The sequence below is a fragment of the Alnus glutinosa genome, chromosome 8, assembly GCF_958979055.1.
Source record: "Alnus glutinosa chromosome 8, dhAlnGlut1.1, whole genome shotgun sequence".
NCBI classification, from domain to species: domain Eukaryota; kingdom Viridiplantae; phylum Streptophyta; class Magnoliopsida; order Fagales; family Betulaceae; genus Alnus; species Alnus glutinosa.
The window spans coordinates 3,694,079-3,834,090 of record NC_084893.1 but is presented as its reverse complement, the minus strand read 5'-3'; the positions used below and the strand labels follow the sequence as shown (position 1 = coordinate 3,834,090).

The window sequence follows — 140,012 nt, the reverse complement described above, 5'->3', positions numbered from 1 at the left end:
TACTCCTGTTTGGGAGGACATTGACTCAGTTAATAGTTTTGGAGACTCAAAAATATTAACAATGAGGTGGTAGTTTGAAATGAGTATACTTAATTTCCCTCATAAGTATAAATAATGACATAGCGAGAACGATAAACGCGAAAGAAAAAGTGTGTTCTCAATGCACAAAATCAATACACACGTTGATAGAGAAAATTTATAATATTATTGATGGCAAAAACTGAACTGTTTATTCAATTACAATTGGTCTTAATTTATAATGAAACTTTAAAACTAAAAAAAAAAATGATATAATATTCTAGGAAGGGAAATAAAACAAAAGAAACAAATGAAATATGAAAAGATCCTAAAGCTACTAAAAAGTAAAATCTTCTAAGAAATGAAATAAACAATGAACGGAAAATATATTAACTAAGATAATTCTTGACGACTACGACAATCTAAATATGAGAATCTTCTAGAAGGCGAATCAAAAAATTTAGGAAAAGTTATTATGCAGAATATCTTCCAAATCATAATCTGTCAATAGTCTCTTCTTTATTTCTTGAATGACATCTGGTAATTGACCATTTCATTTCTTGCTTAAATCTTCTTGATTTTGTATATTAATATGATATCTGATATGGATGTAAAAGAATCAATCTCGTCGCCACATCATGGACCAATTAATTAATTCTTGCACTACAAAAAAAAAAAAAGAATTATTGACCTTTTTTTAGAACCTTTTGTAAAAAAAAAAAAAATTGTGGACGGGTTGGTCCAAACCGTTCAAAAATTTACATTTCCAGACGATTTTAACCGAATCGTCGGAAAATATAATTTTTCAGATGGTTTGGTCCAAACCGTCTATTACAATTAAAGACGGTTTTCAAAAAACCGTCAATAAATGCAAATTTACAGATGATTTGGGACCAAATCGTCTGTAATTACGTTCAATTCTTGCATTTATATGAACACAGCTTCAATTCAATTTCAAAAAAAATATTTTTGCTCTCAAAACTTTATGCCTTTCCCCCCTCCCGCCCTACACCCCACCGAAAAGGAGACCACCAGCTAGCTATCAACGCCAACACAACAAAGCAACTATGAAGAACTCAGATCACCAGCTCGGATTGCGTCATCGAGGAACTCAGAGTCGGGCGTCGTTGACTCACATGGAGTCGCCGCACTCACCGATGTGACTTGCCGGAGACCCAGCCCTTTGAGTCACCGAAGAACTCACATGGGAAGCCCGCAAAAAACTCCAAGGCGACCGTCGCCGTCGACAGGTTCACATAGTACTCATCGCTTCCGTCACCGTGGGACTGCTAGAAAAAGTCGGAGAACACGAAGTTCCCGTCGCCAGTGACGATGATCAACCGGGCGAGGATAGAGGACCTTTCGCCGTCAGTGACGAAGGTGGGGCCGATCGCCGGCGAGGAAGACCATAGATCTGATTTGTTGGAGGACTGTGCTAGGGTTTAATATATTAATATAAATAAATAAATGATATTAATAAATGAATATTAATATAAAAAATAATAATTAATGATTCTGGAGTACGGTTTTGCCCAAACCGTCCACAACTCGAATTAACGACAGATTATCTTGGACGATTTAAAACCGTCCAGAAAAAACCGTCTGGCCTTTGTTCCAAAAATCCAAAATTTTTTGTAATGTTGACGGTACTAAAAGTCCCGCGCGCCGGTAATTTCTCACTCATGCCCATAGGTCGTTTTTCACTATTCATCGACCCAACTGGTAGCCTTTTTCTTTTGTACTTCTACCGACGAATATTAGTTGTCCTCATGTTCACCTAATGCCGACGATACAAAATGTCATGCTTAAAGTAGTTTACTCATTAGAACTTATTGTTTGGTTCGGACAGTAAGGCTCTTTGTCCAATGGTAAAATTGTTCTTGAATAAGCCCGTTTGTTAACAATTCCGATGTCAAGACGAGCCCCTCGATAATAAGAGCCTCTTGGCAGTTCAAGTTGTTGAAGCTCAATATAAATATTACACCATTTAATAATTAAACTGCTCTACAGGCCGGCAGCGAGCATGATGTCTAGAACATGAAGAATATGATAAAGATACACAAAGAAAATGTTCAAATCACTCTAAGAATTCAACGTACTGTACAGTGCAAAGTTGCTGATTAGTTACTGCGATCCATCTCCAAGTCTCTTCTTTCATTCTCTCGTTCACTTTCAGACCGATTTCTCGGGTGGTAATCTGTCGAGCTCTCGGGAGATGTCCCACTACCAACGGTACCTCTGCTTGAGATATAGTGGCAAGCGAAGAGATTGAAGTAAATAAAATTCAGAGTTGCCAGGGCAGCGACGACGTAATAGTAGTAGTCAAGCCTATTCTTGTTCAGATCGTGACCACCCAACCATGGGGATTTGCCTGTTGCAGAATGGATGACATTGACAAGAAGGGAGCCTATGTAGCTCGCAACGGATAAGCTGAGAAAGAAGACTGCTCCGGCAATAGTCCTCATGCTCTCCGGCATTTGCGTGGTAAAAAATTCCATTATGGAAACTGCGGCAAAAGCTTCCGTCATACCTGATAAGAAAAACTGTGGCAAGAGAAACGCAAAACTTATGGGTGAAGTAAATAACCCATGTTTTGTAGCCGAGTCACGGCGCTTCTTCTCGACAACCCCGGCGACCAACATGCAGAGAATTGACATAAAAATGCCGGTGCTTATTCTTTGCCGCATCGTCAATCGTTTGTCCTTTTTTGTAATTTTCCGCACCTGAGGGATGTAAATTTGCTCGTAAATGATTATCCATGTGGAGAGGGCAATCATGGACGTGAGATTCATCCACCCTGGTGGGATCTTGAAATGGGATCCGATGGATCTGTTCATTTGCATTAATTGAAGGACACCAAAAGTGTTCTGTTGGTCCATGGTTATAAAACATCCAATTCCCGACACCCAAACAGGCGCAATTGCTACTAAGCATTTCAGTTGTTCCACTTGCTGCAAGCTACAGAGTTTCCATCCATTGTTGGGCATGCCATAGTTGTCTATTTCACTTGGCTCCGCAATTATAGCAGCCTTGTCGAGGAACCTGAACCTATCAGTATGAGCAAGCTTTGTTGTTGGTTCGTCTAATCCTGTCACAGGAGGATCATAAAATGATCCTACGACTGTTCTTAACCGATGCTTCCGACAGGCAGCTGTAATTACCTTGGCCATGTCAGAGAAGATGCTGCCTTGGGGATCTTTGTAAACATAAGTATGGCAGCCGAGCAAGAATATAGCTATAGAAACACCAAGGCATGCAGTGGGAACAGCAAAGCCTAAAACCCAGCTGACATTAGTCTGAATGTAGACGACAGCACTGAGGGCTATAATGAGAGCAATGGTAAAGGAGAAGTACCACCAATTGAAGAAGCTTTCCAATTGTCTTCTTCCCTCCTCTGTTCTGGTGTCAAATTGATCAGCTCCAAAGGCTATGTTGCAGGGCCTAATGCCGCCTGCACCTATTGATAGCAATCCAAGAGCCATGAAGAGGAAGGCTAGCTGCCAACTTTGAGGATGTCGGCAGTCGGATTCCCCATTTGTGCAAGTGGGGGGTCTTAACTGATGTATAGCTGCAGTTAGGGTCATGGTCCCAATACCCTATAAAATGTAAAAGAATTTTCATATGTAAAAGAGTCTGATCATATGAAAACAAGGAGCAATTCAAAGGCTCAACACATACCAAACTATTATTTTAAACCAACTAATGCTTAGTGTATGTACTTGTGTGTACGCTCCGAATGTGCGCATGTATGTTGTAGTGATCAGTTGTAGAGCGTTAGTGGCGATCAGATCATGACCATTTATTTTAGGATGATCAATATCATGGATCCGGTAGTTTGATCTAGATCGTAAGATGCTTCTAACGTAGATCCAACTGTTAGATTTACTAAACTGCTAGTAAAGTCAATTATAAGATCAAATTAAGTTTGATCTAACGGTTGATATTAAGTGATCGTTACTAACAATTACTTAAAACCGTTAATTATATTTTAATCTAACGATTAAAATTAAGTGTCTGTTAATATATGGTGGTCATATTTTAATCACTGTTAAAATAGCAATTAATTACTGTTAACTACGAAATTACATGTCTCCTAGTCAACATACATTAAAACTATTGTTTTAATACTATAAAGAGTGCATTGCGGACTAGTTTTAGATGCAGAAAATTCTATCTTCTTCAATCTCTCTAAAATTCGAGTATCTTTTTCTTGTTAGAATAAAAAATATGAGAGTGTTCAGGTTTTGTTTCGTTTTGTGTAAAACGCAACCAAACTACAAAAGTTTTCTAGGCTCCATTGTATCTTAGAGAAATATTTATTGTAACTTTTTGCATATTAATTAACCAAATTTGTGGGGTCAATATTTTTTAAGGAAAGGGATACAGTACTAACACGTACACCTTATGAACACTTCATTTCCTGTTTCCTATTTCTGATCTAACATAAAAATGCAACCATATAATGTTCATACTCCAAATCTTGGTTATTTGTTGGATTTCCATAACTTTCTATAACTAGGTGTCTTAGAATCACCTTAATGCATTTCAGAATTATAAGTTCTTAATCCTTAAACATATGATTTCTCACTACGGTACCTGTGCAACTAGCTAGAATGGAGGCTGTATGGTTGGGATCAAAGATCCATTCATAGTACATATCAAAAGGAAATTTATAAGGATGGGAAAGAACGAAAGGAAACATGCAGTTATTTCACATGGAATATATATTGAATGATCAATATATCTACAATAAAATGTTGTTTGGTACACGAGAAAATGCAGGGGAAAAAAATAGGAAATTCTTGTCACAGGTTCTGTTGACACTCTACATACAGAAAAAGATTGATGCATATCCTAGTAAATAAAATTGTAAGATTCTAAATTAAACCCATTCCTATTAAAACGTAGGAGGCGATCATTTTACCAGGAGAGACGCTATGGAGCCAAAGAGGAGGGTTCGGAACCTGCCCAGATAAGCATCAGAAATGAAAGCTCCTGCTAATGATGCAATGTTGGAGGAACCATTCCATATTGTGACCACATTAACAACAAATATACCACTGAGGTTGTAGTTTGAATTCAGGTACACTGTCATATTGGATATCAAGCTCATTGATGCCAACTTCTCGAACGATTCATTCCCTTAATTAGAAAAGAAAACATAATAAAAAAACACAAAATCCAAGAAAAATATAGAACATGCTTGTGAATTGTAAGTTACCAATGATGTATTTGATAGCTTTCCATCCTCCTGCTTTTCTTGTGGAACCAGGAGCAGGAGGAGTGGGCGGAGTGTCTTGCTCTAGTGAAGACTGATGGATCGCGTTTTCCATTTCTCTTTCTTGATCTCAATTGCTCTGAGTATGGCATTCATATATGAATCATATTTTTGTCAATTTATAGAGCTCCACATATTAATGATTAATGGCTGACCAAGCCAACTCGCTCAGAAATGGTTGCATGCAAAGACTAGAATAACTCAAGCATAAAATATTACAGGATCTCGATCGATCACAGTTTACATCAGATGGCTGTGATTGGTTTGGTAGAGATTTTGGACTGGGGTTGTATGCGTGTGATTTGAATGGTCAACATGCATGCAAGGTGGCAAATAGTTTAGCATGCATCATGGGAGTCATTACTTGGTCTTAACCCACATTTTAGAGGTTAGTTAGGATCTTGCGAGATTTGCAGAAGCATGTATACCTAGAAGGATTCCAATTCAACTACGATCTTAGCAGTTTGTTAAGAATTGGATCCTAATTTTACGTAGCATATATATTTTGAACTCTCCCTCCCTCTCCCTACTCCAAACCTTAATTAAATGGGAAAAACTTCCCACTTTTCTTTTCTTCTCTCACTTTATTTTTCTCAATCCAAAAAGGGTGGAAAAGAGAAAATCTTTTCCGGTTTAGTTGGCCAACTGGAAATTATGTAAAAGTCTTTAATAGAAAAGGTAGCAGTAGGCTAGACAATGGGCCGGGAATAGTCTCTTCTCTATGTATATATTTTTTAATTGCACGAGTAGAATTCAAGAGCTATTCTTAATATGTGAGAAAACATATCTTCTGAGCAAAGTGTAACAGTTTTAATCCGCTCTTGGATCAGCTTTAGAGCTTATTAACTTTACCAAGTTAGTAAGGTGAGATAGGGGTGTAATGAAAGTTTAATTTCTAATTAACATTACTTTATAGTGTTAATTAATGTAATCTATTAAATTGGGTGCGTCGTAGAAAATGTTAAAGCATTTCAAAATTAATGTGTATATGTATATATATTTATTTTGTGTTTTGAGAATGTTTTAAATGAAAGGACGTTAATTTTAAATAGTATTGAATGAAGATAGTCCCACATGAGAAAAAAAAAAAAAAGTGTAGTTGACATTTAATTTATAAGGTCCAACACACGTTAAGCATTTGCTTTAAAGTAATACTTATGTATACACTTTAGTACAGTGCAAAGCATCGGATGCACACGCATGTGTACGTGTGTGTGGCGGTGGGCTGTATGGTGCTTTTGTGGTGCCTTGATCGCACACTAGGCACTTGCCATTTAGCATCGGAGCTCAAGTGATCTAATCATGATCATTCAATTTTGGACGGTCAAGATCATTCAATTTGGTAGTTTAATTGACCTAGACTATAAGATGTTTTTTAGGTAGATCCAGTGGTTGAATTTATTGGATCATCACTAAAGTAAATTGGAAGGTCAATTCAACTTTGATATAACGGTTGTGATTAAATTATTACAATCTAATTGTTATTATTAAGAGATATGATATGTTTACAACTCTTGTACAACTTTTTTTAAAACTGACCATTGTATTTGTTTTCCTATATGCAGGTCCTACATATCCAATGATTTATTTTTTTTATTTTTTTATTTTTTTTTAAATTGTTGGGGGTTGTACAAAAGTTGTAGACGTATCGTGTATTATTATTAAATAATCATTGATAACTACTATTTAACACATTATACAAATTTTGAGTATCTCTCTCTTGCTAGAATAGAAAATCTAAGGAAAACAACAAATGATTTCTAAGCTTTACTGTATCTTGGAGAAATATTTGTTGTAATCATTTGCATAATATTTTTTTGTGGGGGAAAATAATTTCTTAAAGAAAGCGACGTTGTAACGCACCTTAGAAGCATTTTGATTTTTTACTTTCTATAATTTTTATCTAACAGAAGATTCCTTCAATTTAGTTTTTGAACAGAATGATTCTTATATGCATTTTTAATAGGATTAACAAAGCATGTGTCATCTATTTTTAGATCACGAATTTTTTCAAGCATTTTAAAAATACATATTTTAAAGACAAATTTGGATTTAGCGGAATGATCTATGTACTCACAGTGTACAACAAGTGCACTACCCTCAAGACACATTTTCGTTGGATTTAATATATTAGGTTAGAGAGAGAGAGAGAGATAAAATACCAAGGACATAGTGGACTCCGAGAAGGAGCTATTTGGTATATATCCGCAACTAATTAATGGCGAATTTTGTTTTTATTCGGGCTTATTGGGGGCTCCAAAGTGGACACTTCCGTCAGGTTGGGTCAATTAGGAAGCTCCGTTGGACCGCCAATAATGGAAATCTCTAACCGTACGTAACACACAAAATATCTGAACCGGCCTACACTAAAAAAAAATTGGATACTTTCCAATTAATTTGAACCGGAGAAGATTCTAATACATGTATAATGGGTGGAGATTTCGGAGAACAGTCTCAAAGAGGAAATTAATGACTAAATTAAACACCAATATAATTTTGTATAGGAACATTTTAGACATCTATTTTTTAATAATTTCTATACAATCAAATTTTAAATTTACCATTAAATTTATGAGAGACTCAATACATATGTATGGATCGTACAAATTTAATGTAAATTTCAAAATGAGATAGATAAAAGATAAATTTGTATCATTTTCCTTTTGTATAAGACCGGCCGCTTGATAATCACATCGAACATATCATTTTTAAAATGAGATGGATAAAAGATAAATTTTTATCATTTTTTTTTCTAGTATTTTTTATAATTCTTATGTAATTTTTGTCTTCGGTGATTTCTGTAGTGTTTGATTAATGATTATCAGATTATTCTAAAGCCTTTTGGCTCAAGAACAAAATTTCTCAAAAATTAAAAACGTTCACACCGGTCAATTGGGACAAAGAAATACTTAAATTAAGCTCGGCTAATAGGCAAAAATTTAACGTCCATAAAAAAGATTGACCCAATTAAAAAAAGTTGAAACCGGGCCCGAAGAAATGTGAATTAATTAACACCACTTTAGCCTAGTTCATTTAGTTCCGCTTTCCGCCAGTCACCGCCAGGCGCCACTGACTTGGAGGTGGTGGTTAATTAAGAAATTGTTACTCAATGAGAAAAAGTTGGTGGTTATAACTTACCGATGGCGGGCAAAAATCCAATTCCCGCCCCTGCATTATTGTTACTCCCATTTATTGACGGTTTTTTTCTAGACGGTTTTAAAAACCGTTTAGAAAAATAAAATTTACTGACGGTTTTTTGAAAACCGTCCGTAAAATCAAAAATTACGACGGTTTTAATTAAACCGTCTGTAAATTTTTAGACGGTTTGGAAAAAAAAAAAAAAACGTATGATTTTTTTTTTTCTAGACATTTTTCCTAAAACTGTCTCTAAATTTATAGACTGTTTAAAAAAAACCGTCTGAATTGTTTTTCTTTTATTTTTTCCAGACGGTTTTCCCAAAACCGTCTCTAAATTTATGGACGATTTAAAAAAAACCGTCTGAAATTTTTTTTTCTTTTATTAATTTCTAGATGGTTTTCCTAAAACTGTCTCTAAATTTAATCAAATCCTTATGTTTGAACTTTTTTTTTTTTTTTTTTTTTTTTTAAAGAAAGAACCAGATCCCTTCATAAAAAAAAAAATATCTCTCTCGAGTCGTCCGACCTCATCTCTCCCTCTCCCTCTCGTTCTTCTTCTTCTCTCTCCAGCCAGCGACTGAGATGGGCGATGGGAATGCATGGGACGATGGGATCTGAACACGGCCGGAGTCAGTGACGTTGCTGAGGTCGGATCTGAAGCGGAAGGTCAGATATTCGGCCGAAACCCACGCCCAGCTGGATCTCTGTCCGGATACAGAGACAAACCCGGCCGGAATACGTGGATTTCCGGCCGGTTCTCTCTTCCTCTCTCTTTCTCTCCCCCCCTCCGGCACCACTTTCTTCCAAACCACTGGATGGATGTTTGATTTTTTTTTTTTTTTTGGTAAGTGAAATTCTTAGGTTAGATTTACATTTTATGTTTGTATTGGGTTTGGATTGTGATTCATGGGTTTTGATTGTAAAGAATTGTTTGATTTGTGAAGGGTTTTTCCTCTGTTTTAGGTTTGGATTGTGATTCTTAGGTTTGATTTGTGAATGATTTTTTGAATCCCGGTGACCGGATCTACCGTTGATTTTCGGTGGAACCTGAAGGAGACCGGTAGTGACCGAAGAAGCCCATCTCTCCGATGGATTTCCGGTAGAATCGGAGCTGATTTACGCTGGTAGACAAAGCTCCACCGGACATAAAAATAAGAATAATAATTATAATTATAATTTAAAAAATTAAAAAAAGAAAAAAGAAAGAACACAAATTCTAGACTGTTTTGGGCAAAACCGTCCAGAACCAGTTCTAGACGATTTCCAAACCGTCTGGAATTGCGGACGATTTGACCCGAACCTTAATTAGCGACGCATTTTCCTAGACCTTTTTAAACCGTCTAGAAAAAATCGTCTAAAATTGATTTCAGACGATTTTTCTGCATTTCTGGACCGTTTAAAACAATCCAGAATTTACTTCTTTTTTGGTAGTGCGGTAGGGTCCAGCTAGGAAGCTCGGTCCAATTAATATATAATGGAAACCTCCAACCGTAACATACATATATAATATATATTTTAATGCTGCCTGGTTAACTCATAGACCGTCTATATCTTCCACTTGTAAGCAAATACGACATGATCATGTTACTCAAAGAGGAAAGCAATCATGACCAAAAGGGCTAGCTCAAGTAACTTATGGTTAAGTATAATTTTGTATATATATATATATAAGATCACCACTTGTTCACATCATGTTACTCAAAGTGGAAATTAATTAATGACCAAAAGAGGTCGATTTTATCGTTTAAGTATAATTTTGTGTAAAGACCAGTTGGTGGTATCGAACATATATCGATATATAAGACATAAGCGTACAGCAATCGGACATGACAACTCTCTCTTATTCAATTCAATGGGGTCATGAGAATTGAAGCTTTGTCGATGAGCAAACTATGGGTCGGACGAATAATCTTCCAGGAATCAATTAACTTCAAGTACTTATAACTACTCTATTTTATTTAATATATATATATATATATATATATATATATGTATATAGAGATCGATTACACTAAGACGCACAAGTAGGGCTAATTATAATTAGCATTTCGGGATGGAAATCACAGTAGGGTTGTGGTGGGGTTTGTTTATGGGAGGTTTGCCACTGCTGGGGTGGCTGCTTTGGTGGTGGAATGAGTTTTGGTATGTTGCTCCTCTCAAAGCTCGGTGCTCGGCTACAGGGACGAAGCTCCCGCCGGGGCATATGGGCTTCCCGTTGCTCGGAGAAATGCTCAGCTTCCTCTGGTACTTCAAAATTCTTCGCCGTCCGGATGAATTCATCAACTCCAAGCGACGCAAGTAAGACCAATTTCCCTTTAATTACAATATGCTCAATTAGTTACGCTTGCATGTTGAAGTAGGGATATTCGAGTACGTACGTACGTACGTACGTAATATATATTAATATTATACGCAGTAACATATATATATGCATGCATGGCCTCAAAGTTCGTTAGGGAAAAAGCTACATATATTCGATCGACGTGGTTTCAAATGTCAACCTCGTTTTGAACTAGTAACATTCTTTGTGTTGCAACTCTATATATGAGCAGGTATGGTGATGGAGTAGGAATGTACAGAACCCACCTCTTCAGAACACCAGCCATCATAGCATGCTTCCCATCAATCAACAAGTTTATACTCCAAGCAGATGATAAATTTATGCTGGCATGGCCCCGGGACGATCTCGTGGGCTCTACTTCTATAGTAGCAGTACATGGAAAGTCCCATGCCAGGCTTAGAAGTTACATAATGAACTCCATTAACCACCCCGATTCTCTTCGGCGCATCGCTCTTCATGTCCAGCCACGCATGGTAGCCGCGCTCCAATCGTGGGCGCAGAGGGGCAAAATCAAAGCACGCGATGAAATCAAGAAGGTAATATTAGTCAACCGGACCTATTCACCCCTGGCCTTTAGGTTCAGTAAATTATTAAATGTTACGTAAGCTAACCTAAAACAGATATTATATATGGTATAATATATGTATGTGCGTGTATGTTAGGATCGATATATATATATATCAACTTGATTAACCATTAACAATTAGTAATATTTGTTGTTAATTACTTTAATAGAACAAATTCATGTAGAATAAATAATGGAGAACCAATTCAAAACTAGCTATTCAAACCCCTGGTTGACCTTAATTAGGGAGAAAAAAAAAAATCTGGATGATTGGATCGCACTTTTGGTCTGTTTAGGTTTGTGATTTTAAAAAGTGCGATTTAAAAAATTAATTTTTAAAAACGTAGTTAAAAATTTGACAAAATTGCAGGTTAGCTCTTTAAAATTCTTCGGTTTTAAAAAAGTACCTCATTACCTGTGATTTTAAAAGGCAAATTTTTTGCATTTTCAAATTGCAATTATTTAAAAACACAATTTCTAAATGATTTATTTTCTACAATTTGCTTTAAAATCGCACTTCTTGTTAATGAAATCGCAGTTCTAAACGCACCATTTTTATGTAAAACAAAAAAACTATTATAATATATGAAAAATGTAATATAGAATATATTTTCATATATTTCATATTAGGTCAATATCAAAATATTTGCTATTTAAGGGTTGATTGTAATCAAATCCTTATAGGGATTGTATTACCTCACGTGGATTTGATTATCATACTTATACTTACTACAATATAAATATGGACATTTGTATTGTAAACAATTAAAGTTAATGAAAGCACAATGTAGTATTTAGGGCTAATTCAATGTGGTAGACGTAGGTATCTAATACCAAACCACCTGTAATCATTTGTCCCTATTTTCTCTCTATTACTTCCGATTTTATTCTTCATATTTTAGGTTTACACGCAAACTTAAACACCAACAAATATAATGGCTAAATACATTCTCTTTTTTCTTGTTGATATGACGTGAAAATATAATCTTTCTAAAAACAATAGTTGGTTAATATTATCTTTTCAGCATTAACATGAAATAAACAGCCTTCGTAATATTCTAAGTGTAATTATTTCTGGGCAATATATAAGTATTTTATACATCTCTCTCTCTCTCTCTCTCTCTCTCTCTCTCTCTCTCTCTCTCTCTCTCTCTCTCATACATATTTGTGTAATATATATAATTAGTTTTAATCAATTCTCCATGTCTCATGCTTACAGTTGACGTTCGAAAACATAGGAAAGCTATTTGTAAGCTTTGAACCGGGGCCTCTTTTGGACAACATGGATAATTTGTTTAGAGGGGTGATGCATGGATTTAGGGCGTATCCAATCAACTTTCCTGGAACTGCTTATCGTCATGCTCTTCAGGTTGTATAACAGTTTTCATGTACATCATCTTCATATTATGTGGGGTATATATATATATATGGTGAACTAAAGTATAATTTTGTAATTATGCAGTGTAGGAAGAAGCTTGAGGAGATTTTTTTGGTAGAATTAGTGAAGAAGAAGAAACAAAATGGAGACGAAACGCATGATCTAATGGACGGACTGAGGCAGATTAGAGATGAAGAAGGAAACAAATTACTGGACAAGGAGGTGTTGGACAACATCGTCAGCCTGGTTGCTGCTGGATATGAATCCACTAGCATTGCATCAACGTGGGCAGTTTATTATCTTTCCAAATTCCCAAATGTCCTTGACAAGCTACGGGTACAATGACCACCCGGCCAATATCCTTATTCCTTGTGTAATATTTACAAAAAAAGAAAGCACTTTCTTATCTTTATCATGAATTGCATGCAGGAGGAGAACATGGCTATAAGCAAGAATAGGAATGGCGATTTCATCACAAGCGAAGATGTCTCGAAAATGAAATACACAAACAAGGTCTCTCTCTCTCTCTCTCTCTCTCTCTCTCTCTCTCTCTCTCTCTATATATATATATATATATATATATATATATATATATATATATATGAAACAATAGAGATTAATTACTATTGTTTCTTAAAGGCTGTACGTGATCGATGGAACTTTCTTTTTTTTCTTTTTTGTCAATTTGGTTGCTAATTCAAGGAAGACTAATTACTATATTGCATATAGGTGGTGGAAGAAACAATTAGAATGGCCAATATTGCAGCATTTGCTTTCCGGTCGGTCATCAAGGAAGTTGAGTATAAAGGTATATATAGATCTAATTTATAAATTATGATTTTTCCAAAAATCTTTTGCAGGATTTATGTAGTTTAAGAAATGTTTTGAATATTGTAATAATGAGAGTAAGTTGGGCGCATTTCACTTGAAATTGAGAGTGATTATTTCATGGTCAAAATTTTGTTTTGTTGCATTTAATGGTATATATATGCCTATATGGTGCCACTTCATTTAAATTTTTTAAATATATAACGTGACAATATATACACTATTAGATCTGTAAAATCTAATCTAGACTATGAAAGAGTAATATTACTCATCACACACATTTCGATTGATGTGGCTTCTCATATCAAGCATTTGAAAAAATACAAAATAAAATAAAGCTGCTTAAAACACATTATATTAGTCAGTATAAAATGAGTGCGATAAATAGACGTAACTAGTACTAACATTACTCGACCATGAAATAGTTAGATCTTTATTTTATTTGAAATGGAAAGATCCTATATATATATGCTTCACTCAAAAAGAAAAGAAAAATAGAACTTGGCTATCCCAATTAAGCTAGCCATCGGGGGTGGAACTATATACTCCCACCCTTGGGGAGTTCATAGTCCCCAAATTTTTAAAGTTGTCTTTAAATTTTATACTTTTTATAATATAAACCCTTTTAAAATAGTTTTTCACCCCCTTAAAAAGTGTTTTTTCAGTTTTACCCCCACACCTTGATTTCTGGTTCTGCCTCCACAAGCCATAATTATAAGCTCTGTTGGGTAGTATTGGTGATCAAATTAACATGCGATTTTATGCAGGTTACAAAATACCAAAGGATTGGAAAGTGATTTTATGGTTTCGATACCTCCACACAAATCCTGAAAACTTTGAGGATCCAATGTACTTCAACCCAGACAGATGGAATGTGAGCCCACATGCCCAAGATGATTAGATAAAACAAATAATTCTTAAATTTATCTAATCTGTGTCTTTTACCATCTCAGGAACCAGCAAGGCCCGGAACATACCAAGTTTTTGGAGGAGGGTCAAGAATCTGTGCAGGAAACATGCTAGCAAGGATACAGCTTGCACTTTTTCTTCATCATTTGTCTGTAGGTTACAAGTAAGGAAAAGCAACTGTTTATTAATTCATCATTTGTGTTTATATATATATATACTTTGATGCATTATAGAGAATGCTAAATATGTATTTGCATGGTGGGATCTCAGGTGGGAACTGCTCAACCCAGACGTAGAGACGGTTTATCTTCCACATCCAACACCAGCTGATGGGGTTGAGGTTGCATTCACCAAACTTTAGGAGACCCTTTTTAGTTGTGATTTCACTGTGCTGATTAATAATGAACCTCGAAAGAATGCTACTTAATTAGTTCATAGTACTTAATGGCCTCATGGCTGCTTGGGTTTGCAATTTTCATTTCTTTCTACTCCATTAATTCTCATGGGAAGTATATGGTCGTTATATATTCTTCGATCTGGTATATTTAATTTTGAATGGCAACCAAATACAGAAGAAAAAACGAAAGAAATTAAACATACAAGAGAGGCAATATGTATTTTCGTGGTACAACAAAAAAGCTTATGCATGTACACATGGAAGACAAGTTTATAGACATTTTACTAATAAAAGATGCTCGATCAAAGCTTTAATTAAACCTTACTCCATAAATCTTGTCTTTCTCACAAACCACACAGGATATTTATATGGGAGAAATACAAATTTGCCCTTAGAGAAATAGAGAAATGCTAGAGTTCCTTCTATTGTTCTTTTAGTGTCCATCCAGAAGTTAGGACATAAATATAATAAAAAAATTACATCTATGTTTTTCTGAATGACATGAATGCAATTTTGTAATTTTTTTTTATTATATTTATGTCGTTTTAAATAGACACCAAAAGAACACTAGAAGGAACTCTAGCATTCCTCGTAAAAATATTATTCTCATCCCACTTTGCCACGTCAGAAGAAAAAAAGGTCTGCCATGCAGTGCCACTGATGAGAAATGCTAGAAATGCACCCCTCATTCTCCCTTTGTCTCTCCCTTTTCCTTAAAATCAATTTTTTTATTATAAAGGGGAATGAGGGGTGCATGTGTAGTATAGCTCGCCACTGATATGTTAAACATGGTGCGGGTTAACCCCTTCCTTTGGCTTTAGGTTGCGAGCTTTGCGATCCAAGGATTATCCCAAACTAGCTTTGATATTCCTGCCACTGTTAATCCTATAACAAGACACCTTATTAAGGAGGGGTTTAGTTTTCAATATGTCATGCATCTAGGCAGTAATAGGGGGGCAAACTTTTATGGAATGATGACTTTGCCAAATATTTCTCCCGGCCCTGAGAGCCTGGACCCATAGACGACGATTAGCACCTTGTTGAACCTTCGATCTAACTCGATCGACTTTGTAATAAGAGCTAGCCTTGTTAATTACGTATATTTTCCTCAAACCCATGCCAGGCCTCCGGCAACGATTGGAATACAGATTGAGGCCAACGATTTGGGAGTGAAATTCCTCTTCGATCTTATATATATATCTTTACTGTAACCCACCAAAACAAAAAGGAAATGAGGGGGTCAGCAATTAGCATTGTTGTCTTTCTATGTGTTGCATTTCGTTTTGAATCAAAGTCAACAGCTGCTATAGTGAGAGAGAGGAGGGGGGGGGGGGGGGGGGGGGGGGGGGGGGGGGGGGGGGTTAAAAACAATAAAACACAAGGAATATATAGTACTATTTAGTATTCTCATCATCGATCGCTATTTTAAAATTAATCATTAAATATGTATAACCTGCAACTTCATTTATGTGAGCTTACAAATTTAATAGTTAATTTTCAAAAGATGAGGAGGGAGAAAGATGAGAGAATACTAAATAGCATTTCTCATAAAACAAATATTGAAAAATAATATTCAAAGAAAGTAAAGAGGGGAATAAATCATTTGTTGGACTTTGTATTGAAAAGCTAGCTAAAATAGAAAGAAAAAAGAAAAAAAGAAGAGTGTCTTTTGAGTAGCTAAAATAGCCACTACTGTTGAAAATACTCTTAGAAAATAACAGCCTCAATTATTTGTACATATTCGCGATCAATATAGGGCTGATAATTTTTTTTAACACGACCCGCGAACCTAACATGAAATTAAAGGATTGGAGTTGAGGAGTCTGAGCTATTTAATTAAATGCGTAGGATTAAGGTTGAACTATATAGTCTTATACCCATGCTTCAACATGACTTGAATAGGCACGTGACATAATAGCATGCAATTTTTGACATGACCCGCGAACTTGACATAAACCTAATACAAAATTAGAGGGTTAGGATTGAGGGGTTTGACCCGTTTAATTAAATGGGTCGAATTAGAGTTGACTTATATAGTCTTACATATATACTTATATATCGACACGACTCAAATCCAACATGCGAACACCAATGGTCACCCTTCCTTCAATCTAGTCTCTCCTAAATATTTGCCAAGCTAGATCATGAATTTTTAAAGAAGCCCGGCCCAAATCAAAAACCCATTCTGTTTGAGGAAATTTTCCAGTCCTCCAGTAGAAAAAGAGGCAAATCTCCGGCCAACTTTTGTTGTCCTCACTGGAGACAATAAAATAAAAGGTGGTGAATGACTTGACTTGTTAGCGTGAAAAAAAGAATTCTCCGGTGGAAATTAACAGTTTTAAGGGCATCATTGCCAAAAATAGTGTTTTGAATTTGAGCTTAGGATTCCTGCTGTTGGCTGTTGCAGCCTCGATCGGCAAGTTCAAAAACATTTTCGGATTGATGCTCAGTTTTGAAACATCATGACTCCATGCTCAGTTTGTCATTTAATTTCAAACGAATCTTTTTTTTTTATTATTATTATATATATATTCATCTAATTTTTGGAGAGCTATATGATGAAAAAGGGTTGAAAGTAGTGTACCTAGCTACTTTTGTTGGTATCATATTAAATAGCACTTTAATCAATGTAATAGAAAAACAAAAACAAAAAAAACGCAGATATATGCTATAATAATGGGTAATATATTGTCCTATATATCATAGAAAACAATTGCTTGTGTCTACCAATAACAATTGAACTTACTCTTCTCTTGCTAATATAAGTTATTATAAATGGCCAATCAATCGAATTATACACTTGAGCTCCGCTTCTCTCTCTAGCCTTAAGCTTGTAGTGAGAAAAGCTAGCTCTTGGTTCTTGTGAGAAAAATTTCTCTGTGAGACATTTGGTAATGGCTCGGTTATCCCCATTTCACTAAGTGGGTGGCTCTACCACCCCATCTAGTAGGGCTTGGGGCTGGCCGAGCCACCCCTCAAATGGCTAGTTTTTTTTTTAATGAGTCTTATGGAGCACATATCATATTGAGATTAAACTTAATGCGACACTTGGTTAAATTATTGGGTGGAACATGTTTCATGTATCAAGAGTGTTTGTCATATGTACGTTCACATGTACCATCGGCATCAACGATGGTTTTTTAAACTGAATGACCTGTTTGATTTTTCATTAAACTGAAGTTATTAAAAAATTAATTATTTGGGGGTGGTTGGCCACCCCCAAATGGCTAGTTTTTTTTTTTTTTTTTAATGAGTCTAATGGAGCACATATCATATTGAGATTGGACTTGACGTGGCACTTAGTTAAATTATTGGGCGGAACATGTGTCATGTACTAAGAGTGTTTATCATATGTATGTTCGCATGGACTATCAGCATCGGTGATGGTTTTTTAAACTATATGATTTGTTTGATTTTCCATAAAACCAAAGTTATTAAAAAAGTAATTATCTGAGGGTGGTCAGCCACCTCTAAATGGCTAATTTTTTTTTTATTAAATGAGTCTTATGAAGCACATATTATATTGAGATTGGACTTGATGTAACACTTAGTTAAATTATTGGGCAGAACATGTGTCATGTACTACGAGTGTTTATCATATGCACGTTCACATGTACCATTACTATAAGCATCAGTGATAGTTTTTTTAAACTCAAAGATCTGTTTGATCTTTCATTAAACCAAAGTTATTTAAAAAGTAATTATCCTTTCTTTTTCTTTTTCTTTTAATTCAATGAAGTAGTAAAATCGGTTGAAGATATGTCTCCTGAGGCAAAAATTAGTAAATATTTATGAATCTTCCTTTCTCACTGTTTCGAGTCAAACCTACTCAATTCAAAGAAAACAAATTTGGGAAAAAGATTTAAAAAAAAAAAAAATAATCCCGAACTAACAATCGATTTTAAAAGTCATTTGAATTTTTAAATGTGCTAAAGTGTCTTATCAAACACCAAAATATGCCAAAAAGACCAATTTTAGTAAAATATTCATATAATACTCTTGCCATGTGTCATATATTCCATTAAAAAATTAATAAAACTATAAAAATAAGGAAAATTTAAAAAACAAAAAAGTAATAAAAAAATGTGAAGGGGTGGCTTTGGGCAATGCCACCCCCAAATGAAAAAATGGGGTGACCGAAACTACTCCCAAGGATGTTATCGGAATATTTCAACAAAATAGACTTTTTTAGCACACTTAGGTAGTTTATTGGGTCATTTTAGCATACTTGAAAGTTCAATGAGCTATTTTAAAATTGGTTGTCAGTTCATCGGGCTTTTTTATATTTTTCCCAAAATATATATATATATATATATATATTCTCCTCAACATTAATGAACAACGTCCAATGCATATTAGGTGGGGGGAACATATATATATATATAGTGTAGCTCGCATTCCACCGATATTCATCATTTGGCCATAGCCTACAAGGAAGGAAATTCAATTTCCCAGTCTCAATTATTCGCTGCATTTGATTTGCTTGGAAACAATTAATGATTACTTTGTGAACCTCTAGCTTTTCTTTATACTTTCCTTGCTTGCATCATTTGAGCTCGAGTGGGAGCTTATCAATCCAGATACGAAGATATCCTCCCTGCCCTACGCTACCCAAAGCCAGAGGAATTTCTTTCAGAAGAATTTCTTTTTCGCAATTAGGTTTGAACGGACATCCAAACATATATATATATATATATATATATATATATATATATATATATCATTATGGAATTGATCGAGGCAGAATGCTCTTATTGCAACCAAGTTTAGACGGGATTACAAACGTGACAATTTAAGTTGAGGCAGAATGTCCCATTCGCAATCAAGTTGTTTGAGCGGGTTGCAAATACAACAATTTGAATCGATGTGGACTGCCCCAATCACAATCAGGTTCGAACATTCTGGAAAATTCGCTCGATATGAAGTGTATGTTTCAAAAAGAAATGATCACCTATTTCTATCCATGATTTCAATCTAAATTAATTTCCATATTAGCTTAGGCTTGTCAATTTTTTGTTGAGAAGACAATAGATGCATATTTGAAATGACAACTTTTGAATGAAATAAAGCTAAGTTCTTACCTTGATGAGTTTTTAAGAATTGAATTGAAAAAGCAATTCTTCTTTTTATTTTCTAATTGCTTCCCGCTACGTCAAGTCATTTGATAATAGTTTTGAAAAATATTTTTTTAAATTTCCCTTTAAAAAAGTGCTTTAAAGTGATAATAATTTTTTAATGATTTTTATGGAATGATTTTTGTTTCCTCGTTAACTTCCTGGTAATCTATTTGGTATAATTACTCAATTAGTGAATCAAATGAACAATTGCTCAAGGAAAAAAAAAATCAAATGAAATGTTTTTTTTTTTTTTTTCCTTTTATATTTTCATTGGCGGGAATGTCTAAAGCAATGTGAATTTGCAAGAAAATTTGAAAGAAAAATAATTGGGACAAAATTATGAAGTGTGACAGCACAATGAATGCCGAGGAGGTGGGTCGGGGCATGCACCGACATGACATTTTTGTCCCCTTGTGAAGTACTCCTTAACTTCCACACCAGAAAAAAATAGACAGCTTAACTGAAGATTAGTAGTAGGTAACAAAATACTTTGGTCCAATTCTAAATCAACATTATGAAACCCCAATTATTGTTTCAATGACCAAATGAAATGCAGATCAGAATCCGTTAAGATTTTTTTGTCCGAATTTAAAAGAATTTAGACAGATGATTGTAAGATGACACCTATGAGATTCACCTGACCGAAAAAAGTAATTGAATAACTTAATTTTTATTAAGTTAGGTAGGTCACATAAGTGCAATTTCACAATTATCTGTCCAAATTCTCTGCACTCAGTCTAATTGGCTAAATTCTTTCCCCCATAATATTTTTGTATCTCTATTTTACTTTTCAAAAATAAAAAAATTATACAAGAAATTCACATATTATAGCTCATTAGTGTTACTAGTAAGTTATAAAATAATTTACGTAAACTTTATAATTAAGTTGTTATTTTTAAATTTTTTCTTCTTCGTTATGATATGACATAAATATAATAATACTTTCTACTCTTTTTTTTTTTGAATGTTTTATGTGCTTAGTTGTTTGTTAATACTAAAAATCAATCATAAAAAGCATTATCAACTTGTGCCAAGGTAAACTTGACAAACCTGTCCGTATATCTTTAAATCTTATATGCAATATATAATTATGATAGTAATTATCAAACTATCATAATAAAGTTCGTCTACTTATATATCTCATACAACAAGTTCGTGTGTTATATGATATTGTATTATATTTTATTATGTTTGAAAAAGTTGTTTGGGTAGACTTTTACGGTTAAAATTATACTCAAGTTTTATCTGACCATTTTTTAACCCAACTAAAAAATAATAATAAATAAAAATACAAGGTGGTCGAGCCACCATTGGGTGTTTGGCGTGGTGGCCGGACCACCACTAGGTGTTCGGGGGGCGGTCGGACCACCCCTAAGTGTCTGGGGGTGGATCGATCACCCCTAAAATTAATAGGGGGTGACTGAACCACCCCAACCGATTTTCGAGGGTGGCTCAACCACCCCAAAATAGCGGTTGTGAGTGGCAAGGCTACCCTCCCAAGTGGTTTCTATGGTGGTCGGTCATCCTTAGTGGTGGTTTAAAAGCCATCCCAATTTTATTTTTGTTTTTTTATTAAAAAAATTCAATTTTTTAGTTCTATAATAATAAAAAAAATTATTTTTATATATATTATTCAATTCGCATTTTCAAACAATTTTTTTCAAATTCTCAAAATCATCCAAAAATAATTTCACAATTTTTAATATAATAAAATATAATTAAAAAAAGAATAGAAGCCAAATCTATCAAAATAAAAATCATTTTAGTAAAATATGTTGAGAATCTCTCGGACACGTACAGCAGACACGTACAGTGCAGCCTCGGCCTATTCGAATGGAGATTGAATGGCCACCTGTGTGATTAAACAATACGCACGCTTTCCACGCATGAGAATTACACTTGTTTCTAATTGGTTGAGAGTAAGAGTTTGCAACACGTGTTCTTCCCAAGAGGGAGAGTTTAGTTAAATACCTACACGAGAGAGTGGAGTTGAAGGTACTTTTATATTTTTGAATCTTCCATTGGACAACGGCTACTTCTTTCTGCACGACTTTCAACACCAACTTTCAAAAGTCTGTCTTTCACTCTGCTCAAAAATATAAAAAAAAGTGAACTCCCCCCTTTTCCCCTCCTCTCTCTCTCTGTCCACTCTTTCGTGGTTGAAATAATTATTAGTTTAATAAATTATAATGGAAATTCTCCACCATCATCACAACTCTCCCCTCCATTTTACTCAACCCACCACTGTTATCATTAACAGTTTCGTTTCGCTCCACACTTTCTCTCTGGCTTCATAGTGACTGAGAGCACTAGAGAGCTCTGTCCAGATAGCACATTTGGGAGCAGGAATGGAAATGGGTGCCTTTGTTTGGATCTTCTCTCTGATTTTTGCAGCTACCCTTTTGAGCCCTTCTACTCTTGCTCTCACTCAAGATGGTAAAGCCCCGCCCTCTTCTTCTTCTTCTTCTTCTTCTTCTTCTTCTTTTTTTTTTTTTTTAAATTAATTGTTTAGTTCCTAAGAAATAGTTGGAGGAGCAGTTGTTTGAAGTTTTCTGTTTTATGAGAGCGAAATAGTCAGCTGAACTAAGTAGAAAAGGGTGTATTTTGTGAGGGGAGTCCTAGAGATGTTTTGGGTTAAAGCTTTATTTATTTATTTTTTTTCATACTTTTTTTCTCTGGGCAACAAATGAAGCTTAAAGTAACAATCTTTCTGCGTGTTATGATAGGTCTGACATTATTGGAAATCAGAAGCTGTTTGAATGACAGTAGAAACCTCCTCAGTAATTGGCAAGCTTCTGATGAGTCTCCCTGTAAATGGACTGGCATCACTTGCCATCTCAATGACCAAAGAGTACGCTCTATGTATGTAAAGCCCTATTCTTCAATTTTTGACATTTGCTTCTATGCTATTTACTTCCAAGTGTAACCTTCCTCTACACTTTTTTGGTTTTTCAGAAACCTACCTTACATGCAGTTAGGAGGGATTATGTCTCCCAGTATTGGTAAACTGAGTAGATTACAGAGACTGTAAGTCCAATGCGCATCAACTTTTCCTTTCACTGATTTCCTCCATCTAAAGAAAATGAGTTTTAACAGTTTCCACCATAATTTGTTTTTCTTTTTAGTAAATTTTGAATCTTTTTTGGTGGTGAATCAGGGCACTTCACCAGAACGGCTTACATGGAATTATTCCTAATGAAATTACCAATTGCACTGAGCTCAGAGCCCTGTAAGTGGAAATGGTTCCCTAATTCCTTTTAATTTTTATTTTTTTAGAAAAAAATTGCTGTTATTCAATTTTTTTTTTTTGAATGATTCTTTGTATTGACTCAACTCCCTCTCCGCCCTTCAGTTACTTGAGGGAAAATTATCTCCAAGGAGGCATACCATCGGATATTGGAAACCTTTCTGATCTCACTATTTTGTAAGATATTTGATACTATATTGTACTTGGATGTTATTAGTTTCTGCTACTTATTAGTGTGAGCTATTCTTGTTAGCCACTCGGTTATCAATGTCACTAGAGCTATTTACAAATTAATATAATTTTAGTCTGGATCGTTTTATAACACCAGAAAACTAAATATAGGGATTTATCAAGCAATTCGTTGAAGGGTGCTATACCTTCCTCTATTGGACGTCTAACACGATTGCACTCTCTGTAAGTTCAATCAGAGTTCTAGCCATGTGGCCTAACTAGTTTCTTATTCTTTTACATTGTAAGCAAAATTGGCAATATCTTGAAAGATTGTATCGTTTGTAATCTGTCTCAGGAACTTGTCCACCAATTTTTTCTCTGGTGAGATTCCAGATTTTGGAGCTCTAAGCACATTTGGGAATGAGTCGTGAGTACTCTTTACATCATTTCTCTAAATTTGTATGTTTATGCTCATTTCAATATAATGCAAGCTATTATAAATAAATCATAGTTTCTAAAGTGTAAGCAACAACTATGACTGCCCATTCTGGTTTATGTGGCAAGGAAATTTGGAATATGCTTTGGTCAAAGATTTGAGATGAGGAAAGCACTAAGCTACATCAGTCAGAGTAGGGCATTGGCATCTTTGGTTGCTTTATATGGCATCACTCTATACGCAGCTTAAAAATTTGAGACAAGAAGAATGTTGTGCACTGGTATATAATGGAAATGATGTTAGTGGTAATCTAGGCACGCAAGTAGACCTATCGAATTTGGGTGTAGCATGAGGATGCATCTACTTGATGGTTCCCAAACTCAAGGTTTTATTACAGAAAAATACCATTTCCGTTAACATCTATGTCGTCATGAAACTCCTGTTTTCTATGTTTGATGTTAGGATTGCCAATGTCTTCGTAGCACAAGAGTACGAGGAAGGATAGTCCTCGCATGACAATTCTTCATACTGATTTCAATCCGATTCGGCGACTCTATTTTCGATTCGCCTGTGTGTTCCCCCTATTTCCCATAAAATTTGTTTATCCTCTATTTCCCGTGTAACACTCAACTCAAACCACTGCCACCCCAGAAGTGGGGGTCCATCTGATTTAGTGGCAGTATGGGAACAAGCTCGCACTTACTTGAATATAGGATCCTGTCACTCAGCTGGGTATAATTAATTAAGAGTAATGCTACACACAGTCCCACTTCTCCACACCCTTAGGTGGCTTTTAAAACCACCATTGGCTTTGATATAAATCTTTATTGGATTTTAATTCAATGATGATTTTAAAAGCCATCTAAAGGTGTGGAGAAATGGGAGTGTGTGTAACATTACTCTTGAATTAATGACCTAGGCTTTTACTTTCACTGGCATCCGGAAAGAGAGCCAAGAGAAAATTAAAACATCTAGCTGGTATAGCGGCTAGTTTGAAGAGCTTGGGAGTGGTTTTGAAAAAGTGCATAATTTAGGGCATGTTTGGGTAACACTTGTTTTAAAATTATATTTTATTATTTTTCAAAAACATGTTTGGGTTTTTTTTTAATTAAAATTCTATTCAAGTTTTATCCAATTTTTTCTAATTTTGTCTCAGGTTCTCTAAACCATCCAAACAAAATTTAGAAAACAAAATTTTTTCAGTATTCGCAATTTTGAATATAATAAAGAATAGTAGAATATAATACAAAAAAAATTGCACACCATAATGAGCCTTTAGTCTTCCTGTAGTATTTCTCTTCCTTTATTACTTCTATAATCTTCTCAAATTCCTCTTTTCTAGTTTCTTTCCAATGGGAAAGGAGTTTAGCGGGAGGGCCTACAACATAGTCCTATGTTGACCAGAGCTTCGAAATTCACAAGAAGCTGTATTCACAATTTTGCAATAATTGTCAGCATCCAGAAACTTTTTAGTTATAGACTTTTATAAAGTAATGACAATTGTAAAAACCTTCTATAGCCTGATTCCTTAGTCAATGATGAATTCTGTTTCATGCTCCATCCCATTGCATTTTCTTAAAAACTGCTCTGCTTATGCATAGCTTTACTGGCAATCTTGACCTTTGTGGCCGGCAAGTGCACAAGCCATGTAGGACTTCAATGGGATTCCCCGTAGTGCTACCACATGCTGAAAGCGATGAAGCAGCAGGTAAGTTTAAAGCATTGTTTCCTGGATTCTAGTTGGTTGACAAATTGTCCAAGTAGATCTGGTTGGTCTCTAGCTCTGCAAAATCACTTTGACCATATTACAATTACATATGTTCATAAGGTAATTGTGGTTTATATATTCTGGGGTTTATGCAGTCCCTACTAAGCGATCTTCTCATTACATCAAAGGAGTGCTGATTGGTGCAATGTCCACAATGGGTCTTGCGCTTGTGCTCATTGCTTTGCTCTGGGTTTGGTTGCTATCAAAGAAGGAAAGAACTGTTAAGAAATACACAGAAGTAAAAAAACAAGTTGACAAAGAAGCAAGTGAGCTGGATGCTTTCTCAAATCTTAGCATTTCATCATTTTTTGTTCCTTTTTTTAATCATTGCCAATAAACCTTTGACTTCTGAACAGGCACAAAACTTATTACTTTCCATGGTGACCTGCCATACCCTTCATGTGAGATCATAGAAAAGCTGGAATCTCTTGATCAGGAGGATGTTGTAGGGTCGGGAGGGTTTGGCACTGTGTATAGAATGGTTATGAATGATTGTGGAACATTCGCTGTTAAACGGATTGATCGGAGTCGTGAAGGATCAGATCAAGTATTTGAGAGAGAGTTAGAAATCTTGGGTAGCATCAAACACATAAATTTAGTAAATCTACGAGGTTACTGCAGGCTCCCAGCTTCAAAGCTTCTTATCTATGATTATATGGCTATGGGCAGCTTAGATGATTTCTTGCATGGTATGCTTCAAAATTTTGGAATCTTGTGGTTCTTGTTTAAATGCTAATATTTGGAGGATTTGTATGGCCATGAAATAATAATAAAAAACAATGTGAACAATGAAAGAAATCAGCTCTCATAATGGTGGTCAAGTTCAGTTCAGTATTTGGTTTTTTTTTCTTTATTTCTGACATAATAGTAGTAATACATCTGTTTGAACAGTTGCCAATAATATATATTATTAGTTTCAAATAAAGAAAGAATAAAGTTTTGGAAAAAATTACATAGCAAGCAAAAAAGTTATGCTGCTCAAAATCAATTGCTGTAAGGTGCCATCTCTCAGTTACTCTGCTTAGATATAAGCATTCTTTGGTCACTGAAGTCTGCATTATTGTTTTGTTTTGATTTTCTTTTTGGGTATTCCATCTAGTAATAGTTTTGCATGATATGAATCCAAGTACATTCCTATGTAGAAAACGTAGCAATTGTAAAATTTGAAATGCAATGGTTTTCTGATTTCTATCCTTCTCTTTTTGGTCTTTTTCTTCTTAGAACATGGCCCTGAAGAACGATCATTGAACTGGGGTGCTCGATTGAGAGTAGCCCTTGGTTCCGCTAGGGGTATTGCATATTTGCACCATGACTGCTGTCCAAAGATTGTGCATCGTGACATAAAATCCAGCAACATTCTCCTTGATGAGAATTTGGAGCCTCGTGTATCGGACTTTGGCCTTGCTAAGCTTTTGGTTGATGAGGATGCCCATGTCACAACCGTGGTTGCTGGCACTTTCGGCTACCTAGCACCAGGTGTGTATTTTGATACAGCCTCTACAATATCTAAGCTTGAAACAGTTTTTAGTCAAATATTCCATTTTGTGATCAATTCTTATTTAGCATCTTGGATCTTACTATTTTGATATTAGAACATCAGGTTGAATAAGGCCAAGGTGGTTAATAATTAGGAGAACAATTTACTTGGGGAATGTTGAAGTGAAACTTTTTTGCGGCATCCATTATGACAAGATTAAAGGAAACAGTATTGGATTACAGCAAAGAAGTTTTTGCTTAATGACAGACAGAATCGATGCTTGGTTTCGGAATATGAGTTGCTTGGGGATAATGGTGCTTGCTAGTGTGTCAGAAAATGGACAGGAAATCTAGACTATCTAGCGGTCTTCAGACTACCTAAAAAAGATAAGTGGTCTAAACCAACAGCAATGCTGCAGTGTATCAGAAAATCTGACACTGACAGCTTTTCTGGCACATTGCAGCTTTAGGCTAGGACCACTCATCTTTCGTAGTCTCAAAGCTACCTTCTTTTCACTCCAACAGATGGCCCTTGACACTCATTGAACCATGGAATGTCAAATTGAGAGTTTTATAGTTCTAGGATTGTAGAAATGATTATTAGCAAAAGATTATTTCAAAATGTCGTGGTGGCAGGTCTATGCGAAATAACCTCCCAATTATTTTTCATGTTATAGCTGAATGGTGCTAGTTTCAAATGCTTCAGAGGCTTTTAGAGTGTTCAAATTGTTTAAATTTATTTACTTTCCTACTATACTTGTCATATACATGTGAAGGAACATATCCAGTTCTTTTGTGTCATACCCCTGAGCATGTGCAATAAGATTATAAAAATAGAATTTGTGACTCCCCCATACACCCTATATGAGGCTTTGGCATAAATTTATTTGCTCATTTGATGTATGTTTTTGCCATCATTGCCTGATTCTCTGTCCCATGTTCTCCTTTTTGACTATTGTTTCACAGACGCTAGAGGCATGATGATGCAAGTGACAAAACCCCATGTATTATATATTTAGGAAAACTTTCATTGAAAGTCTTAGCCCCATTCCACTTCACCAATTGTGTCCATTTATTTGTTTGCCAGAATATGACCTATGTTATGTTACTAATCCCAATGGGTTTGACTCACTCAACTCCATTGTTATTATTTTACCATAATACAGAGTATCTGCAAAGCGGGAGAGCCACTGAAAAATCAGATGTATATAGTTTTGGAGTTCTGTTGCTAGAGCTTGTAACTGGGAAGAGACCTACAGATCCATCTTTTGTGAAGAGAGGCTTAAACGTTGTTGGTTGGGTAAGCTCTCCACAATGTTTCTTCTCTCATCTTATGTCTCCAGATAATGCAGTGAATGTCATTCAAAACTTATAATGTTCATTACAGATGAATATGCTATTGAAGCAAAACCAATTGGAAGAAGTAGTAGATAAAAGGTGCGCAGACACAGATATGGAAACTCTAGAAGCAATTCTAGAAATAGCAGCCCGATGCACGGATGCAAACCCAGATGATCGGCCGTCAATGAGCCAAGTATTGCAGCTGCTAGAGCAAGAGATCATGTCACCTTGTCCCAGTGAGTTCTACGAGTCACATTCAGATTATTGTTAATGATACCTACAGCAGTCAGTGTACTGCCAATGCAAAAGCAACAAGTTCTGCTAGAATGTGATGTTTTGGGAGCGATTTACCCCTATCTGTGGGGTCTGTATATTGTTTTCTTGGAAATGACATGTGAGTTTCTCCTGCCTGTTGAATTTGTATGTTTTTATTTCTCTTTTTCGCATAACGATTAACGTCCCTATGTTTTTATCGACGATCACGCATGTGAAAAGCGGACGTTTCATAATCCACTATGGTGGCTGATATGAAAGATATTCACCATAATCCACCACTTTCATATCAGACTCTTGACCTCCAATACCTTTTCCCCTAATCTAACCTAGTTACCTTATTGATGGTGGCCTTATTAAAAAATAGGTTCTTTATTATCTCAATTGACTGTCTCCATATATAACTTCTTTTTAAATTAACTCATCAAAACGTGCAAAAAATAAAAATAATAAAAACATATTATGTATCATTAAGTGGAGAAAGTTAATTCAGAAGACTACTTGAAGATTATGAAATGGAGATACTAGATAGGCGTGTTTCAACTTGACGGGATAGAAACAAGAAAATGGGCTCCCCCAACCTTGTAATACTATGCCGTAACATTGCTGTTGGTATTCATTCATATGTGCTTTTGGATGGCTAGTCAAGTATTGAGTGAAAGGGATGTACTGTTGGAAAGTCGAGCAAATATACCAACAAGAGACAGAACAAAAAAAAAAATCGAAATCTAAGGCACGTGAATTCGTCTCTCAGATGTCTTCACCGTGGCCGACATGAACCATTTAAAGTGAAAGAGGCACATGCTAGCTGTTGGACTTATGGAAGATGCCAAATTTACTGCTATCCTGGAAATTCTTAATTTCAAAGTGAAGGATGGATATGCTGTTGAATTTTCTACATTGAATTATTGAAACTACTATATAGTGGTCATCTTTCAGGATGAGCTTCAACTTGTGTGGTAAAAAAATGGCTGAATCTGCATTGAGCAAGAAGAAACTGGAAGGAAAAGTGGTCATAGTCACTGAGGGTGCAAGCGGCATTGGAGAGGCAGCCGCACGACTTTTTGCGAATCACGGTGCGCGTATGGTGGTGATCGTTGATATCCAAGATGAGGTAGGCCTAAGAGTAGCTGAATCCATTGGATTGGACCATGCTATCTACATCCACTGTGATGTTACTGATGAAGAGCAAGTCAAAGCCATGGTGGAATGGACCATCCAAAACTACAGGCAGCTTGACATCATGATGAGTAATGCTGGGGTTTTAAATAGGTCCGAGCAGACCATTCTTGACCTTGATTTTCCAGACTTCGACCGCCTGTTTGCAATCAACGTTCGAGGCATGGCATGCTTGTGTGAAGCATGCGGCGCGGGCGATGGTTGAAGGGCGCGTTAGGGGGAGCATTGTTTGCACGGCCAGTGTGGTCTCTTGTTGTGGTTATGACAAGAGCACTGATTATGTTATGTCAAAGCACGCTGTTCTTGGGCTGGCTCGATCAGCAAGCAAACAGCTTGGAGTGCATGGGATCAGGGTGAACTGCGTATCACCGTCTATAATGGCCACGCCAATGATATGCCATGCGTTTGGGATGGATCCTGAGCAATTGGAAGAAAATTTTGAGCCGCTCATTCCTTTAAAAGGGGTTTTATTGAAACCACATCACGTAGTCGATGCACTACTGTTTCTTGCATCTAATGATTCTGAGTTTGTCACCGGTCATAACCTGGTGGTGGATGGTGGCTACCTAGCTACATAAACTCTCTTCTCTTCCTTATTTAAGAAACACCTTCCAAATTGTATAGCAACTTGTTTGGGTTTTGGAAGTTGGATATCTGATTTTGTAACATCTTTTGAGAAGATGGATTCTTCAATTGCCTTATAATATAGAAGAGTAAGTTGTTCTATGGTTAAAGTTAAGACGGGTTCATATTGGAAGAAATGAAATTTTGACTCCAAAGGATGAGAAGCAAACGACTAAAAGTGAGAAGAACCCACCCCAAGCTGAGAAAAATTTTCTTTCTGAGAAACCCACCCAGGCAACGAGCTCCCTCATTTCTCTCGCATAAGTCAGAATTTCTGACAAATCCTTCCCAACCCAACACGCCTCATTACCCCGCCGCCCAACGTTTGAGTATTTTTTTTTATAATTTCTTTAACAGCCACGTCACTACCTAAGGTTCTCTCGGTAAAAAATTCAGTACATCTAGCATTCTCTCTTTTCAATGTGATGCTAACTTTTTAAAATGTCACAATTTTGTTTACTTAAATTCCTGATGTACTTAGCATCTATGAGCTCTTTTATAATCTACCAACTCTATGCTTGCAATTTATTTTCGTAATGCATGACTAACTTTACGGAGCATCATACTTTATCTCTTTTTTTAGGACAACAGTCAATTTTTTCGTCCCCCTTCAACCGAGCCCACAATTTACTTGGCAAGTTGGTTGTAATTATAAATATATATTTCAATTTGTAGGGGAGTGCCAAGAAAGAACAAATTTACCATCTTGATTTTTAGTCCTAATTAAGTGATTGGTTTGTGATCTTTGTAAAATACATTATTGTTCTATTCATATTAACATAATAACTGCAACTGAAGAATCCATCTGCTCAAAAGATGTTATCAAAAGCTAGCTTTATTGCCAATCTCCAAAAGGACCAAAACCCAACAAGGCTTGCTTCAACTAGAGTTGCATGGAAGTTGATTATTTAAGTAGGAAGCCACCATCCACCACTAGATTATGCCCTGTGACACACGCGGAATCATTAGATGCAAGAAACAGCAGTGCATCGGCTACGTGATTCGCCTTCAATGCAACCCCTTTCAGAAGAATGTTGGGCTCAAAAATCTTTTCTACTTCCTCCGCTTGCTCAGGATCCATCCCAAGCACATGGCATGTCATTGGCGTTGCTATTATATAAGGTGACACGCAGTTCACCCGGATGCCATGCGCTCCAAGCTGCTTGCTTGCTGATCGAACCAGCCCAAGAACTGCGTGCTTGGACATAAAATAGTCAATGAACTGCTCAAAACCACTACAAGAGGCCACGCTGGCCGTGCACACAATGCTCCCCCTAACGTGCCCATCAACCATCGCGCGCGCTGCATGCTTTACACAAGCCGCCATGCCGCGAACGTTGACTGCAAATAGGCGGTCGAGTTCTGAAAAATCGAGGTCAAGAATGGTCTGGTCAGACCTACTCAAAACCCCAGCATTACTCAACATGATGTCGAGCTGTTTGTAATTTTGGACAGTCCATTCCACCATGGATTTGACTTGCTCTTCATCCGTAACATCACAGTGGATGTAGATAGCATGCTCCAATCCAATGAATTCAGCTACTCTTTGGCCTGCTTCATCTTGTATATCAGCGATCACCACCATACGTGCACCATGATTGGCAAAAAGTCGGGCGGCTGCCTCTCCAATGCCGCTTGCGCCCCCGGTGACTATGACCACCTTGCCATCCAGTTTCTTCTTGCTCAATGCGGATTCAGCCATTTTTTCACGAACAATTGAAGTTGAAATGATCCTAAAAGCCCACCAATATATATATATATATAAAATTCAACCCCATATCACTCTTTCTCCTCAACAGTATTTGTTGGGTAGCGCGAAGCTTCCCTCTCTCTGTGTAGAAAAATTTGCAGGCGGCAGAGTATTTTATTTGGGCAGTTCATGTTTGAGATAGATAGGACAGTGACACTCAACCAATAACATTTATTTATTTATTTTTTATTTTTGGGTAAATTACTCCACCAACTACACGGCCCGCCATCCAATTGTGCATTGTAGTCAAATTTGTAGGGCGGACCCAGAATCGCCCAAATGTTGAACAAATGCCGCCATCCTTGGAAATTTTCCAAAGAAACAGAGGAGTGAGGACGATGCGGTTGGACTTCGCAGCATTCAATGATCTTTTGTCTCACTTCTGATCTAAATTCAAATTGTTTAGGTTCTTGTCTGGATTTATATAATAAATAAAATTATTTTAGGAAATAAGGAAAAATTATACATATCCTCTCAAACTACCATTCAATTATCAATATACCCCCCAAACTATCAATTGTGTCAATGCCCCTCGTCAAACTATCAAAAAATGTCACTGTGTCCCCCATAAGACTAAAATGTCACCATTAGATTTGTGCAATCCATACTATGTCACACATGGACATGCATATTCCATGGTTACTCTAAAAAGTAGGAAGATGGGAGAAAGAAAGGAGAGAATGTATGAATTAGGATTCCCTACAATTTTTATGTTCTCAAATTACGCAATTTAGGCCATTTTAGACATTGAAACGCTTGAAAAATGCTATTTATTAAAAATGTAGCATCTTATCGAGCCAGAAAGAATTTTTTTTTTTTTTTTCCAAAAAGCTTCATTTTTACTTTTGCAAAAATGTTTCTTTTTCATTAGATCAAAATATAATTTTTTTGCTCAAAACTTTTTTACAACATAAAAAAGAAGAATTTGTTGAAAATATACTCAATTCATAATTGTAACATGTTACCTTTATAATAAGTGACCTTTTCAAACGTTTTGACACTTAAAAATAGCCAAAATTTCATAATTAAAACCGTGGAGATTTTTAATCTTGTGTATAGCATGTAAAAAATAATAATAATTATAATAGTGATATCCAATTTATTGCCTAGGCATTGCACGAGACACGAGAAAATTGATAGAGATAAGACGTTTAACTTCGATGCACAATTGGATGGCGGGCCGTGTAGTTGGTGGAGTAATTTACCCAAAAAATAAATAAAAAAATGTTATTGGTTGAGTGTCACTGTCCTATCTATCTCAAACATGAACTGCCCAAATAAAATACTCTGCCGCCTGCAAATTTTTCTACACAGAGAGAGGGAAGCTTCGCGCTACCCAACAAATACTGTTGCGGAGAAAGAGTGATATGGGGTTGAATTTTATATATATAGTGGTTGGCTTTTAGGTATCATCTCAGCTTCAATCGTTTGTGAAAAAATGGCTGAATCCGCATTGTGCAAGAAGAAACTGGATGGCAAGGTGGTCATAGTCACCGGGGGTGCAAGCGGCATTGGAGAGGCAGCCGCCCGACTTTTTGCCAATCATGGTGCACGTATGGTGGTGATCGCTGATGTACAAGATGAAGCAGGCCAAAGAGTAGCTGACTCCATTGGATTAGAGCATGCTATCTACATCCATTGTGATGTTTCGGACGAAGAGCAAGTCAAATCCATGGTGGGATGGACCGTCCAAAACTACACACAGCTCGACATAATGCTGAGTAATGCTGGGGTTGGAAGTAGGTCTGATCAGACCATTCTTGATCTTGATTTTTCAGAACTTGACCGCCTCTTTGCGGTCAACGTTCGCGGCATGGCGGCTTGTGTAAAGCACGCAGCGCGCGCGATGGTTAATGGGCACGTTAGGGGGAGCATTGTGTGCACGGCCAGCTTGGCCTCTTGCACTGGTTCTGACAAATACCTTGATTACTTTATGTCCAAGCACGCAGTGCTTGGGCTGGTTCGATCGGCAAGCAAGCAGCTTGGAGTGCATGGGATCAGAGTGAACTGCGTATCACCGTTTATAGTAGCAACGCCACTGGTATGCCATGTGCTTGGGGTGGATCCTGAGCAAGCCGAGGAAGTAGAAAAGATTTTTGAGCCGCAGAGTCCTCTGAAGGGGGTTGTATTGAAAGAGAATCACGTTGCCGATGCACTGCTGTTTCTTGCATCTAATGATTCTGCGTTTGTCACAGGGCATAACTTAGTGCTGGATGGTGGCCACCTAAATAGCTAAAATAATCTACTTAATTCTAAAAAAATTAAACACAAAGCTTCAAATGAATAAATAACACGATGTGATATTCATCTTGAATATATGCTTTGAATTCTATTGCACAAATTGTCTCTCTAAAGAAATGTAGTGATGGTTAAAGTAGTATGGTGGGAATATGGGGATCATAAATATAAATATATATATATATATATATATATATATATATATATATATATATATATATATATATATATATGATTATGGCATTGTGGTGATCGATCATTCATTAATATATATGATTGAGGCATGAGACTCAAAAGCTTAATTACCATAATATTAACAAGTAAAATTGGGAGCTAAGGCCTGTTGATCAGTTAGCCCTGGCTCTCAACCATATATGGAGCAAAGCCCTAATCCTGCAAGTCATGTTGTTTATATATATAAAATCAGATAATGACCTTAATAAATTCAAAAAGGATTTTTTTTTTTTTTTTTTTTTTCCCCTGTTGACAAATTTCCTCTTGGATTATCTTCAAACTTTGTCATAAAATAGTTTTATATTAACTGTTTGTCATAGAATAGATTATAGACAAAATTTATATAAAAATATAAGCCAATTTTCAATACGTGTTTAATTAATATCAAGATGTAGTAGTAACACCTACCGTAGGTACACCTCTATTTAATACGAAGTAAATATGAATCATAGAACTGATATTATAAGAAATTCTCAAACTACAAGTGATGTGGGACTATTTTAAGATCATGATTTCTTATAATTTTTTTTAAAGTTGTAAATTCTCAAATTACAAAATTTAAACAATTTTTATGACGCCCTCGATTCCATGCCTTCTTTTTCATAAATGAAAATTTTCAAACCATATATCTTTAAAAATGACCTAAATTCAGTAATTTAAGAATTTATAATTTATAATTTATTTGAAATTATAAGAAATCCTTATTCGGCATGCCGCATGTACAGAAACGTCATCATGCTGCAAATTCGGCATCCCCCATAAGCCATAACCAAACTCCATGGGCTTCGTTGTGCCCCTTGCCCTTATCATCTATGATGAACACGGATCAAATAGTCCTTGAACTTTACCCAGAGGTGGGATCCACGAACACTGAAGTACCTTTTTTCCTTTTTTTTTTTTTTCTTTTTTTTTTTTCATTATTCTTTTTGCTTAGAAAAAAGAAAAGAAAAGAAACATTGCACGTGAAGTGAAATTATTCTACATAAAAAAGAAAAGAAAATGACTCATCTCTCTACCAACAACAATTAATTGTTGCTGCTCAGAAGGAAAATAATATATTTTCAAAAAAAAAAAAAAAAAAAGAAGGAAAATAATATAATAATAAGAGTTCGTAGCTAATAATTGCTCTGCCCATCTCTATTGTGTGGTTTACAATGACAGACTCCTCCGCAGTGCCCAACAACAGTCTACAGGGCAAAGTAGCCATAATCACCGGCGGTGCAAGCGGCATAGGCGAGGCCACGGCGCGCCTTTTTGCTCAACATGGCACGCGCATGGTCGTGATCGCCGACATCCAAGACCAACTGGGGCATCAAGTAGCCACATCCATTGGCATAGACAAGTGCAACTACGTGCACTGTGACGTTGCCGACGAGGACCAAGTCAAAACCATGGTGGAATCTACCGTCCAGAAACACGGCCAGCTCGACATCATGTTTAGCAACGCTGGGATTCTAAGTGCCTCCGATCAGACTGTCCTTGAGCTTGACTTTTTGCAGTTTGACCGACTGTTCGCAGTCAACGCCCGAGGCATGGCATTGTGCGTGAAACACGCGGCGCGTGTGATGGTCGAAGGGCGCGTGAGGGGGAATATCGTGTGCACGGGGAGCGTGGCAGCTAGCCACGGCGGCAAGAGGCGAACTGATTACTGCATGTCGAAGCACGCAGTGCTGGGGCTGGTTCGATCGGCGAGCGTGCAGCTTGGGGTGCACGGGATTAGGGTGAACTGCGTGTCACCGAATGCGCTGGCGACGCCTTTGACGATCCAGGCGCTAGGGAAGAGCGCGGGGGAGATTGAGAAGGCGTATGAGACATACGCGAGGTTGAAAGGGGCTGTGCTGAACGTGAAGGATATCGCAGATGCTGTGCTGTTCCTTGCACGTAATGAGTTTGTGACAGGACATGATCTCTTAGTGGATGGTAGCTTCGTGTCTCAGTAGTTAGACGGTGAGCAATGCCTTGGCCCTTGGCAATAAACTGTTGTATATCATTATTTGATTTCCGTACCCCACCCGTGACTTTTGAATAATAAAAGTAATTTTTTTAATAAAAAAGTGACTTTTAATGTCATATCATAAGTCACTTTTTATTAAAAATTATTTTTTATTCAAAAGTAACGGTGAAACCGTCCCATGAATCACTCTCCTATTTAAAATTTTCTCCCTTCTTTTTTTTTTTTTTATCTTGATTGACGGTAAAATATAATTAATGGGATATAAAGTTGAAATAATTCATATGAAAATAAAAATAAAAAAAAATTATAAAAAAAAATTAAGAATAATTTTGAAGTTAATTTTTTTTAGGAGAAATGAAAATAAGAGAAGGAGAGTGGGAAGGAAATTTCAAAGGCCTGTATATCAGTATATCACTATTTTCTTAATTTTTTTTTTACATGCTATACATTCTGGATTAAGATTCTTTACAATTTCAAAGAAATTTTAAATTCACAAATTACGTAATTTTGGCCCTTTTTAGGCATCGAAATGCATGAAAAATGTCACTTATTAAAAAGATGGCATTTTACAGTTGTGAATTGAGTATATTATTTTCATCGCTTCTTCTTCTTTATGTTGTCAAAAAAAAATTTAGCCAAAAATTTTATTTTGATTTTATGAAGAAAAAATGTCTTTGCAAAAGTAAAAATAAAGTATTTTGGAAAGGAAATTCTTTCTGTCTAACTCAATAACATGCCACATTTTTAATATATGACATTTTCCAAGTGTTTTGATGCTTAAAACAACCTAAATTGAATAATTTGAGAATATATAAATTGTAGGGTTTGTAATCCATACATTCTCTACTTTCTTTTTTTGAGGAATGTTAGAACTTCTTCTAGTGTTCTTCTGATGTTCATCTAGAAAAATATAAATGTAATAAAAAAATAAAAAAATTGTATTCATGTCATTCACAAGGACATAGATGTAATTTTTTTATTACATTTATGTCCTTCTAGAAGAACACTAGAAGGAACTCTAGCATTCCTCTTCTTTCTCTCATCTTCCTACTTTCTAAAGTTACCATGAAATATGTGGGGTTCATGTGTGAGATAATATGGTTCGAACAAATCTAATGATAATTTTGAAAAGTGAGAGAATAATAAAAGGACAAGAGAAGTAAAAGAATATATATTTTTTTTAATAATAATTATCTGTATTCAAAAGATTAAACCTTAAACCTTAAACCTGATGCACACTTGTGTAATATAAATTTTACTAGCTTTTGTGCATGTGCCAGTAAAATCTTCCCGGTTTATAAACATGTTAATCAGCTATAATTTTGTCTTTTAAGGTTAAGGAAACTATTTTTGTTTCTCTAAATTTAAGGTATAATTTTTGGTTCTTTTGAGTTTTTTTAGTTTACGAAACAATAAAAAAATAAAAATAAATTGATTCAAGAGGTTTTTAAGAAATTTTCCTACATTTAAATAAGAGAATAAAATTTAAAGAAGCTAATTTTTGAAGACCCAAGGTTAAGTTTGCCCCTGCACACTCCGCATCTTTGAAGGAAAAGCCCATCAGATTAAGCTCCTGCTCCTTTAGAGCATCTCCAACAAACACAGGCTAAAATAGCTATTGAAAACTATAAATTTTTATTTTACCTATATATTTTTCTATAAACACTCCAGCTGATTCTCTGGCTATTCTACTATTTATTTTCTTTAAATATTAATTTAAATTTTTTTTTTTTTTTTTCTTCCTCCCTTTTATCTCTGTCTCTCCAACTCCATTGCATCCTTCTGCATCATGGAATAGCACAACTCTCTCAATCACCAAGAGATCCTTCTGCTAGCCGATTTCAGACACCATAATTAGCCAAGCAAGAAATTAGGGCTAACAATTTTGACACGACCCGATAACATGATACGAAATTAGCGAGTTTGGGTCTACCTTAAATGGGTTTGGGTCATAAACGGGTCAACCCGTTTAACTCATTCTGGCGGGGGTGACCCGCCAGACACGATTAAACTTAAAAATAAAAATAAAAAGGGGGGGGGGGGGGGGGGAAATCCGGGAAATTCGGGAATGGGCTTATTAGCTATTTAACATATTTCTGATTTTTTGTTTTAGTCAAAAAGTTGAAAACACAAAGTGACAACAAACACACAAAAGTTCAAAAATCAAAACTATCAAAACTCTAACTTTTTCTTTTAGCTGAATCAATTCCGCCGCCCTTCTCTTCTTCTTCCATTTTCTTCTTCTTCAGCTCTGCACCGTGTTGCCGCAGCCCCTTCTTCTTCCTCCCGCAATCCCGCTGGACGCCTGGACCCGCTCGAGTCGACGCTCTCTCTCTTAGTCTCTCTAGTCTCTGCTCTCCAACCTCTCTACTCAGCGCTCGTTGCCGACTGCCAACGCTCGACGCTTGCTGCTCTCCACTCAGCGCTCGCTGCCAACTGCCAACGCTGTCCCAGTCTCTCTGCCGCTCTCTCTCTCTCTGTTCCACCGATGTCGCATTCGGTACTGCCGGTATGTTAATAGTTGATTTCCATTGTTATAGCATTTTGAATCTTTCATTTGTTTCGGGAAATGGCTTGTTAAGTCTCAGTGGTGTTGTTACTTGTTAGTGTAAATGCTTTGTAATTAATGGATGAGCTGAAGCAATGAGAAAAAACTCTCGGTCATCTTCAATCTCATCTAGTTTCCTTATTTTTACTTTCCTTTCTTTTTGGTTTTAATACTTGGAAGAGTGTTTGATTTTGGTTCTGTTGCTTGATGATTCTTGATCATAGTTTTAGTCTTAAAAATGGGTCAAAAGGGTCGTATCGACCCGATACGACCCATTATGTTAAACGGGTTTTACGGGTCGTGTCGGGTGACTCGTGAAATAGCCGTGTCGTGTTGTGTCTGGAGCTCCGATCTCTTAACATAAACAAGTCGTATTTGGGTCTACCTTAAACGGGTCGTAGGTTTTAACGAATCATGTCGAGTACCTGTTTTGCCAACCCTACAAGAAATAGCTTGAAAAGGTTGCATTTCGTTCAAAAGGTTGAGCTCTAAAGCCATCATATATATTCACTTGGGATTAGCAATCACCAACTTGGTCCTCGATCAATATAACCCACTTAAATTGCATTTGTTGCTAATGATTTCAAGCATTATCACAGTGTGTCAAATACAAAAACTCTCTTATATATATGATTGTGTTAACGAGATTGCATTGAAAAGGAAGAGGTCCTAGACAGGATGATCCTTAAGGATTTAATTGTTCATCTATACGTGTCAGAAGTGTAAGGTCGTACACCTAAAGATAGGGAAAACCCCATTTATTGAATTATAAAAATATCCTTAACTCTTGAAAATTAAATAAAATTAAAAATATTAATAACCCTATTATTAGAACTTAAATAAAACTACAAAACCCAATTATCTCTTCTCTCGTCCTCATCACTCGTACCTTAATTAGGGTTACATACCTACACAAAAATGACCACATAAAATTTAAGGTGCATAAATACCAATAAACAATATTAGCGAACACTCAATGTACTAGGTTTTCTACTTAACATGCAATTAGGGGTTGGCAATTTATGTTCGATGTTCGGGTTGTGTCAATGCATGAATATAAAATTATCGATGTCAACCCTAACCCAACTCATTTAATAGATTGAAACGAGTCAAACTCCTAATCTTTAACCAACTAATTTCGTGTCAAAACATGAGTATAAAACTAGCTATATAAGTCAATCATAATCTAATTTATTGAATTAAATGGATAAAACCTTTCAACCCTAATCTGTTAATCTTTGGTTGAATTCACGAATCGTATCAAAAATTATAAGCCCTACATACGATATTAGACTGCCCATACAAATATATATACAATAGTGCAAGTTTTTTGTCATGGGTTATTGTTTTCTAGCAAATTAAAGCAAAACTAATAATAAATAGAAGTCCTGTTATAGAAAAATATTCTATCGTTTTCTACGTAACATACAATAGTGCTTTCTGGATGGAGAGAAATTTGCTTTCTGATTTAACAGGTTACCAACTATATTGGTCTTGTGCTTAATTTCTAAATAGAAGGCACTGCTTTCTGATTTAACAAGTTAACAGTATTGTCCATCTTCTTGAAACCAATAAGAGTTACCACCTCGATCATTAGCCAGCCCGTCTCTATTGTGTGATTTACAATGACAGACTCCAAGGCAGTGAGCAACAGTTGCAGCCTACAAGGCTATTGACTCACCTCCGTTTGTTTTGATATAAAATATGGTGCAAATGGATGACCCTGTAGCTAGACGATTACTTTTTTTTTGTTAGATTATCTAATGTTTTTAGTTGAAATTATATTTTTGAAAAATGATTTTATAATTATTAACCTATAGATATTGACTTTTACTCACAATATAAAAATTTTAATATAAAATAATTAAAATCAAAATTTACGGTTTGGTTGGGATTGGCATGTCATTATTATGAGATAGTTGTTAGATAAAAATATAATTTTTAACTTTCAAGCTATTATTACTGTGTTAAGGACCCGGGTTTGAGACCGTGTGACTGGTTTGGTGAAAGGTACAGCGGCAGGGTTTACGTCCCTGTGCTTACCTATGTTGGAAAGGTAGATGATACGAGGTATTCGAGGTACCTCTGCCTCCTAACAACTACTGGAGTTGGGTTGATAATTTTTCTGCATGATTTTATTCATTCGAATCCCCCATATAACTAGGGTGAATTACAAATACAGCAGTAATTGCTTGATTACCATAATTTTGGGAAAGTATAATTCCCTTAATTAGCTTCCTATAAATCAGCTACTGATTGGGAAGTAAATTCCTTATTCTTAGGCTACAACTGGGGAAAAACACAATCCCCTTATTCTTAGGACTTTCCAATCAGTAGCTGATTTATAGGAAGCTAATTAAGGGAATTATACTTTCCCAAAATTATGGTAATCAAGCAATTACTGCTGTATTTGTAATTCACCCTAGTTATATGGGGGATTCGAATGAATAAAATCATGCAGAAAAATTATCAACCCAACTCCAGTAGTTGTTAGGAGGCAGAGGTACCTCGAATACCTCGTATCATCTACCTTTCCAACATAGGTAAGCACAGGGACGTAAACCCTGTCGCTGTACCTTTCACCAAACCAGTCACACGGTCTCAAACCCGGGTCCTTAACATACTGTTTCATATACTGCGAGGAGTTGTGAGGAAGAGCAAGAAATCTAGACGATAAAGAGGAGCTGTGAGTGTGTGAGAATAAAACGTATTTATGGGCGGGCAAAGAGTAGGCCAAAGAGTAGCTGAATCCATTGGCCGGATTGATACTGTTGCTGTTGCTGTTGCTGTTGCTGCCATGATATATAGGCAATTCCAAATACTAAGCACCTTTAAGATCTGCTGGTTTCTTTTTTTATGAACTTCTTGCAAATATTTTACTTGCCTTAGTTTAATTAGTACGTCAGATTACTTTCTTTCTTTTCTTTTTGTTTTTTCATTCTTTCTAATGTTCTTTTTGTTAGGAAATTTATCATATTTCGTAAGACCTGTGAGATGCAAAAAATAAAAAGACAATAAAATTAAATTAATCTCTACAGATACCAAGATTTAAGTAGCTAGTTCCCTTAATATGAGCTAAGTATGTACGTCTATTGACAGATGCAATCACAAAATATTCACTATTAAGATGGTTATAAGAAAAAAAATCACTCAAAATCCAAAACTGTAATACACCCAAATCTTATTCTCATACAAAGGAGAATAATAAAAAAAAACTCTATTTTTTTTTTCTCTAAATGTCTTAGCACACTAAGCTAATCAGAGGACACAAAAATTCTTTTGCCTTTGTGTATCTAACAATAAGTGAGCACCACTGTTTTTATAAAGAGCAAAACTAACTCCTAATCTAATTTAGAGGAGTCTAAGTCCAAGTCCTAATACAAATAGGTCTTGTTTTTTTAAATCCAAATCAAATCTACAAGTCGGGAAAAAAAAAATAAAAAAAATAAAAATAGTGGGCCTCACACATTGATGGGTGAAAGTCACCCTACAGTCCAACACTTTTCCCATTCTCAGATGATGCACTTGCTTCATGGATGACCCTAGAGTCCAACACTTTTCCCATGCTCAGATGATGCACTTGCTTCATGGATGTGTTCCTTTTCCCAATCCTTGTTTCTAATTCTCAACCCATAGATTTCTTCGTGCAAATCTCAGCCATTTAAGGCTTTTTCAGCCTCGAATTTTGCAAGTCCTTTTAAGAAAAAATCCCTTCCCCTCCTGCCATTCGATTAATCTCAGCCATTAAAGCTTCATCCCCCTTACCATCCCCATTTAATGCCCACCAACCAACGCACCTTTTAATACTCCAACATTACTTGTGGTTTTCTATAACATCTTTCTTCTCTCCCAAATACCAAAGACTGTTCTTTATCTTTCTATTTGTTCTCTCACTTGTCCATGATCTGAAACTGTAAAACATTCACCAGGTAATATTCGTTACAGCATGGTGCATATATGCATGGAACGACGCGAGTTGAGACGCAGTGCAACGTTTGGAGAGAAGTGGTATAGTGGTTGAGCAGCATTGCAAGGTTCGTTCCAGGCTTATTTATACCCATGCATCTAGCTTCTTCTTTCTTTCTTTTTTTTCTTTTTTTTTTTTTTAATTATCACATTTAAAAAATTACAAACATAAACAAGACCTAATTGAGCCGAACTGCTAAATTAGGGCTCGCAAGGCATCTTAATCGAGCTCGGGCTCGGATCAAACATTTCGCTAATATTGACTAAAGCTCGAGTTCGAGTCGAATCAAGCCGCTTGTGGACTTGACTCAACTTGAAATGAAGAGTATCATAAGAAAATTGACTTTAATGCAGCAATTTAATTGCAACAAAATAGTAGTTTAATGTATCTAAGTGTCATGTATATCAATTTATGGGGCTAAATAAAAAATTAGTTGTTAGTTGAAAACTTGAAGAGGCCAAAGTACATTTATCCCTTTTTTTAACATTTTTATCTAGTTTCAGAACTTTGATTAATGCACGTGAGTGTTGTATTAAGGTATTTGTAGTTTGAATACTTGTATAATGTATATATGAGTGATTTTTGTTCTCTATCATGCACCCATGCCAAAATTAATTGCAATGAAAAATTAAAAAAATGTAACATAATTTTTTTTTTTCGAGAAAAAGAAAAAATAATACAAAATTATTCACGACTAGTAATGTAGTCGTTACAAATGACTTCTTATCCTCGTAGACTACATAAGTCGCCATGAATAACAAGTTATCCATGACGACTTTATAAGTCGTCGCGAATAACATTTCATGATGAAGCAACAACGACGACTTTACAGTGAAGAACTGTCGTTGCTAAAAGTCATTTGCGACGACATTTACATTTTAACAATCGACTTTGTTACTTTTAATAACCAAATTTCTTGTCGTGTTTCCAATTCATCATGACAATTAAAGCATCATTAGCTGTCCATAATGATGTTTTTCATTAGTGCACCAAACATACCAAAATTGATTGTGACATCATCTTCAGCACAACACCTTATATCTACGAACGATTAGTCTCCACCAATAAACAACTTGTCGACATCTACAAGAAATCTCATCCACCTAGTCCATTTGTTAACGATGTTTTCTGCAAACTCAAGTTGGTTTCGCCGCCTAAAGTTTAAAAGGAGATGTTAGTATATTACTTTTGTTATATTATCATATTATATCTTGATTACGTAATTAATTAATTAATATATTTCCTTTCTTGTTCATGCTATTATACGTGCAGTTTCATTCAACTGTATATCGGGCTTATATATTAATATATTTTATATGTCCGGCCAACAGTTTTTTAGCAAAGTAAAGCAAAACTCATAATAAATTGAAGTCCTGTTATACAAAAATATTTTATCGTTTTCTACTTGACCAACAATGGTGCTTTCTAAATGGGGCCATTTGCTTTCTGATTTAACAGGTTACCGGCCAACTATAATAACAGTTACTAGCTAGCTCAGTAGTCTCCCCAATTCTACTGTGTGGAGGATTTTACGATGACAAACTCCTCCGCAGTGTCCAACAACAGACTACAGGGCAAGGTAGCCATAATCACCGGCGGTGCAAGAGGCATAGGCGAGGCCACGGCGCGCCTTTTTGCCGAACATGGCACACGCATGGTCGTGATCGCCGATATCCAAGACCAACTGGGTCACCAAGTAGCCACATCCATTGGCACAGACAAGTGCAACTACGTGCATTGTGATGTTACCGACGAAGACCAAGTCAAAACCATGGTGGAATCTACCGTCCAGAAACATGGCCAGCTCGACATCATGTTCAGCAATGCTGGGATCCTAAGTTCCTCCGACCAGACAGTCCTTGAGCTTGACTTTGCACAGTTGGACCGACTGTTTGCTGTCAATGCGCGTGGCATGGCCTTGTGCGTGAAACACGCGGCGCGTGTGATGGTCGAAGGGAGCGAGAAGCGGAGTATCGTGTGCACAGGGAGCGTGACCGGTTGTCACGGTGCGCCGAGGAGCACCGATTATTGCATGTCAAAGCACGCGGTGGTGGGCCTGGTTCGGTCTGCCAGCGTTCAGCTTGGGGTGCACGGGATTAGGGTGAACTGCGTGTCTCCGGGTGGACTCGCAACGCCGTTGACCACCCAGGCGCTAGGGAGGAGCGTGGAGGAGGTTGAGAAGGTGTATGAGAAATACAGGAGGTTGAAAGGGGTTGCGCTGGAGGTGAAGGACGTGGCAGATGCTGTGCTGTTCCTTGCGTGCAATGAGTTCGTGACTGGACATGATCTCCTGGTGGACGGTGGCTTCGTGTCTCCGTAGGTTGTTAATGTTTTTTAAATGGTATTTCTTGTTTGAAAAAGTGTTATAACGTTACATAAATATTAAAATAAAAAATATTAAAATAATTGTGTGTTTTATGTTTTGAGTTGTTTGTTATTATTTTTGTTTTAAAAATTAAAAATAGAAAGGAAAAGAAAAGAGTGTTATCAAACAAAAAGCTTATATATCTTTTGTGTTGAGAATAGAATTAGATTCTATGAATAATTGAAAATCACTATCTAAATAGCTCACCAATAAAAAATGATGCAACAATAAGAGAGTAATGTTAAAGGTCACATTTTCATCTCACAACAATTAAATTTACCTACCAAATTTGTTGTTTAATTTCTTTTTTTATCATTAAGATATTGTAATGGGAGTTTGTAAAAAGTTTAGAATCACTATAAAAAAAAAAAAAGTATATTTAAATCTTCTTCTTTTTTTTCTTTGCGTTCACGTGAAACACGGGGAAAAGTGTATGTATCAAAGTTTTTTTTTTCTTCGGATGTCAGTACTTTCTGGGCGTTAATTTTTATACGCTAAGAAATGGGTGTTCAATTTTTTGAAATCTAAATTCAATTATAATTTATTGCACAAATTCCGATGCAAAATAAAGTTGAAAAATATGTTTGGATGATTTAACTTTCTGATACAAAATTAAAAAAAGTAGCATAAAATTTGATTTGTTTTTGAAAATTTGCAAATACCAATAAATAGCAATAAAATTTGTTTTTGAAAAATAATGTACCCAAACATCCCATAATTCTCTGACATTTTTTAATATAAGTCAAGAATTAAAAATGACACATGAACTAATTCTTGGCGTTTTATTATATACGTCAACAAATGGAATGACACGTGGATTATTCCTCACCGCCTCCCTCTCTCTATCCTCGACGCCACCGCTTGTCCCACCTCTACGCCGCCTGCCCCTCCCCACTCCCCCCCCCCCCCCCCCCCCCTCCTCCCTTCTCTAGGTAGGGCTGAGCATGGGGCGGGGGGGGGGGGCGGGGATGCCCTTTTTTTGGCCCCGCCCTGCAGGGGTGCGGGTTTCCCAAAGGAAACCCGCAACCCGCAAAAATCCCCATGCACCCGCATGGGGCGGGTGGGGATGGGGTGGGGTTGAGGGGCGGGGATCCCCGCGGGTATGCGGGGATCCCCATGGGTGTAGAACACCTAAAAAAAAAAAAAAAAAATGGTGCAGGAAGAAAAAGAAAAGAAAATATATGAGAGGGGGGTGATTCTGTGAAGAAGAAGAGAAGAAGAATGGTGCAGAAAGAATAAGAATAATCTGGAAGAAAAAGAAAATATATGAGAGGGGGGCTATGAATTTGTGAAGAAGAAGAGAAAAATAAGGAAGAAGAGAAGAAGAATGGTGCAGGAAGAAGAAGAAAAATCTGGGAGAAAAAGAAAAAGAAAATATATGAGAGGGGGGGGGGGGACTGTGAATCTGTGAAGAATAAGAAAAAAATAAGGAAGAAGAGAAGAAGAATGGTGCAAGAAGAAGAAGAAAAATCTGGAAGAAAAAGAAAAAGAAAATATATGAGAGGGTGGTTGTGAATCTGTGAAGAAGAAGAGAAAAAGAAGGAAGAAGAGAAGAAGAGAAGAAGAAGAATCTAGAAGAAAAGGAAAATATATGAGGGGGGGGGGCGCGGGGAGGGGCGGGGCGGGGCGGGGATCCGGGGAAAAAAAGAGATTAAACCCGCGCCCCGCCCCGCCCCGCACGGGTTGGTTAAAATCCAACCCGTACCCGTAAAAAAAAAAAATCAAAAACCGCAATTTTAGGGGCGGGGAGGGGCGGGGAGTGCGGGTTGGGGCGGGTTTGCGGGTTTTTGCTCACCCCTATCTCTAGGTATATTGACATGGAAAAGTTCTCTCTCGTAACTCTGTTTTGGTAAACACTAATTCCTCTCTCTCAAGTCTCAAGTCTGAAATCTTACATCTTCTCTATATCTTGCTTCAAATGTTATTGAATAATTAGAAGATTAACATTGTTTGAAATGCCCGTATATAGCATGATTTCGGTTGATGTTAGAAATTTAAGATGAAAAACTGAAAATCCCCCTTGTTTATTCACCCAAAAAAAAAAAATTAAAAAATGATGATTGTTGGAATTAATTAATTAATTTTGGCGCCACCGATGACTTTTGGTCTGCCTTTTGAGCCATTTGTAATTAATTCAGCATTTGTATCCAATATGACCTTTCGACCTCCCCAAAAGCCCACCTTTGACACCACACACATCATAAACACTGAAATCTGTCCTGAGGTTGTGATTGGATTGGATCATATCCGGCCACCAGGAACAAGTGGAAGGTAGAGAGAGAGAGAGAGAGTGAGAGAGAGAAGGGTGGGGGATCTGAGAAATGGGCATGCAATTAAGGACTAGCTGCTGTCATATTCATCAAAATAGTTCATTGATACCGCCATCGTTGCGTTCAATTTCTCCAGCAATTTCATCGCTAATCAACACCCATTTCGTTCGAAACAAAGCACTTGTTTTAGAAAGGCGTCTTGGTTTCAATCAAACTGATGGGAGAAGTATAATTAGCAGCAAAGGAAGAAGAAGAAGAGCAGAACATGGGGTGGTGGCATCATCAAGCAACGTGGCCGCACCGGCACCATTCTGGGACGATTGGAAACCTGGGAAGCGCCCTGCGGCTCCTTCCCTCAGCGATGTCCTCTGGCCTTCTGCAGGGGCATTCGCAGCAATGGCGATATTGGGGAAGTTGGATCAGGTTTTGGCCCCAAAAGGGATTTCAATGACAATTGCACCTTTGGGGGCTGTTTCTGCCGTTCTCCTCGCCACTCCCTCCTCTCCCGCTGCCCGGGTATCTCTCTCTCTCTCTCTCTCTGTCTCTTGGGGCTGTGTCGAAACAGCCCACAATGACCTTAATGGGCTGACGTTGATCAATGGCTCGGCCCATATAAATTTTGGATAGAATCGTGCTTCGATGGACCCTCCTGACACGTGTACAAGTTGACAAAATTGTTTATATTGTCGACCTTCTAGGGGCCGCTCTGGCCCAAAAGTAAAGCTCACTGGGCTTAGAGCTTCTTCCACCCGACCTACAGAAATTTTTTGTTTTGTTTGAGGGTACATTTGAAAAAAAAAAAAAAAATGGTAGTTTGAAATCGTGGAAAGTCAACTACTCACCTTGTTAGGGGTTGTATTGTGTGTAGAGTTTAGATTGTGTCTAAATTTAGGTACAAGACTATATAGATAACCTTAATTCAATTTTTTTAACTAAACGAGTTTGAACTTCTCAATCTTAATACGTTAATTTCGTGTTAGTTTATGTCAGATTTGCTGGTCGTGCAAAAAGATTTTAACTCTAAATATCGGGTTAGGATCGTGTCGAAACATAACTCGACCCATTTAACTAAACAAGTGAGAACTCTCATACTAGTCTACTAATTTTGTGTCGTGTTGAGCTCATACCAGCTTCGTAGGTCATGTAAAAAATCATTTATCCCCTTACTTGTTTGTAGACATTTTGAGTTTGAACTTTATAAAGCATTTATTCATCTAATAATAATAATAATAATAATAATAATTCACCTAACAGAAACGAAAGGGCATCACTTGAACTTAACCCCCTGCAATTTCAGCCATGTTTTGTCAACAATATTCTTAGTACCATTGGCTGTGTTAAATTTTTCATCTACATGACAAGAACTTACATCAAGTAGTATCAAATTTTGCAGAAGTACAATATGTTCATGGCTCAAATTGGCTGTGCCGCCATTGGTGTTCTGGCATTCTCTATGTTTGGGCCTGGATGGCTTGCTAGGAGCATTGCCCTGGCCGCTTCCATTGCCTTCATGATCTACACGGGTGCCACTCACCCACCAGGTAATTAATGCCCTCAAATAGCTTTACTCTTGTCCTCTCCATTGTTGCTGGCTTCCTAAGAAACCCACATGGCCACATCCGGTACTAAAATGCAAGTTTGTACAATCAAAATGTAGCTGCAAGCTTGCCTATTCTGTTCATTGATGGAGCTAAGTTGCACCACTTGAATTTTTGGTTTGCTTTGTTCCCTAGCGCTACTGGATGCTTCCTTCTTTGTTTGATTGTAAGTTCTTTTTCTTTCCCTTACAAATTTCATTTAATTTCCAAAGGGTGTTAGCAAAAGAAACCAAAAATCTCGAGGAAGAATAAAAAACTCATGGATTCCAAATAAAATTTTCTCAACTGACATAACATTCCTGCTGATATCAGCTAATAGATGATTATTCTGAAGAAAACTCATTATTGAGTCCTGACCATGTTGAAAAAGGAATTACCAATCAAAGTAAATACTGAGTTTCACTATTTTCTGCTTTAATTATTCTGGTAATCACTTGAGGTTATTCTTCCTTCAAGATGCTCAAGACACGTACTATGTTAGCAAAATTCTTTGGCTTCCATATATATGTTACTAACAAGTCTGATTTTTCTTCTTTCATTTCTACTGCTACAGCAAGAGATGGTGTTATACTTGAAGAACAACTTCAAATTTTGATCTGTAAATAATTTCATAGCATATTGTCCACATTCTTGTTCCAAAGAGTGGCCTCCTAGAGAGGAAAATGGAAGCTTGGGCAGGCATCAATTTACACAAAATGATGTTATATGATTGTATAGAGGTTGCAACCTTTATCTTTAAGAAGGCTGCGATTAAGATCACTGGGGGATTTAAGTCCTCCATGGGGGATGATATGACAAACACACTTACACATGAATCTCTGGTGAATTTTTGTGTATGCATATTAAAATTGTGTCTGTGGCTTTTTTTTATGTCAGATTCTGCTGGGGTTCCACGCCATTAATACTTTTATGGGCTATACAGAGCACTTGTGAGATGAATTAAGCTAAACTCTAAAGCCCGATTAAGGATCTTGAAGTTGCTTACTCATGCTTCCTAACCTTTCTTTGTCTTTATTCTTCACTATTATACTATTATTATGCATGTGCTCTAGTAGGTCATTGTCTTGCAACAACTTTGATCACTTGTAAAGTGATAATAGAATAACTTAATTTGCAAAAAAATAATAATAAAAAAAAAGCTCCATTGGTCCCTTAAGGTATGAACTTTTATCAAAGCGCTCCCTTAGGTTCACAAGTTATCAACTTATTCCTAAAGTTGAAGCGGTTATCATATAGTTTTTTCCGTTTACTTTCTGTTAATTTTTTTACGATGACATTATTAATATTTTTTAAAATAAAATACAAAATAAAAAATAAATCAACTTTGTAGTTTTTAGGGGTGATCAGATCATCCCATATTAGCGGTGGCGACTAAACCACCATCTCATATTCTGCTAAAAGAGGTTGTCAAACCCCCCCTTCCCAAGCTTAGGGGTGGTTAGGCCACCCTCTCTAGACAATCAAATTCAGTGGTGTTTAAATGATATATGGGTTTTTAGATGATACATCATTTAAATGACATATAAACATATCTATTCAGTGGTGTTTAAATCGTGTGTTTTCGTATTTATTTGATTTGGTGTGATTTTCTGATGTGTCTATTTTTTATTGAAGGGCACAAAAGACTTGGTTTGTATCAAGTCCTTATAGAAGTTATTTTCATTCGTTTGACTTAGTACATTTACACATAACGGCCGACTTAGACGCAAGAATATTCATGATGGAAGTGTGTGTTAGTTTTAAGGTAAAGAAAGAAGGTAGAATCGATGTCCAAAGAACAAAAATTGGGTGAATTCTTGAAACTAAAATTATGTTAAAACATCACTTATCCCAAAAACTTAAGCTAATAGGAAATGAAGTATCTAATAATTTAATTTATATTCTCACGCTCCCCATTTAAAATTATGTTAAATCGCAATTTTTCTCAAAAGCTTAAGCTAATAGGAACGGATTAATCAAATCATTTAATTTATATTCTAACACTATTCCTTAATAGGTGAGACATAACATATGAAATATTTAATTGAAATATGAGATGAATGACAGAGACAAAGTTCAAACTCAAAACCTTTGTTTTAATACTATATTAAACCATTACTTCTTCTACAAACTTAGAGCTAATATAAATGGATGAATTTAAATATTTAATTATATTATAACAAATTATAGTACATTTTTCTCTCTTATTTAGGCATGTCACTTTGGGCATACAAAGGAATTTCGAGAGGGTTTTTTTTTTTTTTTTTTTTTTTAAATAAAAATATTAACAAACAATTCAAAATACTCAAAATTATTCTCACAAATCAGAATACTTTAAAATAAAAGAAAAAAAAAATTCTAAAAACCATTCAGAAAAGGAATCTCTCTCATATAATTGACCAGACAGAAGGCCCCAAATTCTAGAGCATTGCATTTATTTCTTTCTCTTATATTGATGTAAGTTTTTATTATATACGTTGCTTTTTTCTTTTTCTTTTTCTTTTTTTTTTTTTAATACCAATAACAGCCTGAAAGGGAGACTACAAAAGATGAGAATTAGAGAAGAATCGGTCATTTATAAACAAGAATATTTTTATAATTTCACATGATGTAAAAATATAAAAATACTTCTGTGCATAAAGAATCGGCTCCTCTCCGGCCTATCGAAAATAACAAATAGGGTGAAGAATCTAGTGTGAGTTAAGCTTGTGTTGAGTCACTCCAACTTTTGTCTAAAATAAATAAATAATTAAATAAAGAAAAGGGTTAAATAATTTTTTAATATCTGAATTTTAGAAACTTTATTTTTTGGTAACTAAATTTCAATTTGCATCATAGATGGTATTTCTGTTTTGGAAAAAGACTAAATCAGTACCTCAGTCAAGTTTTTCGTCCAAAAACTAACGGCTCGCCACGTCACCACCACTTAGCATCACTAGGAACACAATTTTTGTCTCTTACGACATGTCAGCACCCACGTAATTGTCAAATTACTGGCATCTTTAAAAATTGAAAATAAAAATTGAAAATAAAATTTAATCGTCGGACAAGCTTAGGCAACTTGCAACCTCCGAGTCAACTACTAATAAAGGTCGGTTGTCAGTTGTCAGTTGTCACAAGTTTTTATAATTTATTAATTTTATTTCGATTTTGAATATATATATATATATATATCACAAATGATCTTATATGCTCAATTTCAACACATAAAATCTCATGAAACAGTTTAAAATTATTCAGAGAAGAACCGTAAACATTAAAAAAAAAAAAAGTATCTCAAGCTTTCTTAATAGCAAAGTTTCCTTCAATTTATTGATATATGTTATTCTTAATTGAAAAAGTTTGAGAGTTGAAAATCTTAGTTGATAAAAGTTGTTCCCAAATGTTTAAATTTTTAGAATAAAAAATAATTTAACATTGTATCGAACAATGTTCTGAGTCCAAATAATGATTCTAAAATGAATAAATTAAATAATTTAACTTATTATTTTTTTATATTGAAACTTTTGTGACAATTGATACTTTAACAATAATAATAATAATAACAAAAAAGAAGTTACAGAATAGACGGGCATGTATTGCATAACTTCTCTCTTTTTTTGAAGAGAAATAGTATATATTACACACTGTAATTTTGCCAAACACTTTACTGTATTTTTAAAATTTACCTTTTTCAATCTCATATTTTAAAATTTCACTTATTGAAATTAGAAATCCAAATGAACCCAAAACAAGGCCTTATATTTTAATAGAATGTCTAAGGCATTGCATTTTTATATTTAAAATATCTAGAGAGTTAAATAGAAATTTTAATAGAAAATTGACATTCATTTCTCATATCCCACCTCATAAATAGAAAATCAGTATTTATTTTTTTGTCATAAATAAATCCACTCTCATAGCTTTGAAAATTTTAAACACTTCTATATAGTTAGTCCATAATTTTCTTCTTTTTTTTTTTTTTTTCTTCTAATAATCAACGTCCATCCAAGTCATTGTTTTTGTTTTTGTTTTTGTTTTCCATTGTTAAATCCAACAAATCAACAATGGAGGGGTCGAGCGTTTCCATTAGGCCATGATAATTTGGCCAGATGGCCACTTGTAAGTGGACCCACCGGAAGAAACCGTACACGTGTGACATGAGATTGATCTTATCAACGGACAGAAGCGTGGCGTCACCATCAAAGACTCTTCCTTACCCCTGCCACGGGGCCCCACTCCCACAGATCCCTCCATTCTATCATTTCTATGCTTATCTGTATCCTCTCTCTCGAAAGCGAATAAATTTTTATTTTAAAAAATATATATCAATATTAGCATGTGGTGGGGCCGTAGCTTATTTTGACCTGATTATCCGCCAATGAGGGTTCAGATCTGGAGCCACGTTGCAGTTGACGTCTACGTCGTGGGGCCCCGCACAAGTTTTTGATTCCAAGGGGTGCGTTTGGTGGACCTTGTCTTGATGGTGATGCTTTGTTTGACGAGCCTATTCGATCTAGCCGCACACGTGGTGCGCATCTGTTGAACTCCCATCAACCCGGCGTCGTAATGGTCGGCAGGAAATCTGGAAAAGAGCCTCGTGCTTTGGGAAGAGAGGACACCTTGCACTTTTGAGTGGTTGTAACTTTCTATGCAATATGCCGCAAAGGAAGGTAGTGGCCTTCAAAGAAAGGGAAGCTTTATGGGAATGAACTTTTAGTTGCATATATATCTTTAAAAAAAAAAAAAAAAACTTTTAGTTGCATTTATAAAATGAGACCTTCTTTCCTCGGATATTTGTGAGTCCTTTAAATTTAACCTAAAATTTTTATACAAATTAGTTTGATAAATGCATTAGGATTTGGCTTCCCATAAATACGATAGTGTTCGAAGATGATCTTATTTACTTTTGAATCAGGGTTCTTTATAATTATTTTTTTAAATTTGAGAGAATTTGGATAGATGATTATAAAATATTACTTATGAGACTCACCTGACCGGATAAGTGGTTAAATAGCCAATTTTTTATTTGATTAGGTAGGTCCCATAAATGTTCTCTCATAATCACATGCCCGAATTCTCTTAAATTCAGACAAATAATTGTAAATGACCCTAATTCCCTACCCTTTTCGGCTAATAAGAAGTGCCGAGAAGTTTGTAGAGGAATTTCATGAAGAGTCACGAAGGGTGAGAAGGAATGCTGAGCAAAATTGAGACATAATAATTCTTTAATTGGGATGTAGCCATAGGTAAATTAAGAAAGACTATGGGTGTGGGCATAATTGATAGAGACCATGAGGTGAATGTTTTGGCAACTGTGTTCCACAAAACCCTTTATAGTTGACCCAACAATAGTTCCCAACAATAGTTGAAGGATATGGGGCATGGAAGACTCCGGAACTTGGTTAAGATTTGGGTATTCATAATATCTTACTAGAGAGTGATGAGTAATGCATTGGAGATGGTACAAGTGTTGCGGAAGGAATGAAAACCTAAAAGTCCGTATGGGCAATTGATTGATGATGCGAAGACGATGTTCCAAAGTCTTCAATCGTGGTATGCGAGGCACGCCAAGATCGTCTAGTGAAAGCAGCAACTAGCAGTAATTGGAGCAAATATGGATAAAAAACTATCGTGTATTTATTCATGATATTGTACTTGTTAAATGTTGGTAATTCATATTTAAAGCTACTCTGTAAAAGATTAACAAAGAAACAAATAAATAAAATAGATAACAAAATATCACGTATGTAATTCTAATTCAAGTTACATATTTTAAAATATTAGTGCTACACATATTTTCAAGTGTTTACTCTTAAGTATTTACTCTTCGACGTAGCAGTAAAAATTATTTTGGATGAAATAACAAATGAAAGTACATGAATTATCCAATTGTGAATTTCACTTCTACGTTAAAAAGTGAGCACTTAAAAGTATGTGTAGTATTTCTTATTTTAAAATGTTTTAATTGAAAAAAAGTTTAGAGGGAGAGTTATTGTTTGGGTTGAGACATACCTTTCAATGGTCAATTACATTCATAAATCTATTAAACATGACAAAGATGTTTGACAATGTATACTCATATACATTGCCCCATTTTGCCAAATTACAAACATGATGAAATAATTTTGACTTATTATTTTCCTCTACAAGCTTCATTTCGAGCAAGACTTCTCTTTAATTGTTAATTCATACGACTTTTGACATACGTGAGAGTTCACATTTTACAAAAAATATATATAATATGTAACGGATCATATTACAGTGACTAACGCGATAAGTCTTATATAAACTACAACGTCACTACGTCAGCTTATAGACATAATAAATGTTACGTGATGGTCTAAATTTTAATGACTAAAGCCTGATGTGACAATCCAATATGAACGGTCATACGAGTTTATAAAAAGCTTATTATATTAAAATTTGTAGTATTCCTAAAACACTCATTTACCCATTTCTAAAGCTTTCTATGATATTATCAAATTTCTTCTACCAAAATTTCAAACAGATAATTTGGCTAAGATAATGGCCCCGGCTCATTTTTAACAAATAACCAAAAACATTGTATATTTATTATAATCTAGAAATTACTTTTAAGGTCATATCAGAATTTTTTATTTTTTTCAAAAATTAAAAAATAATACAGTAAAAGCATTTTATGTTCTCCAGATGATAAGCAAGAACATCACCATCACCATCACCATGGACTTCGATAGTTCGATGGGTTTGCATTTGCAATACTTTTTTTTTTTTTTTTTTTTTTTTTTTTTTTGAGAAAACATTTGCAATACTTAAAAGAAATGTTGATTGATGTGATGACGTATGCATTTTCCTACGATTTTTTTTGGAAATTTAAAAAGCAAAGAGACGCTGACATTTTGCTGAATTCGACAAAATAGCATCTCTTTTTCTATTCTCGGATTTGGAGTATTATAGAGCAGTTTTATATATATATATATATATTTTACGAAAATATTATTACTTCCATTTTATTTATTTATTTTTAAATATATATGGAATATAATTCACCGTACAAATATAAGTCAGGGTGCAGATTATTTTACTTTTTATCAATTCGTGTGAAATTTGGACTTTCACCAACCCTCCCTCGTCCATTTCTATAATATCAATTTAAATCTTATCATGCAATTCTGTCATGGAGGAAAACCAAGAAAAAAGAATCCTACGTTGGGAGAGAAATTAAAGAAGAAAACAAAATGTGATTGCCTCCTAATTACTAATTAGTCATCTTGAAGTTGACACCCACAACACAAATTGCTTCAATTAGTGTAGAAATTAATTTACGATATAATAATGCATGAAGAGAAAAGGGGGAAGCACATATAAGAAAAAGAGACAAATTCTTGACTTTAAAAGGCTTACGTTCACTATTGATAAATGCACTATAATTAAGGTTACGTCTTCATCTTATTAACTTGCTTATAGTTGTATTTATATTTATAATTTTATAGCTAAAGTAAGATAATAAAACATCTATAGTAAATACTAAACAATGAAAATGACATCAACACAATATTAAAAAAAATACATCCTATATTCTAACGTGTTTCTTAAACTCAAGGTGAAAGCTCGAGTTTAGGAAGACAAATAATTGACCTTTTATCAAATTTTTTTTTTTTTGGGAATAAGGCGGATTTGGTTTTAGTGGAACAACTTGGTTTTGATTATCCAACATAGTTTCATATGTTGTTGAGTAATTCTTATTGAGATTTTTCAAATGTCAAATTTCTTTCTCTAGAATAAGATCGATGTCACAAAAGGTCCAAAAGGAGTTGAGTCCACTAATGATAAAAGAAAAAAGTTCATCATCTGCAACAGGACTTCCAGCAATAGCCAATTTGTCAGCAAGCGACTTTGTGGCATGAATAAACTAATTAACCATGGTTTTTTTGGACCTTGGAGAAGATTTTGTAATGACATATTTTTAATGATTTATTCGTGATCACGCCAATGAAGCAAAGTGGGTGGCTACTACTGTCCAAACTTGTCGAGAAGTAGTCAAACCTATAACTTTTTCAAACATAGTGAGGATGAACCAACTTAACAGATATTAGTAGGGTTGAAAATGCATATGCAATTATTACTTTAAGATATCTACATTTGCGTTGATATTATGTTTATTAAATATGGTTATTATCCGCTATCCACATATAAGGTAATGAGCGTTTTGAGCCTCGAAACGAGGCTTTTTGCTTCCACTTCATGGCGTTAGAGATGCCACACACACCCCATTTAGATGCAACACATAGAGTGTTACGATTCATGAAGCATTCTTTAAAATTCAGCCACAAGTAACATCCAACTACACGCATTCTGACATTATGTGATGCCAATTAATTACATAATTAACTATTTCTTATGTAAAAGTAGGAAAAATTATGTAAAAATTCATTCGAGAAATAAACATATTTCTTATCTTCTTTGTTCTATATATCCTTGGTTTTTACACAATCAATTACATAATTAACTACACTTTAAGATAAATACATATCTCTAATTACTTCAGTTGAATGAGGTTGTGGTTGCGTGAACTGCTGTTCCATAGTTAACACAATAATCTCCACAAAAAATTAATATTATACCCAGATTACACTCGTACCAAAATAACAATGTCAACTCTCAAGCTTTTACATTAATATAAACCAGATATTAAAATAATAATAAATAAAAAATTAATTAAGAATTGCAGGGTATCAAACTGGATCACGGCTTAGATACACCATTTTCAACTTTCAAATCTTATCACCTTGTCAACGAGGAACAGAAAAAAAAAAAAAATAATAATAAAAATAAATAAATCCTATTTTCATAGAAAGAAAAAACAAAATGTGATTTTGCTAAGTAATCATGAAGTTGACCCCCAATACACAAAAAGAAAGCACCACCAGTATTAATTGATGCTTCAATAACTTCCACAAGAAATATATATATCTACAGATCATACTCAGCAAAAATATTGAAGTCAACTCTTTTGTGCAGGCAAAGCTCTTACACACTTTAGACCAGATGCAGCTACTCACTATTTGAAAATTTATGGACGGACTATTTTCATTTAAATGTGTACAAATAAACACTATGGAAAAGCTAGGCATTCAATTGAACCTTGTTTTAATATGACCAGATTAATTCGATTTCATTGTTTAGCGTAAATAAAGTAACGAAATATTATTTGTAAAATAACAATTTAAAATATATAATATCATCGAGCTATATTTTATGTTTAGACTTTGTTTACATATTTTTCAAATAAACTTGGATTTGTTTATTTTGTGATAATTCATATTTAATTTTTTTTTTATTATGAAATGAACTATTTACATTATATCTTACAATTTTAAGCATTCCAATCTTGAGTTTTTGCAAGTAGATTTTATAGTATATCTACATATAGTGCATGTGTGATTTTTAAAAATAGTGCATTTAATAATAATAATTTAAAAATATGTAATTTAAAAAATTAATTTTTAAAAATTCAGTTAAATGTTTAACAAAATTACAATTTGCTCTTAATCTTTAAAATCACTTTTAATATATAATCCGACTGGTTTTGTTTATGGCCCCGATTATCAACTGAAACCACCGGGACAAAAAGGATGGAAATTTAGTGAAGGTGGTGTTAGTTCACCAGCAACTTTCTTTCCCCATAGAATTTTTTTTTTTTTTTAAAAAAAAAAAGAATTTCAGATCAAAAAAAAAAATCTACAGCAACTTTTTTTTTATTTTTTATTTAATTACATTCCGAAGCAAAAAAGAATTTCATTGAACACAAAGATTCAAAGAAGCCCGGCACAAACAAAAATCACAAAAGAGGCAAAACCCACCACCCCATGCTCGAATTTATTGCTTTGCTTACATAGTTACATGAACATCTACCTCCATTACCATGCTCTAAACCAAAACAGAGGAAACATATATATATAGATAGATAGATAGATATATTTTTATATATACCACAGATCGATAACTCAGTAAGACCAGGACCAAAACGCATGATCTTCAACAGGGAATCCAAAATGACACGAATTTTCAGGCGGGTCGGAGTAATCAACATCCTCCAGCTTTGGAAAGGTGTATGGAGGCAATAGGCTCTTGCTCAAATTATCCTCCTCATCTTGAGATAGATCCGACTGGTCAGGTTCAAAAACATGCGAAGAATCGCCAGGGTCTAGCAGTGAAGAATGAACCCCATCAGTGTAATGTGGGCTGTCTGAATCAAATATATCACTTTTCACTGAACTAATCTCTTCATGCTTGCAACCTACTGTTGACACTTTGGATACTTCTTCACCCTCAGAAACCGATTCAGCAGCAACCGGATTTTGCAGATGTTCCTGGGATGATGATGACTTCTTGGTCTCAGAAGGTTCAAAGCTTCCACTCTCTTTCTCTCTGACGAGCAGCTTGTCCGTGAGAAGAACAACCTGCGAAAATTAAAAAACAAAGCAAACAAATTCATGTGTCTCCAAATCCCAATACAATTCAAAAGAAAAGGTGGTGAATCGTGGAGTACTATGTTTACCTCTGCTTTCAGTTCATTCCTCTCCTTGAGGAGGTTGTCATAGTCGGCCTTGAGGCTGTCATAGCTAGCTTGCAAAACTTCGTAATCCTTCTCAAGCTGTTTGGTCTTCCACCGAGCCCGGCGGTTCTGAAACCAAATGGCAACCTGACGAGGCTGCAAGCTAAGGTCCTTTGCGAGCTGGGTTTTCCTTTCGGGTTCAAGCTTGTTATCCACCTCGAAACTTTTCTCCAGAAACTGGACTTGGTCGACGGTTAGCCGTCTCTTCTTCTCAGGTTGTTGAAAATAGTCATCCAAGTCCTCGTCTCCATTGTCTTCGTGATCATACGAGCGGAAAAAAGGCCTGTTTGATCCGTTTCCTCCACGAACACCTTCAAAGCTCAACATAGATCTTGAACCTGAAACAGGACCATACCACACTTCAATAAAAAAGCAAAAAAAAAAAAAAAAAAAAAAAAAAAAAAAACCAAATTTACTCAATCCCTAAAACAAAACAAAAAAAAATAATTGTAAACCAATTCTTGAATGGCTAGCATAGCATTTTAACATTTGATGTCCAAATATTTGGAATTCTGGAGAATCCTGGCAAAATTCTCTTCTTGCGTGTTCTTTCTTTGTTTACGATATAAACATAGTTGGGTTGTTTGAATCTATAAGAAAGAAAGTAAAATAAAAATTACCCCACATCAAGTAATTAGCAATTGGATTACAAAGCCAACATAAGGCTGATCAGTAAAACCATATATCCACCACTATCAAAACTTAATAGAAAAACAGTCATATGAATGCAATTCTATGATATTATCAATTGGCCATGACGAAAGTGAAATCCTTTCATGTAGTCAAAGCAAAATTAGAGGCAAATATATCGAATTCAAGACTAGAAAATCCCCCATAACACCATATTAGTAGTAGTTCATTAAAAAAAAAAAACGACAAAGCAGGAAGAGAGAGTATACCAAGGAAAGAAGGGGAAGACCCAGAAACGAAAAGAGAATCAAGAGGCTCAGAAGCGCAAGAAGCCTTTTGATTCTGAAACAAAACACTCAAACTGGAACCACCACTACTAGCACTGTTATAGACCCTTCCACCCGCCATAATATTTTCTAAGACCCGATCAGTTTTTTCTCATCTGGGTTAGGCTAATCAAACGGCACTGTTTTCGTGCAAGAATCTAAGGCTTGTGGCGGAAGAAGCTGGTGATGATGATCTCAGTGATGTGGGAAGTATGGGAGCACCGGCTGCTCACACCCATCACTCAGAATAAGGAAAAAAAAATCAAATAAAACAGAGGATTTTGACCACGGTTTGGGAAGAAAGTGAAACAGAGTTGGAGAGGAAGTAGTATCTAGTTGCAGACTTGCAGTCTCAGAGCAGAGCAGAGCAAGAGAGAAGAGTCACTTTTCTCTGAAAGCAGAGCCTGATGGGGGTATAAGCAGAGGGTGGAAATGGTTAAAAGTACTATGATGCCCCTCCTGGCTAGAGGGAGACTTGTGCTATTTTTATAATTTTTCTTTTTTCCATGATGAAAGAGGCATAGAATAATAGGAATTTTGAAACTTGCAAGCTTCAACCAAAGCTAAAACCATCAAAGTCTACATGGAATACTCTGTTGTTTCACCATGAAAGGTTTTGAATCAATAAACTTAAACGTCACTTGACATGACTTTACTAAAACAAAATGAAAGATAACCGAGCTTTCATATCATAATCCTTTTCCTATTGTCAGAAATTTTATTTGTATTTATTTTATAATATTATTTAAAATTTTAATTCTTACAATTATATAAAAACAAAAAATTAAAAGAAAAAACGATTTTTTTTTTAATTTCATTTTTTCATTTTTTTAAAAATATATATATTTTTTAATTTCTTTTCAAATTTATAAAGACATTTTTGTCTTATTTAAAAAACTTCATGGTCATTTTACTTTTCTTTTTGATGATCTTAGTGACAATTTTTTTTTTATTTTTTATTTTTTTATTTTTTTATTTTGTAGTTTAAGGGGGTTGAGATACAATTAGTTATTTGGGAATGAATATTAACAATTAGATGGTAGTTTGGAGAGCATATATGTACTTTTTCTCTATATATTAATATATTTGTGAAATAATCTAAACCATGAATCAATTATTTTTTATTTTACTTGAAATTGAGATAATCCTATTTCCTAGCTTTTATGGCTCTTTTTGTCTTTCTTTTTTTTTTTCCTTTTCTTATCGGTGGTAATTTTGTCGTTTATTATATTTTATTTTTTGTATAAGAAGGGACCTCAATTGTAGTTTGGAAGGACATTACATAAATTAAAAATTTAATAAGAACATTAAAAATTATTTTTTAGTTACAAAAGGTATATATACTTTCTCCTTTAAATTTTTATGCCGACAAGCTTAACATGAGTATAAGAATTATCGTAAAGCATATATATATATATATACATACATTTTAAACGTGTGTTTTTAAACAAAAATTCAAAAATAAAATATGTTTAAAAAAGATAAAAATATAAACACGAAAAGAGGACCTGATTTTAAAAAGGTTAAAACTATAATTTTATTAAAATGTTTAATTTTTTTTTTTTTTTAATTCACGTTCTCATTGACTTTATCTTAACATTGTTATTTTTTTTTTAAAAAAAAAAAAATCGCTAGACCAAATGGAGACTAAATCCATATTACTTTTCTATCTTAACAATATATAGTAGATTTTGGCTAATTTTTTTTTTTTTTTTTTTTTTTTTTTTTTTTTTCTAGTAAGATTAACCTATGAAATAAATATAGAGAGGCTGATACAAAAGGGGGGTAAAATTGATAAGTGCGAGAGAGTATGGCCGTATCTGTGCATGACAACGAGGCGAAGAGAGAGAGAGAGAGAGATAGGGGAAAAGAAGACAAAGGAATCCTGTCCAATCAGTCGCTTTCGGAGGTGAGCGAGGGGCGTGGCCATTGGCTAAGCTCGAGAATTAAGTACCGACAGATCATCACCGTCTCCCTGACTCGGTCACCGCCGTTTGGGGCTCACGCGCGGCTCGGCTTCCAACACGTCGGGTCCCCATTGGCTCACACCCCATGTACCGTGGGCCCATCCTTGTCCAATCAGCATTTTAAAATTTTTGTTTGGTCTCACCTGAGAGTTGCTTGGATATACATAAAGTATTGTATATTCTTTTTCTCCCATTAATGTAATGGGTGGACATAAAGAATGAGTCAAATAGTATATGAAACTATTTCAAACGGTGAAATGATACTCGAGGACGTTTTATCGTTTCTTAGTAGACTTTTATAATAAAAAAAATAATTTTTTTAATAAAAAGAATAAAATAATTTTATTTAAATGAAGAGTGACGAGCAGAGTAAGTTATTTTACCCCTGTTTATCACTAATCAAACGTTTGGGAGTCTCTTTCTTTTTCTTTTTTAAATATATATATTTTAATGTGACGTAGAGGTAAAATTATATTTTGCATTTTAAATTTAAAACGAAACTTCTAACAAACACGACCCAATTTGGTTTTTTTGTAGAGTTATTCTAAAATTTGCATTATACAGATAATTGGAAGTTGACTGTTAACAAAATTTAAAATATAATATGTCAATCGATATAAAATAAGTATGAATTATTAGTATTACTCTTTTAACATTATTTTCACTATTCTACTAACTACCTCTTAATAAAAAACACAGGAGGATAAAGATTAGAGACCCCTTTAAATGTAATTTGGGGAGGAGACGGAAGAAGAGAACGTATAATGCAATATAGAGACTCAAACTTGGGTTACTATTGTGGGTGGGTACTTTATGAAGGACGCGACATGAGAGTTATAATAGGATTGTTGCACTGAGGATTGAGATCGGGTGCAATTAATTGATCGTATTGCATATAATAAGGACAGTTAATGTAAGAGGATAAGTGAGCTCTGCATACCAGTCGAGGTATGCGAGGCTTACTTATTCTCCCACATTAATTGTCTGTATTGCATGCAATAAATATTGATGATTTTCTCCCAATTTTAGAATTAATATAGGGAACCGAAAAATGTGTGCATGTGAAATTGCCCGTCCCCTCTTCTTTTCATAATTAGAGTATGAAAAACAATGGTCCAAAGCTACAAGGACAAAGGTCCCCTCTCCTCTTTATTTGGGCCAATTCGAATGAGGTGTTATGTGTGTTACCCATCACGATGCGTAATTGTCATGCCACACTTGTTAGTTGTCCAGCATATATATATATATATCTCTGAGTTTCCGACCCCCTCTTTTTTTAAAAAAAATAATAAAAGAAAAGAAAAGAAAAGAAGGATGGAAGGGGTAACCACTGTAACTACTATCTTTGGGCATTACCATAAAGCTTCTCACCCGTTATAAAATATTTGGTTTTAGCTATAGCTGTCGCCTAAACAGCGAGCCCGTCACCACAACTCCTCCGAGGCGCAAATTGGTAAAGTCCCTTGCTGAGTAGTATCTGGTTCATGCAACTACTACTGCAAGCAGATTCGAACACGCGATTACTAACCTTGATTATGACTACTTAAATTGAACAAGAAAGCTAATTAACCACCCTCTTCAAATTGAGCATGAAAAACAATGGGACTCTCCTCTCTAATTCTCTACAATTTGGATAGGGAATTGTAAAGAGCTCCAATCCCTTACTTTCAGTCTGCATTGATCACGTCAAATCGGCGGCCATTTTCTTGGCAATGCCTCCTGCAATTCGGCAATCCAAGTCAAAACATGAACGTTTCTTGAATCTTGGTAGCTTTCCATGTTATTAGAGTGATAATTCCCAATTGCACTATCCTGTGTGTAATCGATGTTTGGGCCAACCTGCTTTTGCATATAACTTGAATGAAACTCAATGGACCACACTATGACAATTCACATCTTCTTAATTACCTGCACAATTAGGTTATTTGTAGGGATGCTTCCTTAAAAAAAATATCAAACCGCCATCTAAAACGTTGTTTTGTCAACATATGCTTTGAAAAGTGACCATACAAGTTCAAGCTCAAGCACGATTAGGTTTCCTTTGGTTTTTTCAATCCTGACTTACCCTTAAACATGCTTGGTTCTAAAAGATGTTACTGAAAATATATTTTTGCCTTTGGAAAAATATATGCTTTCAAAAGATGAAGCAAACATGTTTGGCACTGGGAATTGGTTTTAAAACCAAATTCAAACACGAAACCACGTGGTAGCTGCCATGTAGATTCGTCGGCCACACAATGGTCGCCCTTACATATTTCACTGCCACATAGATCTCGCAACCACCAACTACTCGGTGGTTGCTATGCGGGTCTAACGGCCACGGAGTTATGCAGTCATGCATTCAAATGTTCTGTTATCAAACATGTTTTGATCTATAAAATAGACAACAAAAACCAATACATCCAAATGTAATGGTTTTTTTTTTTTTTTTACTCTTTAAATTTTGAAAATAAAATTTTGAAAACACAACAGAAAACATTTCAGGACTGGACCTATTATTACAAAGCAACAGGTTTTTAACAAGCGGCCAGGACCTAACCCTGCATTATGGTCCAAATGGTCCATACTCTAATGTTAGTCTGCCACATATTGGGCTTATTGAGGTGCAAGATTTGTTGGTTTCCCTCATTTTTGGCCGTACGAGTGGCCACAAACAAACACCATTTACTCTCCAATGGCTACGGCCCAAAGCTTACTCTGTTGCAGAAATGGTCCATGGCCTAAACATAGTGTACTTCTTTCCTGATGGTGACCTATATTGATCTTGAATTAAATCACAAGTTACTAAAATTTACACACCTCTTAGGCTCTTCCTGCATCAAAATTGATTCATATTTTTTTTAATTATAAAAGAATAACCCATTTACCATACCCATTTTATATTAGTTGACTAACAAGTTTTAAGTGGCATTACATATAAGCCAGTAAAAAAAACTACTTATAATATGTCATGTCAACCAAAATGAAATAAGTATGAAAGAAGGGTATAAAGAGTAACATTGTAAAAACCGTGAACCTTGCATATACTTTGGGATTGAAAGACATGTTAATCTCTTGCATATACTTTGAGTTTAAGAAAATGATAAAGACACCGTCATTTTACTCTTACCTTTTACACTTTTTGACGTGGCACTACCATGTCAGGCCTCCGATCCAAAAAGAAATCAACCATCACATTAGCTCAAAAAATTTGCCCAGCCTCTCCGAGTCTCCATGGGTGCTCAACCACTCTGAGAGGGGTGATCGGCCACCCCAAGGGTAGTGTGACCACCCCCGAAGTGTGATTTGGTAGTCATGGTCATGGTTGCCAGATCGATCTCGATCTCCTATTAGGTGGTTGTTGTAATCACCAAATCAGGTGGTTGGGGATTGTTGGGTGGCGCCAACTAAGAGATGGTGGGTGAGTATTTTGAGAGTCTCCCTAGCATTACTCCAGCAGGGTTTAAATCTCTTTCAATCCTGTCATCTTGGTTAATCATCTGCTTGTTTAAATCTCTTTTTTTATGCTAGGTAGGTTTAGGTTGGAACAACTTTTTTCTACGTCACCGACCAGTTAAAGCTGTACCTCTACGTACTAAATCAATTCACAACAACACCCAATTCATGTTGCTCTTTTTTCTTCAGTCGTTTTCTTCTCATTGTTGATTCTGCAAGATGTGATCAAATTAAATGGGGAACTGCCATTAGAACATGTACGTGCTTTCAGCCAGCCAAAATCTAGCACATCTTGAACTTTACTCCAAGTGGCCAACCACTTCCAGAAACTAGGATTGTAAGCCACATGTGGCAAACATTGGAACTACTATATATCATATATGCAGAAACCAGGTATGTTTGTCAATGTGTTTTGGGGGTGTTTTTCTTCTATTTTTGGTTTGAAAAGTGTTATTTAGATTGTTTGTTAATATTTTTGTTGTGAGAATTAAAAGGTAGCAAGGGAATATTCTGGGGTTGATGGGATTATTACAAACATTCTAGTATTCTCGATCCCCTGTCACGGATCGAGAATACTAGTCTATAGAAACATGTCTCTTTCCATAGGATGATAGGAAGATGTTGTCCTCATTCATGCAAGTGATGCAACCACACTGTTAGGGCTAAAAAGCCGGTTAGCAAAAATTGCTAACCGCCTCCGCCAACCGCCTAGGCGGTTGGCGGTTTTCAAATAACCGCCAACCGGTAACCGGGAACCGGTTTTTCAATTTTTTTTTTTTTTTTGGGTTCTTTTGTTTTCTTTTTTAGCTATTGGACCTGTTTTGTTTTGAACCTTTTTTTTTTTACTAGTTTTCTATTATGCAATTTGTTAAATTAGGCTATTGTTTAAAATACAAAATTACGAATTTGCAAGCAATTATGCGTTTACATAAAATCAATTTGCAAGCAATTATGCGTTCATAGTGGACACACCATATTCAAAACACAAGTCAACTATCAACACACCTCTTAGACCCCTACATTCACAATATCAAAAAATCAAACCATATTCAAATAGTTCATAGTCCACACACCCACACTCACAATATGAATTGATTCACAACATCAAAAAATCAAACCATATTCAAATAATCCATAGTCCATAGTCTACAAGTCCACTCACCCACACTCACAATATGGTTTGATTCACAACATCAAAAAATCAAACCATATTCAAATAATCCATAGTCCATAGTCTACAAGTCCACTCACCCACACTCACAATATGGTTTGATTCACAACATCAAAAAATCAAATCATATTCAAATAATCCATAGTCTACAAGTCCACTCACCCACACTCACAACATTGTTTGATTCACAACATAAAAAAAAAAAACCATATCCAAATAGTCCAAAAGTCCACACACCCACACCCATCAATTATCAAACCATATCCATAGTCCATAAGTCCATACTCAAGAACAAAACCATCTTGTGGAAATAACAACACGACTCCTATTCGGTCTTCTAGCAAAATCCTGTGGAGATAACAACAATAAATATTATAAACTTAAAAAATTGACAAACTAAGCAATTGCATTGTAATATAAATATAATGACAAGTCAAAAAATGATAACCTTCCTCTAGGAATAAGATGTGTCAGTCGTCATTGAATGAGAATGATGATTCTTAGGCCCATCTACAATAGAAAAAGTTTGAGTTAAATAAATAAATAATGAAAAGTAAATGAAATGAATTTATAAATAACTAATTCATAAAAATTTACCAGGTTCATCATAGCTTTCCATAAAGTCCTGAAACACTTCCTCATAGATCATTGGGCGATTCTTCAACCAGTCTTGTGTGCAAATCAAGGCCTCAACGGTAAGCGGAGACAATGAACTCCTAAAGGTATCCAATACACGTCCTCCGTTGCTAAAGGCAGACTCAGAGGCAACGGTGGAAATAGGGATGGCCAATACATCACGAGCTATGGCTGCGAGAGTAGGATATTTTGGTGTATTAACCTTCCACCAATTTAAGATGTCAAAATCTATAATATTTGCTTCACACCCATCCAACAAATATTGATCCACATCCGACCTACATTCCAAGTCATTCTCTGCGACAAGGTGTTGGGAAAACATATTCCTATATTGTGTCTCTTTATCTCCATCACCACAAATAGGATTGACATCTACTCTTCTTGTATCTTCAACAATGTTAGATGACTCCCCTACTCCCCTCCCATGAAACTTATTGTATTGCTCAATTAAACGATTCAGGAAGTCTCTCACTTTTGCCTCTATTTGATCCGCCCACATAGGCCCATTACATTTTTTCAACCAAAACACCAATGCCTTCATCTTGTTGCGTGGATCAAGAACAAAACCAACATACAACATTAAATTGATCATATCCATAGTCCCCCAATACTTTTCATATTTTTGTTTCATACTAAAACTCACAGAACTCAAGACCTCATCTTCACTGAGACAACCATCATTCAAAGTATTTTGAATAATACAAAGTTGCAAAAAATATGAATTGGAAGTGACATGAGTTGAACCAGAGAACTTCAATGTAGCTTCATAAAAAGTTTGCAAAAATGTCGCAAATGCCCTAGCATTTTCCCAATCAATAGGTTGAGGAACAACAAAATGATTATGCTCATCCTCCCCCAATAGGTCAAAAGCTCTTTGGTACTTCTTAGCAGTGGTCAACATCAAATATGTAGAGTTCCATCTAGTTGGAACATCTAAACACACCATGTTTTTACATTTAATTTTTTCCCGTTCTATACACTCTTTAAACTTTGACATCCTCTCCGGTGAAGACCTCACATATCTCACTGCGTTCCTTATATTAGTAACACAGTCACCTAAGTCTTTCAAGCCTTCATGCACAACAAGGTTTAAAATATGAGCGGCACAACGCATGTGAAGAAAATCTCCTCCTAAAACAGTATGACTCTTGTTCTTCATCCTCTTTCTCATATACTCAATCCCCACATCATTGGCTGAGGCATTATCGACTGCAATAGTGAACACACTATCAATCCCCCACTGAGTCAATGCACTCTCTATCATTCTTCCAATAGTTTCACCCCTATGATTGGGAATTTGGTTAAACTTGAGAATTTTTTTATGAATCGTCCAATCAGAGTCTATGAAGCTAGCGGTAACACACATGTAGTTTATATTTTGCAGGGATGTCCATGTATCGGTAGTGATGCATACCCTTTTACCGCTAAAAAAAGTCCTCAACCTAAGCTTTTCTTCTTCATACAATTTCAAACAATCTTTTTGTAAAGTGATACGACATGGCACTTTGAACCTAGGTTCAATTCCATTTATCAATTCCCTAAACCCATCACTCTCCACATGCCTAAAAGGCAACTCACTTTTGATGAAATACCGAACAATCAAATTTCTTATATTGTTTGAATCATACTTCATGAATCCAATTTGGTTACCACTACCACCTTCTACCGGTTTCTTGAATGACATTTGCAACATTGTTTGGTTTTTGGGTAGTCTTGAATCTTTTGATTTCTTAAGTGGAGAGTCTGGGCAATTATAGGTAAGGTGGTGCATCATGGCTGAAGTGTCATTCCTCTTATAATGACACCCTATTAACCTATTGCAATAGTTGCACATAGCTTTAGGGTTTTCCTTATCGATCGGTTACACTTTTTTAAAGTGACTCCACACAATGGATTGATTCACAGGTGTTTTTTTACATTGTGACTGTTGGGAACTGGAAGGTGTGGGGCTTTCAATATTTGCAGTGGAAGGTGTTTCAGAATTGCCATCTACCATAATAGGGGTGGTTGCATCACTCAAAATGTCTGACATCTGTTATTAGATAAACAATAAAATTTATTTAACCGAAAGGAATAAGAATCACACCTCAAAACAAAAGAAATATCATCTCAAATAAAGCAATCGAAATTTAGATCATAAAGCAATCGAAGCCCGAGTTTATCATCAATGAACCAATAATCAATAACCAATAACCAATAACCAGTAATTAGTTTAACTAGAATAAAACATCATTCAATAAAGAAAATCCACACACACAAAATTATTTATTGGTATTTTTTTCCTAGTTATTGTCGCATTAAAAAAAAATGTTATCTTGGCTTCTAATTGCCATTTCATTTTATTGTACAGTTTGGATATTTCTCGTTTGGTGGAAGCACAGTTATTTGTGTTTTTGAGAAGGTAAAATATGTATGGCTTTTTAAATTGGCAGGATCCATGGCTCTAATTCTAATTAATTAGGAATCATAAAAAAAAAAAAAAAATTTACCCAAATTTTTGTTTAGGACAGTTTAAATTAAATCGTGATTGAGGTTAATTACATGATCAATGTAATATATATATTACCAGGAAAAAAAAATGGTTAATTAAGAGTGGAAACCATATATAGTCCCTTTAATGAGTAGGAAGGAATTGAATGATTCCTTTTTTGATTGACTAGCTAGAATCATGAGTGTATCATGATTTATGACTAATATCTTTGAATGTGATTTCATGCTGCTTCTTTAGAACTTTGTTGTTGGATATATATATATATATATATAAATGAATATGAGTGAGTGATCTCTTTTAAAGATCTTCCATGGACAAGCTAAGAAAAAAAACCCGACCTTTACGGTAAAAAAAAGGAAACTTGAAACAGAGAAAAAAACTAACGGTCCAATCAACCGTGTCTTCCAGGAAAAGAAGCCAAAATTTTGCGGGAGAAAACCTGAGAATGGAAAGAAGAAGTCACTAAATGGGATGGAATTTCTCAGAAACATCCTCACAATCTCTTCTCAGTTTCTTTTTACCCAGGAATCCACCAAGACCCACAGAAAGATTTCTCTGGCCTCTAAGAAGATGAATTCTTTTTTAAGCTAATAATTGTTTTTGTTTCTTAATTAATTAATTGTTTGAACAAATCAAAACAAAAACTAAAACAAAAACAAACCAAGACAGAAACTAAAACAAATCAAACAAATCAAAACAAATCAAAACAATAATAATTCAAACAACGGAAAAAGAAACCCTAGAAGTCAACCCTATATATTTGGAAAATTGAACACCACAAAAGAGACAATATCGATTATTGAAGATCTGAGATAGTTAAGAACAAAAAAAAAAAAAAAATAACAAATTATCAAATTCAAAGACCCAGGAGAATTAATAAGCGAAAGAAATAAACTATAAAAATTAAACATAAAATTCTGAAATCAACGAAAGGTACCTCGGAGGCTCGGAGAGTCAGTGGAGACCGAGTGAGGAGTGACCGAGTGAGTCGAGTGAGACCACTGAGAGTCTGAGACAGTGAGACGGCGCGAGACGAGAGTCGGGAGAAAGGAGAGACGGCGCGAGACGAGGACCGGATAAGTGCGCACTGCAGTGTACTAGTGTAGGGTTAGGCTGAATGAAACGGCGCCGTTTTGGTGTTTAACACCAAAACGGCGTCGTTTTATATATAAATTTTTTTTAAAATATATATATATATATATATATATATATATATATATATATATATATATATATATATATATATATATATATATATATAATAGGAAAGCCGGTTACCGGTTATACGGCTTTCTTAAAACCGCTAACCGCCTTTTTAAGGCGGTTACCGGTTACCGGTTACCGGTTTTTAGACGGTTTCAACGGTTATCCGGTTAACGGTTATGGACGGTTAGCGGTTAGCGGGAGGTTATTGCGGGCGGTTATTTTCACCCCTACACACTGTGACAAAAGACAAGTAGTTTCTAGTACAAAGACGAAGCAATTCAATCCAAGTTGGAGCTCTACCAATACCAGACATGAGAAAAGACACAAGTCACATTAACTTTTACAAGTCATAAGGATCTCTTGGCCTTCATTTCTGATCAGAAGCAATGGCAATGGCCATTAATTATACAATTCAAGAAGCCATGCAAATCCAAACCATTTTAGATATGTCATTGTTGTGGATTATATGCTCTCTCTTTTTTTCTGCATTAGGAAAGATCAGTGTAGAATAATACAGAGATAGTGCGGTTGAAATTAGCTTTAACACAGTGGTCTAACCACTAGTAATGTGAATGATTATGAGTGTGGCAGTGTGGCTATGTTTGTTTCAGTCCAGTTATATTATTTTTTTGGGTTTGACTTAATTCGATTTGGAAGAGTACCGTAAAATATATTTGGATCCTCTCCAATTCAAATGAACTGGTAAAATAAGTTTGGTTTCTGGCTTGAATTGTTCCAACTATTTTTGGTTGTATCCTTGTTATCAAGTGGGGATGTAGCTCAGATGGTAGAGCCCTCGCTTAGCATGCGAGAGGAACAGGGATTGATACCTCGCATCTCCACATAGTTTGCCTCTTTTGTTTTGTCAGAGACCAAATAGCACAAAATGAACCTTAAACGGTTAAACCAATCAAAATGCTTGTCCGCCCTCAATACTCATCCTTAACTAATCGGCAATGCTCGCTTAGGTCCCCTTTTTTCTTTTTCTTTTTTCATTTTAACAAAAATACAAAAAAAAAAAAAAAAATGTAGATTGATTCACTTTTGTAATAGATTCAAGAGTGTATTTTCATTTTTATACTCATCTTAATTGATTCACTAACTTATTGTGAATATGTACACCTAGCTCATGTTTGGTAGATAAGAATGGAATAACTATTCCGTTTGAAGAGCTATTATCCTAAAATAAGAAAAAAAAACAAATTGAGAAATAGAGTAGTATTTTTTTAAAAAAAAAAAACAAAAAAAAAAACTCATAGGTCGCATAATAACATTATTTTTGGGGTGTAAAAATAATAATTTTTTATGAAATAACTTTTAGAATTCAAGTATTCTAAGAAACTTGATTCAATTCTAGTGAAGAAATTTGGTCAATTTTGTGTTATCACAAAACAAAAGAATATGAATAGTCATTACATTCCAATTTCTTATATTTCTAGTAATACACATTCTTATTCCTAAAAAATCACAATTTCAATGTACCAAACGTAGCCCAAAAGTTAGCATATCTTAACATATATTAGAAAATCATTCCGCATCTCTTAATTTGGAGTTTGTTATCCAAAACTCTAAAATCTTAATTCCATCGGTCCACCCCCACCACTAATCTGATTTGGGGTTTGTTATATCGGCCTAATGAGATAATGATGTAGTATATAACATTGATCAAACAAAAAAAAAAACCCTCATTTCATTGACACCCTTAAGATTATCCACTTTAAATACTTCATAGTAGATATATATGTTTCTTAATTGGACCTAAATGCGAGTGCAACTATAAGAAACATGACATAATCTATACAATTACAAAAATAGACAATATATTCATCTCTATACATCTCTTCCTATCTAATTCACCAATCTCAGCAGATATTACTATTAGCGAACCATAATCTACATTTATTGGTGAAAAAAAAACCCACATTCACTACAAAATTAAAAGACAAAAAAAAAAAAAAAAAAAAAAAAAAAAAAGAAGAAGAAGAAGAAGAAAAGAAAGAAAGAAAAAGAAAAAGAAAATTAATCAGCTTCTTGTAAACCACCGAGGACAAGGGAAGCAACCAACAAGCCAGCACCGCCAACCGCGAGTGTCCCGGCTAGCACGGCCTGCGCCGCCACCAGCCCCGCAGAATCATCTGGAATCACCACGATGACCACCAGCGCCGCCACTAGTATTGGTAGCGCGGCGGAGGCGAGAGCGGAGGGCGAGAAGCCGGCGGCCTTCTCAAGCAAGCTGAGCAGGCCGATTTCCTCGGCCTTGGAGAACACCCCGAGCTTCTCGATGGAGGTGAGAGTGAGGCCCAGCTCCTCTGCCTTGGAGAGAAGGCCGGCCTTCTCCACGTTGCTCAGGACCTTTCGCTTCTCGAGCTCCTTGAACACGTCCACCTCCACTTCCTCCGACCCTTCGTAGAATATGCCCGCCCCGAACCACTGTTTCTCCCAGTCGTTGTCCAACTTGTTCACCTGCGCTTTTTCTTATTGGTTGAAATGGGCTAATTTTTCTAGGAAAATTTTTAAAATCTAATAATACAATGGATGCGATTACTTCCTGTTTGGCTGCCAAGAAAATAAAAAGGACTCCAATGCTGTGTTGGGTTATCAATGAACTGCGGAAAAACAATGGATACAACAAAACACAATCTTGAAGTGGAATGTAATGCTATTTTTGGGTTTTGGGAATTTTGTAAGGAATTAAACTGATATATGGGATGATATGGACTGTGTTTATGGATGAGAATGAATGAATTTTGTGTAATCCTCTGCCTAAATTAAGCACTCCTAAGCCTTTTCATGTCCATATTTCAATCTAAGAGCAGAAAATACAAAACTAAGACGTTATTTTTCCATCTCTTTCCCAGAATTTTCTCGACAGCTAAACATGAATCAAAGGATACTCGTGGAAATGGAAATGACAAAAAGAAAAGGCAGTACCTTCTTTTTGGGTGCCATGCCGACGACAGTGAGCGATTTTCTGGCCGGAAAAACGCGGGCAAAGGGAGGTTTAGAGGATAGGAAGTGGTTGGATTCGAGCCCTCGAAGATAAACCGCAGCTGAAAAGGGTGCAGTGACCGCCATTAATGGATGATCACAGAGAGAGAGAGAGACACACACACAGAGTTTCAAAGTTCCCAGAGGCCAGAGCTGTCTCTCTGTTTGAGAATTGAGATTTCTCTTGGTGAAGGGAACTGCCACGTGGGATGGTGGACGTTGAGATAAAAGGTCAAGAGTACTCCTGTGAGTGTAATCTATATATTCTATAGTTGTATGCTATCCGCCAATCAAATTGGTGATAGCTTTATCCCGGAATGCGATCTATTATCTTGAAATTCTATTTAACTTTGTATTGTGATTACTTGGCATGTAATTTTCAAAGTTCTTAATAAAAAGCAAAGATTTTTAATGTCTTCCTTTTTTAATATAAAGCTTTTACACAAACTTGCTCCAAAGATTGAAGAATAGCCGCCTCGGTAGACAGTGTATCACTTTGTAGATGTGCCACAAATACCACCGTTGGAGATTTTAAGTAGGCTTGGCAATTCGGGTCAGGTTCGTGTCGACCTGACTGACCCGATTACACAATCGAGTTTAACACGAACTCGACTCGATTATTAATCGAGTCAAAACTTGTAACCCGGATCACACGGGAAATCGTGTTCACAGCCAAAAAAACACCAAATCTAGGGCTCCCAAGTTCACAAACCAAAAACTCAAAAAGACACAGCATTGAGTGTCTGAGCCGCTGATTCGCTAAACCTCAAACGGCGAGAAGCCGTGAGTGTGAAGTCGTGAGTACATCCAATCCGAAGGTGAAGCTATGCGGCTGTGCCTGTGAAGAGTTAAGACAGTGAAGTGAAAAGAAAAGTGATGGTGGAAGACTGAAAGTGTGAAAGGAGCCAAGGAGGGGAGGCGTGCGGCGTGAAGATGGTGAAGTGAAAACACTGAAAAGTAAAGTGATGCGGGTAGGGTTTTGCCTTGGACCAAAAGTGACGTAAAAAAAAAAATGAATAACAATTGGATCATAATCGTGTTTGGTGGGTCACTCGCAAGTTGACCCGCCAAACACAATTATAAACAATCCGATTATGACCCGAACCTGATAAGGCCAAACCCAAACTTTATTTTTTTCCCGTCGTGTTCATGTCGGGTTTGCGAATCGTGTCAAAAATTGCCTAGCTTAATTCTAAGGAAGTTATTTTTTAGTGAGCCCATTATAAAAGCATGTCAAGACATACACCATACAATTTAAAAGCTTAAGCATATCGATTTGGGCCCAACAAATGCTATATAAATCACTCATTCTTCTTACATCTTAACAATGTGGGAACACTTCACAACTGCACCCAACAATCTCCTCCTTACTTGTAATTCTCTTCCACATTGACTTAACTCCCCCTCGCCTGTGAGTCTTTTTTACATTTTCAAGAGTGTCGAGCGTACCGGGCAGAAACAAACGCGTCCAGACACTTCTCCTAAGAAACTAACCATGGCTCTAATATTAATTATTGGGGATTCCTAGGAAAGTCCTTTTTTAGTGAGCCCATTATATAGCATGTTGAGACATCACACAACCCAAAAGCTTAAGCATATGGGATTGGGCCCAACAAATGCTATATAAATAACTCACTCTTCTTACATCTTAGCCAATTTGAGAACACCTCACAAGTGCACTCAACAACTATGACTGAAAACAATTCAACATAGTTTTTGCATCATCGATCAATTGCCAGTATTGTCTCCAACAATGTCCTTCCTTCCGCAAAGTACGTATTATTTCTAATGCATCTCCTTTAAATATGACATGTTGAAGCAGCAAGTCTCTACAAAATTTCATCACCTTTCATACTACCAAAGCTTTAGCTACTACCAGGTAGGATATATATGACTTGTGGAATACATAGATGCCAACACACTCCCCTCGCGATCTTTGAAAATTGTACCCACACCAATCTTTTTTCTTTCTTTTTTTTGTTTACTGTTCCATTCATGTTTACCTTTATCACTCAAAGTTGCTTGATTTTTCTTCATAGTCTTCTTGATTGTGTGAAGCTTTATGAATTCATCTACTAATTCTTTTGAGCTTCTTACTAATTGAGAAGGGTGGGTACCATCACCTCCATAAAATTAATATTCCTAAGGAGCCAAATTCTTCTTTTAATTGTAGCCATTAGCTCCAAATCTTCCTCATTCTTTTTATTGCATTCGGCTGTTGATGATGGACATATCCACATAATATCGCCAAGGCCATAACTTGTGTAAAGTCATGGCAGAAATTAGGCTTTTTGTTGCTCACCAATGAGAAGTTGGCACGTGAGCTTAGAACAAAAAAAATGAAATAGAATCAAAACACTCGATCTGCATCTGATTGCTTCATCGTTTATCACTGCTTAGAAGAAGAACAAAAAAAAAAATAAAAAAAAATACCCTCTCTGCCATCTAATTTCTTCATATTCTCTTCAACGTTTACCATTGATGCAATTTCTGTTTGGAGAGCGACAAAGTGAGGGAAAGTGAAGGAAAATTAGAGAACCGTAGGTGGAAGAGCAACTGACCAATGTTGGCAGAGCAGTGTTCGGTGGCGTGGCAGCATGGTCCAGCACAGGCGTTGGCAGCGTGTTCCGGCCTGGGCGGTGCAGCCAGTGTCCAGACCCACAACATCCAGACCCACATTGGAGGAGCAACGTTCGGTGGCGTTGGGTTTGGCCTGGCTGTGACGGTGTGTTCCGAACCGGGTGTTTGTGGCGTTTTTCGGCCTGGGCGATGCCAGAAGTGTCCATACCCACGTCAGAGGAGCAACATTCAGTGGCTTTGGGGTTGGCCTTGTTGTGGCGGCGTGTTCCGACTTGGTCAGTGGTGGCGTGGTCCGATAAGAGCGTTGGTGGCGTGGTCTGACTTGGGCGGTGCCGGCAGTGTCCGGCCTGACTGTGATGGTGTGGATTTGGGTAGGTGTGGTCTCTTTGTTCTCAACTTGTCTGAGAGAGAAATGGGGCAAAACAATTGTTATAATCCAGTGTTTCAACAACACTTGAGTTTGTTGAGTTTTTTATTTTTATTTTTATTTTTTATTTTGAGATGACGTGCCAATATGTTATTGGTGGGCAAAAAACCCTTGTTTTATGCCATGACCTGACAGAAGTTGCTCTCAATTGTTACATGCCCTCCATAAAAGGTCTTCTTAACCACCATAGAGCTCTAATCTTCTAGATCATCTTCCACAAATTACTATAAATTGGAGTTTTAGAACTTACCTGTAGATTTTTGTAACAAACCTGGTATTCGGGACAGAGCCAGACATTTTAATGAGAGGGGGCCAAATAATTTTTTTTCTTAAGTAGGGTTAAAGTATAGAGTAATGCTACACATCATCCCTTTGTCCTCCTTTTGTCCCCCCAAAATTGATGTAGATCTTAAAATCACCATTGAATTTTTGATATATGACTATTAGATTTTGATCCAATGGTGATTTTAAGAGCCACATCAATTTTAGGAGGACAAGAGGATGATGTGTAGCATTTTTCTAAAGTATATATATAAATGCAAATTTTAAGTAAATTAAACATAACCCAATTTTGATATTTTTATTATAACATTCAAATTAAAAAACAATAAGCAAAAGTAAAAAGAGTTTTTAGAAAGAAAAATAAATAAATAAATAAAGAAAACCGCTGTCCAAAGATTCTTCACAAAAAAAAAAAAAGAAAAGAAAAAAAGTCTCAGTTATTTTTTTCACACATTCTTAAAAAATCGAGCTTGGTCAAGCTTGTGACTCCTCAAATCCACACCTGTCTTCTTCCAATGCACTACTTTACTAAACCCTTTTCGTTTACTTTGAACAAAACATCTATAACTTTGTAAAGATCCTTTCATTATTACCTTCTCAGACATGTCAATTGCTACATGTGAACTATTAAAGAAAAAAGTTTTGACAATGGTTGAAAAGATGATAAAAGGGAAGGGGCCAAGGAAAAAAAAAAATCTTGCTAGGGGCCTATAAGCAAAAAAAAAACCTTAATTTGATTCATCTAAAAATAAAATAACTTAATTTAATTTTTTTTGTTTACCTTTAAGTTTTATTTTATTTTTATTTTTCTTAAGAGTTGAGGGGGGCCATGGCCCCCACCGGCCCCCCCTCTCTCCGTCATTGCCTGGTATGGTAGTTGGGCTATGTTGTAGCCCATGTTTTATTTTTAGAGTTAGGCCTATTCAAGTAATAGTTAGGCCCAGTAGTTAGGGGCCAAGTCTATAAAGGCATCTCCAACAGAGTTGCTATTTTAACCAAAATAGCCAAATTTGACCATTTTTGCACTTTTTTCCTCTCTAGTAGATTATCCTCTTTAACGTTTTTTTCCTAACAGTGAACAGTGAATAGGCAATGCTGCCTATTCACTATTCATCAGTTACCGAATAAAATAATCAAACAAAATCAACCGAAACCCATATTCTAGAACAACCAAAATCATCACCGCAACCAACCGGTGTTTTCTCTCCTTCATCACCGCAAACAACCAAAATACATTCCCGAAATCAACCAAAATCATCACCCATTATCAAATGATCACTGCAACCGACCAAGAACAACCAACCAAAATCATCATAAATCAACAATAATTAAAAGTAGAATCTTAATGAAATTACCTACTGAAAATTCCTCAGAAATCACCGGAAAATAAGAAAGATAAACCCCTCCCAAGCTCTCTCTCTTTCTCTCGTCGATGGTCCGTGTAGATCGGGCCTCATTTCGTCACTGATTTTCGATAAAATGGAGGAATCGTTCTTCGATGTGTGGAGTTTTTGAGTCGGCCTTCAATCGCCGAGACATTCGTCGACAAATTGTTGTGCGCAGTACCAATATGGGTGGCAGTGATGATCATGCTGGTGATCAGGTGGTCGTGGCGGCCTCGGTGGACGGGCCTTCTCAAAAATCAACAACTGATCCGTGTAGATCGGGCCTCATTTCGTCACTGATTTTCGATAAAATGGAGGAATCGTTCTTCGATGTGTGGAGTTTTTGAGTCGGCCTTCAATCGCCGAGACATTCGTCGACAAATTGTTGTGCGCAGTACCAATATGGGTGGCAGTGATGATCATGCTGGTGATCAGGTGGTCGTGGCGGCCTCGGTGGACGGGCCTTCTCAAAAATCAACAACTGATCTCCCTCATCTCACAGTCTCTCTCTATCGTTTTCCCCTCTCACTCAATCTCTCTCTCTCTCTCTCTCTCTCTCTCTCTCTCTCTCTATATGTCCTTTGAATGGAAGAGAGGAAAGGAAAACAAGAAAGAAGGGGAAGGAAGAGCCGGGTGAAGGGAAGAAGTCTCTGGAGAAACCGAGAAAGAAGAGAAAAAGGAGAAGAAAAAATAATAAAAAAAGATTGGGAAATAATATTTAAATGGAAATAAAGAGTTAAATAGTAAATCTGTTTGAGAGAATATAGGATAAACAGTAGTTAAAGTATAGAGTTAGCTTTTTTTACTAGCTATTATAGCTTTCATTGCTGGAGATGGCCTAAGACTAAAAGATTTTGTAAAATCAGAATTTAATTTTAATTTATTATACGAATTTCGAAGTTTAACTTTGTGAAATAAAATTTAAAAATATTTAAAAAAATTGAATAAAATATAATTTTATTTTTTTAAAAAAAGTATAAAAGAAATAATATTATTTTCTACTTTATTCTTAAATGGTTCGTTTTTGCCAAACGAACCATTTAAGACTAAAAAAAATAAGGGATAATGGCACCGTTGGTCCCTGTGGTATGCCATAATTATTTTTTACTCCCTATGGTTTAAAAAGTTCATAGGAGGTCCTCGTGGTATACAATAATTACAAATCGATCCCTAGCGTCAAATTCTGTTAAAATGTTTAACAGATTCCGTCAAATTTTACGTCAGCGACACGTGTCGCCAATAAAATGGCGATACGTGTCCATCATAATAAAAAAATATAAATTTATTAAAAAATAAATAAAAATACTTATTTTTTTTTATTTTTTTTTATATATATTATTATCTTTTTTAAAAAATAAGTATTTTAATTTATTTTTTTTAAAATTTATATTTTTTTTATTAAGATGGACACGTGTCGCCAATAAGATGGCAACACGTGTCGCTAACGTGGCATTTGACAAAATCTGTTAAAAATTTTAACAGAATTTAACACTAGGGATCGATTTGTAATTATTGCATATCACGAGTACCTCCCTTGAACTTTTTAAACCATAGGGAGTGAAAAATAATTATGGCATACTACAGGGACCAACGGTGCAATTATCCCAAAAAAATAATTGTAAAGGCATCGAAGAAAATAAAGCTAATTCTACTTTTAGAAGGATCAAGGCAGTTCATAAGCTAGCTCTTTCAAGTGTAAGACGGCCTCTAACATAGTTTTAACTCCAGGAAGGTACCTTGAGGATAATATTTTTCTCTAAAAATTATCAGGATTATGCAGCAATCTCCGCCATTGTTTTTCCAACAATGCCAAATTGAAAGCATTTCAGGTCTCCTCAGTCCACCTTGAGATTTTGAAAATCTTGTTCTAGACCAACTCATCTATGCATATATATTTGGGCATTTGGAAAACATTTGGGCATGGATGAATTAATTTCCCGGCATATAGATTTGGGCATTTGGAAAACATTCATACTATAGGAAAGAATGGCTTGAATATTGATTTGAGAAGAATTTTCTTTCTCGCTTGTGACAAGAATTTTTATTCCATCCTTTGAGTGGCTTTTTATTAGAAGTTGTTTTTACATTAAAAGTCCATGTTCTACGGTTTTATAATATTGGGGCCGTTAGGTTCGCAAAATAGACCATTGAAATAAAATGATTATTTCTATGGAATAACCATTATTTTATTAGGTAGTGACGTTTTCCTATGAATAATTATTCCTTTTATGAAAATGAATACATATTCCTTTAAAAAAATTAGAGGAATAATCATTCCTTAAGGAATAGACAACGTTTTCCAAGAAAAGAAAAATTATTTTATTTTATTTTAACCCTTCAACCCTTTAAAAAAATAAAAATAAAAATAAAAATTGAAATATTGAATTGCTAGTCAAGTTCGAAGGCACTGAGGGTGGTCATACCACCTACGAGTTCTTCTGTAGGTGGCCGGCACCAACAACATTTCAACAATATATATATATATATATATATATATATATATATATATATATATTAATTTGAGTTTTAGAAAAGAACAAAAAATCACGTGGAGTTTTTTTTTAGAAATTTTGATTCAATTCTAATTATGACATATATTTTGTCACCAAATTAAGGAATATGATAACTATTCCATTTTCCTAATGGAATACCAATTAGAGTATGTATGGATTACCCGAAAGTTAGGGATTTGATGATAATTGTTTTGCCTTTGATAAAGATTATATTACATTGAATTAATGATTTGATGAAAGAAAACATAAACCTAAAAGAAATTAAAGAAAAGGAATGGAATGACAAAATATAAACAATAAATTTTACATGGTTCGGTCTATGATCTATGTCTATAAGATAAAGCCCAAAGGCTTACATTATACTCTAATTCACTTGATGAGTTTATAATACAAAAATACTCTATTTATAGAGCTTATAGATGAAATATAATCCCAATCAAATCCCTTAATTTATGGTGATTCAATATCATCAAATCCTTTTATCAAGGAGAAATGATCCCTACACTCATTTCTCTACGAATCATTTCTCCATCAAAGGCAATACAATTCTTATCAAATCCCTAACTTCAGAGTAATCTATATATACTCTAACATACTCATTCCGCATACCAAACAAGGCTTAAGTCTATTTAAACTAAGTCTTAGAATAGAGCATATATTTTTAGTAGATATAATATATTTTTGGCTAATTATAAATTCTATTAAACCAACTTTAAGTCTATATATATTTTTCTCGTGAAATATGTTTGATAAAAGCTTTAGTGTATTCTCTCATTATCCTATAAATTTAATAACTAATTTATGTGTGACATTGTGGATATACTTTTAAATCAATCTTCATTAAAAAAAAAAAAATCAATAATTAATATATATATATATATGAGCTGTAATTCATGGGGACGTTTTGCTGCCCCTCAACTGTCATTTTTTAATAAAAATAATAATTTTTAAACATCAGAAATTACTTTTTTATTAAAAATTAATTTTTTATTAAAAAGTGACGGTTGGAGGACGGCAACCCATCATTTTCCTATATATATATATATATATATATAGGAAAACCTATTCTTATCCAATAGGAAGAAGAGACGTGCCGCTGACGTGGAGGATAGACTTTAATCAAGAATTTTGTGGGGTCCTGATTGACATCAATAGGCGTGGGCCAGTTTCGTGCGGGCAAAGCTGCCTAGGTTCGTGAATCCTTCCAGCGTTAGGTCCTCAGACGAAAGAACGACCCACGGTTATCACCTTTCTGCGTGCTGCTCAAACAACACAGCCGTCTTTCTCTTCCTCCTCTTGAAAGGGTCAATTTGTTGCGAGAAAAGCAAATCCATGTAAGAATTTTGTCTTCTCTTTCATTTCAATCCAATATCACAAGTGGGTTTTTCGTGGGACTTTCTTTCGCTTCACAACGTACTCTTTTTCTTTCTTTCTTAAAGGGTTCTTTTTTCCTTCATTATCATTTACGGACTATGAATTATGAATTATGAATGATTTATGATTATAGTTTTATTGTGAAATGTGCAGTTGATGATTTTTATGAATGGGAATGTATATGATCACGCTTACCAAGAACCCAACATGTCGTTTTCTTTTATAAATTCTCTTAGTTCTTTGTTGTTCTGCTATATAATAGTATTATTTTTCTAGGTTGTATCACGATGGAGACTATTTGTAATGCTGCAAGCTGCATAAAAATATTTTTTTTATGTTTATCCTGACAATTAGCTGTTAATCCAAAACAAAATTTTATACCAAGTATATGCCTATATGATTTTATTAATAATTTTATTTTTTAAAGGGTTTTATTTATTTATTTGTTATTCTTTAAAAAATAGTAAACTATAGAGTTAAAGCTGTCTTCCTGGCAGTAGTGGGCACGGCTCAGATCATTCCATTTTAAAGGCTGTCTATGGCAGATAAGCATAAGGGTTTTAATTTTTTGACTTCCTTGTATTGGTTTACTCGAAATTTTACCTTTCTAGAGTATGAAATAGGATACAAGAAAAATTATTTTATTTACATTGATTTTGGCTATTGTTAAAAAGGTTTCTTACATCATCTTGTTGGGGTCTATATAAGTGATCAAAGTCTAGTTTGTTTGATTTGTCATTCCTATCTACCTCACACTCATTTTCTTGCTCTCTTCCCTTGCCTTTTGTTTGTTTTTTGAGTTGTAAGTCTCTCTTTGTCTCTCTTCTTTTTTTAGTAAAAATGAACTTTCTTGCTTCCTGTGTTCTTGTTGTGAAAGGTTGATTTATCTGCATATGTTTTAGAGATAACAACATCGTGAAGAGAAGATGGGCAATCTGTTCTGTTGTGTACAAGTTGACCAATCCACGGTGGCTATCAGGGAGAGATTTGGCAAGTTTGACGAAGTGCTTGAGCCAGGATGCCATTGCTTGCCTTGGTTCCTTGGAAGTCAGATTGCTGGCCATCTCACTCTTCGGTTGCAGCAATTGGATGTGCGATGTGAGACCAAGACAAAGGTTTGTAAATGTCCATAACTATGGAGATGATTAAACCTTTGTGGATGTGTGATGCTTGTTTGTTTATCTGTAATTTAGCGAAGGCAACTTTTTCTCTTAAATAATCTTATTATTTCCTTGTAGCATAGTTGAAAATTTCCTCTGTATTGCCTAGGTGCATCCATATTGAGGTAACTGCTGATACCATCTGTTCTTACCTTGTTATGTCACACTCAGAACTCAAAACAAGCATGATAACCTTTTGATTTACATTAAATCCCCCAATATATGTAGAAAAATTCTCATAGAATAACCAGGGAAACTAAATTTTACAGCTCATGTAAGTTATTAGCCTTAGAAAAGAAAACAGAAAAAGGCAAAATAGAGTGTCCATATGAGCATGCTCAAAGCATATACTAAGTTTTTTTTAACTATTAAATTACGCTGTTTTAATGAAGGTTGATTTGTTTTCTTAGTGCTATCGAAGCGCCTTTTGTATGCTAATCTTTTATTTTTGGAGTTCAATGGAGGAAATTCCTTTTTATATAAAAAAAAATGATAATTTAGAAGGAATTACTTTGGTAAGGCTGTTGTTGCTTGTTACATGTGCCTGGGAAGTAGCATCTGGGGTGATTGCTTTTTGTGATCATTTGTTCTACAGGACAATGTATTTGTCAATGTCGTTGCATCTATTCAATACCGTGCTCTGGCAGACAAGGCAAGTGATGCCTTTTACAAACTCAGCAACACAAGAAGTCAAATCCAAGCCTATGTGTTTGATGGTAGGAACCAAATATCCTACTGTATATTACAGTGACATGCATATGACATGATATAATATCTTATGTATATAAATGTATATCCTGTACTTCATCTGTAATTAATTACTTATTTTGTTAAGTATCTTTTACATTTTTCTATAGTTTAATTTTATTTGTCATAAGTATTATCAGCTAAATGGAGTTGCCTTTTCCATTAAATTAGTAATCAGAGCTAGTGTCCCAAAGCTCAGCTTGGATGATACTTTTGAGCAGAAAAATGAAATTGCCAAAGCTGTAGAAGATGAACTTGAAAAGGTAGACTTCCCATCGATCAATTGTAACGTAATATCATGGAGCTTATATTGAACTTGTGAAACTGTTGTTCGTGATTGCTTACAGGCTATGTCTGCTTATGGGTATGAAATCGTACAAACACTCATTGTTGATATAGAACCAGATGAGCATGTGAAGCGAGCAATGAATGAAATCAATGCTGGTATGTTTCATCACCATTTAACAAAGCATTAATTTGCTTCTGATTTCCTCCATTCCTTTGGATGTCTTTGTTGCTTTGCTATCTAAGTTCTAACCCATCTCAGTGTTTATATGGATATGATAAATCTCAATATCATCTCATAAAGTTGTCATCGTTTAATGTATAAAGTTCTTGGCCTAGAAGATTGCCAGGGTGGTAACCTGTCAAATGGTTTACCAAGCAACTAAATCTAGTATTACTTAGATGATTACAGAACATGCTGTTTCCTGGAAATAAGAATGCGGCAGGTTCACGAATTTACATTATTTTAACCACATGCAAATCAAGAATGCTGAACTGTTCTGGGGACGGTCCATTTGTTAATGCTTTCCATTATGTTGTCAAGTCAGTGCACCCTATTTTAAAGGGAAGATGGTATTTTAATTTTCCTTTTTTTTTCACATGCATATATTTTTCTGAAAAACATTATATTATCAGCTGCAAGAATGAGGGTGGCAGCTAATGAGAAGGCAGAGGCTGAGAAAATCTTGCAAATTAAGCGAGCTGAGGGGGAGGCTGAGTCTAAGTATTTGTCTGGGCTGGGTATTGCTCGCCAACGTCAAGCAATTGTGGATGGCTTGAGAGACAGTGTGCTAGGCTTCTCTGTTAATGTGCCGGGGACCACTGCAAAGGATGTTATGGACATGGTACTTGTTACACAGTATTTTGACACCATGAAGGAAATCGGCGCTTCCTCGAAATCCTCTGCTGTGTTCATCCCACATGGACCTGGTGCCGTTCGTGACGTAGCGACTCAAATTCGTGAAGGACTTCTTCAGGCTTCTGCTACCCAGGAGCGTTAGATTTTCCATTTTTACGCCTTTTAAGTGTGTTAAAATGAACTCGATGCATGTTGATCTTTATCTGCAAGTTTCTGGCGTGTTGTAATGTTGATGTTAATGTCAAATTCTTCTGTGAATTATGATTATCACTATAGACAGGAGGCTTGAAGATGTTCCTATCCTATAGGCTACACTGGTCTGGAAACTTTTTTAGTGTTCTTCATGCTGAAACTTGAATCTTGTGCAATGTCTTTATTCAAATGAAAGATGAGAAAGAAGAGGAAATGTGCTTATTCTTTAAAAAGAGCTAACAGAATTGTCAGTGGCGTCAGGTCACTTTGCTTAAAGCTTTTTGTGCAACTAAATTGGTCAAGGTTTAATGCCTCTTCGGACCTCTTATCTAAAATCTTTAAGTATTAAAGATTTTACTATAACTCTCTCACAATCTCACGTGGCAGTCCGCATTATGTAAAAGAGAAATGCTACACATACTTTCAAGTGCTCATTTCCTGACATAGCAATGAAAATCACCTTTGGATACCACACGTTTTTTCATTTGTTATTTCATCCAATAATAATTTTCACTATCATGTCTTGGAGTGAACACTTAAGGAGTATGTATAGCACTTCTCTTTGTGGAAATAAGTACCACGTGTGTGATAGTTCACATTTTAATAACTAACGTGGTAAGTGTCATATGAATTGTCAAGTTAATTTGTAAACGTAGTAAGTGTCACGTGGAGTGTCACGTGACATTTCACATTTTAGTGGTACGTGTCGCGTCTATTTGTAAGGGATTTGTAATCAAAGTTGTAGTATTGATAGCCCAACTCGTATCATTTGCCTTATTTTTAAGCTTTCAAAACATCAAAACAGCCAACGGTAGTAATTGCCATTTACTATTCGTATTACCATTTTCTTAAAAACTGGATACAGACAATCTTTTGTATACATACGTCTTCACTTTCTCAAATGTATGCCCTGTGGAAGTGATACAGAAGTGTACCCCGACTTCTCCTTTCTTTTTCTTATGTATTTATTTATATTTTTCAGTTTTTACTATGATAGATCTCTGACTTACAACTGAAGTATTTGCCTCAATATCATCTAAATGATGGACAAACTTGAGCGGAAGGAAGATGACCATAGAATTCTATGACACCCAAAAATTATTTAACCAAAATCACAACCTCCTTAAGTCGCTAATTTCTGTTGTGTATAGAAGCTTTCTCTACAGGCTTCTTCTAAACCCTGAAAGCCACAGACAGGCCAATCTTTGGAAAGCTTTTTATGTCCAATAAATCCACATCACCACCAATAGTTAGAGCAAGCTTTTCCCACAAATCCTGCTGAATAAGACCGCCTACCCTTCCGTGAGTGTTTACTCGAGCCTTCACCAATGTAAACGGAAACAATGCGTGCTGGCCGCCAATAGTGATGGCGGTATCATTGACTGAAAAAGTATGCTTCAGCTCCGCTGCAATGGCAGTTTCCGTCGAGGGGTTCATCACGCAGCAACAAGAAGCTTTCCAAGTGTCAAGCTTGTCATTCCTGCATATTTTTAGGGGAGCCTAGAGCATCAACCATTTGAGTTCAGGTTCAGTCAATAGAGATTACTTTAGAATCACATAGTGGTGGAAAATTATCTTGACTATTACCCAAAAGTTCAAGTCTATTTTTCTATATATCATTGTAGAGTCGGGGTTCGAATTCGAGATCTCTGCTGTTTATACAAAAAAGTTAAGCTAAACAGAAAGGACGAATATTAATTATTTAATTAATATTCTAACACAGTTTCTTTTCTTTTCTTCTTTTAAAAATTTCTTTCTCCAACTTTTCATGGGGATGCTCACATGTTGAAGGAAGCAATAAGGAAGTCACTGTTGAAGCTCAAACCAGCACTGAAGTTGTTGAATGTTCTTGTTGATATGTCAAAGGCGAGATCAGTCCCAAGGGAGAGAAAATCGCTTCCTATCAGCCCCGAGAAGTTGATGAGAGGGTTATATCCTGCTAGAGGATCTGATTTCAATCCAAAGCCCCCTGATATCCCACCATAGTCGCTCAAGTATTGCAGTTCCACCTGTTACCACAATCACGGTTGTCTAAGAATGGATCTCCTGTAATTTATCAAATGCCACTGGCTCAACAAAAGTAAAAAAAATAAATATTGATTTAACGGTTCTTCAGACTTCTGCAGGTAAGGAAGTAGCAGAAAATTCTTACCTTGGCAGAATCGGGAATGGAAAAGTTAAAAAGGGTTCTTAGTCCAGGTACAATGTCCCTAACTGTAAGAATCATGGAAAACAAAAGATAACACTAAACTATCAGACTCAACTTGATCAATTCAATTCCCAACTATTTGCAGACTCAGAATAATTGTTTGTCAGTTGCAGTTCCTGCAAAAAGTTTGATGGCAAAGAAGAGAAAAGTGATGTTATTGTATGGCTTCATAGCTACTTTCTCTCTTGTTTATGGGGTTTGCATCAAATTCTAAGCAAGATAAATTTCATTGAAACAAGAAACAAATAGAATATACAAAGAAGGGGTGAGGTTGAATTTGCCAGCACCAGTAGAATGAATTAATTATCCCTTGTTTAACTTAACAAAATTACATGAGAAGAAAAATGGAAAACTTAGCTTAATCATAGACAGATTAAGAGGCAATTACTTTGGCAGGACAGATCAAGACTGCAGTCAATGCCTTGTAAGTGATTTGCTGGTTGCTGAGCATAGCCCTTGTATAGAAGATCTAGCATAGAAGTAAAAAACGAGTCCATGTAAGTATATTTCAAAAGGGAACCCAGAAATCTAATTAATAAGAAATAATATTAACAAATAAATGAGAAACCGAGATATTGGTATGACCTCTGGCCTTTCTGCCAATATCAAAGTATAAACCCGACATGCTCATTTGATGTTAAAACCTATGGAGATCGAAACTTTTGTTTTTACCAGTTTAATTTAATGCATTGGTTGGCATGAAAATTTATTGAAACTAAAAAGAATCAGCCAAAGAGGAAGTTTCCTTTTGTACTGTCAGACATATTATTCAGTGAAATTTCCAAGAACCCGTTCCAAAGTAATTTAGTGAGTGACCCATAAGAGCCCGACTATGATCTTTGATCTCTGACAGTTCAGCTACTTTGTTGACAGTTTAGACTAGGACTTAGAACAGTAAGGAGGAGCAAAAACAGCAACACGAGGTCTTACAATTGTGCTGAGGCACTAGAACAGGTTGTTCCTCTACATGTTGTCACTTGTCAGTCCAAATAAATACATGTCTAGGGTAATTTTTCCAAGAACGGTACTCGTACTATAACTTTTACTATAAGCCATTTACAAACTGTCAAGTAAATCTATACAATACTTATCACGTTTACAAACTAACGTGGTAGTAATTCACATGGCACTCATTTTCATTAAATGTGGACTGTCACATCAATTTGTAAGCGGTAATACTAAAAATTGCAGCACTTCCCATCATTTTTCTTTTTTCCAAATCTCCACACAGAGTCTATGAACTTCAACAAACAGGGGGTCTAACTCTGTTGATGAAGTTGCACCGAGAGTCGCTGAGGTTCAATGGTTTCAACCTTTCAGTTTCATCCAACTCATTATCTGATGCATATTTTGGAATTTAGCATCATGGAACAATATGTGTGATGGGTCTATTTGCGAATTCCCATTCCCGTTCAACTCTGGCAATCTGCTGCAAGATCTTCGGGTTTATCTGGATCCCTCAGTTTATGCTGTTTCATTGATTGTGATTTGTGAGCATCTTTTGTCGCAGTGAAGAGGGCTGAGGGCCAGTAGAGACTACTCAATATCTGCAATCTCTTCACTTTATGGAGGTTTGCAGATACAACACACACAGGCTCTCTGATGGAAGTTACCACCAGATACCGTGAAAGTTCTCAATCCAAAAGCAATAGGCAAAAAAGTAAAAAAAAACAAAAACAAAAAACAGTTTCCTCATGCTTTTTCATAGGACAGAGTGAAATAACAATATCAATTCCACGGTCCAGATTATGTTTTGTTGCATTTAACATGATGCCACTTCATTCAAAAATTTAAATGATATGATAACTTGTATACCATTAAATATGAGAAATCGAATCTGAACATAAAACCCGATTCATGTATCAACCTCTCTTATTTCTTAGCTTTTCATTATGATTGTATGGCTGCATAAGAGAGTCTTGAGAAGTATGTGAGACCAACAAGAAAGGAGATGAATAATATATATCATATAGTACTTCTTGAAAAACTAGCTAGTTTAATATATTGCAATCACTTTATCTTATATTGCTATTTTTCTTTGATTTCACTTCATGCTTGTTTCTAATTTTTTGGAGAGAAAAACTTAAACTCCTATAATTTATAGATGACTATATATATAGACTTGTAAGGGTCATAGTCATAATAATGTAAGAGTAGAGGGGTCTAATTAGTATATTTTATAGGGGCCAAGTAGAAAACCAAACAATTTATAAAGAAATTTCAAACTTCCAGGGAAAAGAGCATTGGCATTACTTAGATCTCAATTTTTTTAAAAATACCCTAGCTTTAAAAATTATTTCCCAAAAAGAGTTTTTCTTTTTTTAATTATTATTATTATTTTCTCAATTTTTTTTTTTTAAATAAGAGAGTCTATTTATTTATTTAATTTTTTTTAAACAACAAAAGCTCAAGGGGTGGTTTGGCCACCCTTGAGTCATGGGGTAATCGAAGGCCTTTGTTTTTTTTTTTTTTTTTGTGGAGAAACTACACTTATTCCCTCTAAAATATTACTTAATTTGCAATGTCATCCCAAACTTTAAACATTCGCAATTTACCCTACCAATCTACCAAGCCCTTTCATTTAGCCTCCTACTGTTAAAATTTTCCGTCAACTTAGACAAGTAACGCATCATGTGATGTAATATCTCTGTTATGCCCCCATGAAATTTATAAAAATACAACCATGCCCTTAGATTAAAAATAAAATTGTGCCAAAGTATTTATTTTTCCAAACGGTTTTGTCATCCGGATTTTGAGTAATTTGTTGTCTGGATTGCTAAGAGAGCTCATATGAAACCCATCTGCCCAAAACCTGTTCAGACAAGTGGACCCAATGGAGGCTTACTCACATTTACTGTCTCAATTGCTAGCAATCCGAACAGCAAAATTACTAGAAATCTCTATCTGAGTTTTGGCTTAAAGCAGAGTACGTACTTCTCATAGACGGCACTGTTGAATGTTCGGTATATATATATATATATGTTGTATCAAATTAATGCTGTTATTAGCAAGGTGCATGGCAATGATGCTTATAATGTCAGGAATAAAGCTTGGTCCGTGACCAATTCAACTTAATTCATTTGCATTGCTCCCGGACCAGGCTTCATTCCTTACATAAGTTGTCGTATATATCATCGTCCAATTATCTATTGGGCCAATTTTCGCAACAGGTATTTAAATGACTTATTTTCTCTTCCCATTTGTTATTAATTTGAGTAATCAAGTAACCTAACATGTTTATGAACTGATAATTTATTGTCCATTGACATGAATATATATAACAGCGTAGTTATTTATTATATTAACATATACTATAGTCTTATATATATCATATATATAGACTAACGTCCCCAATTAAATCTGAAGATTGAGTAGGATATGTAGAGAGAAATAGTCTCAAGAGGTGGTGGTGGTGGTGGTGGTTGTGGGGCAGGCTCCTCCACTTGCATTTGGGGCAGCTTGTTCGACTTGTTGAAGCAGTTTCAAAATTTCTTGTTTCTTTGCCACAAGTGCCTGCATTTTGGAGTCGATCTTTTCAAGCTTTTGGGTAAGTTTTGCAGGATCATTTTTATCTTCAGCAGGGTTTTTTTTCTTCTTCTCCTTTCCACCTTCTTTGCCATCCTTGTCTTTCTTTTTTTTGTCCTTTGTTTTCTCCTCTCCCTTCTTTTCTTTTCCAATATCTCCATCCTCGTGCTTCTCTTGCTTTTCTTTCTTCTCCTCCTTCATAATTTCCCCCCTGTCCTCATGTTTATCGGATTCTGCTGTCTCCCCCATATTTAAATTACGGCTGCAACAGATCTTGGTTAATTATTTGAGTCAATTTCCTCTAAAAATATAAAACTGGTGAAACTTAAAAGAAAAGATAATGAATTGTAAAACTATATATATATATATATATATATATATATATATATATATATATATATATATATATATATATATATATATATGCATGCAGAAATGCGAGGTAATTAATAAGCTTCTTGCCTATAATAATGGTAGAGTTTTCAAATATGTTATCGATGTTTAGCATTCTCATTGAAATATTGTTTGCTAATTGATCAGATGATAGTGTAATTATTCATTAAAAGAGATCGAGAAAACTAAGGAAAAAGAAGGAGAGATCGAAGAGAAAGAATGGAATACCTGAATCTCAATCACTTGGGCTATTGCAATAAGATGTAGAAATAGAATTGTGTTGTTTACACTATTTATTCTGACCCTCCAATATTCTAATTGGGGTAATATGACAAAATAAGACCCTTGACATATGGCCAGGGATGCAGCTATTTCAACTCAAAGACCAGGTATATGCCTTTTGTTACAATGGTTATGAAAATTAGCATCAACTTTAGACGCTGAGCCACAAACTGTTTGTGAAGACAAAATTCCTTGACTAATTTCTAGGTATACATAATTCTCTCTCTCTCTCTCTCTCTCTCAAGTTCTTTACTACTGACTCTTCCAATTATTCATCCCAAAAGATTTAACTGGATTTCATCTGAGTGACAAATGTATATAACTTGTTATAATAGTTGATCGCGGGCCGAACGGGTGATCCGAGGTATTGGAAAAGAAGGATAAAGGTAAGCTGTGACGACCCTTCTTTTTTTTTTTTAATTTTTATTTATACAAACGTAAAACGAGTCATCACAGTGGCACGACTACATGTCGCTAAGCCAACATATGACACATGTCCCATAACATGCACCTAATAAACACAGTTATATCTACAACAGAATACATCATGATACCATCAATCATAGCGGAAAAATATAACTATAAATAAACATATTGTCTATACAAAAGTGAGTTATAACACAAGTCTAACTGTTTAAGACTTAACAACATATAACAGTTACAAAAGAATGGCTTATTCAAAAGAATACATGACACATACATCACAAGCCATATACAAAAGTATTCAAAATAAGGACATCATAGTCCATCCCACTACGACTGTCGCTACGGGCTTTAATCGTAGTAACTCAAATAGAACTCTACCGGATCATCATCCGCATTAGAAGTACCTACAATCATAGAAATATCATCTATACGATTGTGGTGGTATCCACATTCATATAGGTGAAAGAATGAGTCCACCGTCTCAATATAAAACATACTAAGACTTCAGTGATTTTTTTTTTTTGAACAAATTCCAGAAACCTTCATTGCTGAAACGAAACCCCAAAGGGGATTACATCAAGGTCAAAGCCACAGAACAAATACAAGAGCAAAGAAGTTGAGAACACAGCCCGAAGGCTACATCAGTACCCGTAGACCATTGTAGTGAATAAAGCTGAAGAAACTCCATCCACTAAATCAAGAAAATCCTGGCTTAAAGCAACTACCAAAATGTAGACTATGAACAAAGATACAAGAATGTACAAATACAAACATAAAAAACCAGAAAACCAGCACCAGGAGAACCACCACCAGAGCTCAGGGCGTGTAGAACACGTGCCTACTCCGGGAACCCTTCCAGCATCGAACGACCTCCAGAAGCCCAGATCGACACTAAACGAAGCCAGATATGCAAATTGTGACCCTCACGCGCTATCCCAGGGAGGACACTCCCCGGCGCGTGGCGCAAGAAAACACCGCATAGTTCCGTCTGGTGACTACCGAGACTGGAGGAGGCCGGCGACCACTAAAGAAAAGCTCCTGTTGACAACACTCAGCCAAAGCTTATAGATCTAGCAATAAAGCACAACTCCACCGGAGACCCACCGACATCCACCATGCCCATTGGCCAGAGCCTGGGAATCCTTCTATTTGCACCAACAACAACAAAACCAAAAACAAAACAACGAAAGAAAAACACCAACCTTACCAGATCTAGCTCCGGGAGGGACCACAGCTCCACAACCCTAAGGTTGGGAGAACAAAACATCCACCACTACAGACCAGTGGGATGACAAAAGCCATGAGGGCTAGGGGGAAGACCAGCACCAGGAGGGGGAGACGTGAAGCCTCCTCCCCCCCCCCCCCCCCCCCCGGCGTGAAACAAGCTCAAAGTTTTCTCTCTCTATCTCTTCAATGATACTAAACTAACTGAGTTTTCACAAAAAACCAACATTTCTTTTATTTTTAGTCATGCGAGCACTATATCAACCACAATTTACCAATAGCTAATACATTAAATACTGATTATCCAGAAAACATTTAAAGCATACTACATAGCTGTGAACATATGTAGAAATTCCAATCATCCCTTCTTGGAAGTTCCTACATATAAACCTCTTTATAATAATACTTTTGAATGCTGACTCAGACATATGTGCACATGATCACTCCATTACAGATATCATGTCTACACATAAGTCTTAAGTAAGAAAACATAGCATCTTACTCTTCTATATTAGGATATCATCCTTCAACATAATACTCGTAACACCATCTCTAATCGTATTTCAGCTTCATACCTTGAACGTTAGTAGATCATGTGAACACTAGAGTAAAACTCAATTATGCTAACACGTCTTTCCTGAAGAACAATAACAATCAACATTCTTACTCATAGACATGCCATTACTCACACCTGGGCAGTCATGAATCCATGTACATTCAAGTTCAATATTTCTTAAACATATGCAACTATCCGATAGAAATATACATAAGCTATTTTCATTTAAGGCATTTATGCATACCAATACGTCTAGTAAAAACTACTCATAGCATAAAAACATCACACTTATAAAACAATGTTATATTTGATATGCATAAAACTGGGTCTACTGGGGCTTGGGTCCCCCACGATCCTAATAACTATTGTTTACTGCTTTTTGTTGCTGTTGTATTGCTGTTGTATGTATGCTCTATACTACATACTCTATGCTCTGTACTTGACCAGTATATGTTTCACTACTGTATCATGTTATAAGATCATGTTATTACTAAATCATGTTCCCTTAAAACTAAACAAATCCAACATTTCATTAAACACTTTGAAATCATTCAAATCATAGTTTCTTCATAAAATATAATCAGTTTCAACATGACATGTTCTCAAACAATTTGTATAATTTAAATTCTAACCGCAGTACACATTCAAACACTTTAAATCAATTCAACACACTTCACTCATACATCAGTTCTTAAACATCATTGATATAATTGAATATAATCAAACTATTCAAATTATCCAAAACATATAATTTATTATATGGTCGGTTCGGATTCATAAAACAATATACATTTTACAAATCCATAATATATATAAAAATATATATTTTCTCAGTGAGTAGAATACTCACCTCAGATCGCTTGTACTCCCAATTCCAAACGACTAGCTCAACCGTAATAGTTGATTGCAAGCCGAATGGGTGGTCTGAGGTATTGGAAAAGAAGGATGAAGGTAAGCATAAGAGCTTTTTGGAGTAGGCCTGTAGGTGATAACTTCAATGCTTAAGTCAGTATATCTAAGAGAGATGTAGAGAAAGTAGAGTAGTGTGTAGAAAAGAAGATCATCGATCCCTCTTTACCAATTGCTCAGCCCTTTTTATAGTTGATTTGCCCTAGGCTTCGTGACCCCTGCAAATCGTCACTTCTTTTTAGGATCGCGGGACCGATACTAACGTCCTAAGGGGTGGAATCCGGTTTGAAACCTTGTAGATGTATTTTTATTTAACTAGTTAATCAATCATTATGACTCAAAAGCAATACTCAAGACAAATACAATCAACTTTTAGGGGAAAATACATTTAACCACCCTAACCCCCCCCCCCCCCCCCCCTCTCTCTCTCTCTCTCTCTATATTAAAGTATCATCAGTTTGGCACTTGTAAATCCAATATTTAAAAAGTGACAATCAGACTCCACAAACTAGCTAACCGTGCCACTTAACACCATTCGTTAGTGTTTTTTTTAAAAAAAAAACCGTTCATTTGTTTTTTCTGTCAATTTGGACGGAATTCGCGTCACTTACATGCCCATAATCTGTCCAAAATGCCCATTTACTTTTCTGATGTTGGTTTTTTTTTTTCTTTCTTTCTTTCTTTCTTTCTTTGTTCTTTTTTGAGTTAAATACATCTCCAAAATGGTGATACTTATTGGAAGGGAAAGTGCATTTTCCACAATTTTCAATATTCCAAAAGAGTAATATTATTTAAGTATTTTGGTAAAAGATATAAAGGAATACTTATAATAAGTAAAAAAAAAAATATGTACCAAACGTTCAAATTTAATTAACAAGTGAAAATAAAACAAAAAAGAAAGAAAAAGAAAATCAAGCTTAAAGAAAATAAACTCTATTAGAAATTGAACAGACAAGCATATGATCTCTAATCTACTTTGCCTTGGGATTCCTAACAATTGGGATGTCCGAATTAGGTGTAATTTCATATTTTATTTTATTTTTTTTTAAAAAAAACGAAGATATGATAGCGCCATTAGATATGAATGCATTCAAGTCAAAATACTCTGAAAATTATATCCAAAGGCTGCCAACCACGCAGCATGCTTTTGAAATACGTCGCACAAAATTAAAGTTTTGTACCACAACCAGTGTTTTTGGCCCAGTTAAAAACAGCTTTTTTCTACGGACTTTTCCATCCATGGAATAATGAAGCACTACATCCGAGAGTTTAGATTATAATATATAAAACCATTAAAAATTAAATAGCACCAAAAGAGATTTAATCTAATCTACATCAATTTTATAGGGGATGCAGTAATTAATGGAAAAAAGCTCATAAGATGAATCAAACAGTTGAAGAAAAGATCGCCGTTGGATTGCACGTATCAAAAAGCAATTCGATGGGTTATACTTTCCGCGACACCATTACAGCAAACTGTCACTTGCCATCAACTCCTAGCACTCAATTTTCTTCCTCCTAAACTGTCTTTTTGCCCCCCCCCACGCCTTTCTCTTATTTCAAGCTCTCAATAGTTAGTCAATCAATTCAAATATTAAAAAGAACAAGAAAAAAACACATCCTCACAACTTCCCACTTTCCTTTCAACACGGACAGTTGTTTGATTGCCTTAACCTATCACCAAAACCCACATTCTGCACCCTAAAAAATTGCTAAAATAATAAAATAAAATAAAATTCTCTCCTAATCTCTACATCAATCGATCTGACAAGCTTGGAAGCCTCCTGAAGAAATTTAGACTGGCGGGTGGCATGGGGTCCCGGAACATGGGGTGGCGGAGGTAGTAAAACCCCAAGGCCACGGCTACCATTTTGGGTGGCACCACATAGAGTACTACTGTGATTCCTAGGCACACCCCTATGAACAATTTCGTGGCCCTTGGGTCCCTCCAGCTCACCAACGATTGAACCCTTTCACCTTGGGTTGCAAAATCACCCAAAACTGTTTGGACCCGTGCAGCCAACGTCCTCAACCGATCGTACCGGGCCCGAACTATATCCGACGGTTTTGAGCTTGGTATCGTGTCAAATTCCTCCTCCAGCTCATCCGGGTCAACCGCTTCCGCTTGCGATAAACGGGTATCCATCCCCGCCGGTATCTTCGGTCTGAACCGGTAATACCACACTCCAATCAAGAACACGTAGAGAAACCCGGTGGGGACGATCAAATCCGGGTACCAAACAAGTACCAAGTACAACACGTGGACCAGAACTGTTGTGACCGGGTTCCTCCACCTCCTGATATCGTCCAACCATTTTGCCAACCCCACCGCCCATGCGAGAACCGCCACGATCCGAAACCAATTCGCCTTGCTCTTCCTCATGCTCCATGTGTGCGAGTCCGCGTCCAACATGTACCGGACCACCTCCTGCCCCAGCGGTGGCTCGGCCTTCTGAAGCCACTCCGCCACCATCGTCGTCGCAGCCCCACGCAAAGCCTCCTGCTGGGCCACCCCGAGCGGGCGCAAATAGTGCATTCTGGGGAGCAATGGCTGTCCGTACACTGCGCACGTGTCGGGCAACAACGACGGGCAGGCGAAACGAACGGCCAGCTCGATCTCGCCCAATTTCTTCAACCCGGATCTTTGCAGAACCAGCAAGGGATACGAATTCGTGTACACCTTGTTGCTCTCCAGCGTAGATACCCGTATACGTACCTTGCCGATGCAGTTGTCTCCCCTGTCTTCCGCCACATCAGCAAACATGCGCAAGTTGTCGAAGACCCCTATGGTCAGAACCGTGCAGGGATCGTAGACCTGCCACGTGTACTGCTCGTTCCAACGTGGATCAAAGCTGTCCGGAAAGGTACGAGTGCGGACCCACTTCTTGCCATACTTGGCGACACAGTAAGCGTCCGTGGAACTTTTGCCGGCGGCATTGGTTTTCATGGGAAGCAAGCCGCGAGCGCCTAGGATGCCAAGCTCCAGAATCCCAATAGCCGGCTTCCAAAGCTGCTTAGCCGTGGGCCGAAAGTCGCTGCACACGTGCGCCGCTTCGTCGAGCACGTGATACCCGCCCTCCAAACAAAGGCGCAGATGGATTCTTCCACAGTAGGAGGAGGGCGCACATCCATCGCCTCCGCTACACTCCAGTGCAAACCATTTGGCAGCCACGTAGCGCTCATCCAGCCGTTGCTCGATCGAGCTTACGGGAAGGATGACGTGTCCGAGGAGTACGGCCCCCTTGGTCGTGTGGTCCTCGACCAATACGACCAGGGAGTCATCGAGAGGCTCGCTGGCCACGAAGATGAGGTCCTCGTTCCAGTGGAACGACACATTGTTGTTGTTCATGGACCCTCGCTTGGTTCGTACGGACTGGAACCGTAGCTGCGCTTTCACTCGAATCTCTGGCGCAGTCAAAGGAGGTAGATTTCGAGGAATGTGAATGTCCTGCGCTTCCATTACCGTGACTCTGAGGTACCAAAGCTTCGGCGACTGGTACACCTTCGAGCGCGTGTACGCCACGTACGGCGCGTCGGAGATCCATGCCTCTGGAAATGCTTCGTCCGCTTGCGTACCGATCCAGACGCAGAGTTGGATTTCGCCGGAGACCCTGCCCGGATGCTGACAGGCGGCGCTTCCTTCGAGGTTGTACCACTGAGGAGCTAATGGACTATCCGGCGGGTCGCGTCTGGGCACTTCTCTGAGATCGAGGTTGACACCGCCGAGGTACTGCTCCGACGGCGAGTCCCGAACGGATATCTCCAAGGTCTCGCCCGCTGCATCTGGCCGGCTTTGCCACAGCGCGAAGACGTGGCGCCACTCGGGCGAGTCGGTCGGTTCTCCGGGCCGGTGAGTCCACGGATTGGATTTGACGCTGGTACTAGACGTTCGAATTTTCAGGTACGGGCTGTGGTTCGGCGCGAGGCCACGCGCCTTCACGATCCGTACGAATAAATAATGCATTGGCTCTACTAAATCGTAAGGATGAGCGACCCTCTCCGTTGGCCGGCCCTCGGTGAACCTTCTGGTGATCACTCTAGGAGCGTAATCTCCGTTAGGCCTCTTCACAAACCTGACACCTTCACCGCCTCCGAATCTTCCTGTCTGCATCTTTCTCACTTCCGGAAGTGCTTCGGTCACCTGACCAGGTCCATCCGACTGCGTCAGAAACTCCGAACGAAAATGAACCACATGCGGCTGCGGCGACTGCTCGATGCCTACGACCGGTGGTGAGTGCGAGGCCTCGTGGCCAACGCCCACTGGCGCCGGAATTTCAAAAACCCTGCATTCCTCAACCTTCACAACCGGCGCCTGCTTCATTTTCTCCTGCGGCGGTGGAGGATCCTGCGGCGGTGGAGGATCCTGCGGCGGCGGTGCACTAATCTCGACCAACTCGTCGTAGTAGTAAATCCTCAGGCCAATCTCTCCCCTAATCCAGCTGAACACGCTCTTCTTCTCCAAAGGGAAGTACACCAATCCTTCGTGGCCACGCTTGACGAACTGGGTCCCGTACAGCTTTACTCTGCCGAGAAAGTGGTTTTTACGGCCGCTGCCACTATTGGAGCCGAACTTCTTGTCGTTGAAGACCTCGATCTCGAGCTCCTCGGAGTCGATATGGTCCGGGTCGGAGACGACGAACTCGAGGGACTCGTTCCAGAGGGGGTTCAGGTCGCGGTACTTGGTGGAAGTCCGCTTCTTCTGGCCGTCGAAGTCCGCCACCACGTAAGCGCTGGAGCTGCCCTGCCCATCCTTGGGAAGCAGGTCACGTGCGTCAACCACCTCCACAATGAGCTTCGTGATCGGAAGCGGGTTCGGGTGCGGCGGGTGAGCCGACGTCGTGTTGGTCATTGTCGCATCTTAAACGGTGGGATGGGTGTTGGCGTTGATAGCGGAGAGGATAGAGAGAGAGAGAGAGAGAGAGAGAGAGTGATAGAGAGAGAGAGAGAGGGGAAGGGTTTTACATTGGTTTTGAGGTGAGTGCTTTTTTGAATTTGTGGTAGCTACGAATTTTACTGGTAGACTACTGTTTGGGTTATGATTTTTGCTTTTTGGCAAGGAATAGTAGGATTTTTCAGATCGGCGTAGCGGCGAGGAGGAAGTTGCAGTGGTGGATTATTCCATTCTCTCTCGCCAAGGTTTTCTTTCTCTACTTTTCGGCTTCCCTCCTTTATAGGGTTCGTTATCCACCTCATCATACTTTTGTCTTTTTATTCTTTATTTTATAATTAATTAATTATCTAATTATATTCTTTTGCTGTTTTAACGCCCGCGTCACAAGAATTGAATCATCTCGATCTATTTGCTTTTGTTATTCACACAGATTAAGATCTTTTTCTAATCAATGGAATGGAGTACATTTTCTTATGTCCTGCATTTTCCTTTTCAAATATGGTGTTTTTTTTTTTTTTTTTTCTAGACCGGATGGAAAGAAATTCTTACAACTTAATTTATTAAATTAACATATATTCACATGATGCATGTATTATATGTATGTAAGAATTACATGTTCTATTTTAAAGAAAAAAATTTACGTACTTTGTTAATTTTATTAAAAATGTACATGATAATTACATATTGTGAGGGCATATATCAGTTTAATAGACTTAATTAAAGAAATTTCAATCAACTTGATTTCGAGAAAAAGTTTGTGATATATTCCTAAATTTGTAATGGCTGAGCAGACATTTCAAGTTTTAGATGTTAAGCATGCCTGCATGCAATATTAGAGCATTCTATATGTACTTAACACCTAAAGTTTAATTAATTAGGGAAAAAAAAAGTTTAGTAAGATTTGGAGTTTTGCAAATTCTATCATGGTGTAATCAACCCTTTTTGCACAATAATAAAAGAGTAACGTCATATATTACACTTTCATTCTATCAGTTTTTTTTAAAAAAAAAAAAAACTAAGAATTGTTGATCTAAGAAATTATGGGCAATGTCACATCAGCTTAATGAGATGAGAGCGGAATAGGAGTGTAGTATATAGCATTTTTTATTATAAAATTATAAGAGAAATGATACATATTACACTCTTATTACACTGGACTAATTAATGTTACAATACTCATCAGTCATTCGATTTTATTTTATTAAAAAAAAAAAAATTAATTAATTGATCTAAAAATTGATAGATAATAATACTACATCAATGGAGTGAGACGAAGGTAAGATAAGGATGTATTAAATAATATTAGTAAATGATAATTAATGATGAGTTTGCCAAACTAATGAAACTATCCACTCTAATTGCATATGAACGTGGGTAGGTACCTTGATAATATCCTAAGCCTTCATAGTCATGCCCCATGGCTGAGATGACTCCGCAAGAAGGCACATGATTCCACGGTCCCAACTATGGCCCTCTCCTTTTTGTCAAAAGCACCCACATTTTGAATAAAGTGCTTCAAACACAAAGCATCCCCTTTATTTCTTCTTTGGGGTTCTCTTATTCTTCCCTATGCCCTGTTTTGAGGAAGCCACTAGGCTTACCCATTTTTTCATGTAGTGAAAAGAGAAATTTCATTTCATTTTCCCCCCTAAATTTCCTGAGTATATATTAAACATTGAAAAATGTTATTTTTTATTTTGCTATACATCTCTCATAAATCTCAATCCATTTTCTTTTTCTTTAACAAATAAACCGTTGAAGCAGCTGATCTAATCAACAAAAGATGTACCATAGAAAATAAAATAACGATTCTCTTAAACATTTGGATCTTGAGAAAGAAAGAAAGAAAGAAAGAGGAGAAGAGACGAAGAGCATTTACAATGATCTCTCTACTTTTAGCTTTTTTTAAAAATTTTAATAAAACTCACGAAAGTAAATTTTTAATGCGAATAAGTCAAAAGTTGGCTTCATCAATAAAATATAATATTTAGTTAAAATAAAAAAATATTTAGAGAGTTTCATGTTTAATGATTTTGAAAAGTGGCAACCTAAATCAATTAAAAATAAATTTTTAGAGTTAAATTTAGATAAATTTTGAAAGTAAACTAGTGTGAGATTTTCTTTTAGAATCTAATTTGGATTTGATTTTCATTATGCTGAAAAATTAATATAAATAATAAAGTTTATTATTTAAACTCTGGAAATAAATGATAATTGAATAAAAATTATGACTATATATGGTGTAGTGCATGTAGAGATGCCAAAGAAGCTTCTCCCTCCCGCGTAATGTATAGGTTATCCTTTAGCCTTTTTGAATTGGTGGACTGCTGGCGCGCGGAATCCGATCCTGCATGATAAATAAAAGTAAATTTTGAATTGATGCTGCTATTTTTATTTTTGGCATATTCTGGTGAATGAGCAGTGGATGACATCAAAAGGCTTGTAAACCTCCAAGAATATTCGCTGAAAAGAGGAACAACTATATACCAAAAGTTAATCCTTTTCTAATGACTTTCTCCATTTTGAACCAATCAAATTCGATCTACCATATACGAAATTAATGCAGGCTGCAACTCCAAAATTATGGGAAAATTCAACATTTTCTTTTTTAAACCAATTATGTTAATTAGGAAGCTCGAAACCTTTCAATTATGTCTCTATCTCTTTGATCAGCTATATGTCATGCGCCCAACACCGGATTTTGTGAGTTTACTGGCGAGATTCGACACTTGTGCTCCTGCGTAAAATGTTTTTGACATTTTTCGGTGTTTGGTGAGGGCAAAAATAATAGTCAACGGAAATCATTTTCAGTTTGACTGTTAATTTTTAGATAACGAAAACCGTAAATCATTTTCTGGATTTAAAGTCTTCATTCTTTCAAGCACATTTATGGGAATCCGCCACCGTCGGGCATTGGAGTTTGTTGGTAGCCCGACTCTACTGCCAAATATTCTCGAATTTTGGTATCCGATTGCTGGAATCCGAATTTCGGCCGTTTTGGCCGGAATCTAAAATTTTTTGCCAGATTCAGACCGTTCTTGTCCCATTTTGGCCAGTTTAGCCGGAATCCAGCGACAGCGGTCAGACGTCGCCGGAATTCCTGTAGTGGTTGTCGGATTCCGTTTTACGTTGTTGATGATTTTTTCGTACGAGCCACATGCCGAAAAATACTTTCAGGAAAATAATTTTTTCCTAAAAAATGATTCCGTTGAAAATATTTTACAACGAAAAACATTTTACATCGAAACAAACAGAGCATTATTTCTCATTTTATTTGAAGTTTTGCAGGTCGTGCATAGCAATATCCTAGAGCTGCTTCATTATTGGAAGACGAAGGGCGGGGACGGACATTCTAAAGAAGTTATCTGTAAAGTTATCTCTACTTTACTAATGTGGAGAGTTTGGAGAGAGAAATTTGCGCATTTTTTAGGATCACAAGTCTAATATTCTACGATTAAAATTCTTCTTCTTGAGATCTCTTTTAAATTGGGTTGTAACTTATGTTTCTGATTGTTCTTAATTCCTCTAATCTTGTAGATTTGCTTGATATTTATTTGATGCTCAAACAATGATGGATTCAGGACAGTAGATAGTCAACAATGTCCTTTCCGTATACATTCTTGTGGACTGATAATCAGATTAATTAATTCCTATAATCTGTAAAGTGTTCTTGGATATATAATATATCTATATATATCTACTTCATGTAAACTCTATATTATAATAACAATATTGACATTTGGAGAAAGTATATAATTGTTCATGATCTTATCTTTGTCTGCTCCATATAATGTCTTGTGCATGATATGTGCCTGGTGTATTAAATTTATGCTTCAAAGATTCTAATCTGAAAGCACATGACATAAATCTCCGACAAAGATTATAAACAGAAAACAAAAGGAAAATCTACCAAAATCAAGAATCATGGTGTAAAAAGTGATTCTTGTAACTTGAATCATAAGAATGAGGGCTTAATATAAGACAATTAGGCCCAAATTTATTAGCTTAAGGTTTTGAATCGAGTAGTGTTATGATATTTTATATTATGGTCTTATTGAAAGAAGTTCTTAAAAAATAAATCTCCCATGTAGTTTGAAGTAGGGATGACAATTTATTTTCACGTGCATGTTAGGTTTGGATTGTGTTGGAATATGTGTATAAAATTATATATGTCAAACTTAATCCAACCCATTTAATTAAACATGTCAAATCTCTTAATTCTAACCCGCTAATTTCGTGTTGGATTCTGTCGAGTTATGTCAAAAATTGCTGAAAACTAGTGGCTATGCATTCTATGAGACTCTGCCATTGGCTTTTGTTAAGTTGAGAAAATTCAAAGGAAATAGAAGAGAAAAAGGATAGAAGAGATGATATGATTGTCATTTATTTGGATTTTTGAGAAGGCATTTTTATTCTGTGATTACAAATACGTATAATAATGAGAGTGCAGGGTTAAGAGCTTCATCAATGGCCGATTATTCCAACATACGTGAAACCAATACCCCTAGAGAGAAGGCTAATACAGCTGTTATTACAATCTCCTTATTTCTTTTAAGCATATTTGCAACACTTTTTAAATTAATAATGGAGTGACCATGATTAATCTCCCATTTCTTTTTTGTCTCTTCCGGAAAACCCATGTGGGAATTTCCCTTGCTCTGACGTTTCTCCTCTTCACTTTGGCAGCTGCCATGGATGTTTCCATCTTGGTGGTGCTCATCATCTCTGCTCAAATTGTCATCATTGGTAGGTGGTTCTTCATGTTCATTTTCTTGTGCACTGCCATCAACGTATTCTTTCACAATCCCATCATCTCTCTCATCTTCTACTGCTTGCTTTGGGACAGTTACATGCAGAAACTCACCGTCAAATTGTCCGGTGATCTGATCGACCTCTGTATTTTCTGGCACTTCGAAGGTTTTCTCAAAATAAATATATTTGTCCTCATCTACTTTCCTTTCTCCTGTGACTGTCATCTGGCCTGGGGTATGATCACTTACCTGAATCTTTACGTCTTCCTTCTTGAAATCTAAAAGGAGAGAGAGAGAGGGAGAGAGAGAGAGGAAAAAAAAAAAAAGAAGAAGAAGAAGAGGAGAAAAATCACTTCCATGTTTCTTAATTGCTTTCATCAACAATTTAAATTCCATTGGTTAAAATACAAACTTTCCAACTTTTTAATATGCTGGAAAGGGACACCTATGCTCAGGGATCGTTAAATTATTAATTATTTTTAAAAGCTTAAGATGATAAAAAATGAAGAATTGGTATACAATATATCATGAAGTAAGAGTTTAAACTCACGACTTAAATAGTTATATTCTAATAATATGTTAAGTCATTAATCATTTCAAAAATTAAACTTAGGTGGACGTCATAGGTTTTGCAATGTCAATATTAAATTATCAAAAGTTGCAATGTGGGTATTTCATTTTTCAGCACATTTCAATCCCCTTTACCGTTAGGGTTTTACGTCAACTCAAATAGATAATAGGTGAAATGTTTCTTATATTCCTATAAAATTACGCACAAAAATGTAAATTAAACAACAGAAAAAAAAAAAAAAAAAAAAAAAAAAAAAAAAAAAAAACAACAAAAACAAAGCTAAACCAATTATGGCCATGGGTCACCAAATCCTATTCGTCTTCAGTGAATTGAGATCATAAGACCACATGCTACATTGTACAACCCATCGGAGATTGGCGCGGTCGTGGGTCACATATTCTATACCGGCTAAGGGATTGGTGTACTAATCCACAACAATTTTTCACTTTGTTTTTATAATATTATAAACGAGTGTATTTTGATTATTTTGGCATCATTCGTAAAGATTTAACCGAAAATTCTAACGGATTGAAAGAATTAAAAAGAAATGAAAAATAAAATACCCATATTATAATTTTTTATAATTCAATAATAACATTGCAAAACCCATGATTCTTCAAGGAATGACAAGTAAAATTTTCCATTTAAATTAATATTCTAACTATTTTTCACGAGAAATGATCCCTATACTAATTTCTCACAACAGCCCCACAACAACTGACGTGGCTGGTAATATTTTATTATTTTTTTGTTTTGTTTTCATTTCTTTTTGTAAAAAAATAATAAAATATTACCAGTCACGTCAGTTTGTTGTGGGGTTGTTGTGAGAAATGAGTGTATGGATTTCAATGAAGATGGTAAAATCACTAGCTTGTAAAGTTTTCGATTATGAAGATGGTAAATTAACTCTTCACCCGTAATTTTTTTTTTTTTAAAAAAAAAAAAAAAATTCTTTACAAAAGAATCATTGCTAGCTGCAGCTGTTGATTGGCATTAATATTAACTAGCATTATTTTTTTCTTAAAGAAAAGGTTTTAAAAGTTAGCATGTTCAAGAACAAAGACAACATATTTCATCTCGATCGATCATGCATAAATGAAATTATATCTTGTAGAAACTAGAAGGAACATATATATATATATATATATATATATATATATATATATATATATATACAGATCGAGTAACTAGATATATATATATGTAGATTGATTACCAGGCAGATCGATGAGGAGATAATGGCCTTTTGCGTCCTCTGTCCATCCTGAATAAGGTACAAAGTCTTCAACTATCCGGCTACGTGAGCGTGTTCTCCCAATCCCTCCAACGTTCGCCATGGATGAACTTTATTAGAGATGATACAGATGCTTTGTAATGTTGAATGCAATCTTATTTATGGGTTGCAAGATTACTTCCTTTTTCTTTTCTTTTCTTTAATTTTCCTCAGGTTGAAATTCAAACGGCTTTCCTTGCATGGGGGAATTATACATATTATATGCATTCTTATTCCAAACTTTTCCTGTTGGTGAAGTACTATAGAGTTTTGGGAGGTGGCCGGCCGACGTAGTTTTCCACTGTAAAAGTACATATACTTTGCTTTCCTTGCGTCCACGGCTAGCTTCTTTCGGCGTAGTTTACTGCTTAATTAGGCAATCGCCAATATAGGCATGCATAGATACACTCATTCGCCAATATTGTCTTTGATTGAAGGCCTCAACAGCCTGTTTGAAGTAAAACCATCGCATAAATTGTATCAATTTAATAAAAGCAGTTAAAGAAACTAGCTTCCTCTTTCCCAATTTGAAGGTCAATGAAAAGCTCTCATACAATTGTAGCTTAATGGCTTTTAGTACCCATGCCAGTGGCACAATGAATAGTACCCAACTAGTTTCTATTCTAATATATGTGTGTACTTCTAAACGGTAATGCTATATACCATATCATTATCTCATTATATATGATGGCATGATATTGCAAATGTATCATTAATTTTTTTTTTCTTCTTTTAACATTGATTGATCTCAGAGTGGATTAACAATATTAATTGTCACGTCATCATAGTGAGATAGTAGTGTGATATATAACATTGTTCATCTCTAAAGTGAGTAATATTGTTTTATACTACACCACTCACTAGGCTGATGTAAAAAAAAAAAATTAAAAATTTTAAAAAAAAAATATCCAAGGGCTGATAGGCACTGTCACATCAGCCCAGTGAGATAGAGCTGAAATGTAGATGTAGTATATAGTATTACCCATTTAAAATATGAATAAGTACTCTAGCTAGAACTTCTTTTGATTAAGTACTTTTTGAAATATATATATCATATGTGGGTTCAAACTCTATTTTTAAGGCTCAACATATAAAATATTTAATTAAAATGGGAGGTAAATGACTGAGACAAGGTTCAAACTCATGAAAACATCACAATTTATCCCATGTTTAATCACAATTTATCCAAAAGTTTAAGCTCAAAAAATAATAAATTTAATTATTTAATCAATATTTTAACATCCACTATCCAACGAACATTAGTTCAGTTATAAACAAAGTTCAGTTATAAACAGAAGGCAAGGAAGAATATTTATTTGGTTTAGATTTTTCAAGCGGATCAAATTTTAAAAGTTTTGTTGAATCTGTTTTCTCACACATGATAGTGTTTTGGTTAGCCTAATTAAGGATAAACACAAGATCTAATTACAGTTTAAATTGAAAAAAGAAAATGATATATAATCAGATGAATCAAAAACACTCAAAAATTTAAACCGGCAATGTCGTTATTTTATTTATGAGTTTTTAACATTTTCAGATAAGAAGCCCGAAACCCAAGAGAGGACCATGTCGTAAATTAATATTGGACGAAGAAAGCAAGTAGGCTAAAAACTTGACCGTTGTGGGTGGCTCTCCTCCCTTCCCTCCCTACGTCTCATTTTCTTTCTTTTCTTCCTTTAGATTTCTGGTCCTAGTATTTAAGCATACCCTTGCATGCATAATCCTTTTGAAGCTTTTAGTCGAAGAACCATCCAACTTCCTCGTTGCATTATTTGAAAACAAGCTAAATTTGAAGGCAATGGAAGGTATGAAGCTTGGAATATTGCTGGTTTTCTGTGCTTTGGTTGCAATGTTTCCCACCCTGAGGGCTCACATTGCCGATTTTGATGAGGTGTGGCAGCAGCGGGCGGAAGAAGCCAGGAAGGACGCCCTCAAAGCCTACCACCGAAATCCCGAGGACGTCACCGATCATTTTAACGAGAGAGTCCATGAGTAAGACCAACTGCTTCATGTATGGAGCATTATATGACATAGTAGATGTTTGCATGGAAAGTAAAACTAAATGGTTTTCTGGGAATTGTATGGTTGGGTCGTTAATGCTTTTTGTTTCTTTGTGTTTTTTACCAAATGTAACTTCCATGCAGGGCCATGGAAGGAGGCAATAGCACAAGGAGAAGTTTAGGCAGACACAGAAGCCTGTGTAAGGCTACAAACCCAATTGATCGATGCTGGAGATGCTACAAAAACTGGGGCAGGCACCGGAAGAGGCTAGCCAATTGTGTCATAGGCTTCGGTCGTGGGACAACCGGAGGCAAGGCTGGGAAAATCTATGTGGTCAAGGATGCATCGGACAACGACATGGTGAACCCTAAACCGGGAACCCTGCGCCATGCCGTGATCCAGCCCGGGCCACTCTGGATCATATTTTCACATAGCATGGCGATTAGGCTAAACGAAGAGCTATTGGTGACAAGTGACAAGACCATCGATGGACGTGGGGCTAGTGTGCACATTGGCAATGGTGCTCAAATAACCCTTCAGTTTGTGAAAAATGTGATAATCCATGACCTCCACATCCATGATATAAAGAAAGGGACCGGCGGCCAAATTAGAGACGCAGTTGATCACTATGGCCTTCGCACGGAGAGTGATGGCGATGGAATCTCTATTTTTGGATGCTCAAATATTTGGATTGATCATATTTCAATGTCAAATTGCCAGGATGGACTAATTGATGCCATACAGGGATCCACGGCCATCACCATCTCCAACTGCCACTTCACCAAACATAATGAGGTAGAACGTAGATCGATCGTAATTCCCGCTTCAATGAAATATATCTATTTTCTCAATGAGTTATGAACCGTAATAAGCATGTACGTATGTATGTATGCATGCAGGTGATGTTGTTTGGTGCAAGCAATATATTCGAGGGTGATAAACTCATGCAGATAACTCTTGCTTTCAATCACTTCGGCCAGGGATTGGTGCAAAGGATGCCAAGGTGCCGATATGGGTTTGTCCATGTTGTCAACAACGACTACACTCATTGGCTCATGTATGCCATTGGTGGTAGCCAAGATCCTACCATTCTTAGCCAGGGTAACCGGTTTATCGCTCCTCCCATCGCAGCTTCAAAGGAGGTAGCTAGGCATACTACAAGCCACATACATTAGATGTGTGCACATTCACTTGCATACATTAATTTGACATTATATATGTAGAAATAGTAACATTTTTTCACGTGGGTGGTGTAGGTGACTAAGAGGGACTATGCACCTGAGAGTGAGTGGAGGACATGGAATTGGAGATCAGAGGAGGATTTGTTGATGAATGGAGCCTTCTTTGTTCAATCTGGAAGGCAAATAAGAAAGATGGACAAGAAGGGAGTGATCACAGCAAAGCCAGGGAAGTTCGTGAAAAGGCTCACGCGCTTTGCAGGTGCTCTTAACTGCATCGAGCATAAGCCATGTTAAGATACATAACATATGCATTGTATATAAATTAATAGGGAGTTCAAACTGAACCCTGCAGTTAATTAAAGCAGAGGTTGTAGCAGCAGAACTAAGAGCAAATGGACATAGCATAATCACTCTTATTGTTTTTGTAGTCTCTATTTTGTGTTAGAGATGAGAGAACAAAAAAGAATGGAATTGGGATAAGGGGGAAGATCATAAATGTAAAGATTGCCTGTCGATCGGCTAGTACTACTTTTTTGTTGAAGTTAAATAACAAAGATAGTTCAATAATACTCTTGTAATATGACTTTCCTTTCATACTGTTTGTCAAGCATGGAGGAAAAAAAAAAAAAAAATTCCAGCTTAGCAGATGCGCGCGTGGGGCTTATATGAGGTACATGGTTAAAATGCAGTCAACTTTTCTTCTCTAGTGTTACCTGGCTAAATTTCAAAAGAGCATTAAGTGGTGGGCAACGAAACCCCAGGTAAAAGCATGCCGGAGCCAACATTCTCTAGATACAAACTATTTACGTCGAGTAATATAATTAGAAAATATATATATTTACATAGAGTAATACTACATACTCGACTCTTATTTCACTCCTATCTCATTAGGATGATGGACAATGTGGTGGTGTCTATCATCCTTTATTAAAAAAAAAAAAAATTCAAGCACTAAATAAGCATTGTCACATCAGACCAGTGAAACGAGAATTGAGTATTTAAAATTACTCATTTACGCCCATCTCTTAAAGAAAGATTCTTATAGCTCGAACATGGGAACATTAACTTAGAGTAATGCAACATTTAGATAACCTATTCTCTCGTGAAGTTTCATTTTATTCACAACATCCATATGCTGACATTGTATGCAGTAGATAAAGAACTAGAAATAAAATTTTGAACAAGCCAATGTACGTGGCAACAAGCCAAGGACAAAAAAACTTCGCGGTTTTTCCACTCCGAACAATCAAGGTCAACAACTTCATCCTGGAATTGTGGCTAATGGAATTATGCAGAGCAAACAATGATACAATGGAGCTCAAAATAGGAATCATCGAAAAGATGATGATGCAATATAATGGTTTTTCCATTCGGACATTGCTTAAGGCATCTCAAAAACCAAAAACAATGAATTTTTTTTTTTTTTAGGAAAAAAAAAAAAGTGGTTCAATATGTTTGGGGGTGGCTTGGTTTTTTTTTTAATTTAATTTTTAGAAATTTGTTTGTTTTTATTAAAGATGATTGTCATTAGAGAGACATTGATAATTTTTTTGTAATTTAAAAGAGGACATTGATGCAATTGACAATTTGAAAAAAACATTGACAATCATGTGACAGTTTGAGGGAGTGTGTGTAGTTTCCGAAAGAATTTTATATAACTTTCTTGATATTTGAACATAAGCCATGTAGATGCTTAACACATTCAAAGCACTAAATGAAAATAGATGTACTGAAGGGACTATCAAACTATGAACCAATGATTTTTGGAAATAGTATTTTAATGACTGGTGATTCTCTGAATGTTGCATGATACGGATTGCTGAGGTTAAGTCTCAATACATCCATTGTGACAGAATGGAGCGAGTTGAAACCCCATTTCCCAGCAACTTGACCTTTTTTTTTTAATGCAAATCAGAACACAAGATAACACCTAATGTTCACTGCTGGTGACCACCAATCTGGAAAACAAATATATGATTAGGATCACAGATTCTTAATACTAGTTTGGAAAACGTGAAGTCGTGAACTATTCTCTAGTCATGTGATCAGTTACATGAGCAAACCAAAAAATTCTCAAAGGTACAAATGCTACACAATCCCAAAACATACTTGCAGCAGAGTACAAGCCAAGAACAAAAAAAATTAGTTTACGCAAATTTTTTCATTAATCTATTCTTCGAACAAATATTATCATCACAACAGAACAACATGATATACAATCGATTGCATCAAAAGATTAAAGGGGGTAGGAAAACTGAACTTCTAACGGGACAATCCCTATCCTGATAGTGACACTACATAATTACAATGACTGCACCGCCCTTTTCGATCCTCCGCAATAAGAAGATCGACCCCCTTGTCAATGAAAAAATAAGAATTATAATGACACCGCGGGATGCACCCTTAAATTTACTATTCCTCCTCCAAAACAAGCCCACCAATCCGCTGTCGCCTCCTGTCAAAAACTGCTTTGAATGAATCATGCTCTGCACGAAGTCGCTCTTGGAATATGCTTTGCCTCTTTGACTCAACAGCATTAGGGGTCGGTGCTGGGATCTCTTCTTCAGGTAATGGGTTGGACTTCTGCAAGTGTTGAAAGCAAATTTAGCGAGGTTGCTAAGTCAACCCTATGGGAATGACTGGAAGATGGGGGAAAAGAAATAATTTATCTTTGTGGGGGGATTAGCACAGATAATAAATGCAAGAGCAAAAAATTTGCTCCAAGTGACCAGCTAGAAAAGAAAGGAACTTCTTCAACCAAATATAAAATAAAGATACTTCCATGACAGAAGATGGCATAAAGCAGTCTCTTAAAAATCCAGACTCTGATATTGTTAAAGGCAACCATACTAACTGGATAACTAACCAAGTTGTATCCAGTGCCTGGTCCAATCACTAAAGACAATACATTTCCCTTCTTCGCCGCGTGTATTGAAAAACCAGTGTTGCCAAACTGCAGAGAGGAAGGGAGCAACCAAAAGCAAGATAAGCACAACAGAATTTAGAAATATAGACATGCAACTATTCTAAACGCAAAAGTAATCAGAAGTAGCATCAAGCTGTTAGATTACATAGTCACAAGGATTAAGCAAGCAATCAGATTAGAGGCCAATCACTTTCTAACCACAAAAGTAAAATCAAAATCAAAATATTTGTAACCTTATTCAAGTGAAACAAAAGGTTCCGTCAAAACAGATTAAGCAACTCCACTGTTCCTTAAATAGGTCTTACTGCTATATGTCCTACACCGTTAAACATCTCTCTATCAAAAAGAATAATAAGCCAAACATCGGTAGAATTAATAATGTAGATGGTCATGATACTTAATAATGTAGATGAGATAGATAGATAACATTCCTCCAGAGGCTTAGAATGGCTCAAAGTCAACTACATCATGGAGTCTCCACTAATTCAAAGACTCCTTCCTCAGTTAATCCATCACATACACAATTAATTTTTAAAGAGCCTTTAGTAAACTCCCAATACAGTTCATCACAACGATCTTGAAGCCACATGTTATGATTTTGTCCATCAATCCACAAGTAACTCCCTATCTCTCACCTACATGCTGTTTGACAAAAGCATTTAGTTGCTGATCCACACTGTTATCACATTTAGTTTCTATCACCTATGGCCAAAAACACCATTTGGATGGCAGTTTTGCTACATGCAGTCATGATATCACAATACATCCCGACTGACAGTCAAAAATCTATTAGCATGTTATTCAACGAACTCACCCTAAAATAATCTGTAACTCACGTGAGTCAAAATACGTGTTATAACACAATATCAAAGAAATTTTTCAAATTTTCCGTGTCTATTTCTCAATTCTCTCAAACACCTAAAAACTGCACCAGATTGCAACACCGGATATTAATATTAGTGAGGACAGTTAAAAATGTGATCAAGCAAAATACACTAACATTCATATGGGCTTTGAAGATGACAAATAGTAGTATAAACCATCTATAAATACCTGATCAGCCCAACGTACAGATTTTCTTTCCTTGCCATATGCTTGAATCAATCCAGAAAGAGCATTTAAATTACCCTTCACCTTTTCAGTTCTTTCAGTATCATCTTCATCTAAATCATTCGACCATTTACTCCTACCTAATTCTTTCACTTCTTCGGTCAGATGGTCTCCTTCGGAATCCCATCTATTCCTATCCTTTGAAGAATCTAAATCATAAAATAGTCAAGCATATCAATATACACATTTGGAATAATAGGTCATTGTCCTTCTTAATTGGATTTAGGCAAAAGAAAATCATGCAATGATTTCTGTTTTGTATAATGTGGAAAAGAAATTTGTCATGAAGGCACGAAATAATTATTCAGACAAAAGTTTCACTTGCCTTGGGGAAATTCTCAAAGATAAAACTGCAAACAATTAGATTTCGTATTTCACAAAAATAATGAACTAGCAAATTCATTAGTGCTGGAATCAGAAATTATTATTTTTTTATAAGTAATAAACTGGTCTTATTAAAAGCGTAAGGCACCCCCTAGTACACCGGAAGTATACAAGAGAAAGCACCTAACTATAAAGCAAAAAACAAACAAGAAAATCATTAAAACTAAGCGACAAAGGGACACAAAAGCCACCGTCCAAAGATACAAAGTATGAAAAAAAGAAGCAAAAATATCCTCCAAAGACCTCTCGAAATCCTCGAAACACCTATTATTTCTTTCTTTCCAAACACACCAAAGAAGGCATGTCAGCACCATCTTCCAAATCACAGCACTCCTCGGCATGTCAGAATTATTTGCAGTCATGAAAACGTAAAACCTAACAAGAATGTTCTGATAATGAAGTATCCACAAGACACAGGACAAGATTTTGCAAGAACTTGCTTCCACACAAACCAAAGTTAATCCATAGAAAATGTTGGGTTATTTTGGAGGCAAAGCAGAAACCTAACTCACCCAGTCAGATACCTGAACAGTGACCTATTTTTTTTAAACTTCGTGTGCAATTGCACTTACTGTCAGAAACTCCTTACCAATGTCTTAAATAAACTGCGTATTTGCCCCAAACAAGAACCTACCATTTAAGAATTCATTCCTTGGGTGATAGTACACTGACAGGAAAATTGATCAATAAAAAAGACTCTTAACTCCAAATGGAATGACAATTTTTGTTTCAATGACTGGCTTGATGGTTATTCTTTCTTACTTTTCAACTTCAATTACAGACGTTCCAAGTCCACATTCCTTGATTTCTTTTGTCAAATGTGGTTTAATTTATAGTAACTAGAGAAAACTTATAGGGATAAAAAGTTAAGAGAGAAAATATGGAATATTTGTATAAAAATTCATCATTTATCCAACTCAACTAATCCATAAACCCGACCCAGACTTGACCCAAGCATAATCGTTAAAGAGAAAAAGAAGAAGAAACAAAAATAAAATAAAACAAAATGTGCTCGTACACGACAGACACAATTGTAAAACATCTATCATAAGGATTTGAAATGTAAATCAAAGAAAGTTGTGTAAGGGACACAAGTATACTTGTTAAAAGCATAGAAAATCAGAGGCAGACAGACTATGCCAAATCTACATAAAATCACTATTATGTGAAGTATAAAAAACCAAGAGCTGGCATATACCATCAGGTGCATCTACTCCAACAGGTGGTACTATGATATCCTCATGCTTTCTTTCTTGCTCAGATAAATTTTCATCAAGATCTCCATCTTCCATGTCCATATCTACCTGGCAGATATTACATTTAAAATTTTAGATTAAAGCAGTTAAAACACTCATTCAAAAGTTCAATTAGTTAATAAGTTCCTAACATAACACGCGCGCGCGCGCAATAGATTTGTCAAAAAATACTGGACTGAACCTAAGCAACAACTAGTCCATATAAAAAATTAAACAATCGCTTCATTTTCAACTGTCAGATCTTGAGTGGTATGAAAATTATTTTAATTGGACTGGATTCAGACCACTAGGATCCAGGCCCTACCATTTGACAGCCGTAAGGGCCATACAAATTTTGAAAAGTCCATGTTACATAGCTTGAGGGCCTCAATAATTAATCCTAAAGCTTAGTGAGTGTCTATTAGTCTTATAATGAGAATAGAGTTTTGCACAATGTTTTGTAGTACAAATCTGCATGCAACAAATAAGCCAATTCAGAAGCTTTTGCTCAATTTTTCGTGGAGTCAAACTCTCATCAGTACAAGTCAAGGGAATAGCCCCCATAGAGCTGACAATCATGATGAGAATCGTACTGCACTTTTTCATTTACATTACCAGATTCGACGGGCATGTTTTAGCCATTCAAGCATATCACACCAAAATATATGGTAAAATAAAATTCTATTTTTAATAATGATGAAAGGCATATTATTAATTAACTACCTCTTGAATTCCGCTTTCCTTCAGATCATCCCCGTGGAATAATGACTGTCAAGCCAGCAAAAATACAGCATCAAAACCCAAGCGTAGAAGCAACTCCAAATTTTTCTTTAAAAGTGAAAATTCCAAATTTATACTGAACCTTCACAATTTAATGCATTTCCCGATTGAATATTGCATTTTTCTTCTTTTGTTAAATGACCAAAGTAACAAAGTTTAACCCAAATTCCAATAAACATTTCTACCTATGAATGCATCTTTGCTTTGAATTTTCAACATACTACCCCAAATACAAAATTGAGAACATCATTACAACTAACCTTGACATCTAGTTGCCAGTACAAAGATGGAGCTTCCTCCCAATGTCTGGCCATCTTTTCAATGTCATCTTTGGTAAAACCATGCACATTCCTAGCTGCACAGCCCTAAAAATCCACAAAAATTTCAAATTATGCCTCAATATGAAGACAAAAAGCTTTCCTAATTTATAGAAGCTGTAACTCTGTTTTCAAACTGAGGATTACTAAATGGCATCTTTGTGACAGAAAAGAAATAGCATGGCCAGAAAAAATCAAACAACACATTTAAAGCACTAATCCCTTCTTGTGCAAGAGCATCAGAAGATTAATAAAGAAACTTTAAATGCTGTACACCACCCATCAAAGTATACTCTTTTTCACGAGGACACTTGATTTGCAAGAATTATGAATCAAATTCTTGCATTGAAAATAAGAGCACCAAATATTGCAAGAAAATAGTATGCAGTGAAAGAGTGAACAAAAATAGTGACTTACAACATTGGTAACTAACATGTAATATATAAACCTACCACAGGGTCCTTATATGGAGCTTCTAATATGTAAACTTCATAACCCGAACTCTGACAAGAAAAAAAAAAGGACAATGAGTTAAGCCAATAATAAATAACAAAATCACAAGTAACCACCCTATGCCTAATCCACCTCGATGTCATAAAAATCACAATAGCGAAATTTAAAATATCAGTAGAAAGAACATTAGTTTGAAGATGACGGAAATAATAAAAAATGAAATGTTGTGGTATATTCTGCCTGCGTGAGTCAGCTCCTTTAGAATAGGAAAATTCACATAGACAACAGGTGCGAAAAGCATCCACCACCTCCTACCATCTTACATGAACCAGAATGCATCACCATATAACCCAGTAAAGATGCATAATGTTAGGCAAGCAGAATAGGTAGCTGCTTGCACTGAATAGCAGTAAAATACTTACAAGTAGATAGGCCCTTTGTATGAAAATTCACCCAAATTTTCTGATAGATTTGGAAGAATTACAGAGCCGTGTGAATTTTTTTCGTCAATTTTTCATAATTACAATCATCAAATTCAGCCAATCTTCGCCATTTTGAGAAGCATGATAGAACTGGACTACTCGGACCAAGTTTAAGGGAAAAATGACTAAGAGCAGCTACATCCTAAAATTTGGGCCAAAACCAACTCACGCACATCAAAACACCAATACAAAGTACCTATTATCAAACAATTTCATTATCTATAATTTGTCATATCAAGAAATCCCCAACATGGTTGTTACAGAACGCCAAAGATCTACTGTGTGCATAAAATAGCTCAGACGCAAAATTAGACAATCTAGACGAACCAAAGTATTTCGTTTCATTTGTCCCCAAAAGAGAATGCAATTCTCCAATTTAACATCAATAAAACATTTTAGCATTAAATACAAATTAATCCACGAAATCAATTAATAGGAAACTGGACTGTTAAATAATATAGCATTGTTAACATTAACTTTAACAAAATCATAACTAGAAAAACCCCAATATATAAGAATTTTAGACAGCTTTGTTAAAACAAAAGTACAGCAGCCAAAATTTAGCAACTAGATATGTAGTATTTTTTTTATTTTTTATTTTGGAACCATTCCAGATTAAGTTGAAACAAGAAAGTATAGATCCAACAGTTAAATTAGATCAGGTACAGGAAACATTATACTACCAACCACGCTATGTTTGGGGTGTATTTCAAATTTATTGAGTCGTCATTTCAGAACACATGGTAGAGGTTCTTAGAAAGAGAGAATTGAGGGTATACCTTTGCAATTGCCCAAAACTGAGCAAAATCAGCTACCCGCAGATTGCGGTCATCCACTAAGACGAGGCACACATACCACCAACAAAAGGGTCAATAGCCGAAGGAAACTGCATCTGTTGTTAGTGAAAATGAAGGCAGTGCCATGGGCACTGCATCACCACTTAATCTATAATCAAACTAGATCATTGAACTTATTGAATGCCGTAACGAGCCAGCATAACCAGAAGAACCTTTGACACCTTTAATTGCTTTATCTTGTATTTATGCCTAGGTTTTGAAAATTATTCTTCTTTTTTTTAAAAAAAAAAAAAAAAAAAGAAGTAAAAGGATTTCTTATTTTTTTGAACCGAACAATAGTTCAGGCATATTTATATGCACCCATGATCTAGAGGTGATAAAGCGTATGAATTGGTGCTAATTGGTGCTACCATTAGCATTGGAAGTGAGCAATTGAATATGACTAGTAGGCACTACCTCAAAATGATTAAACTAATGGACATCATGTCATCAAACTGAGTACAAGATTTAAAACAGAATAATGCAATTAATTCCATCTTCAAAATTCTCAATAAATCAAGTAAATTTTAGAATAACCAGAATTTACAGAAAGAAAATGATAAAAAATAAATAAATCAAATAAATGAAAATTCTCAGTTTCCAATATAATCCAGAGATTTTAGAATAGAAAATGCATACCAATGATGAAGGTGAAAACCCCGTCCTCAAGGGTCTTCTTAAAAGCTTTCAACATGCTTGATCGATAAGCCTGTCATAAAGATATATAGCATTAGGGTTTGAGAAAATTAATATAAATATACATATTACATATATGCATTTATACACACGAATGCATGAGCAAATGCACAGTATGTCCAGTAAAGGCAAGCGCACAATGGATATTAGTGCTCAAATGCACTAACAGACAAGTCAAAATCTCAACAGCTTAAGAATAGCTACATAGTAAGTAACCTCTTCAAATAGGGTTGTAAAACAAAGCAAAAGCCACTACCATATACCAGTTCACAACTGCAAGCATGTGACAGCAAAAGCAATACAAAAATTGCATTTTGGCATCCAAGAACATGCTTTACCATTCATGAAAAAAAAATATATACCACATTTGGTACATATCCAATATGATGAACAAAGATCACAATGTGGCATAAGCAAACTACATTAATCATGTACTCCTCATAATGCACTTCTACCTATAAGATAACCAATACATGATTTGGTCATTTCTATTTCAACAACTAAAGCTATCAACCTTGACAAACATCTAATTACTCCAAACGGTTGTTTAGTAATAACTTTATGCGACACTAATTCCCATGCTCTCTTAAGGTCATGAATTGTGAATGGAATATGCATCTTTGCTATCCCAGAAAACTGGTTAGAAGAGTAGCAGAATTTATGATCGGTGCAAGTAAGACTAGCTCAGGTGATAGGGAAAAAAAAAAAAAGAATCAGGGAAAAGCCATGATAAAGTTCAAAGTAAAGCATGTTTGAACATTTGAACATATTCATTACTTTAATTTAATATAAACTGAGGTGATGAGGTCTGTGAGTCGATGATCTGTTGAGTCTAAGGACTTCGACTTGTCGGTGGTGGGAGGCTTTACTGGGATTCGGATACGAGAGAAATGCAAAGGAGTGACGAGGTCTATCCTTCTACGTAGAGATGAGGCAGTTTGGCTGATCAAGTCGTTTGATGAGTTAGTTTCGGTTCAAGATTCTAGAGTCTTTTGGAATCAATCCGTTGCTGGCTTCCCACGTATTCTTGGACAACAATGCTCTAATAGGCATGGTTTTTTCCTGCTTATTGAAGAATATGAGGGCAGGAAGAAAAATGGTTCCATTTTAGTGCCGAAAGGGAGATACGGTGAGGGTTGGGAGCGGTTTGAGGTGGAGCTCCGCCTAGCCATCAGTCATCTTCAAGCGGATCAGTCCAGGGTCACAAAGCAGACTAGTGCACCGAAAGTTCCACTAGCTGGGACTAAAGCGGAGACAAGGAGGAGTTTTGCAGAGGTGTTAACTTCGGCTCTGCCAGTGAATGAAGAGCCGTTTGGTCCTTCCAGCCAGCCTTTAGCTAGAATTCCAAGGTGGTTGGAAGGTTCTAATGAAACAGGGAAGAAGGAACTTTATCAGGTGCAGGATCCGGTTAAGGATTTTCGTGCTCATGCAAAGGCTCCGGTGTTTCCGGCCCCTACTTCGTCGATGTCTCCTTCAACGGCGGCTCACGATAGCCTAACCAGAGAATTTTTTCCGGCGAAGGTCTTGAAGAAGAAACCAACTCCGGTGTCTCGCGCATCGGGAAAGTCGCAGGTCTCATTCCCAAGGAGAGAAGCTGTTGGGTCTGCCAACACGTCTTCCGCTGCATCACGCAAGGTCTTCTATGGTGATAGGCTAGGTGTCCGTAGGCTAAGGGAGTCGTTGGCAGCTCTGCACGAGGAGATTGGTCTTTGTCTAACGGATCTTCTCTTGCTGGAGGAAGGACACCTGGATTTCAGTCAGAAGCAGTTTGCTTCTCACGCTGCTCCTAAGACCAAGCAGGCCTTTATGGGTTCTAAGGATACCCGGCCCATCTCCAAATCCTCTAATGTGGCCCATACTTCTAAAGGTAAAGCCCCTCTAGGTTTTCCCATCAAAAAGCCCAAGTTTATTGTTAAAGCTAAAGCTGGATCATGCCTAAGACCCATTCCGACCCCTTTGTTTTCTATGCATGCTAGAGCGTCAACTTCCGCAGCACATCAGGTGCGTAAAGACAAGGATTCCGGTGTCTCTGCTCGTGGGTCTGGTTCAGATCATTCCAGTCGTGTTTTTCAACGTGTTTATCAACGCCGGAAGTCTGGAATTTCTAAGGCTGTTTGGACAAGAAAACAGGGACAAGTCCCTGTGGCGGGTCAGAGCATGAGGTCTGAGAAACCAGAAAATTCCCTTCGGCTGAGTATGTCTGAGGTCGTGATGTGTGGTGAAGAAGGAGAAGATGCAGCAGTGGCTCCTCAGGTGGACGGTGGCTCTTTGAAGGGTAAAAAAAATTCTGAAGTAGGGGAGCAGGTTGCGGGAGTCTTGCCGGAGCTCCTGGTTACAGACTGTACTTGTAATGAGATGGTTGCTCCTACTGTGGGTACAAGCTCAGGGACAAAGATGATGGACATTAACAATTTGCAGATGGTGATATGTGAACCTGTTTTAGTGGGAAATCAAGGGGAGAGCTGCCTTTGGGAAGATTCTGGTGTAACAGATGAGGGAGAAGCTCTTCTGGACAGTGGTACACAGGATGTTAGAAGCGATCTCCTGTTAGAACTAGAAGAAAAAAATTCTAACGAGGAGGGGACGAGTGGTGCACCGCTGGAAATCACACCTTTGGCAGCAAAAGGAGGAGAAAAGCACAGGATATCACCTAGATGGGTGGTGGAAAAAGTTATGAGATGTTATCAAGCTATCGGATTATCTTGCGAAGGATTTGAGGACAGAATGTTAGCTATGTTTGAGGAGATAGAAGCTGCTGGAGGAAGATCCTCGGCCAGTCCTAAGACTTTGTGTCCGTTGAACCAAGGGACAAAAGGGAAGAGAGAACTAAACAGGTTGGCTTGGTCCTTGAATTATGAGAAGAAAGGGGTTCTATCGGCTAGAGATCGCACTAAAGGTAGGGGTATGCAGTTATGATGCCTAAATTACTTTCGTGGAATGTTAGAGGGCTTAATGAGATGAAAAAAAAGAGTAGAAATTAGAGGGCTTCTAAGAGAATGGAGGGCGGATATTGTTTGTTTGGTGGAGACTAAGATGGCAATAATCTCAAGGGAGGTGGTGCGGAGTTTATGGGGGTGTAATCAGGTTGATTGGTGTTATTTGGGAGCCAATGGAGCATCGGGTGGGATCTTACTTATGTGGGATAGGAGAGTGGTGGAGAAATTGGAGGAATGTATAGGTAGATATACGGTTGCTTGTTCTTTCCGCAACATTGGTGATAATGTTTCTTGGGCTTTTGGGGGGGTTTATGGCCCAAATGATGACAGGGATAGGAGGGATTTATGGGTTGAGTTAGCTGGATTGATGAGTTGTTGGGAGTTGCCGTGGTGTATTGGGGGAGATTTTAATGTTGTTCGCTTTCCGAGGGAGAGGTCGGGCATTGCCAGTTTCTCAGTTGCTATGGAAGAATTTTCAGACTTCATCTTCATGCAGAACTTGGTGGATCTACCACTTCAAGATGGCCAATTTACATGGTCAAATAACCACACATTGTCTAGAATTGATAGATTCTTAATTTCTGTGGAGTGGGAGGAACACTATCCCGAAGTAATCCAAAGGGGGCTTCCAAGACTTCTGTCCGATCACTTCCCTTTGTTTTTGGATTGTGGGGCACCAAGAGGAGGAAAAAGGTATTTTAAATTTGAGAACATGTGGCTGAATTATGAGGGTTTTGTTGAGCTAATCAAAAAGTGGTGGTTGTCTTATGAGTGTTCGGGTTCTCCAAGTCACATTTTGGCGTTTAAACTGAAGGCATTGAAGACAGACTTGAAGAAATGGAATGCTGAAGTGTTTGGTGATGTAGGGAAGAAGAAGAAAGAATTATTGGAGGGCATTTGTGAGCTGGATTCAGTTGATGAAGGCCGAGGTCTAGAGGAGGAAGAGAAGGTTCGCAAGATAGATATGTCTAGAGAGCTGGAGAAAACTCTTCTTTTTGAGGAAATAATATGGAGACAGAAATCCAGAGCTTTGTGGTTGAAGGAGGGGGACAAGAATACAAAATTTTTTCACAGGATGGCCAACTCGCGTCGCAAATTTAATCAAGTGGACTCTATATGTATAGATGGTGAAATCTCCAAAAATCCAAGGGAGATTCAGGAGCATATAGTTCAATTTTACAAAAACTTGTATGTTGAGAATTGTTTTTGGCGGCCAAGGGTAGAGGGCCTTTCTTTTCTTTCAATTGATGAAGATGAGAGTAGCTGGCTAGAGAGAGGGTTTGAGGAGAAGGAGGTGTGGGATGTCATCAGAGATTTCAATGGAGATAAGGCTCCGGGCCCCGACGGTTTCTCTATGGCTTTTTTTCAGAAGTGTTGGGATATCTTAAAGCATGACATTATGGCTGTTTTTGCAGATTTTCACTCTCGAGGCAAGTTTGAAAAGAGTTTCAATGCTACTTGTGTCTCTCTGATTCCAAAGAAGAATGATGTTGTGGATGTGAGGGACTTTCGGCCTATCAGTCTTATTGGGGGAATCTACAAGATTATTTCCAAAGTCCTTGCGAACAGGTTTAAATCAGTTTTGGGTAAGATTATTTCAAACACCCAAAATGCGTTCATTGGTGGTCGACAAATCTTGGATTCAGTGCTTATTGCTAATGAATGTGTGGATAGTCAAATCCGTTCAGGGGATTCTGGGTTGTTGTGTAAGTTGGCTTTGGAAAAGGCCTATGATCATGTGAATTGGGACTTCTTACTTTACTTATTACAACGTTGTGGCTTTGGGGAGAAATGGAGAGCTTGGATTCGTTTTTGTATCTCTACAGTGAGATTCTCCATCCTTGTCAATGGAACTCCGACGGGTTTCTTTACTAGCTCTCGCGGGTTGCGACAAGGTGATCCTCTATCGCCTTTATTATTTGTGGTGGTTATGGAGGCTTTGAGCCGGATGCTGGCTGCTGCGGTGGAGCAGGGTTCGATGACAGGCTTTACTGTGGGACATAGAGAGTCAGAGGCAATAGTAGTGAATCATTTATTGTTTGCTGATGATACGTTGATTTTTTGTGGAGCGCAAGAAGAACAAATTCGACATCTGAGGTGCATTTTTCTTTGTTTTGAGGCAGTTTCGGGATTAAGGATCAATTTAGGAAAATCAGAAATTGTTCCTATTGGTGAGGTGGAGGATGTTGAAGGGTTGGCCCAACTTATGGGTTGTCGGGTTGGATCTTTGCCTATGACGTATTTGGGTATGCCTTTGGGTGCTTCTTACAAGTCCGTTCTTTCTTGGAAAGGGGTGGTTGAGAAAATGGAAACGAAGCTGGCTGGTTGGAAGCGTATGTATTTGTCAAAGGGCGGACGGTTGACTCTTATTAAGAGCACGCTGTCCAATCTCCCCACGTATCTCTTGTCGCTGTTCCCTATTCCTTTGAGGGTGGCTAATCGTTTTGAAAAAATCCAGAGGGATTTCCTATGGGGTGGCATAGGGGATGAGGCCAAATTTCATTTAGTGAAATGGAACAGGATTTGTACTCCGTTGCATTCAGGTGGGTTGGGAGTTCACAACCTCACCCAGTTTAACCAAGCTTTTTTGGGTAAATGGTTGTGGAGATATGGTAGGGAGAGAGAGGCTTTATGGCGTTTGGTGATTGACGCCAAATTTGGGAGCCTAAAGGGTGGGTGGTGCTCTATTGAGGTGTCGGGTTCCTATGGAGTAGGGGTTTGGAAATATATCAGGAAAGGGTGGGAGAAGTTTTGCAATTATGTTCGGTTTGTGGTAGGGGATGGGTCATATATCAGTTTCTGGCATGATCGGTGGTGTGGGGAGAGATCTTTGAAGCTTTGTTTTCCAGTTCTGTATAGTCTTGTGAGGAACAAAGCGGCAATGGTGGTAGATAATATGGTTGTTCATAATGGCAATATTCATTGGAATGTTCTCTTTACGCGGCAATTCCAGGACTGGGAGTTGGAGATGGTGCTTTCTTTCTTCGAGCGGTTGTACTCCACTCCGATTCGACAAGGAGAGGGTGACAAGTTAGTTTGGAACCTCTCCACAAGGAGCTATTTTGAAGTAAGGTCATATTATGAAGCACTTAGTAGGAAAGAAGGTCCATCATTCCCGTGGAAGAATATTTGGTGTGCTAAGGCTCCGACAAGGGTGGCGTTCTTTGTATGGTCTGCAGCTTTAGGTAAAATTTTGACTCATGACAATCTGCGAAAGAGGAATATTGTGGTTATTGAGTGGTGTTGTATGTGTAAAAAGAAGGGGGAGTCTATTGATCATCTGTTACTTCATTGCGACACCGCCCGTGAGCTTTGGAGTTTTATGTTTTCTTTATTTGGAATTGAATGGGTCATGCCACAATCGGTGCTGGGTTTGTTGACTACTTGGGGTGCTTCTCGAGGGCATGGCCTAGCAAAGAATGTTTGGCGTTTAGTTCCTCACTGTGTTTTGTGGAGCATTTGGAGGGAGCGGAATGCGAGGCTTTTTGAAGATGTCGAGACTGTAATGGTAGTATTAAGGAAGCGTCTTCTTAACACGCTATATCTATGGATAGCACCCCATCTTTGCCACCTAGGTGTTTCTACTTTTGTGGACTTTCTTAATTTATTAGTTGTTCCTCCCGTTTAGGGGCTCTCTTGTATACTTCCCGTGTATTAGGGTTGCGCCCCTCTACGCTTTTTATTGAATTTTATATTACTTATCAAAAAAAAAAAAAAAAAAGTTCAAAGTAAAAATAAACCTCAGAGAACATGTTTTGCCAATCATAAGACAATTTGTATAAAAAAATAAAAGGATTCTCCAACAAAATCTACATTAGATGAAAATCTAAAGCATGAAATGGGAGTTATTAAATAAATTGTAGAGCACAAAATTATTTCATGAAAAAGATCAAGTATTTCTCAATATGATGTAAAAAATAAAAACAAAATTGGATTAGAACGAGCTAAACTAACTTGCAATTCCAAGACGCATGTATGCAAAAAATCTACAAACATCTTCTAGGAAAATAAGCCTCTAATGAAGTAAAAAACACAAAAGTGCAATGCCAAAAATATGCATGCATATGATAAGTGGTACTTCTTGAAATAAATTTTCAAGTTCCAGATGAAATAACACGTATTACCTCCTCTATTTCAGGTTCATAACAATACTCCATCACCTTCTTCATTACTGGTTTCTTCCCTCTGACTGAACTCGAAGATTTCGAAACGTCACCTTCCTCAACCTTTATGGTAGAAGACAAAGCTTATTCATATATTCTACGTTATTTAAACCTTAAAAACCAAAAGGCATGAAGAGAAAATTTATAATAACCAACAAGGATACTATGTAGATCATCAAACACAAATAAAGCCAACAACAAACCTTTTCAACCTCAGTCATGAAATAATCATCCATAGAATGAATGCGTGGAGCATTACCACCATTTTCAACCTCAAGGTCACGTATCATCTTTGCTAAGTAGCTCTTCCCACTACCTGAGAGTATAAGTAATACAATAAGTTCTCCATAACTTGGAGACTTAATGGAGTGGCAATGGAGAAAAATTTATCACACAAACACATGAAGAATGAGCTTACAAAAGGATAGACTCCTCAAACTCTCGTAAAGAAACTAGCAAAAGGATGAACATCACTGCACAACCAAAATAAGCTACCTGGAAGCCCTCGAAGGATTATCACAATATGATCAGGGCGGGTGGTTCGATGAGGCAGCTTAAAAAAGTGGGAAGCATCAATAACTTTTGGTTTATCTGAAGATAATAGCTTCAAAGAAAAATGTTGTCCATCCCCCATAGCCTGAGTAGACAAAATGAGTGGATTGCTTGAGATTCCTTAGAAGTACAAGACATGCTAAAGATACAAAATCGTGTAACAAGGCAACCGTACCTCTGAAAGAAAGCCAGCGGAAGCAGGCATAGGTGGCCGTGGCTCATTATGGAAATAGGGCCGGGTCAAGGAGTGGGCTTCAGGAAGTGGTGGATATGGTGAAGGCACCATGGGCGATGAACTAACAGCAACAGGAAACAGAGAAGCGGATGTTGTAGGTGGTGAAGAGAAGCCTTTCAACTCCGAAGAAGGGCGCAATGCTGCGTCAACCGGGAGGGCTGGTAGTGGAGGAGCAGGAATAGGAGGCTGACTACCATGTAACCGTGAAGCCTCCATTTGACCCCTATTTTCAAAAATCCTGCCACCACCAGAAGCGGATGGAAAGTAACCTCCATCCTCATTCATATATGGATTGCCATTTTTGTGTGATGGAAATCTGACTTCAAGTGGCCGTCTCAAATTACTTGGCAGGCCATGTGGATGGAAATCATGTCTCGTACCAACAGGATACTGCATTCCATAGTGTTGTTGCAGCTGACTGTTCGGATCACGATTGTCCATAGCGACACTGCCTCTTTGTTCAGGGTACGGCATATGAGAATTCTGTGGTTCATTTGCTGGCATGGAATCACTACCTTGCCGCTGTTGAGGATTCTGGCTATTGTGATAATTATCATTAGGAACTTCAGAAACCGGACAAGGTGGGCGTAGCTGATCCACATTTCTAATCCCATAGGTCTGAAAAGGATTCAAAGAACCTTCAACTTGACCATATCTGGAATGAGGTAATTCCTCACCCTGAAACCCATTCCTATTACTCTGCATATATTGTTGCCCTCTCTTCTCGCCGGAACCAAACCTCGAATCATAACCTATCGCTCCCAATTCAGTCATAGAGTCCGGAATGCCATCGACTTTTCCATACTTCCCAACCCCAGGTCTACCATAATTCCCATCAAAGCCTGAACCTTCCTGAACATATCTATTCGTTTCACAATTCACTCCCGGCATCATCAAGCCCGCACCGCCTTCGGCCGGCAGAAGTCCACTCGACCCTCTACCGTGATCGCGAATCAGCTTCAATCGCCGCTCATCCTCCCAAGAATTTCTCAAAGAATTCTGATTATTTCGAATGTCATCAACCCTAGGCCTCTTAGAGTTCCTATCACAGTCATCCACAAACCCATTGCTGTAAGATTGTAATTCATATTGTCCGTGCGGGTCTCCTCTATCCAAGCTAGGGTTTCTATGCCACGGCCTCGAATCCCCGAACCCATCCGCGAAGGAGCGAGGCGGACCCGCAGGCCCACGGTACGGGTCGAATGGTAATCTAGGGTTTTGATTGAAGGGAGGAAGTGGAGGAGGGCAAAAGGGGAAGTGGGAACTGGAGCAGGTGGGGCAGATGTTACCTGGGAATGGCCTGGGACGCCATTGTTGCTGTTGATGATGATGATGGTCCATTCTGCAGGTAAAGATTGTGAACGAGATTGGCAACTACGGTTTTGAATGGTGTTGCCAGGGTTTCGAACCAGGAATTGGAAGAAAGAGACTCACTCGGTGGAAGGCATGGCCATGTGGGTCACCGATGAATATTCTTTATAAAAAATAAAAAATAAAAAATAAAAATAGAGTTAATACTTAATAGAGGCACTTTCAGCCTTCAGGCTTTTCGTAAATTTCCTGTTACAGCGGGAAATTATCTGCTACTTCCGTTCCTACGAGAAATTATATTTATTAGACTATTGGACAACTCTCAAATAATTTCAAGTGAAAATTAATCATTGAATTAATTTTTTTTATTGAAAAAAAAGTTAACAATGCCTTTTCAAACTTTTAATTGAAATATTGTATTTTTCAAACTACTAAAAAATTGCCAATATTTTTCAAGGCCAACAAAAAAATAAAATTTACCTTACCATTCTTTCAATTTTTCTTTTAATATTTAGGGTATTTTCACCGAGGGGTGAACATTAACAAGTTATGTTAGTTTGGGGGAGACAGTTCATAAAATTTGCAACATCCCGATCAGCCCCAGAACCCAGGAGGATAGGCTAATTTGGGCTGGAACGAAGTTGGGCTCTTTCTCGGTCCGTAGCGCCTATCATCTGGAGATGGAGCGCCGTGCCCGGACTGTTGGGGAATCATCCTCGGCTTCTCAGTCAAACCCTTACTGGCAGCACCTCTGGAATTTAAAAATCCCAAGGTCAGTATCTTTTTTTCTTTGGCGCGCCTGCAACGAAATTCTCCCCACAAATAAAAACCTTTTCAAAAGAAAAGTGGTTCCGGCACCTGTTTGCCCGCTTTGTGGTGTGGACGAAGAATCGACGAGCCATGCTCTATGGCGGTGCCCTGCTGCTCAAGCCGTATGGAGTTGCTGTGGGAGGTCTATCAACAAAAGTGTGGCCAAGGAGGATAATTTCTTCGGCATCTTCTGCTACCTATCCGACAGATTGGATTCGGAGGAGATGGAATTTGCGGTGATTGTAGCCCACAAAATTTGGTTGAGGAGAAACTCGATGGTTTTCGGGGGGTCTACTCCGCCCCCATCTGTCGTGGTGAAAGGCGCTAAAGAAGCGATGGAAGAGTTTCGGAAGTCCTTAGAGGAGGCTAATTGCAGGGAGAATGAAGGCCCTAGAGCTAATTCGAGGTGGAGCAAACCGGACGCCGGATTTATCAAGCTAAACTGGGACGCGGCCCTGGACGTTAGGCAGAATCGGATGGGCGTGGGCATAATTGCCAGGGATGAATTGGGCAAGGTGAGGGCAGCTTTAAGCACTACGCTGCCTTACATTCAGAATCCGTCGGTCGCTGAAGCTTTTGGAGCTAGAAGGGCAGTGGAATTCGCCAGAGAAAGGGGTTTTTCCTCTATCGTTATTGAGGGAGACTCTCGTGAGGTGGTCCTAGCTTTAGGTAATTCAGGGGATTGCTGTGTCACTTATGGCAATTTAATTTCTGATGCTAGGGCTCTGCTCTCATCTTTTCCTCAATGGAAAATTGCGCACGTGGGGCGTGAGGGAAACAAAGCAGCGCACTGTTTAGCTAAATTTGTTGTTACCCAGTACAGTAGTAGAATTTGGATAGGAGTTTGTCCTTCTGCTATCTTGGATATTGTATGCTCCGATATTGTTTAATGGAAAATCTTAAATTTCCCTTCAAAAAAAAAAAAAAAATGTTAGTTTGGGGGACATTGATGTTTACTGTCACATCATCTAGTTCTATATCAATTGTACATAAATATATTAAAAGTCTGTTTGAAATTGTGTTGAAAAATAATGTCTTTAATGCTCCGTTTATTTCAACTTAAATAATTGTTGTCATAAAATATTTTCAGTAAAATCATTTTTCAGAAAGAATGATTTTTCCAAAAATATTTTACAGCGTTTGGCTCGTATAAAAAAATTACCAATTGCGAAAAACGGAATCCGACAACGTCTGGCCGTCATCCCTGGATTCTGGTGAGCCAGATTTCGGCCAAATTCGCCCAAATCCGGCTGGACTGGTTGAAATTCGGTCAGTTTGGCCATGTTCCAGCTGGTTTTGTTAGATTCCGCTCAAAACTGGCTGGAATCTAATCCGCCGTAATCCGGTAACGACAACCAGACGTTGCCAATTCCGGCAATTAGATACCAAAACTCGAGACCTTTGGCTGTAGATTCAAGCTACCAACAAACTCCAATGTCCGGCGGTAGCGGATTCCCACAAATGTATGTGCAATAATAAAGAGTTTAAATTCAGAACCGTAAATCATTTTTCAAAAATTAAAGAGGCTTTTCACCCCACCAAATATTGAAAAATATCGAAAATATTTTATGCCAAAACAAATTGAGCATAAAGTAAAATAGAGCTTTTTAGTAAAAAAAAAAAAGAAATCAAAAGTGTGCTTTTGGCTATTCTTATTGTAAAAAATAAAATCAAAAAAAGTAATCTATATATATATATATATTTTTTTACCTAAAAGTACTTTTTAAGCTAATGCAATCTCAATTAAAAGAAGAAAAAAAAAATATCCAGTGGTGAATGCCATACCAAATCAGCACAGAAGGTGATGGAATGAAAGTCTACCGTATGTTTCTTTTTTTCTGATTGGACGGGGAAGGACTACATAACCCAAACGGCTACTTCTATTTCCCCATTACCCCGCCGGACAGAGAAAACACAAAAGCATCATCCTCTTTTACGATGCTTAGAGGATTTGTAATCAGAGTCATCTTTCATTGGGTACGTAGTATTAGTAATCATAGTTCTCTTACGATGATCACTCCTCTTGCATTGGGTAGTATTAGGACAATTTTTGGTTTGATGACATAAGTTTTTTGTCGGCTGAATCTTACACCGATGCCTAAATTAATTTTTTTTTAGAGCAATTTGTATGAAGTAGAAAAGCACAAAGATCAACTTGGTTTAATACATGTGTATGGCCTATTTATAGACAATGAGTCATGTTCAACCCGAAAGTCTTACTCCACATGGAGTCTTGTTCAACTTAGGAGTTTGCTCAATTAGGAGTATTTTTAACTTGGGAGTCTTGCTCAACCTGGGAGTCTGCTCAACCCGGTAGGCATCTCTCCTGGGACCAACTCGAACCTCTTGGTAGTCTCGGGAGGCATCTGTCCAGGGACCAACTTGGACCTCTTGGTAGTTTCGGGAGGTATTTGTCCTATAACCAACTTAGATCTCTTAATAGTAGGGCTGAGCAGGACCCGCCCCGCCCCTATTTTCACAGTTTTTGAAGTTATTTATGCAGGCACGGGTTGGATTTTGTCCAACACGTGCTGGGTAGGGCGGGGTGTGGGTTGGGGTTTTAAAAAACCCCGGGGCCCCGCCCCGCCCCCATAAAAAAACATAAGGAAAAAAAAAATTAGAAAATCCCTAATAACCCAGGCTACCCAGCACGCCTCTTCAATTTTCATTTTATCATTTTGTTTCTAGACTTTTCCTCTTTCTCTCATCAGAAGATTCAGAGCTTCACTTCAATCTCTTCTAGACTTTCTCTTCATTTTTTCTCTTCTCTTCACAAACTTCAGCCTCCCCTTGCGCCACTCTTCGCCTTCTTCAATCTTCACTTCATTGTTTGGGTTTTGTTATGGGCACTAGTCGGAGATCCAACAAAGATGGATTCAAGAGCGGAAATGGGGAAAACTTATCAGAGAAGGTGCGAGAGAAATGGGAACGTGGGAAGCTCGCAACAAGTTTGCAGGTGTTTTTATTTTTTAGAGAATTAGAGCTTCACTTCACTGTTTTGTATATGGTTTTTGTTGGAAATTTCAGATCTGGTTTTTGTTGGCATATCTATATATGGCTTTTGTTGAAAATCCTGGATCTAGTTTTTGTCCTTGTTGGTATATTCGTATATGTTTTTTGTTAGAAATCCCAGATCTAGATCTGAATTGATGGATTTATTTGTAGAGTTTCTATCATGATGGCAACAGCAATTGAAGAAAATTGTCTACTCTTTCTATACCCGCGGGGATTCTTGCATACCCGCGGATCCCAGCCCCATGCATCCCCACCCCAACCCCAACCGCCCCGCACGGGTGCAAGGAGATTTTAGCGGGGTGCGGGGCCAAAAAAAGGGCATCCCCGCCCCCTCGCCCCATGCTTAGCCCTACTTAATAGTCTCGAGAGGCATTTGTCCCAGGACCAACCTGAACCTCTTGGTAGTCCCAAGAGGCATCTGTCCCGAGACCAACTTGGACTTCTTGGTAGTCCCGGGAGGCATCTATCATGCGACCAACTTGGATCTCTTGGTAGTCTCGATTGGCATTTGTCCCTGGATCAACCTCGACTGGGCCGGACTGAACAAGTTCTTTCTATTGTTTAGTGACGCCTCTATCGGGGCGTGTCTACCTCTCGAGTGATCAGGTATAAGTATTCTTTATGACGTACCTGGGATAGTTTTTATTCGATGCTAGTGTGTACTGAGTCAAAGATGTCTGTAGATAAATTGGTACTTCTAAAGCTTCAAGAAATCAACAAGTCTTCATGGGCCTGTGCAAACCTGGCCTGCCCATAGCTAAAGAATGGGTTGATCTTAGTAGGATTATTTTCCAACAAGTAGTATTGATAATCAGAGTCCTATGGGAATTTTGTAAATCCTATTGAATGTTTGCCCGGATTTGGCTTTTGTAACTACAACACATCTATTTCAAGGGCTCATATTTAACTAAAGGGTTAAATGCATCTTTGGTACATGTAGTTTGAAAACTTTATTTTTTGATACCTGAGTTTCAATTCGTATCGCATATGGTACGTGGATTTTGAGAAAATACGAACTTGGTACTTCCGTCAAAAACTTAACAGACTGCCACATGTCAACCCTCTCAAGGGTTTGACATGTGTTGTAATGTAAAAAAACTTTAAAAACATAAATAAAAAAAATTGAAAAAAAAAAAAAACACTTAAAAAAAGTATTAAAAATTAAAAAATAAAAAAAGAAAAAAAGAAAAAAGAAGTGGGGTGGCTGACCACCCCCTTGGCCACCATGGGGGTAGCCGGCCACCCTCATTTTGGCTAAGAGCCACCCCTTTGGCCAGTATGGGGTGAGGGGTGGTTCGGCTACCTCCAATGGCCAAAGAAAAAATAAAAAATAAAAAATAAAAATAAATTGTGAGGGTTTTGGCCCTTGGGGGGCCGGCTGAACCACCCTCATGGCCATTTGGGGATGGTTCAGCCACCCCATGGCCAAACCCTTTAAAAGAAAAAAAAAAATTAAATTAAATTAAATTAAAGGGTTTGGCGAGCCACCTCATTGGCCACAGGGGTGACTTGTGACCCTTGGGGGTGATTCGGTCACTCTCAATTGCCAAAACCCTCACAATTTTTTTTTCTTTTTTCTTTTTTCTCTTTGGCCCGAACCACCCCCAAGCCAGCTACCCCACCTTCTTTTTTGTTTTTTCAAGTTTTTTATACCTTTTTTTTTTTTTTAAGTTTTTTTAATTTTTTAATTTTTTAAATTTATGTTTTTAAAGTTTTTTTACATTATGACACATGTCAACCCTCAGGGGTTGATACGTGGCAGTTTGTTAAATTTTGAGTGGAGATATCAAGTCCGTCTTTTCTTAAAATCTAGATACCATTTGCGATGCGAATTGAAACTCAAGTACCAAAAATAAAGTTTCCAAACAACATGTACCAAAAAAGTATTTAACCCTTAACTAAAAACAAACATGTCATTTTTAATTCTAAAACAAACATTTAATTTTGATGCCGTTTAACGAAAAAGGAGGAACATACGCCTAAATGACTATGGGTATGTTTGGTAAATGGTTTTGTTGTGGAATTTTTGTTTGAATAGTAGTAAGAATTGATTAATGTGATGTTAAGTACAAAAAAGTATATAATTGTTTTATAAAAAAGTAAAAACGTTTTGTTTTGTAGTGAGTTTTTTTATTTAAATAGTAATAAAAAAATAATTAATGTGATATAAAAAGTTAAAAAAAAAAAAAAAAAAAATTTGAATGTTTTAGATTTGACTTTTTTGAGATAACTGAAAAAAAAAATAGAGATAGAGATGAGAGTGTTGCCAAACACACCCTATAAACCTAGAGACACGTTACATGTACATGTACATCTTTTCAACTCCTTAAAGTTAAAATCACCACCATTGTCCCACCACCACCATTATCGCAAGGCACCCACCATCATATGGCTATGGGTCTAGCACTGGTGATGCACAAAAACCATGCAAGGCCAGATGTCTTGGAGATAATGAATTAATAAGGAGATATGATACATTTACAACTTCTATATAACTCTAACAATTTTTTTAAAAAAATTAATCATTGAATATGCATGACTTACATGCAAAAAAACAGATCCAGTGATTAGTTTAAAAAAAAGTTGTTGGAGTTGTATAGAAATTGTGTCAAAAGTTGTACAACAATCGTTTCACATTAATAAGGCTCTGCGTATAGTATATTGCTCTTTCTACATGCTGCTCGACCAACTGTCTTGCACAAATGTATGTTGTTGATGTAGGAGAAAATCAGGCATAAGATTTAAAGATTATTTATTGAATAAGATCAGTCCGATAATAGAAAGAATCGTATAAAATATTTGAAGATTATTTTTAGAATAATATATTTTACTTTCTATACAAGAATTTTACTTTGTTTTCAAGTTTAGAGTTATGTTTTGTATTTTTATTTCTTTATTTTTCTCTAAGTATTCTGTTTGGAAAATACTCAAACTTTGCCTATATAAAGATATGTCTGTATTATTTTGGCAATCAAGTTTTGAATTATCAATTAAATTTGAAGTATTTCAGAGTTATTTATCTATTTACTGGACAATTAGTGATTTTATATTCTCTACTTGTTACGTTCTCTCTTATTGAATTTTATTTTCTATCTTCAATTCATAATTTGTGCTAGGGGTGTAGTGGTGTACAAGCAAATCAGTTATTAATCGAAAATAACTAATAACCGTTAATAACCGCCAACGACCGCTAACCAGAAAAACGGAAATAACTGCAAACCGAATAACCGGATACCGAGTTGTGGTTATCAGTTATAACATTTTAAAAAACCTGGTAACCGTTGTTTTTTTTTTAAAAAATTATATATATATATATATATATATATAATTAACTTAATCATCAAATGTGTATATAAAAGATTTATCAATTTCTCTCAATAAAATCAATAATACTGAAATCATCACAGAGTCATCAACATAGAAAGACCCATATAGGCATATACCTTTTTCATAAACAATCCATCAGAAAAAATGTTGGACATGGAAACTTGATCAAAACCCATCAAATAAGCGAAACCCAATCAAATCGCAAAAACCATCTTACCAACGAGAGAGAGAAGAGTAAACAAAGTACCTAAGAAAAGCTCCAGCTCTTAATCTCCGTCGTCTTCTTCTTCTTGGAGCCTATGGAGACGGAAATCAAAGACTACGACACGGCGAAAGAGAGACCCAGCTCGAGCTCGGGCTCGGAGAAAACGAAGGGTGCTATGAATATAGGAGGGTACCCAGTGAAGGGTCTGTCAATTGCAGGCCACGAAACATGCATAATGTTCCCCACTCTCAAATTGGCCTTCGACATCGGCCGCTGCCCCCAGCACGCTATCTACCACGACTTCCTCTGCATCTCACACGCCCACATGGACCACATTGTGAGTCCCTTTTGTGCTTTCCTTGGCTTCCTATTTGTTTTTGTTGCTGTTGGAATTGGAACTGGAACTGGAACCGGAACTGTTTCATTTTTATTTGTCATGCATATGTTTTTGTTACACCATCTGGACAGCATCGTGGGTACTTCATGTTTCAAATTGTATCTACAACTCCTAAAACCCATTTTGTAAATTGTAATTTTATTCCTTTGATTAGTATGATGGGCTGCACATGGACTTTTTTTTCCCCTTGATTAATGTATTACTGTTATTGGTATTGCTTGAGTGTTACTTCCGACTTAATTCATTTACAGGGAGGTCTTCCCATGTATGTTGCAACTCGTGGTTTATACAGAATGAAGCCCCCTACAATCATTATACCAAAATGTATAAAAGAAGATGTAGAACAACTCTTTGAGGTGCACAGAAGAATGGACCAATCAGAGCTGAAGCATAATCTAATTGGCTTGGATATTGGTAATGGCCAATCTTCAATTCTTTCACCAACTGAAAATTGGTGTCTGCTGCTCTCTTCTCGTCATAATTTCAAGTTAAGCTAATAGATTATGTTACAGGAGAAGAGTTTTATTTGAGAAAAGACCTTAAAGTAAGAGCTTTTAAGACTTACCATGGCATACCTAGCCAGGTATCATAATTAGTTGTAATTTTTTCTCTTCTGGCTTTCCTTGTAGATGCTGATCAATTAGTATATACTAGGAGCTATCTGTAAGTATTGAATGACCATGAATGATTCCTGGCAGGGTTATGTCGTTTACTCTGTAAAACAGAAACTTAAGCAGGAGTACCTTGGCCTTCCTGGAAATGAGATTAAGAATTTGAAGTCATCAGGCGTGGAGGTTTGTCTTGAGAGTTGCCTTCATAGATTTCTTGTGATTAATACGGGTTGGTAATTTGCTTCATTTACTTTAACAACACCCTTCATAATGCAATTTTTTTTGTCCAACTATTCTAGCACCTCTTGAATGCAATATTTGTCTTTCTCCTGTTAATTTGATAAGGAGAGAACTAGAAACGAGATGTGGGAAAGTAACCATGGCCATGAGTAAAACCAATAGATATTCTAAATTTGATCGTTTTCACCTCCTTTTAAAATTCAAAATATCAGTGTATAGCGTACAGTAATAAGATATGTTGTACTGTTTCTTGTTCAAAAGATCAGAATAACTTTCTTGTTATCATGCGCTCTTTCAATGTATGCAATTTCTTGTTGAAATTATTTGAGATGAAAATAAGCTTAGAGTTTTATGGGGCATAAGGACATGGTTGATAGATGTTTGCAATAGGAAGTTTTACTTCTAAACTTGATATCTTGGTGAGTGTTGGTTTTTCTCTTTGATTTTCTAATGCACAAAAGGTTTTGACATTTGGTTCTCTGGTCACACGGCCATCATTTTTTTTCTTTTAATAACTAAATCTCCCTCTCCCTACTCATCATGCTATTTTTGCTCACCTTGCCTTTTCCTCTTTAATTTTTTAATGCACAAAAGTTTTTGGCATTTGGTTCACTGGTCACATGGCCTTCAATTTTTTTTTTCTTCCCCTTTTTATAACTGAATCTCCCTGTCCCTACTCACCTTGCTTTTTGTGCTCATAGAATATACTTTATAACTAGGATGGGATTGCTTTTGCAGATTACAAACACTGTCACAGTACCTGAAATTGCTTTCACTGGAGATACCATGTCTGACTTCATAGTTGACCAAAATAACATTGATGTTTTGAGATCAAGGATTCTTGTTATGGAGGTGCATTTCATTACTTATTAAAATTCCCTATTTCCCTGGATGTATTTATATCTAGTGCTCTCTCTCACTCTCTCTCTCAGACACACGCCCACGCCCACGCCCACACATTAACACAGAAGAACAACTATAAAAAGAAACTTCAGTGATTTAGGGAAACATATAATGGTAACAATTGAATGCTGCTTATGATTGAGCGTTTTGCCTTTCACATAGGGTTTATACAAAAGATGGGCTTTTGCTTTGACATTTTGGTACATTGAGATTTAACCAGAGTATTTATTGTTATAGTTTTAACCAAAAGTAATTCTAGATTTTTGTAGATTGCTATTCTCAATAACAAATACTTGCTTTAGATCATGTGGACCAGGTGAGAGAAAGCTTACTGAAAATCACCATTTTCCTCCACTTCTTGGGTCTTTAATATTGATCAGTTGCAATTCTGCAACATGTGCTCTTCGGATGGGTACGATTTATAGTCTCTGCTCATGCAGATACCTAGTCAGTGAGAGTATCAAAGTGACACATCCTATGTGTCATATCACCCAAGCATGCATGCACACAGAGATACATATGAAGCAGTCACTCATATCCACTGTCCTCAAATTCATTTGAGCATCTATGATAGGTTTCACTTTGACTGAGGCTCTTATATACTTTTATGATATTATACCTCATGTCTTTTCCTGCAGAGCACCTTTTTGGATAACTCCGTTTCAGTGGAGCACGCAAGAGACTATGGACACACTCATCTATCTGAGGTTTAGTCTCCAAACCCTTCTATTAGAAACTATCATGTTTCATGCCCTCATTGGCCTCTATCTGACTATCTCGTATGATGCATCTTTCTGGGTGTACTTACTGTTTGTGTTTATTTGCTGGTTGAGCTGTCAGATAATAAGTCATGCAGAGAGGTTTGAGAACAAGGCAATTCTTCTCATCCACTTTTCAGCTCGTTATGGAGTTGTGGTATCTTTATACAAATTTCTGTTGTAATTTATTATTTCTGTCAGCAAGATATAATCTTTTGTTCTCTGATGAATCCTCCACTATTATCAATGGTAATTAAATTGTTAATTTGTACTTTGATTTATCAGGAAATTCAACAAGCTGTATCTGCGTTGCCTCCACCTTTGGCAGGTCGAGTATTTGCTCTTACTGAAGGCTTCTGATGGGAAGTGCAGCAAAGACATCTTTTTCTTTCTTCTTTTTGCATTAACCATAGAATGTGTTGGCTTTTTTTCTATATTTTTGTTAAATCTTGTCAAAATCAAAATTATGGTGAGCATTTTAGTTTCATTATTGTCTTCGTTTGTTTCGACCATCCGCT

The 140,012-nt window shown here is 36.5% G+C and overlaps 19 protein-coding genes and 1 pseudogene across 22 annotated transcripts; 10 read left to right on the top strand and 10 right to left on the bottom strand.

Annotated features, from left to right (window-relative positions):
- Positions 1–2,023: 2,023 nt before the first annotated feature.
- LOC133875144 (protein NRT1/ PTR FAMILY 2.8) lies at positions 2,024–5,351 on the bottom strand. Its single transcript, XM_062313162.1, has 3 exons — positions 5,240–5,351; positions 4,943–5,160; positions 2,024–3,614 (listed from the first exon to the last, which is right to left on the bottom strand). Exons 1-3 carry the CDS (start codon positions 5,349–5,351, stop codon positions 2,139–2,141), a joined length of 1,806 nt encoding a protein of 601 aa, XP_062169146.1. The 3' UTR covers positions 2,024–2,138.
- A 5,098-nt stretch (positions 5,352–10,449) lies between these two features.
- Positions 10,450–14,906, top strand: LOC133874719 (ent-kaurenoic acid oxidase 2-like). The gene is made up of 9 exons (XM_062312597.1): positions 10,450–10,732; positions 10,987–11,311; positions 12,560–12,709; positions 12,803–13,054; positions 13,148–13,231; positions 13,448–13,526; positions 14,314–14,420; positions 14,500–14,618; positions 14,726–14,906. The coding sequence occupies exons 1-9, from the start codon at positions 10,488–10,490 to the stop codon at positions 14,814–14,816; spliced, it is 1,452 nt and encodes a 483-aa protein (XP_062168581.1). The 5' UTR covers positions 10,450–10,487; the 3' UTR covers positions 14,817–14,906.
- A 7,260-nt stretch (positions 14,907–22,166) lies between these two features.
- On the top strand, positions 22,167–28,955 carry LOC133874628 (LRR receptor-like serine/threonine-protein kinase FEI 2). Its single transcript, XM_062312501.1, has 13 exons — positions 22,167–22,405; positions 22,696–22,831; positions 22,925–22,996; positions 23,127–23,198; positions 23,322–23,393; positions 23,559–23,630; positions 23,743–23,814; positions 25,425–25,531; positions 25,687–25,857; positions 25,948–26,280; positions 26,813–27,067; positions 28,234–28,367; positions 28,455–28,955. The coding sequence occupies exons 1-13, from the start codon at positions 22,318–22,320 to the stop codon at positions 28,677–28,679; spliced, it is 1,809 nt and encodes a 602-aa protein (XP_062168485.1). The 5' UTR covers positions 22,167–22,317; the 3' UTR covers positions 28,680–28,955.
- A 666-nt stretch (positions 28,956–29,621) lies between these two features.
- On the top strand, positions 29,622–30,875 carry LOC133876012 ((+)-cis,trans-nepetalactol synthase NEPS1-like; annotated as a pseudogene).
- Positions 30,876–31,303: 428 nt separating this feature from the next.
- Positions 31,304–32,231, bottom strand: LOC133876013 ((+)-cis,trans-nepetalactol synthase NEPS1-like). Its single transcript, XM_062314308.1, has one exon. It carries the CDS (start codon positions 32,184–32,186, stop codon positions 31,389–31,391), a length of 798 nt encoding a protein of 265 aa, XP_062170292.1. The 5' UTR covers positions 32,187–32,231; the 3' UTR covers positions 31,304–31,388.
- A 1,347-nt stretch (positions 32,232–33,578) lies between these two features.
- On the top strand, positions 33,579–34,548 carry LOC133875217 ((+)-cis,trans-nepetalactol synthase NEPS1-like). The gene has a single exon (XM_062313260.1). The coding sequence runs from the start codon at positions 33,673–33,675 to the stop codon at positions 34,468–34,470; it is 798 nt and encodes a 265-aa protein (XP_062169244.1). The 5' UTR covers positions 33,579–33,672; the 3' UTR covers positions 34,471–34,548.
- A 1,232-nt stretch (positions 34,549–35,780) lies between these two features.
- On the top strand, positions 35,781–36,864 carry LOC133875218 ((+)-cis,trans-nepetalactol synthase NEPS1-like). Its single transcript, XM_062313261.1, has one exon. It carries the CDS (start codon positions 35,861–35,863, stop codon positions 36,644–36,646), a length of 786 nt encoding a protein of 261 aa, XP_062169245.1. The 5' UTR covers positions 35,781–35,860; the 3' UTR covers positions 36,647–36,864.
- A 6,200-nt stretch (positions 36,865–43,064) lies between these two features.
- LOC133876494 ((-)-isopiperitenol/(-)-carveol dehydrogenase, mitochondrial-like) lies at positions 43,065–45,568 on the top strand. Its single transcript, XM_062314784.1, has 2 exons — positions 43,065–43,242; positions 44,634–45,568. Exon 2 carries the CDS (start codon positions 44,710–44,712, stop codon positions 45,493–45,495), a length of 786 nt encoding a protein of 261 aa, XP_062170768.1. The 5' UTR covers positions 43,065–43,242; positions 44,634–44,709; the 3' UTR covers positions 45,496–45,568.
- Positions 45,569–47,739: 2,171 nt separating this feature from the next.
- Positions 47,740–50,392, top strand: LOC133876501 (uncharacterized). The gene is made up of 4 exons (XM_062314791.1): positions 47,740–48,326; positions 49,204–49,351; positions 49,468–49,574; positions 49,962–50,392. The coding sequence occupies exons 1-4, from the start codon at positions 47,862–47,864 to the stop codon at positions 50,001–50,003; spliced, it is 762 nt and encodes a 253-aa protein (XP_062170775.1). The 5' UTR covers positions 47,740–47,861; the 3' UTR covers positions 50,004–50,392.
- Positions 50,393–59,189: 8,797 nt separating this feature from the next.
- LOC133875193 (homeobox-leucine zipper protein HAT5-like) lies at positions 59,190–61,302 on the bottom strand. Its single transcript, XM_062313226.1, has 3 exons — positions 60,866–61,302; positions 59,910–60,304; positions 59,190–59,811 (listed from the first exon to the last, which is right to left on the bottom strand). The coding sequence occupies exons 1-3, from the start codon at positions 61,002–61,004 to the stop codon at positions 59,356–59,358; spliced, it is 990 nt and encodes a 329-aa protein (XP_062169210.1). The 5' UTR covers positions 61,005–61,302; the 3' UTR covers positions 59,190–59,355.
- Positions 61,303–67,949: 6,647 nt separating this feature from the next.
- On the bottom strand, positions 67,950–69,395 carry LOC133875143 (zinc finger BED domain-containing protein RICESLEEPER 2-like). Its single transcript, XM_062313161.1, has 4 exons — positions 68,775–69,395; positions 68,414–68,672; positions 68,093–68,302; positions 67,950–68,005 (listed from the first exon to the last, which is right to left on the bottom strand). Exons 1-4 carry the CDS (start codon positions 69,393–69,395, stop codon positions 67,950–67,952), a joined length of 1,146 nt encoding a protein of 381 aa, XP_062169145.1.
- A 4,236-nt stretch (positions 69,396–73,631) lies between these two features.
- LOC133875441 (uncharacterized) lies at positions 73,632–75,052 on the bottom strand. The gene is made up of 2 exons (XM_062313576.1): positions 74,760–75,052; positions 73,632–74,291 (listed from the first exon to the last, which is right to left on the bottom strand). Exons 1-2 carry the CDS (start codon positions 74,901–74,903, stop codon positions 73,848–73,850), a joined length of 588 nt encoding a protein of 195 aa, XP_062169560.1. The 5' UTR covers positions 74,904–75,052; the 3' UTR covers positions 73,632–73,847.
- Positions 75,053–83,173: 8,121 nt separating this feature from the next.
- On the top strand, positions 83,174–86,780 carry LOC133875350 (hypersensitive-induced response protein-like protein 1). 3 transcript variants are annotated; one of them, XM_062313462.1, is made up of 6 exons: positions 83,174–83,337; positions 84,255–84,492; positions 85,133–85,253; positions 85,456–85,547; positions 85,632–85,728; positions 86,206–86,780. In XM_062313462.1, exons 2-6 carry the CDS (start codon positions 84,304–84,306, stop codon positions 86,568–86,570), a joined length of 864 nt encoding a protein of 287 aa, XP_062169446.1. In that variant the 5' UTR covers positions 83,174–83,337; positions 84,255–84,303; the 3' UTR covers positions 86,571–86,780. The 3 variants fall into 3 exon arrangements, with proteins under 3 accessions (XP_062169446.1, XP_062169444.1, XP_062169445.1); XM_062313460.1 differs by having other exon boundaries at positions 83,175–83,337; positions 84,280–84,492; XM_062313461.1 differs by lacking the exon at positions 83,174–83,337 and adding an exon at positions 84,022–84,179 and having other exon boundaries at positions 84,280–84,492.
- Positions 86,781–87,449: 669 nt separating this feature from the next.
- On the bottom strand, positions 87,450–89,496 carry LOC133875351 (mitochondrial outer membrane protein porin of 36 kDa-like). The gene is made up of 5 exons (XM_062313463.1): positions 89,415–89,496; positions 89,218–89,298; positions 88,773–88,834; positions 88,403–88,629; positions 87,450–88,100 (listed from the first exon to the last, which is right to left on the bottom strand). Exons 1-5 carry the CDS (start codon positions 89,458–89,460, stop codon positions 87,794–87,796), a joined length of 723 nt encoding a protein of 240 aa, XP_062169447.1. The 5' UTR covers positions 89,461–89,496; the 3' UTR covers positions 87,450–87,793.
- A 2,729-nt stretch (positions 89,497–92,225) lies between these two features.
- Positions 92,226–92,540, bottom strand: LOC133875142 (protein PXR1-like; the record flags this gene model as incomplete). The annotated part of the gene is made up of 1 exon (XM_062313160.1): positions 92,226–92,540. A coding segment is annotated over one exon (315 nt), but the record flags the coding sequence as incomplete, so codon positions are not given.
- A 4,998-nt stretch (positions 92,541–97,538) lies between these two features.
- LOC133875385 (protein QUIRKY) lies at positions 97,539–101,267 on the bottom strand. Its single transcript, XM_062313505.1, has one exon. It carries the CDS (start codon positions 100,991–100,993, stop codon positions 97,895–97,897), a length of 3,099 nt encoding a protein of 1,032 aa, XP_062169489.1. The 5' UTR covers positions 100,994–101,267; the 3' UTR covers positions 97,539–97,894.
- Positions 101,268–105,419: 4,152 nt separating this feature from the next.
- LOC133876366 (uncharacterized) lies at positions 105,420–107,806 on the bottom strand. Its single transcript, XM_062314635.1, has 2 exons — positions 107,574–107,806; positions 105,420–106,064 (listed from the first exon to the last, which is right to left on the bottom strand). Exons 1-2 carry the CDS (start codon positions 107,692–107,694, stop codon positions 105,511–105,513), a joined length of 675 nt encoding a protein of 224 aa, XP_062170619.1. The 5' UTR covers positions 107,695–107,806; the 3' UTR covers positions 105,420–105,510.
- A 1,622-nt stretch (positions 107,807–109,428) lies between these two features.
- Positions 109,429–111,106, top strand: LOC133876385 (pectate lyase-like). The gene is made up of 4 exons (XM_062314653.1): positions 109,429–109,622; positions 109,775–110,426; positions 110,531–110,773; positions 110,888–111,106. Exons 1-4 carry the CDS (start codon positions 109,429–109,431, stop codon positions 111,104–111,106), a joined length of 1,308 nt encoding a protein of 435 aa, XP_062170637.1.
- Positions 111,107–112,946: 1,840 nt separating this feature from the next.
- On the bottom strand, positions 112,947–129,379 carry LOC133874992 (uncharacterized). Its single transcript, XM_062312957.1, has 13 exons — positions 127,858–129,379; positions 127,626–127,767; positions 127,334–127,446; positions 127,092–127,193; positions 119,975–120,044; positions 119,279–119,334; positions 118,017–118,067; positions 117,508–117,612; positions 117,191–117,235; positions 116,431–116,536; positions 114,792–114,997; positions 113,679–113,765; positions 112,947–113,395 (listed from the first exon to the last, which is right to left on the bottom strand). Exons 1-13 carry the CDS (start codon positions 129,256–129,258, stop codon positions 113,225–113,227), a joined length of 2,655 nt encoding a protein of 884 aa, XP_062168941.1. The 5' UTR covers positions 129,259–129,379; the 3' UTR covers positions 112,947–113,224.
- Positions 129,380–136,490: 7,111 nt separating this feature from the next.
- LOC133875553 (tRNase Z TRZ1) lies at positions 136,491–140,006 on the top strand. 2 transcript variants are annotated; one of them, XM_062313723.1, is made up of 8 exons: positions 136,491–136,922; positions 137,234–137,396; positions 137,495–137,565; positions 137,681–137,776; positions 138,572–138,685; positions 139,375–139,443; positions 139,577–139,609; positions 139,780–140,006. In XM_062313723.1, exons 1-8 carry the CDS (start codon positions 136,680–136,682, stop codon positions 139,852–139,854), a joined length of 864 nt encoding a protein of 287 aa, XP_062169707.1. In that variant the 5' UTR covers positions 136,491–136,679; the 3' UTR covers positions 139,855–140,006. The 2 variants fall into 2 exon arrangements, with proteins under 2 accessions (XP_062169707.1, XP_062169706.1); XM_062313722.1 differs by having other exon boundaries at positions 136,496–136,922; positions 139,577–139,651.
- The last annotated feature ends 6 nt before the right edge of the window (positions 140,007–140,012 follow it).

Excerpts from the sequence above, each read along its gene's own strand:
- LOC133876013 (XM_062314308.1), bottom strand. The coding sequence starts at position 32,186 with ATGGCTGAATCCGCATTGAGCAAGAAGAAACTGGATGGCAAGGTGGTC.
- LOC133875385 (XM_062313505.1), bottom strand. The coding sequence starts at position 100,993 with ATGACCAACACGACGTCGGCTCACCCGCCGCACCCGAACCCGCTTCCG.
- LOC133876494 (XM_062314784.1), top strand. The coding sequence starts at position 44,710 with ATGACAAACTCCTCCGCAGTGTCCAACAACAGACTACAGGGCAAGGTA.
- LOC133875193 (XM_062313226.1), bottom strand. The coding sequence starts at position 61,004 with ATGGCGGGTGGAAGGGTCTATAACAGTGCTAGTAGTGGTGGTTCCAGT. Across the intron at positions 60,305-60,865 it reads GTCTTCCCCTTCTTTCCTTG|GTTCAAGATCTATGTTGAGC; the intron begins GTATACTCTCTC and ends GTCCTGTTTCAG. Across the intron at positions 59,812-59,909 it reads GGAATGAACTGAAAGCAGAG|GTTGTTCTTCTCACGGACAA; the intron begins GTAAACATAGTA and ends TAATTTTCGCAG.
- LOC133875350 (XM_062313462.1), top strand. The coding sequence starts at position 84,304 with ATGGGCAATCTGTTCTGTTGTGTACAAGTTGACCAATCCACGGTGGCT. Across the intron at positions 84,493-85,132 it reads GATGTGAGACCAAGACAAAG|GACAATGTATTTGTCAATGT; the intron begins GTTTGTAAATGT and ends TTTGTTCTACAG. Across the intron at positions 85,254-85,455 it reads CCAAGCCTATGTGTTTGATG|TAATCAGAGCTAGTGTCCCA; the intron begins GTAGGAACCAAA and ends CCATTAAATTAG.
- LOC133876501 (XM_062314791.1), top strand. The coding sequence starts at position 47,862 with ATGGGCATGCAATTAAGGACTAGCTGCTGTCATATTCATCAAAATAGT. Across the intron at positions 48,327-49,203 it reads CCTCCTCTCCCGCTGCCCGG|AAGTACAATATGTTCATGGC; the intron begins GTATCTCTCTCT and ends CAAATTTTGCAG. Across the intron at positions 49,575-49,961 it reads GCTTCCTTCTTTGTTTGATT|CAAGAGATGGTGTTATACTT; the intron begins GTAAGTTCTTTT and ends CTACTGCTACAG.
- LOC133875351 (XM_062313463.1), bottom strand. The coding sequence starts at position 89,460 with ATGAGCATGTCGGGTTTATACTTTGATATTGGCAGAAAGGCCAGAG. Across the intron at positions 88,835-89,217 it reads TCTTGATCTGTCCTGCCAAA|TTAGGGACATTGTACCTGGA; the intron begins GTAATTGCCTCT and ends TGATTCTTACAG. Across the intron at positions 88,101-88,402 it reads CTTATTGCTTCCTTCAACAT|GAATGACAAGCTTGACACTT; the intron begins GTGAGCATCCCC and ends AAAAATATGCAG.
- LOC133875218 (XM_062313261.1), top strand. The coding sequence starts at position 35,861 with ATGACAGACTCCTCCGCAGTGCCCAACAACAGTCTACAGGGCAAAGTA.
- LOC133876366 (XM_062314635.1), bottom strand. The coding sequence starts at position 107,694 with ATGGCGAACGTTGGAGGGATTGGGAGAACACGCTCACGTAGCCGGATA. Across the intron at positions 106,065-107,573 it reads TCTCCTCATCGATCTGCCTG|ATTTCAAGAAGGAAGACGTA; the intron begins GTAATCAATCTA and ends CTCTCCTTTTAG.
- LOC133875441 (XM_062313576.1), bottom strand. The coding sequence starts at position 74,903 with ATGGCGGTCACTGCACCCTTTTCAGCTGCGGTTTATCTTCGAGGGCTC. Across the intron at positions 74,292-74,759 it reads GCATGGCACCCAAAAAGAAG|GTGAACAAGTTGGACAACGA; the intron begins GTACTGCCTTTT and ends GAAAAAGCGCAG.
- LOC133874992 (XM_062312957.1), bottom strand. The coding sequence starts at position 129,258 with ATGGACCATCATCATCATCAACAGCAACAATGGCGTCCCAGGCCATTC. Across the intron at positions 117,236-117,507 it reads ACTGGCAACTAGATGTCAAG|TCATTATTCCACGGGGATGA; the intron begins GTTAGTTGTAAT and ends CTGGCTTGACAG. Across the intron at positions 116,537-117,190 it reads AGGAAAGCGGAATTCAAGAG|GTAGATATGGACATGGAAGA; the intron begins GTAGTTAATTAA and ends AATATCTGCCAG.
- LOC133876385 (XM_062314653.1), top strand. The coding sequence starts at position 109,429 with ATGGAAGGTATGAAGCTTGGAATATTGCTGGTTTTCTGTGCTTTGGTT. Across the intron at positions 110,427-110,530 it reads ACTTCACCAAACATAATGAG|GTGATGTTGTTTGGTGCAAG; the intron begins GTAGAACGTAGA and ends GTATGCATGCAG. Across the intron at positions 110,774-110,887 it reads CCATCGCAGCTTCAAAGGAG|GTGACTAAGAGGGACTATGC; the intron begins GTAGCTAGGCAT and ends TGGGTGGTGTAG.
- LOC133874628 (XM_062312501.1), top strand. The coding sequence starts at position 22,318 with ATGGAAATGGGTGCCTTTGTTTGGATCTTCTCTCTGATTTTTGCAGCT. Across the intron at positions 23,394-23,558 it reads CTTTCTGATCTCACTATTTT|GGATTTATCAAGCAATTCGT; the intron begins GTAAGATATTTG and ends AACTAAATATAG. Across the intron at positions 25,858-25,947 it reads ACAAGTTGACAAAGAAGCAA|GCACAAAACTTATTACTTTC; the intron begins GTGAGCTGGATG and ends ACTTCTGAACAG.
- LOC133875144 (XM_062313162.1), bottom strand. The coding sequence starts at position 5,351 with ATGGAAAACGCGATCCATCAGTCTTCACTAGAGCAAGACACTCCGCCC. Across the intron at positions 5,161-5,239 it reads AGCTATCAAATACATCATTG|GGAATGAATCGTTCGAGAAG; the intron begins GTAACTTACAAT and ends TTTCTAATTAAG. Across the intron at positions 3,615-4,942 it reads GCTCCATAGCGTCTCTCCTG|GGTATTGGGACCATGACCCT; the intron begins GTAAAATGATCG and ends TACATTTTATAG.
- LOC133874719 (XM_062312597.1), top strand. The coding sequence starts at position 10,488 with ATGGAAATCACAGTAGGGTTGTGGTGGGGTTTGTTTATGGGAGGTTTG. Across the intron at positions 10,733-10,986 it reads ATCAACTCCAAGCGACGCAA|GTATGGTGATGGAGTAGGAA; the intron begins GTAAGACCAATT and ends ATATATGAGCAG. Across the intron at positions 11,312-12,559 it reads CACGCGATGAAATCAAGAAG|TTGACGTTCGAAAACATAGG; the intron begins GTAATATTAGTC and ends TCATGCTTACAG.
- LOC133875553 (XM_062313722.1), top strand. The coding sequence starts at position 136,680 with ATGGAGACGGAAATCAAAGACTACGACACGGCGAAAGAGAGACCCAGC. Across the intron at positions 139,444-139,576 it reads GACACACTCATCTATCTGAG|ATAATAAGTCATGCAGAGAG; the intron begins GTTTAGTCTCCA and ends TTGAGCTGTCAG. Across the intron at positions 139,652-139,779 it reads CAGCTCGTTATGGAGTTGTG|GAAATTCAACAAGCTGTATC; the intron begins GTATCTTTATAC and ends TTGATTTATCAG.
- LOC133875143 (XM_062313161.1), bottom strand. The coding sequence starts at position 69,395 with ATGATAGAGAGTGCATTGACTCAGTGGGGGATTGATAGTGTGTTCACT. Across the intron at positions 68,673-68,774 it reads AAGATGAGGTCTTGAGTTCT|ATGAAGGCATTGGTGTTTTG; the intron begins GTGAGTTTTAGT and ends CCACGCAACAAG. Across the intron at positions 68,303-68,413 it reads CGCAGAGAATGACTTGGAAT|CCATAGCTCGTGATGTATTG; the intron begins GTAGGTCGGATG and ends CTACTCTCGCAG.
- LOC133875217 (XM_062313260.1), top strand. The coding sequence starts at position 33,673 with ATGGCTGAATCCGCATTGTGCAAGAAGAAACTGGATGGCAAGGTGGTC.